Here is a 144,179-nt window from a genome sequence, read left to right as displayed (position 1 = left end):
CTTTTAGATATTTGAAAACCGCTATCATGTCCCCCCTTAATATTGAAATAACTGCTTGTAGTGTAGATGTGGGCTATGTTATTTTGCAATAATGATGTACCCTCATTCAACAGGACCACAGTACAACCAAAGCACTGACCTTAAGATGTGTTTAAAAATTCCCCCATGAGTAAAGCGGGAATAATCCTCATATTTGCTATGCTATGGGAATGTGAGTTGCAAATTGATATTTGTACAAAGCTTAAAAAACAAGGCAGTACAGAAATGTTCATCATGAGGTGCTGCTTGCAGAGATTAATACTGCATAGCTAGAGAAATGAATCTCTTTCTGATCCTAGCTCTATTGCCTTCTGGAGAGTCCAGGAGGAAGATGGGGGAGTCAAGGGGAACTTGGGCATGGGAGGAGAAAGGATTATTTGGCCAAGGTGAGAGAGGCAAATCTCAACAGAGATAAAAAGATACAATAGAACAGCAGTGAAGACCTTTGGCAGTGCTGTGGAGGGAATGGTAGTTGGCTTCATAACCTAAAATTTAATGGTAAAATACAAGCCACACTGATGTCAATAGCAAAAACCTCTCATTGGACAGCACAGGATTTCACTCTAGACTTGCAATATTGGTCTTTCAGGCATAAGAAAGTCCAAATCAGGCAAGGGTGACTCAATACTTCAGCATCAAGGTATATAAATTGAGTTTCATGCTGTTTACACTATGGATTTTTCCAACTTCCCATCTGCTCTGGCTGGCTGGCTAAAAGCCCATAGTGCATTTTACAATAGTTTGAGCCTTGCCAGGTCTCTTGTAAGCAATCAGCACCACCATCTGCCCCACCTCTATCTATAGCTGCTTTATAAAAGCATTGCTTCTTCAGTTGCACTTGAAAGTTACAGCCAGTTATGTTATATAGGGAAAATGCCTAGCTCTTGCTAATATGCTGCCAGTGACTTGTATAATATCTGTGTTTGTCAAAGAAACAGTCAGTTATAGTTCAACTTTCCTTGCTGGGGCAGGAGGAGGGGGTCAGCACTGAACCTCTCCTCGCCCCCCCCCCCCAACCGCAGGATCTATGGCAGTTAGGTTGTGACCCCTTCACAGAAATGGGAATTGATGGAGAACCGGGGACCAGAAAATGCACCAAAGAGGCCAAGGAAAGAAACAGTGCAGTGGCCTACTCAGACCAAGGGAAACATAAGGGCACATGCAGCGCCATTGAATGAGGCCCAAACACAGCAACCTGGAGAGACATTCAACAGGAGAAGCTTTACCACAGCTCTGACATTATCCTTACTGTAGGAAAGATCCTGCTGAAATTCAGTGAAGTTTTTCCCTTGCTTAGTGCTGCTGAAGTTGGCCTTAGGAGTTTGATGCAAGCCAGTGGGTATATTTGTATAGTAAGCTGCCAGAGCTGACTGGAGAAATGCTTTCTATTTGTCTGATTTTTTTCTCCTCCAGATATTTGGCCAGAAAAAATGAGGGAGAAGCAAATACAGCTGCACTTTTTTTAACAGCAAAGTTGTTGGCTCCTCATCTTGTCTGAATTCAGAATGTCAAAGCAATTTTAAAATAATTGTGTTCTTTGACTTACTTAAAACAGAGGAATTAATCACATAACTTTCAACTCAGTGGGCCAATCTGATTAAAGACACAGTGGTTTGTGGGAAAAGGTGAGGAAAAGAAGCTAGTGACGGGAACTGGCTATCAATCTAATCTCCCAATGAAGCTACTAGTAAAACAATTCTAGCCTATTCATATTTACCTTGTGTTAAAAATGCCATCAACTTGAAATTGGAGATCTTCTAATTTAAAATCTAATTAATTTTAAAATTGCTGATATTACTCCTGCCCCTGAGCCTCTCCCAGTTTTGGGGCATTACAATAATATTTTCTTATATTTTAAAAATTCTTTTCTCCACTGCTGCATGAAAGACCCACTCTAACATGGGAAACTAACTGACCACACAAGCAAAACTGATCAGATACAGAATTCTGTCAAATTTTATCTGATCTTTCAACATTAAAATAATACACCACCACCAGAAAATAAATTCTGGTCAAGGTGTGATTCTTAAGCTGATAGAAGAATGTGATTTTCTTATGCTTTGTTATGCTGTTTGGCCAATGTGTATCCTCATCAAGTTGCAGGTAATAGTAAATGAAACGTTCCTGCTGAAGGGATTGTGCAGTTCTATTTGCTATGTTGTTTAAATCAGATCATCCTGCAAAACTCCCTCACTACACATGTTATTCAACCATTTCTGAGGGCAACACCTCTGACAAAGGGTGTGGGGGGAGGGGGGGGGAATAGGGAAATGGTCAGGAAACTGTACTTATCCTGTCTTACCACAGAGTGTCACCCTTATTCTATGTGCTGCTTTGGTAGGCAGTATTTCTAAGGAGTGCAAAAACAGCTTAATTAATAATCCTATCTCACTACCCCACATTGTGCTATTGGAACAATATTGAAGGACAATGTTGGTGGTTGTTGAAATAACATAATGATAGATGGAAATTGTAGTGAGAGACTAGACTTCATTTCCTGGTCCCTTTGTGTAATTACAAAAGGTTGATCTCTGGCACATTAAGGGGGTCAATAGCCAATGATGCCAATGGCTGCTGTTAGTCACGATCTGACTCTAGTGCATCTGTTCACCTATAGGAAAGTTAAACAGTGAGATGACAGAAGATGTGTCCCTCTTATGCTGTACATAGTAACAGACACCCATATAATCTTCTTGAAAACCTTTATGTTTACAAAATACAACATAACAGAATCCAATCAATTCCCCCAGATTACATAGAGGACATGTGGCTCTGAATATCTGTCCTTTTTTAGGTACGGCATTTCCAAAGACACGTTTTGGTGCAGAACCTACCACCAGCTCCTTAAACAGAAAAGTCAAACTTGCACAGAGTATGAATAGCGTAGGTCTAAAACTATTACCTGAGAACTCTTAGAATTTAATTCTTTTTTTAGTCTTATCCCATACAGACACAATGTTGACTCCTTTAGCAAAACTAAACCACCAATGTCAGGTGTCAGAAAACGTAGTGTGAACGAAGAAGCAGCCTGTATATTTAAGTCTCTCATTTGTTACTGTCTATCGACCATTTAATATCACTTCAGAGATATGGTCCATATTATTTTAGTCAAAGAACCAATGGCGATAGTTCAGGAGTAGCTACACACCCAAAAGCAGTTTTAACCATCTTTGTTAATGATCAGAGCCATATTTGTAGCACTAAGAACAGCTTTAACACCGTGTTACAAAAGGACTATCATCATGAGAAACTACATTAGAATGGTAGGGGAAGTAATGGCTGATATGGTTATTAAAGATTTAGAAAAACCTAGGCTCTTAATCCCTCACCTATTGATGTCACTGACTTTTTTTTTAATTGGAGCAGGATTAGTCTCCTTTTTCGTTCCACAAAGCACCTGTTAATGGGAGACTTACTAAAGCATAAAGGATACATGCTATGGAACAGAGTTGTTTATGATAGTATCCAAAGCAAGATTTCTATAATCACGTCTCTTTTTTCAAGAGCATGGCCTGCAGCTGTGATTAAATTTCAACAGATGTTTTGTTTAACTTAATAGTATGTGACCCAGATATAAATATCACTGTGGTAGCCTATGAGTTGGTATTGTAATCTATACTAGCTGGAAGACAGCAAGGGAGAAACAGCTAACATGATATCCCTGATACTAGTAGGAAGTTGCCATAGCTACAAGGTGAGTCATATATGAAAAATGAAAAGCTGAACTCTGACTAGGCTGACATTATGATATTCTTGTATTTTAGTTTAAGCTATAATGATCTGTTTTGGAGGACTAACAAAAAGAAATAAATCAGACTTGACAACATCCAACCCTTGCTTAGCAAAATTTGAATTTCCCCCTACAAAATTAAGTTTAGGGAGAAAAAGCTCAGGGAATTTCTATGTCACATCAGATATTTATTTTATTGTCCCTTTATGCGCATTCAGAAGCCTTTGAGATTCTGATAATTGTTTAGCAAGTGGACTGAGAAAACAGAAGGTAAACACAAAAGAGAGACAACAGGATTTCGTTCTCACTCTCTCCCCACACACAAACAATAGAACAAACAGCATAAGTAGTTAATAAAAACTGCATTTTCCCCCAACTAGCTAATAGAGAGACTGATCTTCACCTCAACTTCAGAACTGCATGATAGTAATTTCATCTGCAGTGTACAGTGTGAGAGTTGCTTGTTTAGTTCCCAAAATTATTTAAGCACAAATCTCCTGTAAATAGTTCTTGCAAATTCTGGACACTTTTCAACATTCTACTATAGGAGCAAAGAGGATGACTTTGGTGATATAGTCCCCATCCTATTCCAAATAAAACTACATACTCAGAGAGAAAAAACACTCTGTAAGTCACACCTCACAAGGACTGGTTTATTAACAAAAAAGAAACTCCTAAGTAATATTGCACGCACACTCCAGCCTAAGCCTTATCCTCAGGGTTGTTTCCTCCTGAAGTTCCTTCCCTCAGCTCCTGCCTGTCTCAAGTTCTATCTCTGTCTGAGGATAGAATGTAATAAGCCCCAGTGAGTCAGCGCCAATTACGTGCAGCTCCAGGCAGGGTTCCAACAATAGGAGAATCCTGGCACTCACTGCAGCATATCTGTAAGAAGCCCAAAATATTAAGGTTATTAATCATTTAAATGCCACATCATCTACAGCAGTTGGGATTCCACAAAACATGGAGACAGAATTTCAAAGCCATGTTTGCCAAAAACAAAGTAGGCAACATTTTTAGAAGACTTTTCATAGGAACATGGGAACTAACAGTCTGGATCAATTGCAAGGTCCTAGACATAGCATCCTGCCCTCAATAGTGGCCAGTACCAAATACCCCAGAAGCAGCATTTACCAGCAAGCAGCCCACTCCACCTCCCCTCTTTACCAGGAGAGCATCCAAAGACTCTTGTGTGGCCTTTGAGAAGCAAACTGGGACCTAATGTATAAGAAAAGACACCTGCTAATTGGATGTTCCCTTCCCTCTATTCAATTCTTTCACAAGAGTGGGCATTCATAAGTGAGAACCAACATACTGTGATATTCTATTGCTGAGCAGTCATTAAATAAACTAAATTCTTCCTCCTTTAAATGTGGACCCGTGAAAATCTTAATAGTCTTGCCTCATTCCTTCAAGACTTCACATCATCACCCTCAATTAGCAGTGAATTCTAAGGGAGTTGAGGTGGCTCAGCGAGTGTCACATAGGATCAAAATCTGAATTTTATTAGTTTCGTATTCATAATTGCCGTCACCAGCAATGATCTGTCACCCTCTGAACAAGCTACCTTTTCCCTATCAATCTTATGCTGTCCTCCTGGCCTGGCTCAGAAAGCTTGATGTTGTGTCAGAGTAAGAGCTACACACATTTGTTTGATGTTCAAGATCTTTTGGAGAATTATATATTGAATTGTAACTGTTGTTGGGGGACGGGCACTGTTGTTCTTGTGTTCGCCATTATGATTTTTCAGAAGTTGTCATTGACCTTTCTGACGCCCTGTCCTGAAAGGAGCAGAAAAACCAAGGTCATCACCTGATCTTAGTCTGCACAGCAACAAGGGGCGTTCACCCACCTCTCAAGGCTCTTTTGCCACTCTGAGATGCTAAAGGGGCAGCTCTCTTGCAAACCCTTCGGGCAGTTGGGTTGTTTCTCTGGTTGGGAGATCAGAGAGCTTTAGCCAGAAGACCTGTGGGCTGTGGTCTTGCAGTGGTGGAACAACCCAGATACCCACACCTAGTAATGGCTATTAATAATATACTTGAATCATCATGGTTTATAATATATTAATATTGCATTAACAGCTGTATTGCTAAGAGGCAATGGTTCTTCCCTTAAGGGTTTTGGAGGCAATAAGCACACAAATTGGGTGAAGGCTTAAAGATTTTACTAAGCAAATATTAAGGTAAAATACAATGCTTAATATTAGAATAAAATACCATGAAGCAAATCTTAGAATAAAATACAATACTTATTAAGCCTAAGCAAAACTTAGAATCAAATGTGCTGCCTATGTCCCTTCTGCTGCCGGGAACCCCCTGAAGAAGGACAGGGGACGGACCACCGTGGCCATTGCGTAGCACCTTCTGCGGCTTTGGTCTACGCTGTGGTTCCAATGTTAGGAATATTCCCGGCACTTATATACTGTTGGATCTACAATAATGACCCTCTGTTGTTTTGAGAACCTAACAAGATCGTTGATACATTGCATATTTTCCCACATCCAATAATTAGCTTGTTGATACTTTGCATATTTTCCCAGGCCAAATAAGCAGCATTATCAGGTGGGAAACATTCAGCAAAGATAGCTATGTGATCTTCCCAAGCCCTCCTGCACTCCCATACCAGGTGCATGGCCTTGGGACCTGAACCAGAACTTGGTGAAAGTCAACAGTGCATTCCTACACTGTACCATCTTGAACAAACAGCTAACTCTTTGGGTATGTCTACACTTGTACCCTAGTTCAAACTAGGGATGCAAATGCAGGCATTTGAAATTGCTAATGAAGCGGGGATTTAAATATCCCACGCTTCATTAGCATGATCTTGCCGGCGTGCTAGTTCCAATCAGCTGTGATTCGAACTAGCGTGCCGGTGAGATCATGCTAATGAAGCGCAGGATATTTAAATCCCCGCTTCATTAGCAATTTCGAATGCCTGCATGTGCATCCCTAGTTTTAACTAGGGTGCAAGTGTAGACATATCCTTTGAGAATAACAAAAGAATAATAAGAAGCCAAAGCACAAATGGCTGCCTAGAGCATCCAGGCCTGTAAGAAAATGCAGGCACAAAAGGAACAATTGTGGTACACCACCTAATTTCCTCGACCTCACAATCATCTTCTGCATTTCCACTTCACCAGTGTTTGCATTTAAGGGAGTACAGTTGAAATCACAAAGAGTCAAGGAATACAGAAGTTAAGAGTCATATGGCAATAGTAAACTGTGCTTAAGATACAAGATTTAAAATATTAAGATACACTATCAGAAGAAAGGGAATACAATATACTATCTATGTGCAAGGAACATGAATAACAAAATATTCAATGCAGGAATAACTTGCAGAGATTCTAAAGTGATAGGACCTGTAGTGTTTTGTCCTCACACTAGAAGTTATAGGCATTTTTTTCTGATTGTGTGTGTGTTTCAGTGAAAGTATTACAATTTCCTTCACACAAGTGGCCCTGGCAGCCACTCCTATAACCTGCAGGCAGGGGTGTACACAGGAATAAAAATTGGGCTGCTGTTGGAGGGACACTTTCTGTGCTGCGGTGGCAGGAGCACCTGCCTCTCCTCCTACAGATCTGGGCTAGAGAAGAAGCATCCTCAGGGCCACAGAAGCTGTTATCGGCTGCCCTGAGCCCAGAGGAGTGCTGAGCCTGAGCCTGATGGGCTGGTCAGGGTTTGGAAATCTGCATCACTTACTCAGAATCTCATGAAATGTTTTGTCAACTCTAAGTTGTCTTGGGTTCACCTAAAGTGTTTTGTTAAGTATTCGCTTTTTAGAATTATTGGCTTTCTAGACTAATAGTTCTCTCTTGCAAAAGAATCTTATGATTCTTAGAATTAGAGGAAGTGAATTTAACTCCCTTTTTCAGTCTCAGGTTTGGCTTTTAATAAAAAGTGTTAACATCTATAAAAAGATTACAATCTCAAAGGAAGCTCAGTCTGACACAAGCTTCTCCTACTCTGATGTATTTTATAAGTGCTTCTCTTCTTTGATTACATGGAAGAATGGTAGATCTTTTCCTGTGGGTCAAATATTGCTTGCAGGAACTGACAACTATAATCTCTTTTCTAAAAAAAAGACCGAGTCAGTGCTACCAAGAAAACAATGCCATGTTTCTAACGTATTGAGGGAGTGGGAAATGCCAAGCCAATGTAGCTTGGTCTGTGAAGAATATTTCCAATGGTGGTGTTTTGTTTTACATGGTGGTATATCTTAAAGAAGAATCGTATTTATTTTGAATGAAAGGAATAGATTGGAATTTTAAAAGCTATGCTGTATAATTCAAAGAGAGAATTAAGTGTGATTTAAAACCAGTGCCTTTTGTACTCTGCAAAGTGAGAGTCAAGTGTGAAATAAAAAATATAGTATCATTTTATTAGGTAATACCTACTTTCCAACATCAGAAAAAGCATGCTGTATCACAGGACCCCCGCTTTGTCACCTTGTTTGTTAGGATTTGAAAACATTAAGAGACCTAGAAAAGCCATCTCCCCTAATATATTGTCAAGTATTGCAACACTCTTGACAGAGCTGGGTTGAAAGGACAGGGAAAATATGAATGCTGGCCAATGGTTAAAAAAAAAGTTTTTGCCAGGCAAAAAAAACGTCAGACCCTGCTAACATACCTTAAACCAATTTCTAATCAATGCTGCTAATTTGAAATGGTACTAAAGTTTATCCTCCCTAAAAAAAATTGATTATAACACTAAATGTCTCTTAATTTTAACAGCATCTCAGTACCCACATAATGTTGTAGAGGCAGCATAGTGGCTGAAGCCTCTAAATCAAACAAACAAAATGTGTTAGGACAAGGATATGTAAACAAATGTGACCTTAATGGTGGATGAAACTGGAATCTCTTACTCTGTTTCATTGTAAAACCAGAACTTTGACAATTCAAAGAGAGGGGGGAAAAGAGTGGGAATCAGAACACATTCTATCAACACTAAACAGCCTGGTTTAGTTCCAACTTCAAGGTCAGTTTTGCACACAGGTTGCAGAAGCAGACCACAGGTTTACACAGACACCATCCAAGCCTGGTTCAAAGACATGCTGTCATATCACTCAGGGCCTTTGGGCTTTTGTTAAAGTGGTATAAACTGTAACCTGAAAAATACTGTTCATGGTGACACTATATTTGTTCACTATAAATAAACGTGCTTTTTTAAAACTCTAAAAATTCCACCGGTGATCCTGGAAATGCACTGGTGTTGTGCTGGATGTGACTTCCCACAGTGTGAGATGCTGCCTCTTACCATGTGCCCTGGATTGTGGGGATAGCCAATGACATGTTCTTCCGTACAAGATAGACTGGTCACAGAACATGATTATATACAGATCTTTTAATGCTCTGCCAGGGATGACTCCTGGTATTTTATACACAGTGTCACCTAATGGAGGGACAGTATTTTACAGTTTATAGTCCATCACAGCAGGGGCAGATGACCGTTTTGCAGGGCCCCAGGCAGCATAATTCCGCGGGGCCCCCCCTTTGCCATGGCACATGCGCAGCAGCGCCACGGCGCATGCGCGGGGCTTTCTGAAGCATGGGGCCCGGGGCGGCCGCCCTGTTCACCCTGCCCTATATCCGCCCCTGCATCACAGTGAGCAGTAGATATATCTGAGGAATCCTCAGTTTTGGAACATATTCCCCTCCTTTTGGTCATAAACTAGCCTAAGTTTTCTGACCCGCCAGGTTTAACTATGACCAAAGTTTAGACAAAAAGAAGGCTTGATGGAGCTAACATTTATGAAAGAAAGGCATTTTGTTGGAACAACATGGTGTTGGAGATGGCTGGTTATTAAGATGATGAATTTGTTGAACGCTGACCTCTGGGATGGGGGGGAGGAAAAAGGGGGCAGTGCCTCATACATTGCTCAGTAGCAACTCTCTGTCCAGTTCAGGAGCAATGTTAGCAACCAAAGAGGTTCTTTCTAATCCCACCTTTCTAAAAGGTGACCTGCATAATTCAGGGCTCAAAGACAGAGATGAAAAAAGGGGGTTGGGGAATTCAGGTCTTTTCAGGACCATCTCCCTTCTCTACTTGCTAAGAAGAGAAAATCCTAGCAAAAGATGTTTTAGTTGGAATTGTAGCTACATGTACTACATACTACAAAATATTTTTATTAATCTTTACAGTGATAATACTGTATTGTAAGCAAAATGTATTCATTCCCCAATGTCATGCACTTACACATAAAAACCAACAAAAGAAAAAAAAGGAGCAAAAAAGCACATTCAAAGAGCAATAAGGTTTTGAAATGGTTTAGTATAATCTCTGGCCACAACTCATTTTTCCACTGCTGGTCCTAAGCGACACCTGCTGGATCACTATGATGCCTCTATTAACACGCTATTGAATACAATGAAGTATTCTCGGATGCACATAGAACATTCAACTGCCCAGCAAGTGTATTATTTCTGGAGGTACAAGGACAATCAAGGACAACAGAAATCAACAGTTAACCACTTCTGTAATGCATCTTCTTGCATGTAAGATGAGATTAGTCTGAACTCTGATTGTTTATGGTTTTGTATTAGTTCCTATTAGGTCCATGGGCCTAACCTGTCAGTAGGCATCTACATAAATATCTGTGGTTGGAAATGGGTTCATTTATTTGTATGTGTCAGATTTGACATCTGTACACACAAATCACAAATATCCTAAATGTGATCTGCAAATGGGTATCCCTGATACACGCAGCAAGACATTTTATATAAAGGAAACTAAATATGCATGTTCTACCACAGTTTTGGCATGCCAAACCAAGCGGTTTCAAAATATTATTTATGATAAATAAATTAACTCGGTGCCATTTTAAGCTTTCTGCACTCTTCATGTTTTATTGCCTCTTAACCTGTGCCCCATTTTTAGGCCTTTACAAATTGAGAATTGAAGCTGAATGGTATGCATAAAGTAAATAAAAAAAACCAAGATGAAGCAAATTAGACAAAGATTTGTTTTGGATTTACATAAGGTATAAATATCATGGTCAAAGAGAGCCATATTTGTGACATACGTAGGATCACCTTCTGCGTACTATACATGTACAAGTAAACGTAGTTACACAAATAGGAAAGCAGAATTTGATCCTGGATATTAATTTTGATTATATGCCTTTGTGATGTTCCAGCAGGTGGCACCAGTGGCCATTGTTTCACTTTAGTCTTTAGTGCTTATCACTGGGAAGATTTTATTTTGCATTCATTGTAGATGAATGTTTTAGATTGCTCTGTTTTGGTCACTGTTGATGCTATCTTTCTGTATATTTGCACAACAAAAATATTAAATGGAATTATGGGGATACTATTTTAATCTTTGGGGCCCTATTTCAACCTCAAAATAACACCCTTGACACAGAATATCACAAGAATGCTTTATCGAGAAAGCCATTTGCAAGCCAAGGTAGAAGGCTGGATTTAAACAATTTTTAAGCTTTCTTGTTAGTGACTTTAATACAAACAACGACAAAGGCTTACCCCACAGAATACAGGATGAGATGAGGTTGAAAGAGGAAATGACTCATTGGTTTGAAAGGAGAGGAAGGGAGTTCCACAGAAACATGAGGCAGTAAACATTGTGGAAGGAGAATGAGGGGTAGAATGGGCAGGTAGAGATATAGGTGGTTGTGAGGTCAAAGCAATGTACAAAAAAGTAGAAGGGTAATTTGGTAGTGCAGATACAAAGACAGTTAAAGTGCTGGAAAGAGGAGTAATGGGCCTGGAAACTTACTTAAGTTGAAAGCTTCTTGGGACAGGAACATTTTTTGTTACTTGTTTGTACAGCATCTAGCACCGCGGGGAGGCATTGTTTGTGATTGGGAATCCCTAGGTATTATTGCAATACACATAAATAAAAGCTTCAGAGAGGTAGCAGAGTTAGTCTGTAACAGGAAAAACTAAAAACCAGAAGGTTTTAAATAAGACAAATAGATGGTCTTAAATAGTGATAGAAATGTAGCTGTGTTAGTCTGGTGTAGCTGAAACAAAAAACAGGACTATGTAGCACTTTAAAGACTAACAAGATGGTTTATTAGGTGATGAGCTTTCGTGGTCTTAAAGTGTCAGAGGGGTAGCTTCTGACCAACAGGAGTGACTACACAAGATTTAAAATAAGACAAAGAGATGGTCTTAAAGTGGCAGAGGGGTAGCCGTGATAGTCTGTAACCGAATAAACTTTAAAAACAACAAATAGTCTTGTAGCACCTTAGAAACTAATAAAAAATGTAGATGGGTTCATGAGCTAACGTAGGCACAGCCCACTTAGACATCCACTCTGGTCATCTGAAGAGCTTTTATCACAAAAGCTCATGATACCATCTGCATGTTTTGTTAGTCTTTAAAGTGCTACCAAACTATTTGCTGTTTTTTAATTTTTTACATAATAAATAAGTTCAGGATCTCCTGAAGTTTACCAGCTAGAAATGTTAGACTATTAGAAGAGGGGATTTCAATGATGTGATGAGAATAAGAAGTGATTAAAGGCCCAATCCTGCAAATAAAGCCACACAGGGAGATTCTTGCTTCTTTGAGAGTCAGGCCCTAAAGCACAATAAAGATCTCGGCAGAGACTGGTGAGGATGGATTCCTGCAGTGACTCAAAGATGATGAGAGGCTGATATATAGACAAGGGAGATGTAAAACTGAAATAAGAGAACATGGAGTCTTGGAATCAATGGTAACCCAAAGATTTCTGGCATTGGAAAGAGAGTGATAGCAAAGAAAGACAAAGGATTCCGTCTGGAAGAATGAGTCAGATTTAGGCCTACATTTAGTGAAAAGTGGAGGGCCAAGTCTCTCATTTAAATTTAGCAGCATTATCAGTATTTACCTTTCTAAAAATTGGTGCACACCTTGGGAACCTCATCAGAAACTGAACGGTGAGTAAGCATATCTAAGCCTAGATTGGGGCAGGGAAGCAGGAAACTACAAAAATGCTACGAGCGTTGCCTAGAGAACGGATACACACAATAAACCCAAGATTCCATACGTGACTGCACTGGGCACAAAGGTTTGGTCCCAGCAACCTACATCGGCTGTTCATCTCCACCCTTATTTTCTTTAATAATTACTCTGGAGATGGCAAAGGGGAGACTCTACTCTGAAGTCAGGCCTTAATGTTTGTATACACCGTCAGACAGACATATGTAGCAATGCAGGATATTATTCCACATTCCTTCACTTTTGTTGAGAATAACTCTGAGAATTCCAGTCCCACACAGCAACCGATAATATTTAGTATCTTTCACCGACTATATATATTATTTAGTATATTCAACGACTCACAAATGCTGGTCTGGGGATACTGGCACTTAACATTCCTTTTCCATGTATACCAGCTACAAGCTTGAAGACAGCTTTTTTGGGAAGATGATGGTTTATAAAGGAATACTGGGGGGAATCACACAAGTTTGTAATAACATCAATGGGCGTTACGTGTGAGGAGAGAATATACCCAAGTCTTTTAGTCTGAGTTATTTCTTCATATCCGGAATCTTCAAATTATGAGCCACATTGGAGAAACTTGCTGGGATGATGAGACACCTCACCCTTCCTCCATGTCATTTATATGAACTGAAGCAGGCTCCAGCTGCACATAGAGGTGCAAAACTAAGTGACTGCAAGTACCAGAGAACAGTACTTCCACCAGAGCTGCTTGGATCATAATGGCACACTGCATGTTGGCATCTGTATTCAATGCACCACAAGCTGCTAATCACTGGTAAAGACATCTGCAGCCTTGGGCCATAGTTCAGGATTTCCTGGAGCACCTCTGACAACGGAAGCTCTAGGGAACCAGAGTTCCCTATAAGCTGTGTGCTTGTGCAGCCACTCAGGAGAGATTTAAATGTTGCCCAGCTGATTAGCAGAGCACCCCCAGCAAGGTTGTGTGTTTCTCCTACAGGAGCACATTCACACATGCCTCAGTGCACACTAAAATGTATTCTAAAACATAGATGGAAAAAAATAGAAGGAACATTGCCCTAGACCCACATTTTAAATCAGCATTTTATAAACAAAGGGATAAGATTGGCTCATGTAACAAAGATCTGTTGTGGCATCAGATGGATAATCTTCTGCTGCCTGATCCAAAGTTCACTGAAGCCAATGAAAAGTCATTCACTTTGGATCATCCCCTGCCAAACACCAAATAGCCCAAGTAACAATGTAGCTACACCAAAATATCATAGTGACAAAGAAGTTTATCTTGTGTATTCTGAAATTAAAATAAGACTTTGAAACAGAATAGCTGCACATAAAATCATGGCTAAGTATTAGTATTTTATTTATATATAACTGCACTAATTTGAAACTTGTTTAATTTTTTTAGAATGAAAATATGCCTTGCTTCCGCACTGTGAATGACAGCTAGTGTTTATTTTTCTCACGTGGGGCAATGAGACTTTGCTGTGTCAAATAATTATCCACTTATTCTTTAGACTATTTCCCATCCCCCTACATTGTTTTGCAATTGGCCTGAGGCCTCTCAAGAGCAGGGCAAATCAAGCAGAGATTTCTCATCCAACATGTGCTGGTGATTCAGAGCAAAGGCATGAAGTGATTAATATGCTTCTAAAGTAACAGCATTGTGGGTAAGGGTGGGGGAGCAACTGCCTTCTTAATACAAATTTAAAACAAATCCACAACTCTGTGAGAGAGCTCCTGTATATTTACTGCTGGTCAAATCCTGAAAATCAGCATAAATTCCACTTAACCAGGTTGTCCATTTAGGAGAATACATGGGGTAGAATCCTCCAACCCCAAAGTACTACCAGGCCACTGCATCTACAGAAAAAGGAGTAGCTTTTGATTTTATGGAGCAACACTATGGATTGAGCCATTGCTAGCACCACCATGACAAACCCATGAAATCTATTCATCCCCCCCTCCCCCACCCAGGGTTGCCAAATTTCTAATTCCAGAAAACTGAATGCCATTATTCCCCCCTACACACTTTCCCACCCCTTCCCTACGGGCCCCCACCTCTTATCCAAGGCCCTACCCCTGCTCACTCCATCTCTCCTCCCTCCTTCACTATCTCATCCTTGCTCATTTCACCTGGTTGAGGTGGGAAGTTAGGTGAGGGAGGGGTTAAGGGCTGCTGCTAGGATGTGGGCTCTGGCATGGGGCCAAAAATGTGGGATTTGGAGTGTAGGAGGGGCTCTGGGCTGGGATGAAGGACTTCAGGATGTGAGGCAGGTGTTTTCAGTGTGAGAGGAGATGAGGACTCTGGCTGGAAGTCCAGCCTCTAGGGGGGACTTGGAGGGATTTGGGGAGCAGAAAGGGGATAAGGGCTGGGGCAGGGGATTGTGGTGTGGGAGCAGGTGCAGGTTCCTGGAAAGAATTTGCATGGAGGAGGGGATTCATCACTGGGGCAAGAGGCTGCAGCGTGGGAGGGAATTTGGTGTATAAGCTTTAGGCAGCATTTACGTCAGGTGGCTCCCAGAAACTGCATGGCTCCTCTCCAGCTTCTAGGTGGAAGTGAGATCAGGTGGCTCTGACTGCTGCCCCCTCCACAGGCCATGCCCCCACATCTCCCATTGGCCATGGTTATTAGCCAATGGGAGCTGCGAAGTCAGCATTAGTGGTTGGGACAATGCACGAACCTCCCTGGCTACCCCTGAATTTAGGAATTAGAGGAGAAACATGCTGCCAGTTCTGGGAGCCACGTGGAGCCAAGGCAGGCAGGAAAACTGCCTTAGCCCCATTATGCACCAACCACACTTTTAGTGGCACACTCTGCAGTGCCAACCAAAGTTTCCAGGCTCCTTTTTCAACCCAGCATTCCAATCAAAAAATGGACACCTGGCAACCCTCATTTCCCCTTCCCCTTCCTGCACAGGGTGCAGAGTTCTCATGAGCAAACTCTCCATTATCTTTTCCCTACCCCCAGTACACTGGAAATATAGTATTTTTGCTGCATTTGGGACCTCAAATAGCTACACAGAGCTGGCTCCTTGGAGGAAAATGTAGCACAACATTTAGGTTGCAAGCTCTTTGGGGCCAGGAACTGTGTATTTGCCATTGGTAAAGCACTATACATCTTGTTTGTGCGTCAAAAGAAACAAATAATATTCTGCACAGTTGCTAGACGTAAACAGTTTGAATGTTTGACTGTTAAAGAGATTTCAGAGCAAACTGAATTCCCTCAACTTGGCAAACATTACTGTGTTGATATCAAGTACTTAACCAATTCCTGCACTGATGTGGAAACACTTTTCCCTGCAATGCAGTGCTGTCACATAATGCGGTGTTTAGGAGGCATGTGAAGCTAGTACATAGCTTGCAGGCTTAAAATAGAAATGACACTTACTTGCAAGATAAATCATTGCAAATTAATGGAACATAATCCATTATTAAGATCCATTTTTGCTGCATCAGTTTAAAAAAGAGTCAATCCAGAGAGGAGAGACTCTAAAGCCTCAGGCACAGCAGAAAACCACATAGCAGAAGACCTAACCCTGCACCAGAGCTACTGGTTTCAACAGTAAGCTGAGAAAAACAAGAGCCAGCAGGTCTTCAGCAGAAAACAAAGCTGGTATGTCAGAGGCATTGCCACTTGCTGAATCATCCTTTGCTGGAGCTAACAAGCAGAAACGGATGCAGCAGGGCTGTGCTCAACTTAATGGAGAGAAGAGTTGTTAGTATCACTGTGGTATTTTGCATTTACAGAATAGTAATGTGCATCAGGTACTGCAGTAAAAGCAATTAATATTCAGCACAGTGAAACTTGTCATAACGTCCCAGCAATAAATTGGCCGCTTAGATATTTTTAACTAAAGGTCAAATAAAACTATACTGGAAAACTTTGGAGCTACTGTAACGTGATCACTTTTAGACCAAGGAACGATTATTGGAGGTAATTCTTAGTGCTGGTTTCAGTACATTAGAGTTCTGTACAGCTAATTAGAGAAAGGAATATATTTTGCTTTAAAATATGTTGCATGTGTATTGTAAATGTATGTTTAGTTTTGCTTTATTGATTTATATTGATTGGCCTGTTTTACTGTAAAGCTCCCAGGATACACTGATAGCTATGAGCTATCTAAATTAAATATATTATTAATTCTAACAATAACAAAGTTAGCCCACTACAATATGATGTTAGATATGCCATAATCTTATAATTTAAAGAGAAATATTCATAGCTTTTATCTCTTATGCATTTAATTTCTGCTTAATATTAATTTAATTTTGTCACATTTTTTATTATTAAAAAAAACCCCATACATCCCATTTCCAAAGCTGTGCATGGCTGTGAAACATTAATCACACTTCTCATTTTCCCTTCCAAACAATCCTTGCTCCTTTTTTCTCCATTTCTGAAATAGAGGCAAGAATGCAACTGAAAAGCAGATTTACCCTGGTCCATAAAACCTTCGGAATATTTTCCTCATAGATACTTTTTGTTTATTATTTTACATTGAATTGTTCTTTTACCAATGCATTAAATGTGGTAATAAATAAGAAAAGGATGTTTGCAGATGAGATTGGATCTTGTACTCCACACATTTTCCTTTAGAAGAAGAGCATCAGCTATACAACTGGGAATGCCAGAGCATGAGAGTAGGCGCATAGTGGCTGAAGGCTTTTGGTGGTGTCAGGGATTTTAGGATACCATTAGAACAATGATAATTATTTGGAGTCTTGGTCATTAATATTCATATAGGTTTTAGCATCTGGTGCTTTTGATGTTCCATTAGTTGTGGCACTAGTTAACCAAGTGGAGTATGATGTGAGCAGGGCAACTAAGATTAATGCTTAATGCACGACAATGTCTACAGGCTGCTAAGTAAGTTTTTCCTATATTTGAGGGAAGATTTGCACTGTTAGGAACAAAAAATATTTCTGACTTTATTCCAGTTAACCAAAGACTTCCCTGCTAACAGGAGCAAGCTTAACAAGGTGGTTTGTTTTTTTCTGGCTCTAAAATGCACGGAAGCATTCATGTGATTTTGGATGAAAACAGTGCTGAGACTGGTTTGAGCCCTGGACTGAGGGAAATTATTAATAAATTTTGTTTTCAGGGTTGATGCTGGCAATGTTGTAAGCTTTAACATCAGTATAGAAATAAGTAGTGGCGGACACTGGACACTACCTGGTGTTGATGAGACTCAGGTGCAACGCCTTGCTGTTCCACAGATTTCCTGTATGAATTTGGGCAAGTCTTAGGCCCCAATCCACAAAGGTACTTAGGTGCCTAAACCCCAGATTCAGGAAATCTCCAGTGAGGCATCTAAGTTCAAATGTTAGGCTCTCTCGTGATCAACAAAACTCCTGTCCAGCCCTATAGGTGCCTCATTTGACTCAGGGCTTAAGTTTTCAGCCTCAAAGTTTCCTTGGTGCCTAAATTCCTGCCTCTGGGCATGTGCTGTGCTGACTCACTCTAAGCATCAAGACACCTATCTTCTACTAAGCCCCAGAGCAATTTACAAACCAGGGGAAATTTGTCTGCCTAAATCACAAAGGTCAGAGGCCACCTACTGGATCAGGCCCCATTCAAAATCTTGCCAGCATTACCACCAGAGGAGGTGATGGTGGTTTTTATCTTATAAGTTTTAGCCCAGTGCTTGGAACAATCACTTGCAATGTGGGAGAGCCAGATTCAGTTCCCCCCTATCTTTAGAACAGAGAGAAAAGATTTGAATAGGAGTCTCCCACTGCTGAGGATTATAGTTTTCAGTATAGATACGCATAACTTCTTAAACATTATCCATACATTGATTTCATGATTACAATGACCAGCAAGCTACTTGCTCTCAGCAGACACCTCCCATGCTAACCTGTTGACCAAAGGGTCCCTCTAAAACCTTGTGTGCCCCCGTGTCCTCTGCTAATTCCCAGTCTGGACTAATTACTGTTTATATATTTATCCACAGTGGAACAATCATTGAGCCAGACAGTGAGAGAAGGTGAGAATGACTCTACTCCACTGATTAAATCTGGTTGGATATTCTCATTCAAGAGTTAAATGGCCTTAGTTCACTGTAACTTAAATGAGACAGTTTTATCCCTAAATGAGAAAGTCTACACAGGATTTAATGTACTTTAACATATGCACATTGGTTTCACACCTGTAGCTGATTTGCCATAACATTCCTGCATGTTCCCACGTTTACAAGCCCTGAGAGGGTGGTTGACTTTTGTGAAAGTAGAGTGGACATGGTGTAACGGCTACGGAGCCGCGCCATCCCCGGCCCATGCCGGGCTGAATGCCAGAGGCTCTGCCCCCTCCGCAGGAGACTCAGTGTCAGCTGGCTGCACCGGAGCGGGGGAGAGGTGGTGCCAACGCGGGGAAGCCGGGAGAAGACCTGGCCATGCCCACCCCGTTGGGGACACATCCCCTCGAGGGAGCCCGGGATTCAGCGCGGGGCGACCCCGCCCACCCGGTGTCAGCTGTGGAGCCAGTGGGACGGCTCAAAAGGCAGGCGCTGGCTGAAGGAGAGGAGGTGGCTCTCAGCGAGAGGGACTGCTGGATGGGAGAGGCAACAGACCACTGACCACGGGAGGTAGCAAGCGACCCAGGGCGCGGCCATGGATAGCCCGTGGGTTGGTGCATTGCAGGGAGCTTCCTCCACCAACCAAACTGTAGGAGAAGCGACTTCCCTCGGTTCCTAGGGCCCTGGGGTGGGGCTCAGAGTGGTGGGGGCCCGAGCTCCCCTTCCCCCTGGTCGGGCCAGGCACCGACAAGGCTGCACGGAGAATACACGTCCCGCCTTAGACTGTACTTAAACTCTGACTACACACCGGGAAGGACATTGCACCTGGAGGGTAGTGGGTACGGCCCCCTCCCCGGACAGAGGGGAGGAGGAGTGGCCGCACTGACTCGGATGGCGCACGACAACGCCACTCAGTCACACATGGGTAGTAGGACCATTGTACACTTTCCCTTCTCTTGAACACCACTGGAGTTCTAACAACAACCTTTTCTTAGACTTCAGATGAGATTGTTTCCTAAAACTCAGTATTTTTGTAATATAAATGTCATGCATAGAGCATATGCCTTTGTTTCTCATTTTATTTATCTCTTATTCTAAGGACCTGTTGTATGGGTCTTTATTATTTTTGGAAACCACATAAAAGATGATTTCTCATCATGCAGTGTATTCTGATTTATCTCATTCCCTGCACTTACAGATTTTTATTTCTGAAGTATCCATTTATGAACTAATTCTAAAGCACATTTAGAGAAAGAGAGAGACACTTTTCTCTCATTTACACCTATGTAAATTCTGAGTTCAGTTGAGTTTCTCTGGATTTACAGAGGAATTATAACCTGGCTTGCTTTCCTTACCATTTAACACATTTATTTAACACACTTGAGAATATATTTCTCCTAGGAAAGATATTTTTTTAAAACAACAAAACAATTAACAGCAGGTCAGACACTCCCTTATGGTTACAATGTTTGGAATTCATATGGGTAACGCCTAGATTATCAAATTAAACTTCCTTCAAGACTTTGGTTTTCAGCCTGAACTGTTATTCATATCTATTTCGTATTCATAGAAATCTCAGCATTTTTACTAATACCTGCATTTATATTGATACAGAAACATCAAAAAGCTTGGGCACCAAACATGGTTCCTAGGTCCATAGCTGCAGTTATTTTTGGCATAGTCCTCTTGGTTCCACTGAATCCTTTCTCTTCTGCCTTCTCAGATCTACACTCTGCTCATCCCTGTGCACAGGCTGGCTTCTTCAGTATGAGCTGTTTGAAGAGAAGGGTGGGATGGGGGAAAGAAATCATTGTGCAGTGAATATTTCTTCTCTCTCACATTCTGGTGTGTGATCTAGACCATTGAGAGGTCATCTCACCACCTACCCTCCAATCCTGGGTGCCTCACAATACTTTGTTGCTGTAACTTCCAGCCTGGGTTGCTCAATCATTGAGGGTATGTCTACACTACAGCACTAATTCGAACTAACTTAATTTGAATTAGTTAATTTGAACTAAGCTAATTTGAATTAGTGCATCTAGACCTAAAAACTAATTTGAATTAGTGTTTTGCTAATTCCAACTAGCATATCCACATTGAGTGGACCCTGAACTGAAGTTAAGGCTGGATGGAACCAGTGCCGGCAGGGCATCAGGTTAGGACTTAGGGTGTGGAGCTGCTGCCTCAGGCTAGCCGAGGGCTGTGCTTAAAGGAACCCAATCCCCACCCTGAACAGACAGTTCTCAGGGTTCCCCACTTGCTTGTCTACCTCGATGAGGGATAGCAAAGCAGTCCTGTCTTGGGAGTGCCCTGAGTGCCCAAACTTGGCACATCACAGCACTTGGCCATCAGCCTGGCTGCACTTACCGCAGGCTGCCATACGAGGGGAGGGGGAGGGGGGAGGTCAATCGAGGCTGTCAGGATCCAGGAGGCCCTGCAGAAGAGTTTCCACCCTGAGAAGCCCGCAGAGCCACCCCAGTCCTCCCCATCAGGGGCTCGTGCCCCATTCCTCCCTCACCTCCGTCCACTTACCCCTCCCGAGCCCCCCTTCCTGATGTAAAAAATAAAGGACACCTGTGTTCAAAAATAGAAACTCTCTTTAACAAAACTGGGGGGGCGGGATTAACCTCTGGGGAGACTGGGAAAAGAAGGTGAGAGAGGGGAAGAGAGAGGATGGGGGGGGGGGGGGAAACCTGGGAGGAGGGAGCTTGAAAGGGGAAGCCAAGGGAACAAGGAGGAGAGGAAGTATAAAACTATGGTACATCATATCTTCAGTACTGTGTACAGATGTGGTCTCCTCACCTCAAAAAAGATATTTTGGCCTTGAAAAGGGTTCAGAAAAGGGCAATTAAAATTATTAGGGGTTTGGAACAGGTCCCGTATGAAGAGAGGCTAAAGAGACTGGGACTTTTCATCTTAGAAAAGAGGAGACTGAGGGGGGATATGATAGAGGTCTATAAAAGCATGAGTGGTGTAGAGAGGGTGAATAAAGAAAAGTTCTTGATTAGTTCCCATAATATAAGGACTAGAGGACACCAAATGAAATGAATGGGCAGCAGGTTTAAAACCAATAAGCAAAAGTTCTTCTTCACACAGCACATAGTCAGCCTGTGGAACTCCTTGCCACAGGAGGCCATGAAGGCTAGAACTATAACAAAGTTTAAAGGGAAGTTAGATAAATTCATGGAGGTTGGGTCCATGGAGTGCTATTAGCCAGAGGGTAGGAACAGTGTCCCTGGCCTCTGTTTGTGAAAGGCTGGAGATGGATAGCATGAGACCAATCGCTTGGTCATTGTCTTCGGTCCATCCCCTCCAGGGTACCTGGTGCTGGCCGCTGTTGGCAGACAGGCTACTGGGCTAGATGGACCTTTGGTCTGAGCCAGCACGGCCATTCTTATGTTCTTATGTTCTAAGCTCAGGGCTCACGGTCGGGGGTCTCACTGGACCAACTTGATTTTCATGCAAACCTGCTCCTGAGTTCGCATGTGGCCTTTGGTGGCCAGGCTGGCAGCTATCCTGCCCTGGACGGCCGCATTCCTGTGCCTAGTGCGGAGGTCGTGGACGTTGGAGGCCTCCTCCCAAACCTCGATGAGGTCCACGATCTCCGCACTAGACAAGACGGGTGCCCACCTCTTGCAGCCCCGGACAGGCTCCTGGGAGCTGCCAGCCTGGTCCTGGGAAGAGGCGGAGGGCTGGGTGGCAGCGGGTGGCTGGCTCATGCTGTGCCAGGTGCAGGGTCTGCTGGCTGGGTGCTGGCAGGCTTGCAACTGGCACAAGCACTGTAGCCAGACCGTGCCCCTTTAAGGGATCCGGGACTGGGAGGGGAGTAGAAGAGTTTCCCTGGTTTGGCTCAGAGTGGCCACCAGGGCAACCTGGGAAGGGCTAGCCTCCAACTAATTTGAATTAAGTGGCTACACAGCGCTTAATTCGAACTACTTAATTCAAACTAGGCGTTACTCCTCATAGAATGTGGTTTACCTAGTTCGAATCATGCGCTCCGCTAGTTCGATTTAAATTTGAACTAGCAGTTTGTATGTGTAGCCACTATTAAAGTTAATTTGAACTAACGGCTGTTAGTTCGAATTAACTTTGTAGTGTAGACATACCCTCAGATCACACCCTGAGGCTACCTCTACACTGCAGCGCTATTTTGGGATAATGGAGGTATCCTGAAATAGCTATCCCACATCTTAACAGCAAGTTCATTATTTTGAAATATAATGGTCTCATTATTCTCGTCCCTGTAAACCTTCCACGAGAAGTAACGTTTCAGAACGGTGGGTTATTTCAAAATTTGGCATTGCATAGACAGTGCCAAATTATGAAATAAGCTTTGAAATTGACTCAAAACAAGCTATGCAATTTATGTAGCTCAAATTGCGTAGGTTATTTGGAGCTATAGGTGCAGAGAAGATGCACCTTGAGTGTCTATTTATAGCTGCTGTATATAGCTGACCGCAACAGCTTGTCAACTATCTCACCAGTTCAACTCAGGCTTCCACAAGTCTTGGTTATTACCAAGGGTGATCATCAGCACATTCCCAGTTCTGAATTTTCCTCACTATGGGGCTATGTCTAGACTAACCCCTCTTGTGCAAAAAAATATGCAAATAAGGTGAAGTGTGGAACATTGCTGTGCCTCATTAGCATAATTAATGAGGCTCCGTTTTTGCACAAGAGGCTTTTCAACAAAAAGGTGCTGTCTACATGGCTCCTTTTTGCATGAAAATCCCCTCTTGCGCAAGAGCCATTCTTCCTGAAAAAAGAGGAAGAACGGCTCTTGTGCAAAAGCCTCTTGCGCAAAAACGGAGCCTAATTAATTATGCAAATGAGCAGGGCTCGACAAACAATGTAATCTACTCGCCCGTGGCAAGTAGATTACACCCCAGAAGAGCCAGCGCAGAACCGCGCAGCGAGCCCTGCAAATGAGGCATGGCGATATTCCACACTTCGCCTCATTTGCATGTTTTTTGCACAAGAGTGGGCCGTGTAGACATAGCTTGGGTGTTTTGCATTGTCGAGCCCTATCCTGGACAGATATTAAGATATTAACCTCAGATATTAAGGTTCATTACTCCTGTAAGGAAGCAATCTTCAATAATTTATTACTTTGAATGGAGTTACCAAACACTTAATTTAAATACAGCACTGGATTGATTTAGGTTAAAAATCAAACAAATGTATTAACAAAAGAAGATATGATTTTAAGTGAACTAAAATGTAGAAGATAAAGTTAGAAATGGTTGCAAGCAAATAAAAGCAAAAAAACCACACAACAAAAACTTAAATAGCAAGTTTTTGTTCAAGGCTTTTGTTCAAGTATGTATGGTAGCCATACTGGGGTGCTCTTGGTCGGGGCGGATGAGAGTTTTGTGGGGCCTAGGGCAGCACAATTTCGCAGGACCCCCTTTGGAGAAAAAATAGAAAAAAGGCGTCAAATTCTCAAATTGAAGGCTATTTTCATATTACATGTGAATTGGGTAAATTTGATTGAAACTTAGTTTAGTGGGATAATTTTTATTTTAATTATATTGTAATTCATTTTTAAACAAAATTCTGTATTAATAATTAAACATTTTCATTTGTATTTAAGTCTATTCTAGCTGTCTAGCTCTTTTGGCAACACATTCTTCAATTATGTCAGTAAAGTCCATTTCTTTACACAGGTCGTTTTCAATCGATATAATCGAAAGACCTACAAAACGCGCCTGGCTCACAGTAGATTCTCTTTGGCTGTCCATGGCTGATTTTTGCCAGGGAGTGTTGGGTGTTGGGCAGCCAGGCATTGGGACTTGCGGGGGCCACGTGGAATGTGGGTGTTGAGACTTGGGGAGGGTACAGGAGGCGTGTGGGTGTTGGAGCTTGGGGGGGCAGGCAGCATTGGGGGGAGGCAGCATGTGGCTGTTGGGACTTGGGAGGTCAGGAAGCATTAGGTGTTGGGATTGAGGGGGGACAGGCAGTGTGTGGGTGCTGGGTTTAGGAGGCAGGCAGTGTGTGGATGTTGGGACTTGGGGGCAGGCAACGTATGGGCACTCGGGTTGGGGGGCAGGCAGGTTGAGGCTACATGGAGGATGGCGCACAGATAGGACCAGCGGGCCGGGGTGTCTGACTCATCAGACAGGCCAAAATGACCATTTCAGCCTCTTGAACAGCTCCTGGCTGGGTGGGGGCAGCTGGCAACTCCCCCTGTTCCCAGGGACAGGGGGTGGGGAGGGGCCGCTGTCTTTGGATCTGGGTCACGCTGCGCCCACGAGTGGGGGGAGGTGGGGATTGCTCGCCCTGCCCTATATCCGCCGCTGCTTTTGGTCACAGTTACTTAAATCTTTCTTTGATGAATAATGCAGAAGCTTAAAGATTTTATGTGCTGAAACCTTAGTTCAGGGCAAAGGCAATGTGCTGAAGTAAAAAATTTAAGAGATTTGTCAATTTCTGGTTCAGAATCTAGCACGCTTTCATTATTAATGCTTAGTACAGTATCAGATGATTTAAAACTAGTAGAATCTTCCCAACCCCAACTGTTTCCTGATTATGGTCAAAGATTGGAATACCTAACTATGGAAGGGATGTTTCCAGGGGCCAATGAGATTGAGCTAGGCATGGATGTTGAAAGCCAAAGTAAAGGTGGCTGAATAAATTTAAAAGGCACACAATTAATATAATCAAATAGAAAATATATAAACTAGAACTACAGGGCTGAAATGTTGCCTGGACAGTATCAAATTCTTTGTCCTTACCAACAAAACCAGTCTTACATAAAACAAAAGGAAAAACTATGTAGCACTTTACAGACTAACAAAAGATGGTTTAATAGGTGATGAGCTTTCGTGGGCCAGACCCACTTCCTCAGATCATATTCTGGAAGAGAATTGGCACAACCATATATACCAAAAGAATATAATGAAAAAAGTGAACACATTATTAAACTGACAAATCAGATTTAGTACAGAAGGTGGGGTGAGGGAGAGGAAGGGAGGAATGAAATAGCTATTTATGAGTCAATGGGGTGATAAGTGGGGAAGCTATCTTTGTAATGGGTAAGGTAATTAGCATCTTTGTTAAGGCCCATTCGTAAAGTGTCAAATTTAAGCATGAATGAAAGTTCTGAAGTTTCCCTCTGTAATCTGGTGTTAAAGTTTCTGGGCCCCCAAACACCCAGCATCTGTATACATCAACTAGAAGGGGTGCTTCTTGATGGTACTGCAAGCCATCACTGACCACCATGGGCAATTCACCGACAACTACAGTGGGTGGTCAGGGAAGGTGCACTATGCCTGCATGTTCCACAACTTCAGTGTCTTCCAGAAGCTGCACATTGTCACCTTTTTCCTCGACTGTGATATCAGGGTCGGGGACGTGGACATACTGCTGTGCATTGTGGGGGACGCGGCTTATCCTCTGTTGTCCTGGCTAATGAAGCACTCCTGGCAGCTGGCCCCACTGGACACCTTGATCCCATCAAGGAATAGTTCAATGCCAGGCTCAGCAGAGCCCACATGGTGGTGGAGAGTACCTTTGGGAATCTGAAGGTGTGGTTCCATTGCCTCCTCACCTGACTGGACGTCAAGGAGTGGAACATCCCTCGAGTGGTGGTCACGTGCTGTGTCCTTTACAATATATGTGAAAGGAAGGGGGAGGTGTTCTTGCCAGGATTGGGGGCAGAGGCTGGCCGGCTCAGCAGGGCCTTCGAGCAGCTGTGCATGTCTCCCATGCAGCAGGCCCATCAGGGGGCTGTGCGCATCCAGGAGTCCCTGAGGGAAAGTTTCTCACAAGGACCCCAGTGACACTCTCCTCTGGCCTCCCCACAAGGACCCTGTGCCTTGCCTTTCTTAGCCTGTCCTCCTACACCCCTCCCTTTCCCGCCTCTCTCCTTGCCTTCAGAGACTATAAAACATACATTTTGTTTTGGAAAAAATAAACCCTTTGTTTTGTTTTGTTTTGTTTTTTTAGTAGGCGTAGAAGTAACTGCAGAGGGACTGGGGAAAGAACCTGGGAGAAGGGAGGAAAGAGGGAGCAAGGGGCAAGAGGGGTGATGAGAATCTTGGAAGGGAGAGGAGGGAGCTGGAAAGGGGAAAAAGGGTGAGGAGAGGCTCAGGGCTGGGGCTGGGAGTGGCACCTGGCTTTGGTGGTTCCACTGCCTCAGGTGCGGGGACTTCAGTGGCCATGGGGGGAATTAGAGAGAGAAGCAGGAGAGGCAGGGGCAGGAGTGGCAGCAGGAGCAGGCACCATGCTGGTGATGAGTGCTTGTACAGCCATGCAGATGGTGCAGCCCTGCACCAGCATCTCCCGCCAGGATTCTCGCCACAGCTACAGTCTCCAGTCAATGGTGTCCTGCAGGGCTTGCAGAGTGGAGATGGACCAGAGATCCCCAGCTGGCCAGGTTCAGCAGTGCAGCCCAAGCTGAGCTGGCAGTGAGGAGTGCAGCTCCAACAGAGTGGCGTGGTGGGGACCACAGCCCTGGCCAGGGTTGATGGCCAGGCGTGTAGCCACAGCTGGGGCTGGAGTCCGTGGGGCCAGCTGCCAGGAGCGCAGTTCCGGCTGGGGCTGGCGAGGTAGGAAGTGGGCACTGATGGGTCTGGTAAGGTACGGGGAACTCTGCCCCGGTTGGGGCCGATGCGGTGTGGGAGGTGCAGCCCCACTTGGGGTTGGAGTCAGCAGGATTGGCAGCCAGAAATGCAGTCCTGGATGGGGCTGGCAGCAGTGAGCTCAGCCCTGGCCTGGTGTTGTGGGGAGGTGCAGCCCCGGCCGGGTCTGGAGGCAGCAGTGCAGCCCCCTGTCTGGGGCTGGTGAAATGTGGGAAGGGGTGGCTGAATGCAGCGGGGCAGGCAGTATGGAGCGCAGCCCCGGAGCGCAGCCCCAGAACACTACACCCAGGTAGGAAGCGTTGACATTCGCTTGGCTCACAAATTCTATGGTTTGGAACCACTCAGGTCCCAAGGGTGCCGGACAAGGGAGGTTCAACCGGTAGTATCTCAGCTGAACCCATGAGGGACTGAGTACAATAGCCTATGATCAGAGGGGAGGGATGGTTTAGTGGTTCTGAGATCAACTCCTGACCATGTCACAAACATACTTAAGTCCTTGGGCAAGTCACTCCACATCCCCGTGCCAGACATCTCAGCTGTAAAATGAGATGAACTCACAGGACATGTTCATTGCTGTTGTGTAGAGCAAAGATACCACAGTAACAGGAGCTGTATCAGGATATATATAGATGTAATGCCCTCCTGCAAGTGACAATGTGGAAGTCATTCAGATGTGAAAAAGAATTACCCATTGAAAACATGCCTGGAAGGTAGTAGCTGGGGATGAATATTAAACATGTAAAGATTCTTTTGAGATACTTTTATCTATAATGCAAGGTCACAAAATGAAGGGAGAAGTAGAAAAAAAATGATACAGCAAACCAATATATCGTTGGAGGTATACAATGAAGATGTATATATCAAAAATAACACAAGCTACAGCTGAAGGAAAAATGCACTCTTCTAGTAACTAAGGGTGACAAGTATTTGATTGATGTATCTGTTTACTAGCAACTGCACCACCAAAACAACTGTCTCTTCTGAATGACTCTAGCATTAGTCTGACACTAAATGTAACATGTTTTGTTAATGTTAGAAGACGGATTCTGCTAAAATTTCAGTAACAGTGCTGTTCAAAATGCACACACAGGGCATACACATACACAGAATAGGAATTATGTAGGGCATATGAATATTTGGGGCACCACTGGGCCTTAATGTTCACTCACCTCTTCCAGTCCCTTTTCTGTGGCTTCAATTCCTCCAGTAGGACCACAGATGTTGCTGAATCAGAGAGCCCTGGGCCGAGAGCCTAGTCACAGGAGGGCTGGGGGCAGTGGGATCTGGGAGGCTGTCTGTCAGTGGGGCCAGAGCCAGAGCTGTCCGGCAGCACAGCTGAAGCTGGCAGCCTGGCCGATGGCAGCAGGGCCAAGTCCGGAGCTGGCAGTCTAGCCGGTGGCAGCTGGGCTGGGGCTAGGACTGGCAGTCCGGCCAGTGGCAGCAGGGCTGGAGCCAGAGCTGGTATCCTGGCCAGCAGCAGTGGGACCAGTGGTAGGGAGCCTGGCTGGGATTGGCAGTAGAAGGCCAGCCAGAGCCAAAGTGGAGCTGATAACAGGGAGGGCTGCTGTCTCAGGAGGACTTCCCCTGATCTAGCAAATCCCCTCATTTGGGAGCGGCCAGGTCCCAAGAGTGCTGGACCAGGGAGGTCCAACCTGTAGTATAAAAAGAACAGAACAATGAATATGTAAAGTCTTGGAGAAAAATCCAAAATGGCCAGTGCAGTCTGTCTATGCAATACTAACAAAACACGTTGGCTGTGTCTAGACTGGCAACTTTTTCTGCAAAAGCAACTGCTTTTGCGGAAAAACTTGCCAGCTGTCTACACTGGCAACTTGAATTTCTGCAAGAACACTGACTTCCTACTGTCTGAAATCAGTGCTTCTTGCAGAAATACTATGCTGCTCCCGTTCGAGCAAAAGTCCCTTTTGCGCAAAGCTTTTGTGCAAAAGGGCCAGTATAGACAGCTCAGATTTGTTTTGCGCAAAAGCGCGTCTAGATTGGCATGGACGCTTTCCGCAAAAAGTGCTTCTGAGGAAAAGCGTCTGTGCCAATCTAGACACTCTTTTCCGCAAATGCTTTTAACAGAAAACTTTTCCGTTAAAAGCATTTGCGGAAAATCATGCCAGTCTAGACGTAGCCATAGGGTATGTCTATACTAGCTCGTTAATTTGAGCTAGATAGGCAAATCAGGCAACCGGAGTTGCAAATGAAGCCTGAGATTTAAATATTCCGGGCTTTATTTGCATGTTCCCATCCGGCCTCCAAGGACTTAGTTCGGATTAACTTTAAACTGCCGCGTGTAGCTGCGGGCGGTTCGTTCGAACTAAGGGAGATTTAAAAATGGCAGCCGGACGGGAACATGCAAATAAAGCCCGGGATATTTAAATCCCGGGCTTCATTTGCAACTCTAGTTGCCTGATTTGCCTACCTAGCTCGAATTAACGAGCTAGTGTAGACATACCCATAGATGGCATCATGAGCTTTTGTGGGCATAGACCACTTCTTCAGATGACCAGAGTTCATCTGATGACTCCAGTCATCTGAAGAAGTGGGCTGTGCCCACGAAAGTTCATGATACCATCTATATGTTTTGTTAGTCTATTGAGTGCTACCAGACTATCTGTTGTTTTTTAAGTTTATCCTGTACAGACTAACTCGGCTACCCCTCTGAAGCTTGTGTAATAGTAGATAGTACTTCAAATGTTATTACTCTCTACTGTGCTCAAGGTCCAGACAAGAGTGGTTACCATTCAATTTCCTCATTCTGAAAAAGCATTTATCTAGTATCAGTTTGTATTTTGTACTATACCAAAGAAGTAAGGTTATGGATGAAAATGTATTGGCACGTAAATGCTCTTATGCACTTACACTCCAGTGGATGAATAAGTTACATTAGAAAAAATAAAGACTAGTAGCCACAAGGTTATATAGTACTTTCTTCCATTACTTAAGGTGAATGAGCATTGAATTGCTTTACCTGCTAACTGATGGTTGCACTGATACATACACTGGCTTGTGGAACACATCCACAAATTGAGATGACATCGAGATGGAAATGTGCTGACAGAAAATAATCTTCGTCATAATTCAATGTGTCTATGCATGCACAGTATTTATTCCTATAAGATCAAGAACACAGGACATGTGAAGGTGTGCCAAAAAGCATGTTGACTACAATATTGGTAGCTGATACCTTTTAGGTACCTTTCTTACTGGAAATTTTAGCAGCTGCATACGTTGTTTTTGAGGCTTTCAGGATCAATTTTTCAGAAATAACCTCCAAATTTGTAATTAGAATTATACTCATTTTTCAGTTGTCCAAGTTTTGACACACACTTAAATACAGATGTGGATGTTTGGTATTCACAAAACACTTGTTTGTGTTAGACATTTAAGAATTCTTAACACACACTCTAATTTAGGAACACTATAAATCTGCAACTATTGTGAAACCTCTTAGAGTTACTGGCTTAGTATTTATCTGAGAGATATTTCAAATTTTATTTATGTGCCTAATTAACCTTTCAGTGGGACCATTACATACTTAAGCTAAGTAACTGATAAACAAAACAATAAGTCATTCACACAAGTTCTGAAAGAACTCAAATAAAAAATTGTAGAATTATTAAATAAACTTCTGTACCAGAAAACTGGAGAATAGTTAACGTAACATAATTTTTTTTAGAAAATGCTTCAGTGGTGATCCTGGCAATCACAGGCTGTTAAACCTCCTACCTATTAATTTCAATAACTAACCCCTGGTTCTTGGGTTATATGAAGATGTAAATAACATTTCCTTATTCACTTCCTTGTACTTGGCCTTTATCATAGCTCTCTGTAGTCATCTCTTTTCCAATCAGCATAGTTCCAATCTTTCTAATCCCTCTTCATATGGATGTTGTGAAGGCTGAAATTATCACTGGGTGAAAAAAAATTAGATGAAGTGCTGGAAGATGGATCCATCAACAGTTATTAGCCAAGATGGTCAGGGCTTCAACCCCATGTTCTAGATCTCTCTAAACCTCTGACTGGCAGCAATTTGGACTGGACAATAGGGGATGGATCGTTCAACAATTGCCCTGTTCTGTTCATCCTCTCTGAAGCACCAGGCACTGCCCACTATCAGAAAATCGGATATTGGGCTACACAGAACATTGGTTTGACTCTATATGGCTGTTCTTATGTAAGCACGAGCTTGAGGGTACATCTAAGCTGAGGGCTAAAGTCAAGTTAAGATATGCAACTTCAGCTATGTACCTTAACTTGACTTTTGGTGTTGTTTGCATAGAATACTCTTCCTTCAACTTCCTTTACTCATCGTAAAATGTGGGTTACAGAAGTCAGGGTAAGAAGCCCATTATTTCGAAATCATTTTGAAATAACAGGCTTGCTATGTAGATGCACACTCTTTTATTTTGAAATAATGTAAGTTAATCAAAATAAGTGTGCAGTGTAGACATAGCCTGAGTGATTTGATGGATCAAGGCAGAGCCAGAATTAGCATAAACAGACTAAGTGACTAATTAGGGCCCTGAGCAGCTCAAGGGTGCCTGCTATTCACTTTATTAATTATTATGAATTATTGTTTATTACTGGGGAAGCCAAAATATTCCTGCTTAGGGTACCCAATGGGCTAACACTGCCTCTGGATTAGGACCTGAGAGTTGAGCACATGGCAGGATCAATTGAGACTCAAATTATTGTGTTTTTCACACATATTTTTGTCTAATCATGAATGCTGCTGATAGTTTGCTTCCTAATTTCTGTCTCTGAGCTCAGATGACTGTCATCAGGGCAGCACAATTAAAGGAGTGGTACTTAGGCTTCCTTCTTTTTCTGCCAAAGTGTCAGCAGGGAGTATCCCATGTCCTGCAGCCTCAGGAATGCAGTACAATCTGTCCGACCTGTTGGTGAGACCCAAGGGATTATTTTTAAAATTAAAACACAAAAGGCACTTGCTAAACTTTCATATTAAACTAGCCCCACAACCTTCCATTCTCCTCTGTATCTCACACATGCACTCATCTTTATAGCAGTTACCTTTGTACAATTATTTTATACACACATGCTTTGACACATCTCTAGTTAGTTACACACATGGGTAAGTGAGATCAGAATCAGGCCCTCAGAGTACTTTTAATTTCTGTATCTGTCTTTTGCAAGCAGGTTTATAGTACAATCAAAATTCTCTTGGAAATGTAAAAAGTTTCAAAGCAAAAAGATAAATTTATGAAGTTTTACATTAAATCATTGCAATTATACAAGACAACCACAATTATTTCATATATTTATCTTAAGTATTAATATGCTTAAATATATTCAGTATTTTGAAATCTACAATAATTGTCGACTTCTCCCAGAATAAACTTAGATAAGCTATATTTAATATTACATATGTATTAATAAGAATGTAATACACAATTTCATTTTAATGTAAATATTTTTCTTCCTATTTGAAACTGAATAGCAATATAACAGAACAAAACTCACTTAAACAATTGGAATAGATTTTTCCCACTTCCTCCCAAATTACTAATTACATCCAAATTGCTACAATCTTTGAGGAATGTTATGCCAGTTGCTCTGATTGCTTCTTCAGAATAGAAAACGTTGAGTTCCTGATGGACTGGTCTCTATAACCCCCAGACTCAGTTAGAATCAGTATGGTTTCCTGGAAGAATGGTTATGCATTTCTGAGCTCTTCAAGACAAGCCACTTCTCAGGAATGACCATTTCCCATCTTGGCTGTTTACAGCTTAAAGTGGGACAATGTTGCTGTTATTGCCAGACCCAGTGAAATCATAGAATCATAGAATACTAGGACTGGAAGGGACCTCGAGAGGTCATCGAGTCCAGTCCCCTGCCCCCATGGCAGGAAATGTCTTGCTTTGGGCCAAATCCTTGAGCCCATGTGAAAGCTGTGGAAAGTCCTGAATGCTGGTGAAACTGGTGCTGTTATAATGTGGTAGAGAGGCATACCTAGTCCTGGTCTACTGTACAAAGTTTAATCATGGGAAAATAGAGAGGCATTGCTACTGCTCCAATAGCCTAGAGTTCCCCAAGAACACATTGGCTATGTCTACACTGGCCCCTTTTCCGGAAGGGGCATGTAAATTTCACTAGTCGTCGTAGGGAAATCCGCGGGGGATTTAAATATCCCCCGCGGCATTTAAATAAAAATGTCCGCCGCTTTTTTCCGGCTTTTAAAAAAGCCGGAAAAGAGCGTCTAGACTGGCCCCGATCCTCCGGAAAAAGTGCCCTTTTCCGGAGGCTCTTATTCTTAGAATAAGAATAAGAGCCTCCGGAAAAGGGCACTTTTTCCGGAGGATCGGGGCCAGTCTAGACGCTCTTTTCCGGCTTTTTTAAAAGCCGGAAAAAAGCGGCGGACATTTTTATTTAAATGCCGCGGGGGATATTTAAATCCCCCGCGGATTTCCCTACGACGACTAGTGAAATTTACATGCCCCTTCCGGAAAAGGGGCCAGTGTAGACGTAGCCATCTATTTTACTCAAGCTGCGTACATATATGCTAGCCCATTAAACTTATATCTTTAATCTCCCTTTATTTTGGAAGGTAATAATTAAAGTGATGGATTTTCATTTCCACGTACACCTTTTCACATTCTAGACTCAATTAAATTCTTATTTTTGGGGGGTGTTCATGCATTCAGAGTCACAAATGATGCCCTGACTTTGGATCAGAGCCAAATGGGCATGCTGGAGTTTTGAGTGACCATAAGTTGTTTCTCCTCTAAGAAAAGTTGCTGATGTACTGCCCAGCCTTCTACATAAGGGTTTGCATTTAGAATTTACATTTTAAAATTAGATTTCAAAAATTCTTTCAGATCTAATAAATATAAGTTGTAGCAGCAACAGTTAAAAATGTAATATATACATTTGAAACCTAATAGTTTCTTTTTAATAAGAAAAAGAAAGGTTTTGTTGTTTTGTATGTTGCAGGATATTGGTCAGACCCATTAAAACTATACTGACCAGAAAAATAGATAGATAGATTGATAAATAGATAGAATGAACTTTTTTGCATTCACTGATATGGAAATTTAACAGATTAGTGATTGATGATTTTGAGTTACAAGAACATAAAATCCTTTCTGGAACAAGTACTGAGCTAAATTCAGCAAGGCTTGAACAACAATTAGAGGCATGATTCCAAGAAAAAAGTTGTGAATGGCTCAAGCACCTCTTCAGAAGTAGGCTTCAAGTGTGGATGCTTACTGAAATGAATATGGGGAAAAACTTCAGCTAGAATCTCATGAATCTCTAGTCTGCTTTTGATATTTCCACTTGCAGCCACATTCAGGAAGAGCACAAGAGACATAAACCTAACATGATAACCTTTTCCAATGTTCTTCTCAAAACCTGGGGGGGGGGGGGGGGGGGGGAATTAAAACTTGGCTTGAGTTTTGGGTAAAGATCCAGGTTTGCTAACATTTTAAGTTATTTTACTACCTAAAACCACAAAACTGACAGGAGAAATAAATGTGTGATGGCTATTTTTTTCAGGCAACCAATTTTGTTACATGGAGCCAATAGCAATGACAGGATAGGCCCAAACCAAAATTCTGGGTCTGATCCAAACCCCTCTTGAAACTATTCTGTTACGGATTTGAATTTTATGGCTTCCTCCCCTATACTTTCTTATCACCAAAAGGAACATAAATCCGAGCTCAGCTCTGAGCGCCAAAAGGGCTACGCCCAGGCCGCATTCTGCAAGTAAGCCAGCAAGGTATGCCCCAGCAAGCAGCAAAACCACCCCCAAGCCTCTTCCAGTCAGGTGTCCCCTCCTTCTCAACAAACACTGAGTTTAGCGGGGATGAGCCGGGACAGAGGACTGGTGCAGTTAGAGCAGCTGGTCATAGCAGCCGAAGCTGCAGGAAGAGGAGGGACTTGCTGGGTTTCAGCCTAGTTGGCTCTGGGTGCATCGGAAAAGCTGCTTCACAGTTACATGTAACCTGCCCCCCTCGCCCTGCCCCTCGCAGCGCCCCGTAAACACTGCGCAGAGAGGCGCCGAGCACGGAGCCGCCGCGGCCATGTCTCAGCCAAGTAAAGGGAAGAAGCCGCCCTCCTCCAAGCCTGCGGGGGCTCCAGGCAAGGGGAGCAGAGCGGTAAGTGTGGGAGCGAGGGCGCGGGCTAGGGCGGCGCCCAGAGCTCCGCGCCCGGGCTTGGGGTGCCAGCGGGGCTTGCTGCCTGCTGCGCGTGCCAGGCCAGAGGAATGCGCCAGCGCCCCGCAAGGGGGGAAGGGGACTGTCCGGCTCAGTCCTCTTGCGGCCACGGGCGTGTATGGGCGGCGGTGGTGGGGGGGGGGGAGAGGTTGACAGCCCCGCTGCGGTCTGTGGGGAGGGTGTGGTGACAGCCCAGGGGCCTGGCAGAGCGGTGGGAAGGGAAGAGCCCAGCGCAGGCCCGGTGCAGGGGGGAAGGGACGCGCAGCGCCCTAGTCCCCCAGAAGGCAGGGAGGGCGCTCCAGGCCGGGCTGCCCTTTCCCCAGGGCTGCTGCGGGGCAGGCGGGCTGCAGTGGGGCGTGTTGCGGACTGTCCCGCTGTTCCTAAAGCACCGAGGACTGAGTGGGAGGGCGCGGCCTCGCCCGCCCCTCCTCTGTCTGCTCCTGCCCTGGAGCTCCAGCTCCGCCCCGCAGCCAGTGCCAAAGCGCCAGCAGCTGGGGCAGCCCCAGCTTGGCTCTACCGCCCTGAGACTGCGCTGAGAATCGCTCCGGCTGGGCGGTGGAGGAGAGGGCTATTTTGAAGGAGGAACGCGTTCCGACCATGGCCTTTGCAAGCTGGTGGTATGTGACGGTAAATAGAGGCCGCTTTCTCTGCTGCTGACAGTGGATTTTAATCTCTTGGGCAGGGCGTGTGGCCCTTGCCAGCGAGTGTCACTGTGGGTCTCAGCAATAAGGGTGTAGGGAATGGGAGAGCCTAATTTGCCCCACCCTCTGTTTGCGAAACTCACCCTGTTTTTGGCATGTGAGGTACCATCGGGCTCACTTTTGCAGCTTAGATTTGTTGTATTCTGTTTTTTAAAAGTATTTAAAGTATTTGGGACTGCAGGGGAAGGAATGAGGAAGCAACTGTTAGCTATGTCAAGAAAGGACTTAGGAGCCAGCCTGATTCCATGTTAAGTTAGACACACTGATGCATTGATTATGTTGTTCAGAAGAATAGTAACTAACAGTGAACGGATCAAGTAACTAAAGTGCTCACTATATTCAACTTAAATTAGTAAAGAAGTATAGTTTTGTGTAGAAGATGATTTGATACTTTGAAACTTTTTAAGTAGATGTTAGTTTCTCTAGATAATCTGTTATAGTACATGCCTTGCAGTTTCACAGGGACTTGCATAAATTCATTAGTGAAGTTGTCACATTAAAAGTAGCTTTGTGAATGTTGCTGTTAATTTTTACAACCTTTTGAAAATACGGACCCTTTTATGTTCTGGTCATGACTTTTGCACATTGTTGGTATGTCACAGTAAATAGAGAGTGCTTTCTCTGCTACTGACAGTGGATTTTAATCTCTTAGGCAGGGTGTGTGGCCCATGCAAGTTAGTATCAATATAGATATCAGTAATAAAGATGTAGTGAATGGGAAAGCCTTCGTGCTAAAGGTTAGAAAAGTACAGATGGTGCAGGCCTTATGTAGCTCTACTGCATTCAGTAAAATTACAGGCAGTCCCCGGGTTACATACAAGATAGGGACTGTAGGTTTGTATTTAAGTCGAATTTGTACTTAAGTCGGAACTGGCATCCAGATTCAGCTGCTGCTGAAACTGACCAGCAGCTGATTCCAGGAAGCCCGGGGCAGAGAAACTCTGCCTCCGGCTTCCTGTAGTCAGCAGCTGGTCAGTTTCAGCAGACCAGGTAGACGCGGAGCAAAGCCGCCGAGGACCCGGGCGGGACCGCGGCGCCTCTGGACGCTCCCGCCGCCCGGGTCCTCCATGGCTTTGCTCCGCGTCTCCCTGGTCTGCTGCCCGCTCCCCTCCCCCCAGCAGACCAGGGAGACACGGAGCAGCTTTGCTTGCCCCGGAGGACGAGGGTGGCGGGACCTCGGTGCGTCTGGGCGGTCCCGCCGGCCGCATCCTCCGGGGCGAGAAAAGCCCCGTTCGTAAGTGCGGTTCGTACATAAGTTGGATCCGCATAACTCTGGGACTGCCTGTACAGGGGTGTATGAATTTGCCCTACCCTCAGTACAGACGCTTTATGTAGATCCATTCAACCAAAACAGAGGGTGGGACAAGATAAGCCTGCCCAATCTTTATGTAATGGAAATGTATGTGGCCCTCTTTCTTATGTTAGACCCCCTTTTCTCTTGTTATGTTTTATTCCTATTGTTGTGATTAAACACTATTTTGTTTTGCAAAGGCTGTTTATGTTGTTGTTCACCACTGATCAGAACTTCCAAAGGGAAGACTTGCATGGCATGAACTCCCTCAGGCCTGCTGAATAATCATGTTTGATTCATTAGGGGTGTTCATGGGATCATCTAAGTGTGGAAGAATCATAGCATTCCACCCCAGGCCAGCTGATGACAAGAGGCTTAACTCCTGAGGGGGATAGAGAGCAAGAGAGGTCAAACGTATAGCTAGCTCTAAACCATGACAGGGATTGTTTCTCATATACCAACAGTATAATTCTGGTCCTGGTGGAAAGCTTAACACCTATGGTTTATGGGTTTTTTTTTTTTTTTTTTTAGAAGTACTGTTCATGATACATTAGGTAGTGCTTCTCTCTTTAAGCGCTTTATCCAACGTCTACTGAAGTCAGTGGGAGTTAAATCAGGACTTAATTCTATTTTGGTCTGTAGTTCAGTATTGCTTTAAGGACACTGAGATGCTGGAGAAGGACGGGTAAACAGGTATTTGAACATCTTACATCTCTTCACAAGAAACCTATATGTTAAGTCTGCTGTTTTGGCCAGATTCCACCACGAAAAATAGTTATTCTGTCTACCTAAATTCTGCCTGTGACTTCATTTGAAGTTATGATTCATGTCTCCCCAAAACTTTTGGTTGTCTACTGATCATGAAGAATATTTGTTGTGCTTCACTCTATGGAGATCTCAGTTATAATGAATGATGTGGTCTGACATGTACTGTCTGTAAGGCATTTGAGATCTCTTTACATAGAAGATCTTAATAATTTTTTTAATTTATACAGCATGGTGACAAGAAAAGTGGAGCATCTTCTAAACCTGGAGATAAAAAAGGATCAGATGCAACAGAGGTAAATAAATACAAAGCAATGTATTATATTTAAATTAACTCCAGCATGTATGATTATTAGCACCCTACCAAATTCACAGATGTGAAAAAAATGTCATGGAGAGTGAAGTCCGTCTCCTTCTGTGAACTCTGGTCTTTTGTGTGCTTTCACCCTATGCTATGCAGATTTCATAGGAGAGACCAGTGTTTCTAAAATTGGGGGTTCTGACCCAAACTGGAGTTGTAGGGAGTCATATTATTGACACCCTTACTTCCACCCCGCCTCCAGAACTGCAGCCACAGAGTAATGGTTGTTGGATGGGTGCCCAGCTCTGAAGGCAGCGCCCTACCAGCAGCAGTGCAGAAGTGAAGATGGCAGTACAGGCAGTCCCCGGGTTAAGTACAAGATAGGGACTATAGGTTTGTTCTTAAGTTGAATTTGTATGTAAGTCGGAACTGGCTCCAGATTCAGCTGCTGCCACTGAAACTGACCAGGGGCTGACTACAGGAAGCCGGAGACAGAGTTGCTCTGCCCCCAGCTTCCTAGAATCAGCCTGATCAGTTTCAACAGCTGCTGAATCTGGAGCCTGGGACAGAACAGCTGGGGCGCTGCCCAGTAGGTTCCCACAGGACCAACCCGGCAGCACCCCAGGTGCTCTACCCGAGGCATCCCGCAACAAAAGCCTGGTCTACTGGGGGGGGGGGGCACACTAGCTGCGCCCCCTCCTCCCCCAGCAGACCAGGGAGACCCGAGCAAAGCCGCCCAGGCGGCGGGAGTCCCGCTGCCTGGGCGGCTTTGCTCCGGACAAACGAGCAAAGCCGCCCAGGCGGCGGCTTTGCTCGGGTGTCCCTGGTCTGCTGGGGGCATCCAGCGGCTTTGCTGGACCCCCCCAGCAGACCAGGGAGACCGGGAGAAGCTTTTCTCGCCCTTGAGGACACGGGTGGCGACCTGCCGCCCGTGAGCTCCGGGGCGAGAAAAGCCCCGTCCGTAAGTGCGGATCCGACATAAGTTGGATCCGCCTAAGTCGGGGACTGCCTGTACTATACTATGCTAGTCTTATGCCTTCAGAACTGGGATCCTGGCTGTTAGCCACCATTCTCTAGTTGCCTAGTTCTGAAGGCAGCTCTGCCTCCAGCACCAGCACTTAAATAAGGGTAGCAGCAGCTCAACCCCCTCCAATAATCTTGTAATCCACCCAAGGCCTTTTTGGATCAGGACTTCTGCAATTACAACACCATGAAACTTTTCATTCATATAGCTGAAATCATTACATTTGCAATTTTAAAAAATCTATGGCCATGAAATTGACCAATATAGACCGTGAATTTGGTAGAACCCTAATTATTATATATCATAGAACATCTATTCATTCTGTGATAATTTTTAGAGCTGTTTGTTTATAGACAGCAAAATAATAGCTTGAAAAGAATGGACAGGTGGTGTTCACTAATCACTTTTATTTTCCAAAAAAATTAAAGGTTTCTTGTGCTGTTCAGTTTTGTACGGAAAGGCTCTTTATTCTCTGTCACTTGAAATCTGTATGTTGGCAGGAGTGGAGAATCAGGGTCCATGTATGTATTTTGAAAGGGCACCTATCTCTACAAATGCTACTTTATCTGAATTACATATGTGTAATTCAGCAGTCCACACATGGCTCTATAATTGAGCTTGGGGCCAGATGCCAAGAAAATTATCATCTAATCCTGGCCGTGCCACTGTGTGTGGCATATTTTTTTTCCATTTAACTTAAAAATCCATGGGAACTAGCGCTGGTTGGAGCAGCATTAACTATCAGGCTCTTTGTGTCTGCTATTGGGGTAGTGTCACAAGCAACTGTGGAGAAGCCGAGAGCTGCAGAGCAATCAAGTCATGCTTCCATGTGGAGGACGTGATACATGCTGGGCAGATTCTGTGGATTTCAATAAGTGTGTTTATAACATTTATTCTGACCACTGATACATTGGGAAATACTTGTAGGATGCTTTTTAAAATCTATCTAGTTAGCCTTCAGGAACATACCAAATACTCTAATGAAATTCATGTAATATGAAACATACAGCAAACATACTGAACCTATCTATTCAAAAGATCTGAAAACTGAACTTTAAATTTTATTAGTGATTGTGTTGGTTAAATTTCAGTGGTACCTTTGACACTTCCCATATGAATGTCAAATTGCCTGTAACAAGAGGTCTTTCTTTCTTAAGTTGGTTTTAGTCAGATGATTAAATATGATGCTGCCTGAAACAAGCTATAATACACCCTCTCTGATTCTGTCTGCCCACTCCTTTTTTGTGCCCAAGTTTTTCCAGTCTACTTAAATAAAGATAAATGTTATGAGCAAGTCCCCTAACTTGTAAGGGCTAGAAGGTATGAATCATTGTTTGTAGTCAGTGCTGTGTTGCCAAACCTAAACTGTTCAATGTGATGTGGGTTATCTCAAATTACCTTTTTATTTTTAACCTGTAGAATGCTTTGGTTTACAATTCAAAACGGTTTATGGCCATGAACGTTTGTCTATACGAGGAGGTGATCAAAAGTGACTGGGATTCTCCAACACTAGAGTTACCCTAAAAGAGGAGAAATACTAAGATTAAAACAGTCAGATTTGTAAGAAGAGGATGGTCTTGATCTAGTCAGTACTCCTGCTACAGAAAGGAGGTGTATTTATGTTCCATAATAATTAAAGATATAAATGCAGCAGAAAGAAATTAACTAGGTAAAGAACATACACTACTAATTTTGTATGGGTGCCATGTTGTTAGCCTCTGTCTAAGCGATGGAAGTGTACATGGGGATTGTCTCTATCAGACTCTCTAGCTAAGGTTTCACATAAACTCATCTGTTTTAAGAATGTACAGCAGCCTATTGTCAAAGTCTACCTCAGCAAGCATATACATGTGACTGAGTCCTGTTCAGCTCACTGCCACAGCACCTCCTGCTGGCCAGTCTTCTGCAGCCTCAGAGCACCCTCTGCTTGCCAGTGTCTTGCCTGCTGTTACCTGCTTCTTTTCCCAACACTTGAGGCCCCACATCCCTCCCAGACCAGACCTTAGTGCTCCTTTCCTTCAGGTGCTGCACGCCTGGCAGTACTTCTGTGCCTTGGATCTTCCTTTCCTGGGGAACCCTGCTATCTCTAGACCAACCTTGCCTCAGTAACCTGGTGCCATTCTTCATCCAGCCCCTTCCCTCAGCAGTCTAACTGCAGTAATAAACTTATCTTTGAATCAATCTGCAGTCTAAATTGGCCACTTGTCATTGGTAAGGGGGTAGACCAGCTGCATTTCTACCCTGGTGGTCCCCAAGCAGCCTTAGTATCTCCTCAGGCTTTGCAGGCCTCAGACTGGGGATTTGCCAGGTCAGAGTTCCCCCTGCCTTTACCCAGTACTGCTCTATCCCAAATACCCATTGCTATCAGGCATCTAGGCCCTTCTCTCCCCTCAGTAGGAATGAGACTAACCCTTTATCCAGGCTAGCAGCCCTTATATCCAGCCCAGCTGGGCTCTGCTTGGCTGCCACATGCTTCCTCTCCCATTGGCTCCCAGCCCACCCCTTCTACTCCATGAGGGGACAATTGCTGCATCACTCTGACCTTAACATTACAATGGCCAGTTCCTGAATATAGTACAGCTGCTTCTGCATTTCAGTTTGTAAATTTTTGCTTCATCCATGAAGGTGCTTATTTTATTTAGAGTAGTGAACCTCAGATCTGGGTAAAAGACAGGCCCCTCAGTTTATTGGGTTTTCTCTGGAGGCTAATTTAAACTTGTTTATGCTATAATCAGATGCCTAATTCATATTCTGTATTGCCATCGGCAGGCATTGTCTCCCTGATCCTCTACATTAAGTGTACCAGACTACATATTATTAAAAGCTTATTAGTGTTAGGCTCTTTCTGGTTTTTGATTCCTTTATAGTTGGTAAGTAGCCATCATAAAAATAGAGAGATTCAAAGATAAGTTTATGAATCCTAACCTACTGGTTAAATTAAAAAATTAAAAAATATACAAGAATCAACAGAAGGAACAGGTACGTCTAGAACTTTTAATATGGGAAATGATACTGAAAAATAACTCATTGTAAAGTTTGTCCTTACTTACAACTGAATTCTATCCAGTATAATTTGGATAGACATTTGGATCCCCCTAAAGTTCTTCTCCCTGTGCCTTAGACAAGTGCTCTTCTTTTCTTGCTTGGTTTTAGGAAGGACTTGTGTAGCCTAGGAACCTAGTCCACTCTTTTGTCTAGACTTTACAGGGTATTTTAGGTTTTGCCTGTACAGGATCCTTTCACCACCTTGAATGAGCTGAACACATTTCTCAACTTGATGCCAAATCTCCCAGATGAACTCTGATTCTTAATTTAGGGAAAAAAAAAAAGATTGCTTAGTGGTAATGGTAGGAGTTAAGAGCCTGCAATTTGAGTTTTGGCATTCTTGGTTTGGGGTTTCTGCTGAAAAGATCTATTTCTAGCTAGGTAAGACTCTATAGAAGGCTATTACTAAACTCCTTATTCTGAGAAAACATGCAGCTTTTGGATCTTAACCCTGTTGTGTGTGTACCTCTCCCTGAGACTTTAAGGTGGAATTATGTGTTGCAATAACGAGCATGACAGTACCTACCTTTGAGGCACCTAAAAAATCACAAGAACAACACCAGGATCTACAGAGTTAAGTTGGACACTGTATATGATGAATGGGGAGAGATAGGCACTTTGGAATATGCTCCATAAAAGCCAGGACACTCAGGGTGAGGGGAGCAGCCTAAACTAGCCAATAGGAGATATTGTCCAGAGGGGAGTGTGTGCTAATCCCTGCCCCATCTCAGAGATGGGCACCAATGGCTGGGCTAGGGGGCGGTGCCTAGTGATCTACAGACAGGAACCAGTTGCTTCGACTCAGGCAGCATAGGCATCTAAACCATTTTTGAAGAAGTGAGTTGGCTGTGGTTTTCACTTCTGGGGGTGATGGTGCCGTTACTGTTTGCTGCCCTATAGCTCTTATCACAATGGCAAAAACACTGGTAAAATATAGAGAAGTATAATGAAAATGATTAGGAGTCCTGAGGAATTTATAATGATTAGGAGTCCTGAGGTATATCTGGAAAGAAGAGTTTAAAAAATCACATACAATATATATAACTTACCTAAGCAGTGGCTAAGAGGGGGGATGCAGCACTGCTTGGAAATTTCTGAGAAATGTAAATGCCAGAAAGAGAGAAGAATTATTTAGGGTTTAATAATAGGGTTTATTATTAATTCTGAAATACCATTAAGGGACGGACAGTGTAGCCTGTATATCAAGATCTTACTATGAACCCTAGTAAAATGTAAAATAATCTCCCAAGAAAATTACTGGGAGATGATGTCAGTGTCCCTTTCTTTTGGGATACTAAAAACTAGACTAGAAAAAACACAGCAAATGTACAATAGAGAACAATTGGTAAGGAACAATGCCACATAGAAGAGGAGTTAGACTAGCTGACACTAAGACTATTCCTTTTAATATTTTATTTCACGATCTCTTTGTGCTATTGGTAGGAGTTAAGAGCCTGCAGTTTGAGGATAATTCTTTAAAATGATTACCTATATGACCCATGACCCATGATATACACAGATATCAGCTGAAATATATGCATATAGCATGAGGAAAGAGCATAGGTTTCTTTGCTGCTAATTTTATAAGGTTTCTATCAGAGTTTATTAGGATCCCATATCTTACAAGGATTTCTTTTAACAGAAGAATATTGCTGGATGATTACATCATAAATGTTCGAAGACCACACTGAGTAACTTAAAAACCCCAAAGAGTTCTTTAAGTGGAAAAAGACCCGAGTCTTTAGAGCTTAAAATTCAAGGGTGAAATTCTGACTCCCCTGAAGTCAATTGGAGTTTTGCTTCTGACTTCAGTGGTGCCAGGATTCTACCCCTGAACTCTTCCCTAGGCGGTGATTGCCTGTGTTTTAGCCAGCAGCTCAAGTGTATGACTCTTCTTCATTTACCAACATTTTTTCTAATGTATCTTAACAGGTTGAAGTGATTGAGCTAGATATAGTATCTCAGGCAGCTAAGAAGTTAATGGTAGCAGGGACAACAAGTAGATGAGACCAGTATAAGAATCCAAGGATATCTAATCTGCTGTGCTGATTTCGTGTCATTTTTTGCCTCCCCACATCTGCTCCCTGTGCGTAGGCCATACTTATTCTCTCCCTTAGGCCAGGTCTATGCTGGTGGAGAAATCGATACAATATATGCAATTTCAGCTATGTGAATTGCATAGCTGGGTTTGACATACCTTGCATCAATTTTGTGGGGTGGCCCCACAGCAGGAGGTCAATGGGAGAAATAGTCCCCATGACTTCCCCGTACTCTTTGCAACAGCGAGGAGTACCACAGTCAATGGGGGCGCCCATAGCATTCAATGTAGTATTTTTTTACTAGACCCACTAAATTGAACCTCAGAAGATCAAATGCCAGAGCATCGATCCTCCAGTAAGTGGAGACAAGGCCTCACTATGGCTATGTCTAGAGTTACATTCTTCTTTTGAAAGAGGAATATAAATGAGGCAAATCAAAAGTGCAAATGAAGTGTGGATTTAAATATCCCATGCTTCATTTGCATATTTGTGTCTGAGCGCTTTTTCGAAAAAGGGTTTTTTGAAAGTGAAAAGCGCAGTCTAGACGGCGTCCTTTCGGGGGGAAAAAAACACCTTTTTCGAAATAACCCGTACTTCTCATTTTTTTGGACTGTGCTTTCACTTTCGAAAAACCCTTTTTTGAAAAAGTGCTCAGACATGAATATGAAAATGAAGTGCAAGATATTTAAATCTGTGCTTCGTTTGCACTTTCGATTTGCCTCATTTACATTCCTCTTTCGAAAGAGGAATGTAGATTAGACGTGCGGTATGTCTCACCAATCCCTCTCCCACCAGCACTTGTACTTCTTCTGCCTATGTTGCTTCTATGTTCCCTTCCCTCCAGACAGAACCTTTGCTCACTGCAGCTTTCTCAATCCCGCAGCTCTTCTTGAAGGAGAGGGGAGTTGGGAAGCTGCAGTGCCTGGAACTTGCTTGGTCTCTGGTGCAACCAGTGGGCTTTCCAGAGCTCTATGGGGGCACAGAGGGAGTGTGCCCATTCTGTTCCTCTTTGTATATGCACCCCTACATGATTGGCCAGAATGTGTACCTTCTGTTAGTGCAAAATGGATTGCATCCAAAGACAAATAGTAGATTAGATACATGCACTTTTCTGGTTAGTCTTGCTGTATGTTGGACTTTTAAAGTATTTAGATTATTTTTCATTGGTCTGAAATTTTAGATCATAATCTAGCAAAATAGTGAATAGAGCCAGACGGTGGGAAAATAGGACAGAAAAGTTTAAAAAAAAAATGTTAATTTTTCACTGAAAGAAAGAAAAACTTTGAACAACTGTATTGGTGAGTAAAGTGACTTATAGCTGAGTGTGGCATGGATCACTTTGCGGAATCAGGTCCTTGGGATCATATAGCCATCCCCTAGAGTGGTTGTATATTTGTCACAATCGGTTACTCTGCTCTGTTTTGTAGATGGTTATGTTTTTTTAAAAAATGCATTTAATTCAATACGGGCTTCCTGGAGTCAGCTGCTGATCAGTTGCATCAGCAGCTAAATCGGGACGCCTGGGGCAGAGCAGCTGGGGGGCTGCCGGGTTTGTCCCCGCAGTGCCGCACCTCGGGGCTGTGGGACCAACCCGGCAGCACCCCAGCTGCTCTGTCCCAGGTGTACCCAAGTCAGCTGCTGCTGAAACTGACCAGCGGCTGATTCCAGGAAGCCCGGGGCAGAGCAGCTCTGCCTCGGGCTTCCTGGAGTCAGCCGCTGATTAGTATCAGCAGCGGCTGAATCGGGGACAGCTGGGGTGCTGCCGGGTTGGTCCCGCAGCCCCGAGGGGCAGCGCTACGGGACCTTCCCGGCGGCACTCCAGCTGCTCTGCCCCCGGCTTCCCCAATTCAGCTGCTGGTCAGTTTTAGCAGCGGCTGTATCGGGGAAGCTGGGGGGAGAGCAGCTTCAATGGTCTGGCTGCCCGGAGCACTTCCGGGTTCCTGATGGTGCCGGACCATCAGGGGTGCCGGACCATCATGGGAGCCGGACCATCGGAGTTTTACTGTATTTTGAAATAGCTTATTTCAGAATTTGGCACTGTCTGCACATTCAAAATGGTCCCTTATCCCTTGTGCAATGAGGTTTACAGGGACGTCGGAATAGCAAACCCTTTATATTTTGATATAAAAGACTCACTCTTAAGATGCAGAACACTTATTTCGGGATGCCTTTGGTATCCTGAAATAGCTTCTCTATGTAGATGTAACCTACTTGTTTGATCTCAAATTTAGGATAAAAGGCATTTTGATTAATATTTCAGAAATAAATTCCAAATACCCAGTAACAAAGAGTCTTTTGAGATCTTCCCATTAAATTAATCAGGGAATTCTCTTAAAAAAAAAAAAATCTGTGTCATGATTAGAAAGTTGCATGTGGGGAAGGAAATGAGTGGTTTTTTATTGTGGTAGGAACTCAAGATAAAGTGATATGTCTATTGTGTCTGTTATTGGCTTTCCAGTTTCTAATCATAATCCTCAGAATGTTGATTCTGACCTTGTGTACTCAGGTATCAGGTGTGAGTAACTCCACTGAAAACCTTTGTATACATTTTTAAAGAAGAATTAAAAGATTAGTGCTTTTAAAGCTAGTTAAACTCATTTACTATGTAGTGAATTTTAAGAAATTAAAATTGACAGTGTCCCTGTAAAGGTCTGATGCTGTAGACGTGCTCAATACCAATTGAAGTCAGTGGCTGTTTAGAGCATTCAGTGCCATTTCTTATCCTACCATCATGATAAGAAAATTTGTATCTGGATGTGTAAAATAAATATGTAAATCTGACACTGCTCCATTTCAGATTAACATGCATTGCATTGTGTGATTCATTATATTGATGCAAACAGATCTTATCTTCAGTATTATAGCAGGGTTAACATCTGGATATGGACTTTTTCAGGTTCCCCTGCTGTGTTCAAAGTTAATTCACCTGGTTTGACTTGTCTTGCTTTGTATAAATTGCACATTTTCTGGAAAAGATTAATCCATTTAATTATCTAGAAAGAAATATCAAACAAACTTCTGCCACAGTCCAAAGATCTCATCTGCCAATCACCATGGTATCTGAGCTCTACTTATGTATGCAAGGCAGTACGGTTTTATTGCAGCAGCAACCAGAAGCCCCAGATGATACGGCAGTCCTGTATGTTTGACACTGTCTGTCACAAGGGGTAGGTTCTGCTATGCAAAGTCTAATCTATTGCTAGGTTTTAAAGAAGTTTAAACAAAATACTTGCTGTAACAAGAAGGTGCTAAGGAGGAGTTCAGCTTTTCATGAGGGCCTCAGAGTAGAGCCCCTACTCCTCTGTATCGAGAGAGTCCGCTGACATGGGCAGGCATTTGATAAAGGTGCTCCTTGGGAGATTCTTCCGAGCATGTCCCATAGCATGGTAGGGATATAATAATGTAGTTGATTAACCAATAAGCAAAAGCTTATAGGTTAATGCTATAGACTACATGCATCTCTACCCCCCCCATCCCCAGCCAGTAAATTTTTTTTAGCAGGCTGGCCAGCATCCCGGCTCAGTCCTGGCTCATGCTGGGTCCAGAACTAGACCCATTGCAGCTCTGCGTTTAAAGTGCATTAGGAGCTGGGTGGGCAGGCAGCCTGGCTCATTTCATTCTTTTGCTCTATTCTGCGCCTCAGTTGAAGTATTGTGTCCAGTTCTGGGCACCACATTTCAAGAAAGATGTGGAATATTTGGAGACGGTCCAGAGAAGAGAAACAAGAATGATTAAAGGTCTAGAGAACATGAGATGTGAGGGAAGACTGAAAGAATTGGTCTTGTTTAGTTTGGAAAGGAGAAGACTGAGAGGGGACATGATTGCGATTTTTTTTCAAGTATCTAAAAGTGTGTCACAAGGAGGAAGGAGGAAAATTTTTCTCCTTGGCCTGTGAGGATAGGACTAGAAGCAATGGGCTTAAACTGCAGCAAGGGAGGTTTAAGTTGGACATTAGGGAAAAACTTCCTAACTGTCTGGGTGGTTAAACACTGGAATAAATTGTCTACGGAGGTTGTGGAGATATTTAAAAGCAGGTTAGATAGACATCTATCAGGGATGGTCTAGACCAGTGGTTCCCAAACTTTTTGGCATCATGTCCCCCCCCCCCCTTTTTGATTTTTGAAAAACCCTCACAAATAGCAGCAAAACTTGTTGAGCAGGAAAAAAGGAACTGAACAGGGCAGCAGAACTTGATGGGGGGGAGGCTGGGTTGCCTCGGCCCCCCCCCCTGGAATTTCGGCACGCCCCCCAGTTTGGGAACCCATGGTCTAGATGGTGCTTGGTCCTGCTATGAGGATAGGGTACTGGACTCCACCTCTGAAGGGCCCTTCTAGTTCTCGTATTCTATGATTCTATATTTCCAGCTCGTGCCGGGTCCGGGAGCTCAGACACCCCCTAGACGGGCTGCTGCCACCTTGCTCTGGTGCCTCTTTATCACAGGCAGAAACACGGGGCAACAAGCACCTGGTCCGTGACAGGAGCTGTTTTTTAAACTGGCTCTCCTCATGGACCAGCTCCTGCCTGGTATCCCACTCTGCTGTCTCTGATACAGAGGTAGCAGCACGGAGTGACAGCAGGCTTCTCAGGAGTGAGGCCAGAGTCAACTAACTGATAAGAATTCATGAGGTTACTTGACTATTCAATTAACCGATATTTTAACATCTTTTCTGGGTGGAGGCCTTGAAGCCAACCCAGGACATGCTGGCCTGGGAACACTGGGGAATCCCCGAGGAAGAGCTTGAACCTGTGGCCAAAAAAAAAGTGTCTAATATTCCCTACTCTCCATGCTGCTACTGGGATTCTCACCAGGAAAAAATGGCATAAAGGAAAAAAATCTTCTGCTAATTTTAATTAGCTAATTAATTCCTTTGTTCAGTTTAAAGAGAGAAAAATTGGGGAATGCTCTTTTTTTTTTTTTTTTTTTTTTTTTTGAAAGGACACAAGTTAAATCACTTTTTAATTCCATTTAACCTTAAAGTTGCTAGGTTGAAAATCTTAACTTCAGTATTTCCACTGATACTTATAGCACTAAATTTCTTTCCAGAACCAACATCAAATGTACTATGTGCCTTATCTGACAAATCTGCATAGCCATACTGTGACTGAAAGCAATTTGTCTGGTAAACACTTAAGCATGTGGTTAACTTTATGAATGTGTGTTGTCCTGTTGAGTTGGAGCTACTTACATGAGTAAAATTATGCGTATGTTTAAGTGTTTGTAGGCTTTGTATGGTATATCTGTGCCTTTAATATACCAAAATGGATTTTGTAACTATATTATATTTCACTTATATAAGAGTTATTTAAGAAGACTATAAAAGTCACTGCTTTGCTACTTAAGTGGGCAACAGGGACGGGCAATAATTTTTTGCTGGGGGCCATTTCAGAAATTTTTGAAGTGGCCCCGGGTCGCACTGAAAGTGGGCCTCAAGCAGAAGGGGCGAGGTCAGGATGCTTCACCACCTACAGATCATGATTGGTCTGGGGGTGGAGGAGGATCCTTTGCCCCTGCCCAGAGGTTGCCCCCCTAGGAGCCCATGTCCCAGGCGGTGGGAGGAGACTTTGCGTGTGCCCCTTTCTGCCCCTAGGCCAATCAGGGCTTGTGGGTAGGGGAGCGTGCTGCACTAGTAAGCGCCGTATGCTCCTGGTAGGGCAGAGGAAACTTTGTGTGCTTCCCCTGCTCCCAGGCCCTAATTGGCCTGGGGGCGGGGGAGCAGCAGGGCCTCTGCAGGCTTGATCAACCCACTTGGTGGGCTGAATCTGGCCTGCGAAGGCTTTTTGCCCACCCCTGCTTTATAAGCGCCAAGTCAGTGGGCTATGCAGATGTTAGAGTAGGATTTTTCCCTAATGATTGCATAATTTTTTTTTATACTGAAATTTAGATTACTTTGTCTGTGCTGTTAATGTGATGATACAATATTGAGAAAATTAAATTATGAATTCCATTAATTTCATTGCATTCATTTTTTAAAAATATAATAAATAAAAATTTAAGGTTTTTAGAAGAAGATTGTTTTTTACATAGTGATATAGGCACGTGGTATTTTATAATATATAAATAAAAATCAAAATGTAAATAAGATCACTTAGCTAGATGTGTTAAGAAGGATGTTAATATTAATCTACCTAATTAGTGCTGCAGTTTAGGTGACATCTGGTGGCTAAAGTAGTAAATTATTGTGCTAACAACATCTACTGTCAATACAATAACAGACTTCCTTTACCAAGGGCACATCTACACTGGAATAAAAGACCCACAGCATGGCCTCAGCTTGTTGAGGTTAGCTCACTCTGGCTTTGTGGAGCTGTACAATTGTTATGTTGTAGATGTTTGAACTTGGGCTGCAGCCTGGGCTCTGGGACACTTCCTCCTTTGCAGGTTCCCAGAGTTTAGACTCTAACCTGAGTCCAAACTTCTACACAGCAGTTTTAAAGCCTCACAAGCCCATATCAGCAGACCTGGGCCAGTAATGTGTGTTTAATTGCTGTGTGGATGTACCCTTAGTAGAGGCTTAAAATATGTTGTTTTTATTGTTTTCGTCTTGTATTTTGGCTTTTCAGAGCAGAGAGATAGTCACTAGTTGAAAAGTAAAGACAGAAATAGCATTGATCTGTCTGTCTTTAGTACAAGTTGTTTTAGAATGCGAGGCTCCTTATGCCATGGGAACAAATAGAAAATAAGATCATAGTGTTTCAGCAGTTTAAAACAGCGGACACCAACGTGTCAATCGCGATTGACCGGTTGATCGTGGCATCTCTTAAGAGTCAGTCGCTGTGGCAAGCTGGCCAGGCAGCAGCCCCTCTTTGTGCTAGCTCAGCTGGAGCGCTGTGTAACCTCAGCGGGCTGAACTCCATGGCCAGCTGGCTGGGTGGCAGCCCCTCTTTGTTAACTTTCCGGCTGGTGGGGACAGGGGGAGAGAGGAGAGGAAAATGCACATCTGTGGCTCTTGCCTCCTGCTCTGGGAGGGGGCAGAGCTGGGCCTGCTCCACAGAGCTGGGGATGGGTGGCCAGCACACATGGCACACCGCACTTCTTCCTACGGGGTCTGTGTGGGGGCAGGGAGTCCCTTTCCCAGTGGCTTTGCCTGGCTTTGCCTGGCTGGACTGGATCCAGCCCTGGGTTCTGCCTGCCCCAGCCCTGGAGCTGCAGCCGGCAGGCAAAGGTCTGGACCGGGCACAGAGATGTGGAGGCAGAAGGGGTGGGTTACTCCCCCAACCCTCTTCCGCCCCCAAACTCCCTCTCGTACCCCCACCCACACGGTCTCCTGCCACCAAACTCCCTTCCAGACCTTGCCTTCCTCACGCCGCCCTGCACCCCATCTCCCACCCATATCCTGCATCCCTATCTCACTCGCTGGCAGCCCTGTTCCCCCCATTAAGGCACCTCATTTTTGATCCCACCCCAGAGCCTAAGGGGGGGCCACAAAATCCACTAACTTTGGAACACCAGAAAACTAAATCTGGCCTATAGCCCTGAACCTCAGTCTTCCTTGTCCCTTCTCCTCACCCCATGGGGCTGGAGTGCCAGAAGACTGAGGTGTTTTGGGAGAAGGTGTGGTGGGGTTTTGGGAGGTTTTTTTATTGGGTTGTTTCTCAATTGTGTGGTCCCCAACTGATTTTTCTGTGGGGGAGTGACCCCAGACCCAAAAAAGATTCCTAACACCTGCCATAAATAAAGAAAACATTAAAACATTTTGTGTTGGACATAAAATATTTTATTTTATTTAAAATGAAGTTTGATAAACTAACATGAGAAAGTTAAAATGCTTACTCTGTTTAATAATTTAAATTAAACTGTTCTCTCCAGCTGCAGCACTAGCAAAATGGCTCAGGCGTAATTATGTAATTAACAGGGAGCTTCCATTAGCAACGGGTAGTCCACAGAAAGATTTGGAGAGGGTGGGAACTCAAAGAAGGGATGGGGTTTCAGGGAAGGGATGTGGTGGATTCTGCCTTTCCCTGACATTTAAAAGGTGATCTTGGGTATAAAAAAGGTTGGAAACCATTGGTTTAAAACAAAGGTCTTGGGCAGTCAGAGAGGGGAGAGCTGTCTATATAAAGTCTGGGGCTGATGTATTACTTGGAGTTATTGGAGACTCATTTAAGGCCAGGATTAAAGATCTTCGTGCACTCTTCTCATGTTTATAGTCAGTATAAACAACCAAACTGGATACAATTCTCATCAAGTATTTCATCCTGACATTATGCTGGTGCGCTGCAGCAGTTGTGGATATTTATCTGTATTTCCAGCAGCCGAATTTTATTGAATTTCTTCACTGGGAAGAGCCTAGCAAGTAAATATTGTGCTTATGTTGACAAACTGTGCATTTTGGATTCACTTAATTTCCCCATGTTTTATAAATGTAACATTCTGTGATGATTTTTTAAAACTATTTCACTTCTTTAATGAAGATGAGACATTTATCAGTAGACGTATGCCACACCTGAAATTCACTGACACGCTGGTCACTAGTTCTAGTTATTTTAGTTAATTTCACAAAGAAGCTAAGCTTTGACTGACTCAGCTTCATGGTTTGCAGGCTGAGCACCACAGGGGTGCTGTTTTTCTAGCTTTGCAGGCTATGACAGTCACAGAAATAATGCTTTTCCTTCTGCTACTAGGAATAGTCTGAAGGGAGTAAGGTATAACTAGCATTCCTTCCTTTCCTCACTTCCTCCCTCTCAACTGTGTGCCTAACGTAGTGAATACAAGCAGAGTAAGTTTAGAAGATAGGATACACAAAGAACAAGTTAAAAATCACGTAGGAAAGTTATATGTCAGCAAGTCACCAGGTCCTGATGAAATGAATCCCAGGATACTCAAGGAGCTGATAGAGGAGGTATCGGAGCCTTTAGCTATGATCTTTGAAAAATCATGGAAGACGGGAGATTCCAGAAGACTGGAAAAGGGCAAATATTGTGCCCATCTATAAAAAGGGGAATAAGAACAACCCAGGAAACTACAGACCGGTCAGTTTAACATCTGTCCCAGGGAAGATAATGGAGCAGGTAATTAAGGAAATCATATGCAAACACTTGGAAGGTAATAAAGTGATAGGGAATAGCCAGCATGGGTTTGTGAAGAACAAGTCATGCCAAACTAATCTGATAGCTTTCTTTGATAGGATAACGAGCCTTGTGGATAAGGGAGAAGCGGTGGATGTCATATACCTAGACTTTAGTAAGGCATTTGATAAGGTCTCGCATGATATTCTTATTGATAAACTAGGCAAATATAACTTAGATAGGGCCACGATAAGGTGGGTGCATAATTGGCTGGATAACCGTAGTCAGAGAGTTGTTGTTAACGGTGCTAAATCCTGCTGGAAAGGGATAACAAGTGGAGTTCCGCAAGGGTCTGTTTTGGGACCCGTACTGTTCAATATCTTCATCAATGACGTAGATATTGGGATAGAGAGTACGCTTATTAAGTTTGCAGATGATACCAAACTGGGTGGGGTTGCAACTTCTTTGGAGGATAGGGATATAATTCAAAATGACCTTAGCAAGTTAGAGAAATGGTCAGAGGTAAACAGGATGAAGTTTAATAAAGAGAAATGCAAAGTGCTCCACTTAGGAAGGAACAATCAGTTCCATACATACAAGATGGGAAGCGACTGTCTAGGAAGGAGCATGGCGGAAAGGGATCTAGGGGGTCATAATGGACCACAAGTTGAATATGAGTCAACAGTGTGATGCTGTTGCAAAAAAAGCAAATATGATTCTAGGTTGTATCAACAGGTGTGTTGTAAGCAAAACTCGTGAAGTCATTCTGCCGCTCTACTCTGCACTAGTTAGGCCTCAGCTGGAGTACTGTGTCCAGTTCTGGGCGCCACATTTCAAGAAAGATGTGGAGAAATTGGAAAGGGTACAGAGAAGAGCGACAAGAATGATTAAAGGTCTAGAGAACATGACCTATGAAGCCAGGCTTCATGAACTGGGCTTGTTTAGTTTGGAAAAAAGAGGATTAAGGGGGGACATGATAGCGGTTTTCAAATATCTAAAAGGGTGTCACAAGGAGGAAGGAGAAAAATTGTTCCTCTTGGTTTCTGAGGACAGGACAAGGAGTAATGGGCTTAAAGTGCAGCAAGGGAGGTTTAGATTGGACATTAGGAAAAAATTCCTAACTGTCAGGGTGGTCAAATATTGGAATAAATTGCCAAGGGAGGTGGTGGAATCTCCCTCTCTGGAGATATTTAAGAACAGGTTAGATAGACATCTGTCAGGGATGGTGTAGACGGAGCTTGGTCCTGCCTTGAGGGCGGGTCGCTGGACTCGATGACCTCTCGAGGTCCCTTCCAGTTCTATGATTCTAATGCACCAGGAAGGCCTGTGTTTGGAATGAGATAGGAAAGAAACGTGATAACATTATTGTTTTGCTAAAATCATTAGTTTGACCAGACGCAATACCTCCTACAATGAATATAATAATGTAAAATTATCAATGTGCCTACTTCTATAAATGTGTTTGGGGTGGACTACCCAGCTGCTTCTAAACATGTGATCTGTACGCCCTTCTGTATTGCAAATTTCCTGTACAGGTGGAAATAATTGTGATTTGAGCCAACCCCTGGATACAAGTGAGAGGAAATAGGCAGAAGTTGTAGGGCTTTAACAATCTGATTGAAAGCCAAGAATATGCTAACTTTGGGAAACTACAGTAAAACTCCGATGGTCCGGCATCTGATGGTCCGGCGCTCCTGATGGTCCGGCACCATCAGGAACCCAGAAGTGCTCTGGGCAGCCAGACCATTGGAGCTGCTCTGCCCTCAGCTTCCCCTATTCAGCCGCTGCTAAAACTGACCAGCGGCTGAATCGGGGAAGTCGGAGGCAGAGCAGCTGGGGGCGCAGCCGGGTAGGTCCCCTACCACTGCCCGTCAGGGCTTTGGGAACAACCGGGCAGCACCCCAGGTGTCCCCGATTCAGCCACTGCTGAAACTGACCAGCAGCTGACTCCAGGAAGCCCGAGGCAGAACTGCTCTGCCTCGGGCTTCCTGGAGTCAGCCGCTGGTCAGTTTCAGCAGCGGCTGACTTGGAGACGCCTGGGGCAGAGCAGCTGGGGTGCTGCCGAGTTGGTCCAGTAGCGCCAAGGAGTGGCACTGTGGGACCAACCCAGCAGCACCTCAGCTGCTCTGCCCCAGGCGTCCCCAAGAGCAGCTGGGGTGCTGCCCGGTTGGTTTCCTCGCGCCAAGGGTCGGTGCTACCGGACCAACCCGGCAGTACTCCAGCTGCTCTGCCCCAGGCGTCTCCGATTCGGCCGCTGCTGGTCAGTTTCAGCAGCAGCTGAATCAGGGACACCTGGAGCAGAGCTGGACTATCGGAAGGGGGGGCTATGAGGGGTCTGGGGTGGCATCCCTCCCACCCCAGGCTCCTCATAGCCCCTCCTTCCGATAGCCCGGCATATCTGATAATCCAGCACCCCCTGGGTCCCAAAGGTGCCGGATTATCGGAAGTTTACTGTACATTTGTTTAAAATAGCTAACATTTTGAGGTCTTTTTTTGCAAGTATAGTTCAACTACATGCCTAGCAATAAATTACTTCCCATTCTGTAAAGACAAGACAACTTATCTAAAAGTTGAATGGGTAGACTTTAGTTCTGCAAGTAAATTATGCTCCTTGCTGAGATTCAGATTCCGTCTTCTCCCATAGTTAGGTATGGGTAAGGAAGTAAATTGTTATATACTGTATATCTAACATGTAAGCACACATGCACAGAAAAAAATCAGTTGCTACTACCAGTCCAGCATCTTGCAGTATATGAGATAATTTGTTCTATATGGCATACAAAAAGGCAGGGGGACTTTTCATAATTTCTTTTGTATAGAAACCTAGTAAGCTGTATCTCCTTCCCCTTACCATCAGTAACATTGCCTATATAACTTTGTTTGCCAGTATTTTCTCAATTACACAATTCAGTTTTCCTCCTCCTCCCCTCATTATTCTGAATCTAAGCTAGAGATATTTGAAGAAATTACATCAATTTCCTCCTGAACACTCATTTCAGAAAATGTACTACAAAGCCACACTTCAATGGTGTAGCATGTATATATCTGAGAATAGATTATGGCCCTTTGCACTGGTTCACTAACTGGAGGTCAATTACAGAAACGCTGCTTTTAATCTTTATTTCAAATTTTGTTTGCTTGGGAGAAATTCTCTCCATTCATATTATGTTTTGGAACTAAAGTCATAGGGACAGAACATGATGTTGCACTAATCTTTATGAACGAGACCTTTTATCCCTGTTTGAGTCTGCTAATCTGTCCATCATGCCTAGTGACTTGAATATTGCTGTTTCTTCATTTTGTATAGTAATTTGTTTACCAGGCTTCTGAGCCTACTACTGTAGGTTTTTCTATGTTTATGGGATCATCCAAAGTAATCTGCAGTAAAGTCTCAGGAGTTCATTTACTTGAGAGAGTTTCTAAGTAGGTTTTCTGCTCCTTCTGAAAATTCATGTCACTCCATTTGTATACCAATATAACTCCATTGTTATCGCTGGAGTTGCATTGGTATGAAACTGAAGACATGCAGAAACTGATTACTTGCTGTAGTTTTATTTAATCTTCTATACACAGGGTTTTTTTTTATTTGAAAGTTCAACCTTTCATTATTTGTGTGCACACTTAATTTCTCCTCTGTTTGTTGCACTGCATTGTTCACATACAGAAAGGGTTTACCTATCTTGGTGACATTCACAATATTTTTCTACAGATGTTTATCTATATATATTTTTTGTTTTGAAGACAATTTTCCCCAGTATAATTTCTGTGCAATAATCTAAATATGATGTGAAGGATCCAGGGCATGTTGCTTGCTGATGCAAGTTTTATTTTATTTTCAAGCTTGCAAAGTGTGTGCGCTTTGTTTTTAATTATAAAAAAAATCAAATTGTTTGATTTAAGTTTAAAGGAATTACTCTTCTTGAAGTGTCTTGAGATACTGATGATAACATTTGGTTTCACTGTTAACCAAAATGAACACCTCAACTTTAGTAATTACTGCATAGATTTATGTATGATTTGTAGAAATAATGTGAAATAATTCATTCTGCAATAAGCGTTCTGCTCTTAAGAAAACCATCTCAAAAGATTCTCTGGTGATCTAAATTACTGAATTAAAGCTCTGAAAACTGCTTCAGATGACTTGTAAAGCAGACACTGAATATAAATTAACTTGTTAGTATCTTGTATAATATGGACAAAGAAACAGAACCATCAATCCTTTCTTAAATGTGGTATTTTGCCAATGATTTTTTTCTTACAGTGGTTTTTTTTTCCCTCTTTTGTATTTTTGCTTTTATTTCACAGAAGAAACCTGCAAGTGCTAGTCCCAGTCAGCCTCCCCAAACACAGACAAGTGGAGCTGCTTCTGCCAGCAAGGTAACCTGCATTTTTCAAATATGATAAGCTTACTATTGCATTAACAATAACTGTAACAATGAACATTATAATAAACCTCATTATAAGCGGGAAGTTTGACTAGATGCCTTTACAAAAAAGTTTTTTTTGGTTTAGTTTTAAAAATAGTTCTTCCAAATTTTTGAATCTGTAAAATTAAAAGTAGTTTATGCTAAAGTTTTCTGGGTTTTTATTATGGATTCTCTATGGTTTAGGCCCAAATCCTCAAGGGCATTTAGGTCTCAGACTCACAATGATTACAGTATGAAATAGGTGCTTAAATATCTTCTGACATTTTGAGAATCTCTGTCTTAGCATGCATCAGGTATATGTTATCCAAAGCAAAAATGTAGTCATATTTTCAGCAACAAATTCTGACATAACTGATCTGCCTTTTTGTCTACTGAAATGCAATGATTTGCTTGAATACATAAATCTATTTTGGAAATTATATTCAGGTACAATTTTTTTTAACTTCAGACAAATGTCAACTCATACATTAAGGTCTTGAGCCAAAGTCTGTTGATGTCAAAGGGAGTCCTTACAGGAATTAAGAAATCTGTTCTAAAAAATTAAAATAAAGGCTACCATAATTTTCTTGAAGCTATGAATTCATGAATGTTGATGTAGCTCATAAAAACACTAGGAGTTAAATATACTTTGTATTAACTGAAATAAAAGCTCCACTTCCAGAGCATGTAAATATGAGATTTTTGGTTTTTTTAGGACCTCAGAGCATTGTGCAAGCAAGGAATTAAACCTCATTGCACCTGTAATAGGTAGACAAAGGATATATAAGTTCACCCACTACTCTAGGATAGAAAGCAATTGCTATTAAACAGCACTCCATAACATTTCAATTTAAGACAAGAAGTGAAGAATACTCTTATTGAGCTGGAATTGAGGCCCCATGTAGGCAGAATGCCGGTGCCACTAACAGTATGCTGGACTTTAGTCTGGTACGGAGTAGAGACATGCCTCCCTAACCATATTGTGCAGCATCAGTATTCCTTGGGCAGTCTCCCATCTATGGGGTAAATCCTGGCCCCACTAAAGTCAATGACAAAGCTTACACTGACTTGAGTGAAACCCAGAATTGCACACCAAGTGTGTCCTGTTCCTATGAGATCTGACAAAATCATAGCAGAAATAATTGTAATGATCTGATCACTGAACTGCTACAGCGGCTCTATAACTGTCAAAATAGAGGCCAATGCTAACGATGATTTACAAATTGGAATCTAGACTATAAAGATATGTAGTACTAAGAAAAACAATAGAGAGTTCAGGAGAAAAGTATTAGTAGTTTAAAGCATGACAAAAACAAAGCAATATATAGAAAATCACCTTTAAACTTCCCTTTCATTTCTGTTCATGGCACGTTCAGAAACAGAATTTAAGGACTACTGATTTCAGGCAGCTTGGCAGATCCAGGACACTTCCCAGGGCTTACTAATTGGCTGGGAAGAGATTGTAACCTACTGTGCAACTGAAAGCCTTGTACCCGAAGAATTTCTCTGAATTGAGTTCATTAGTAGTCTTTCAAATTTTAAATTAAAACATATGGTGTGTGCATTTTTAATTTTTATGGATTGCTAACTTTATAGAATCTCTGAGATCTTTTCACTTCTGACTTCTCTTAGGTTATTGAGACCTTTTCCCTACCCAGGAAGTGTTCCTTCCTTTTAATACTTACTAGTTATTTTTTTAGCTTGGTTTCAACCATCTCAAATGATGTGTTTCTATTAGGGATGTCAGTGTGTAGATGTCTAAGGCTATGTCTAGTCATTAAGGCTATGTCTAGACTATATTCCTCTTTCGAAAGAGAAATATAAATGAGGCAAATTGAAAGTGCAAATGAAGTGTGGATTTAAATATCCTACGCTTCATTTGCATATTCACGTCCGAGCGCTTTTTCGAAAAAACGTTTTTTCCCGAAAGAACCCCATCTACACTGCACTTTCACTTTTAAAAAACCCTTCCTTGAGAAAGCGCTTGGACACGAATCTGCAAATGAAGCGCAGGATATTTAAATCTGTGCTTCATTTGCACTTTTGATTTGCCTTATTTACATTCCTCTTTTGAAAGAGAAATGTAGTTTAGAAGTGCCCTAACTGATAAGCCTGGACTTATCAGTTAATCCTGTTAACTACACACATCTCTTCCTCCCTCCCTCTCTCTTTATCAAAGGCGTGTGTGTGTGAGATAGTGGTAGAAATGTCAGAGACTGGCTGCTGCAACCCTGCACTGCATTCTCTCTGATAGAGAGGCGGCAGCGTTGGATAGCAGGGGGCTCCCTGGGAGTGGGGCTGGGAGTGCACTGACGGCTGGCCTTGACTCTGAGGACTATCAAATATTCATGTAACCGCTAAATTTTGATATAGTTACCACTATTCAATTACTCGCTATCTAATATCTCTAGCTTCTACCCCCACTTTCCCTCAAATTTCTGTGTCTGATTGATGTGATTGACAGGAAATATTTCCGCTATCAGATTATACTTTTGCAATCTTAACTTCATTCCATTGCACAACAATAATAATGATCATTTAGTCCTCCCAATTGTTTTATATCCATTGAGTATTGTAAACTCTTGCCTTGTCTACTTCCTTCCTGTGGCAAAGTTAAAATATACATATGTAGCTCTTTCAGTTTCTCAGTCTATTGCCTCTTGAATCCCTAATAATTTTTTGCTCTTCCTCTAACTGTTCGCTGACTGTCCTCTCCATTGAAGGCCAGACTTTTTGTTTAAAGTCCCAATCTTTATCTCATAAAAGCTGTATAACAGCAAGTGGTGGAAGAACTCAGGAGAAGAAAAGTTCATGCAGATTAATGTTCTCTACTATGCATCACTATTTTGCATGGGTAGGACTGTTATCCTACTTGCACCAAGAAACCTGTGACAGACACTCCAGTCCTTTGACTAGGTACAGTTGTAACCGCCACCGGGCGGGGCCACTATCGGTGCTGGGAGCCTTGCGGGGGCGGACTCCCAGCCACCCCCCCCCAGGCTTCTGCGCAATCACAGGCTCCCAGCGCCGATGGCGGCCCCGCCTCTCAGCCTGGGAGTCCCACCTGGGAGGCGGGGCCGCAATCGCTGCTCTGGGTGCTTCAGAAGCCTAGCTGGGGTGGAGGGAGTGGCTGGGAGTCCCAGCCACTCCCCCAACCCCCGCAAGACTTCTGAAGTGCCCCGAGTGGTGATTGTGGCCCCGCCTCGCAGCCCGGGAGTCCCAGGTTGGGAGGTGGGGCCGCCATCGGTGCTGGGAGCCTGAGCGCCCCGGCCACTCTCCCCGCCCCTGCCAGGCTTCTACGCAATCACAGGCTCCTAGCGCCGATCGTGGCTCCACCTTCCAGTTGCTCCCCCCACCCACGCCCATTGCACATGTCTGGTATTCTCTGATTTTTTTTTTTTTTTTTTACTGGACAAAGAGCACAAATACCAGACTGTCCAGTAAAATACTGGACACCTGGCAACCCTACTCCCAGCCCATGCTGTAGAGGTCTCTTGATCTTAACTGTTGCTGTGTTCTAGGTACCACTTGCATTGGTCAGTAACCACACTAGGTATGTGGGTTACACAGTCACTCCCCAGGTTTCAAACGTCTCACTTATGAACATCAACTCATACAAACTAAAGCTCACCGCAGCCTCTGTAGAGCAGGCAAGAGGCATAGGTGATGGAGAGCAGTGCAAGTACTTGCCGGATAATTCAGGAGGGGCACAGGGTGGTCGTGCAGCCAGTAGCTGGAAAGAAGGGGTGCTTTGAAGTGATAGTCTCTGCTTCCCTCCAGCCACTGGCTGCATGGCCACCCCCTGTTCCTCTGGGGTCCTCCAGCTCACTCTCATGCCACTCACTGTCTCCTGGTGAGCGGGGGCTGGGTGCAGCCCTCAAGGGGGAAGCGGGAGCTAGGGATGGAGCAGGCCACAGGAATCGGCGCAGAGCTCGGGGATGTGTGTGAGACCAACTTCTGGGCATCCCTCAGGGGTTCACTTTAGAATCTCTCACCTACCTCCTCTAGTTAAACGTGCCTTTCCTCAAACACCAGCATTCAGGGTTAAATAAAAAAAACATTTTTATTATTTTTCATTGCAGTTATAACCTGTGAGTTCAGACCTAAGGCTTAAACAAATAAATAATTATCTTTTGCAAAAAAATAAAGGAACGTATGATTACTATTACTTAATGTCTTCTTTGTCAATATTTTAAGTACAAATTAATTCTCAGCTGAATACATATCAATGAAAGTAGCCAAGGATATTAAACAATGGATGGGGATTTTTTTTATATTATCCTTCTGAATTTGTGTCTGTAGCTTGTAGCTAAATTTCAAGAATTTTTACTTCAAACATTTAATGTTTGAGTAATCTTCATAAAACACTGATTCAAATGATTTTTCCATAATATTTTAGAGTATTTCCTCTTAATCCATTCAGTTAGATTATTTTGTATTACTGTGGTTACTAGTCTAATTATTAAAAAAAAAACACCTTAACAACAAATAGTCTAGTAGTGCCTTAAAGACTAACAAAACATGGGTTTTGCCCATGAAAGCTCATGATACCATCTATATGTTTTGTTAGTCTTTAAGGTGCTACTAGACTATTTGTTGTTTTTTAAGTTTTTCCTGTGACAGACTAACTCGGCTACCCCTCTGAAGCTAGTCTAACTATTGTAAGTAAGCTACAAGTGGTTGCTAGGGTGCGCAATACATAATTTACAAATATGCGTTTTCATTTTTGCAAAACGCTACAGTATAGTCTTCCAGATATGCACACATTTTAAAATTGGCCTGAGTATTCAAACAGTAGTAGATGAATGAAGCATATTTTATATCACTACAGCCTAGAAATGTCAGCTATATTCCTGTGCTATATAAGCTATTCTGTATTTTATAGAAGTGCCTTTAAACTTCCTTAAACAGGATTTGAAAAAAATTATTAGCCAGCGATAGGTAAGAAATACATCAGCGTCTGCATAAATTAAAAAGTCTCAGAGGGGTAGCCCTAGCATAAATTAAGCTTTCTTCTACCAAAATTAGCTTTCTGACATTGCAGTATATTGTCATTATGTATAGAAACATGGAGACTCTAATTTGTGAAGAATCTCATTGCTGCCACCTTTTGCAGTTTTTACCATCATAATATTAATATTAAGAGGTTTTTCCTAAAGTCCTAGTTCCTGAATTCATGTGAGTAGATGAGAATCTTCTCATCCTCATGGTTGTGGGGAAAAGACTGAAAATACAATGGAAGTGTATGCCAAACACTAAGAAACCAGAAGGCAAATAGCCTTTCTCTACCCCACTCTCCCTGCAAAATTAGATTGAACAGCTGGGGTTGGCGTTACTGTAAACTTCCTAATAAGAAAGCCCAATGCAGTGCTGTTTTTTTTTTAAGTCCAAAGCAGCTTCAGAGTTGGTGCTTCTAACTTTCTGCACATCTGCCCATGAAATTGAGAAGACTCTGAACAGTGTTGTTTAGAATTTTCTTAGTAGTTGCTGTGGTCAGCTGAATAAAGTAATGTGGCAGGATTCTTTTTAGTTTTGTTGCGCAGCACACTAGAAGTTCTGTGCCAGGTTCAAATAAATTAAAAAAAGAGGAAGCATTTCCTGAAAATGATTAACAGTCCTTGATTGTTTTTAATATTAAATTCAATATTACACTTGGCTATTACATTTTGAGGTTATAATTTTCAGTATGTTTTTGTATAGCTAAAAGCCGTCAGAAGAAACAACAGGGTAAAAAATACCTTGGGCTTTCGATCTCTGAATAGTTGTGTGAAGTGAATTGGAATTGTTACTGCTAATTTTATAAGCAATAAAACACTTAGCAATGCTAATGTTTAAATTATCACCTTCAGATGTCAGACTTAATGGGCCAGATGAGGTGAATAAGGGCAATTAGCTTGAATCAACAGTTCTGAGAAGTGCTGTCTGTAGACTGTACAGGCAGTCCCCGAGTAACGCGGATCCGACTTATGTCAGATCCGCAGTTACGAATGGGGTTTTTCTTGCCCCGGAGGACGGGAGCGGCGGGACGCCCAGATGTGCCGCGGTCCCGCCACCCGCATCCTCCGGGGTGAGAAAAGCTGCTCCGCGTCTCCCTGGTCTCCCTGGTCTGCGCTTCCTCCTCCCTCCCAGCAAATAGTGGGGCTGTGGAAATTTTAATACATAAACCTGGCCTGTAGGCAACAGTGAAAATGATACCAATCATGTAGGTCTCATGGTCTCTCTTGGATCACTTGTTCATGCATTTCAAGGCCAGAAGGGACCACTGTGGTCATCTACTTCTACCTCCTGTCTAACCCAGGGCACAGAACTTCTCAAAATAATTGCTGTTCGAATTAGACCATATCTTTAAAAAAGAAATCCAACCTTGATTTAAAAATTGCCCGTGATGGAGACTCCACTATGATTAACCATGAGAGCAATCACCCTCAGTTAAAAATTTACACCTTATTTCTATTCTAAATTTGTCTAGCCTCAGCTTCCCACAGTTGGATCCTAATATAGCTTTCTCTGCTCGATAGAACACCCCATTATTAAAAGTTTATTCCCCATGATACTTATATCAAGGAATTGCTTTACCATTTCTTTGGTAATCTAAATAGATTTTGTGTCCTAAGCATATCGCTGTAAGGCATGTTTTCCCAGTCCTGTACTTCTCCCTGTGGCTCTTCTTTGAATCTTCTCCAGCGTACCAACATCTCTCGTTGAATTATGGGCACCAGAACTGGACACAGCATTCTAGCAGCAGGGTAGTTCTGGTCAGGGGAAGGAGAACACTAAGGGTAGGCCTATACTAACATAGAAGGTCAGCTTAAGATACACATCCCTGGCTACCTAAATACTGTAGCTAAAATTGACACACCATAAGCCTAATTTCTCCAGCCACCCCACAGCTGGAGGTTGACTTGAGAAACTCTCCTGTCAATGACCCTTATTTCTCATGACTGCTAGGAGTTCCGGAGTCAACAGGGACACCCTCAGAGTTCAGTTTAGCAAGTCCTTACTAGAACTGCTAAATCAAACGCTGGAGGATCAACTTCTTCAGCGTTGATCCTCCATTTACAATAGACATGGCTTAACAAATATCAATGCTGCGGGAATAGTAGAGTAGGGGAAACTTCCTTCCTGTTTGGTGCAGCTGTCCCTGCATAAAAACATAAAATATGGCTTCAAATATCAGAGATACCTTTTGTTGTGGTAAAAGGGGCCAGGACTTCTGGGAGCAAAACAGGCTCTCACTGCTTCTGCTGTGTAGAGATTAAATAGCAATAATGTAATCGCTCAATATATGAACTCCATACCTTACAGAGAAGAACACTGTCTTTGTCTTATCTTTGGGTATTTTGCCCTGGGAACGGATTGTACACTTCCCAGGATCTCCTTAGGTTTGAAGGCACACTATATCTGTTTCTTCACTTTTCAGGGAATTCTTGATTAAATTATCAACATAAACTCTTTTTTAATTCAGCAACTCTCTTCCCTGGAGCTGACTCTATTAGTATACAAAATTCAGAATGAAAGTTGTTAAATACCCAACAAGTCAGTACTTCTAGGCTTTTCCCACCTGGAGCTTTTTCCTGACAACTCAAGGTTTCCTGCTAGAGCTTTCTCATTCCTTGTAGCCTCTGTAGGTTAACTCTTCCTAGCTTCCTACTGCTTGTAGCAAGGCGGGTCCCACCAGGACCCCTAGTCCGGTTCAGGCTATGCACAGGCTTGCCTTTTAGTCTCTCTCTCTCGCTTGCCTTATCTGGGTTTTCCGGTTTTGTCAGAGTTCCAACTCAGTCCCGGGTCCCTCGCTTGAGAGCTGCCATTCGTCTCTACCCGAGGACGCTGCACCGGCCCTCAGGGCCCTCAGTGTCTCTTAGGTTTCTCCCCGTGGTCTCGGCACTGGGGGGAAGCACAGCCTTGAAGTCCAGCCCGGATCTTCCTTCCCCCTCCCCTCCTTTCCTTTGAGCATGTGCTCCCCTTTTTAAACTGGCTGCCCTCCTTTTGGGCTGGCCCCTGGGGATGACGTCTGCACTTCCCCAGCCTATCCTGCATGCGGATGCCTGGGGGATATCATCAGCCCGCTGTGACCGCCCCCTCATTGGAGGCGCCCGGGCCCCTTCTCCAGCATGGGCAAATGCCTCCTCCCTGTGACGCAGACCTTCGCCAAGTCCTAAGGTCCCTGGGGGCCGCCAGGCAGATGCGTCCTTCTCCCTGCGCTCAGAGTGCAGGGGGGCGCCTCTCCCCAAGCGGAGAAAGGCGGTCCCCTGTCACACTGTTCCTTATGGGGGAGTGAACTCATCTATGCTCAACTGGTTCTACTAATTAAACCACATCCCATGTGTATCTTACTGCCCCTGTATAAAACTATGGTTCTCCCACATCTTGAATACTGTGTACAGTTATGGTCTCCTCACCTCAAAAAAGATATTTTGGCCTTGGAAAGGGTTCAGAAAAGGGCAACTAAAATGATTAGGGGGTTTGGAACGGGTTCCATATGAAGAGCGATTAAAACGACTGGGACTTTTCAGTTTAGAAAAGAGGAGACTAAGGGGGGATATGATAGAGGTATATAAAATCATGAGAGGTGTGGAGAGGGCAGATAAAGAAAAGTTATTTATTAGTTCCCATAATAGAAGAACTAGAAGACACCAAATGAAATTAATGGGTAACAGGTTTAAAACTAATAAAAGAAAGTTCTTCATACAGCGCGTAGTCAGCCTGTGGAACTCCTTGCCAGAGGAGACTGTGAAGGCTAGGACTATAACAGAGTTTAAAGAGAAGCTAGATAATTTCATGGAGGTTAGGTCATAAAAGGCTATTAGCCAGGAGATAGAAATGGTGTCCCTGGCCTCTGTTTGTCAGAGGCTGGAGAAGGATGGCAGGAAACAAATCGCTTGATCATTGTCTTCAGTCCACCTTCTCTGGGGCACCTGGTGCTGGCCACTGCCGGCTACTGGGCTAGATAGACCTTTGGTCTGACCCAGTATGACCGTTCTTATGTGTGCCATGTAATCCTAATTGTATGGTACTGTCCAGCTCCTGTGGGCCTCTGGCCTTTGAGGGTATGTCTACATTGCAGTTAACCCCCTTCCTCCTCCGCAGCTGGGCTATGCCACTCAGTTTTGGGTCATGGAGCTCAGACTAAGGGGCTATTTAACTGTGTTATGGATATCTGGGTTCCATGATGTGGGAAGGTCCCAGAGGTGGGCTGCAGCCTGAGCCAGGGCATTTTCACTGCAATTAAATAGTCCCGAGTCATAAAATGTTAGGGTTGGAAGAGCCCTCAGGAGGTTATGTAGGCTAACCTCCTGCTGAAAACAGGACCAACCCCAACTAAATTGTTCTCATCAAGGCTTTGTCAAGCCTGGCTTAAAAACCTCTAAGGATGGTGATTCCACCACCTTCCTAGGTCAGGTGTTCTCAGAGTTGGGTCACCAGTTCGCCCAGGTAAGTCACAGGTGGGCTGCAAGACGCTTTGTTTAGCCATATGCATGGAGCCTTGCCGCTCCCATTGGCTGCTGTTCACGGTCTCCAGCCAAGGGAAGCTATAAGAAAACCCCTGTCCTAGGTAACCTATTCCAATGCTTCACCACCCTCCTTGTGAAATAGTTTTTCCTAATATCCAACTTAGACCTCTCCCATTGCAACCTGAGATGGACCAGTTGTGAGTGTCGAATTGTGGTGAATACATGCCTAAAAAGGGAAGCTCAGCCAGTTACAGCCCTCTTCCCTCTCTGATCTCCACTGTGGGGGTGGAGTAGATGAGGCGGTTTCCATATTTATGAGACATACTAGTCAGAAGCTGATATAAAAGGAGCATTGAAGTTCTTTATTTCAAATAATATACAAACAACGAAACACTTTCTTTCAAAAATTAGATTTTATAAACAGATGTGAAATTAAAAAGTAAATTACTGTTGTCCTTGTATCTGATAATTTCTATGATAATACCTTTTTAAACTATTAAATTGGTATACAGCAGATGGATTTATTATAGTTACATTTATGCTCACAACCTGTCATAGTAGTTATTAATGAGATAATTGCTGAGTAGCTGAGGTATGTGAATAGCCAGTCAGATTTGGAATTCTGCATAAGCAGGACATGATTTGTTTCAGAATAATGTACATTTATTAAACAAATCTATCTGGGTATGTCTACACTACAAAGTTAGTTCGAACTAACTTTCATAGGTGCTACAGTAGCGCTCCGTTAGTTCGAATTTAATTCCAACTAATGGAGCGCTTAGTTCGAACTAGGTAATCCTCATTCCACGAGGATTAAGCCTAGTTCGAATTAAGGGCTGTGTAGACCCTTAATTCGAACTAGTGGGAGGCTAGCCAACACCAGGGAAACTCATCTGCCCCCCTCCCGGCCCCGGACCCCTTAAAGGGGCACGGGCTGGCTACGGTGCCTGTGCCAGGTGCAAGCCTGCCAGCACCCAGCCAGCAGACCCTGCACCTGGCACAGATTGAGCCACCCACCCGATGCCCCCCAGCCCTCCCCCTCTTCCCGGGACCAGGCTGGCGGCTCCCGGGAGCTTGCCCGGGACCGCAAGAGGCGGGCACCCGCCTGGGCTAGTGCGGACATCGTGGACCTTGTCCACGATCTCCGCACTAGGCACAGGAAAGTGGCTGGCTTGGGCAGGAGAGCTGCCAGCCTGGCCACCCAGGAGCAGGTGTGCATGAAAATCAAGGGGATCCACTGAGACCCCCGACCCTGAGCTTACAATGGCCGTCCTGGGTCAGACCAAAGGTCCGTCTAGCCCAGTAGCCTGTCTGCCGACAGTGGCCAACCCTAGGGACCCTGCAGGGGATGGACCGAAGACAGTGACCAAGCCATTTGTCTGGCGCCATCCCTCTCCAGCCTTCCACAAACCTTGGGCAGGGACACCACTCCTACCCCCTGGCTAATAGCACTCCATGGACCCAACCTCCATGACTTGATCTCACTTTCCTTTAAACTCTGTTCTAGTTGTAGCCTTCACAGCCTCCTGCAGCAAGGAGTTCCACAGGTTGACTCTTTGCTTTGTGAAGAACAACTTTCTGTTACTAGTTTGAAGCCTGCTACCCATTCCTTTCCTTTGGTGTCCTCTAGTCCTTCTTTATGGGAACTAATGAAGAACTTTTCTGTATGCACCCTCTCCACCCAACTCCTGCTTTTAGAGACCTCTATCCTGTCTCCCTTCCGTCTCCTCTTTTCTAAGCTGAAAAGTCCCAGTCTCTTTAGCCTCTCTTCATATGGGACCTGTTCCCAACCCCTGATCATTTTAGTTGCCCTCCCCTCTCCCAGCCTCTCTCTTCCCCTCTCCCACCTCCTTTTCCCAGTCTCCCCCAGTTTTGTTCAATAAAGACAGATTCCATTTTTGAACACAATTGTCCTTTATTTTGTACATCAAGAAAAGGGGCTAGGGAAGGGTAAGTGGAAGGAGGTGAGGGAGGAATGGGGCACGAGCCCCCGATGGGGAGGACTGGGCTGGCTCTGCGGGCTTTTGGGGTGGAACCTCTCCTGCAGCCCCCCAATTGCCTCCTCTCCCCAGATGGCAGCCTGCGGCAAGTGCAGCCGGGCTGATGGCCGAGTGGTGTGATGTGCCCAGTGTGGGTACTCCGGGCACTCCAAACCAGGACTGCTTTGCAAGCGGGGCACCCCTGAGAACTGTCTGTCCGGGGTGGGGGTCGGGACCCTTTAAGCGCAGCCCTCGGCTAGCCTGAGACAGCATCTCCACGCTCTAAGTCCTCCTCTGATGCCCTGCTGGCACTGCTTCCGGCCATCCTTAAGCCTGGTTCAGGGTCCACTTAATGTGGTCATGCTAGTTCGAATTAGCAAAACGCTAATTCGAACTAGTTTTTTAGTCTAGACTAGCTTAGTTCGAATTAACTAATTCGAACTAAGTTAGTTCGAATTAACGTAGTGTAGATGTACCCTCTCTGATTTGCTGCTGATTGTTAGCCCATATGCCCACATCTGGTCCTATGATTTCCTCACCATTTCTTCTCCCCTACTGTGTCCAATTCTTTCCTTTCTCATTTTCATCCTTAGCTGATTAAGACTGCTTACTTCCCTCCTCCCCTTTAATCATCTTCAGTCTCTCTACTGGAATAATTTAATAATCTTACCTACTGAGTCCCTCCTTCCTCAGTTCAGCTATCCACAATAACTGTAGTTGTTATTTATTAAAGTATATAAGGTCAATTGGATTATATTGGATTTCTCCAGTCAGCTCTGTTGCTGTAGAAACCATTGTAGTAGGTGGGGCATGGTGCTGTGCAGAAATGCAGATATTGCCTTTAGAAGGGAAATGGTAATTCCTATTTGTATAAAATACTGTGAGCCCAAATCGTTCCTGATGCTGCTTGGCTGATTTCAATAGAATTATCTAGAAATCAGGGATGAGTTTTACGTACTGTCATTGTGTATGATAAACCGATAATACACAAACATTTGTATTTCCACAGGCAGTATTTTCTTTTTCACTGTGGATTAGTTACTTTAGTTGTGGGAAATATATAGAGAGAGCCTGTTTATATACTAAAAACCCACACCCAACAACAAGCTAATAGAGAGGCGGAGCAACTGAAACTGCTGGGTGGAGGATCCTCCTATGTGATGTCAGAATTAGCTGTGTCATCCTCAAGTGAAAAAGGGGCTGGCTAGGATTTCATTAAAACTGAAACCAATGATAGGACGGTTCAGCTGTTGAAACAAAAACATTTCTGCCAAGCCGAACTGTCATAGGATCTTGTGCGACAATTACCTGGAAATCTGACTATAAACGAACTGTATGAAGTGAGTAGTATTGTCTGACTTGCTATTCTTTCTTATCTCTGCTTTAGGCTAATGACATGATACTGTTTCTTCTTTATTTTTTCCTAGTAGTTCTCTGAGTGAGCTGCTTACCTCAAGGGCTTGTGAGATGTTCCTTTTATCTGGCAGGGAGCATTCGCAAATTGGCTGATTGTATAGTGACTGGTTTCTAAAACTGTCCATAGTGCTTAGAGCTAATAGGGAGAGCAGTTTTTCTGGATAGGAAGGCTGTTTGTACTCCATATGTATTTCTGACTATTTGATTTGAGGACAGTTTATGAAACCTAAACAAAATTCTAAAGTAGGGAAGAGCAGAGGATTTTAACATTGTGGCTGGTTTAGGTTCAGCTTCTCTCTTCCTACTACCGTAAGCATTATTTGGCTTCAGTATTTAGGGAGGCAGCTCCAATTGGGCCATTGGAGGGAAGGAAATTCTGTGCCTGCCTGAGGGTTGCAGTTGGGAGGGGCAGTGCCCCCTCTAAACTACACCCATCTAGTAGCTTAAACTGGCTTGTGTCACAAGCCCATATTTTTGACTCATGAAGGCAAAGTTTAATATAGTTGTCAAATGTACCAAATATTGCATAATCAGGGTATAATGTCCTCTACAAAAGAATATTTTTGTTTGGAGGATGCTTAGGTCTCGATATCATAGTAACTCACAAGTGTTCAGAATAAGTACAAGCTTGATACGTGTGGAAGAAACAGAAATATACAGTCATTAAATTGTTTATTATTGTTTCCATAATAATGCAGATGAGATTTATTTTGTAGATTTAGTATAGATTATACAGTAAAACTGCAGTTGTCCGGCATCCAGTGGTCCTGCACTCCTGATAGTCCAGTACCAACTGGAACCTGGAAGTGCTCCGGCCAGCCGGATAATTGGAGCTGCTCTGCCCCTGGCTTCCCCAAGTCGGATGCTGGTCAGTTTCAGCAGCGGTGGACTTGGGGAAGCCCTGGGGCAGAGCAGCTGGAGTGCTGCTGGGTTGGTCCCGCAGCACCGCCCTCTCCCATGCTGCATAGTTCCCCACCGAACCCCCCACTCCAAACCCCTCATAGATCTCCTTCCGGTACTCCGGCATATCTGATAATCCGGCACCCCATGGGTCCTAAAGGTGCCGGATTATCGGAAGTTTACTGTACCTAACATTTCTAAAGTATTTTTCATTATATTAATTGTAAACAAAACTATTGATTTATTACCACCAATTCCCTTTCTTGGCTTAAAACTCAAAAAAGGAAATACTTAGGAAATAATGGAACAAAATAAAAAGGAAAATTTGAGAAAACAGCCCCCTGCTCCATGTGAGATTTGTCAATGGTTGTGTTATAGCCACCTCTCCTTTATCTACTCAGAGTGAAAACAAGCTTATTCAACACAGAGGTGCTTGTGGGTGCATTTAATAAACTTTGTTATGATCTTAATAAGAGCTCTACTTTTTCATCACATTTTGGGAGTAGGGAGGAAGTGTGTGTGTGTGTGTGTAGGGAGGAAGTGTGTGTGTGTGTGTGTGTGTGTGTGTGTGTTAAAAATGACTGGCTTCTCAGCCTGTCTCCTCTATAAAATGCAACAGTTTTCTAAACTGAAATATTTCATACTCTCTACCCATAATATAGATATTTGATATTTTAAAAAAGTAATTGAATAAGAATTCAATATACAGTTAATTCCTGTGCAGAGGATTATCTGAAGGCCTGTTGCACTGCTGTGTGGCTTAAGTGAATGTGGTAGCCATCTGTATCAGGTTGAATTTCGCTATTCAGTCATATTGGCTTATGCTAAAACTCTGCATGTTGAAAAGATACTGTCAATTTGAAATCTAGCCAAAGTTGCAAAAGTTTGTAAAAATAGCTTCAGATATCACCCTCCTCCCCCCTCCCCCTTACTCCCAATGTTTATGGTCTTGTGGTTAGGTTTTCCTCTGTGTAAATGGCTTTTTTTTCTTTCCTCTTGCTGTTTTAAAGACACACATAAATAACACAGTAAGCTGGGTAACGTGCCCAACTCCTGCCTGAGCCCCCACTCGCCAGTCCTATAAGGCTGTGCATGCGCTCACTAGTCCAACCAGACAGGACTGGAGATTACCTGGTAGTAAATGGGGAATGGTGAAATGACTTTGCACAAATAAATAAAATAAAATAAAGAAATGTATTTTATCGAGCAATATTGGGTGTTACTCATGAATATTCCAGCTAAATCATTTTTGGGCAAAAAAGTGTTTTCTTTACTCCTAAAGTAGGTGGTTTCTCTTTTCTTCAGTAATATGCAAACTTGTGGTGGGTCTAAGGTGGTATCCATTGTCCTGTGGACAGTTGGATACAAAACACCACCATTTAGTCACAAAAGTTGTGAAAAAGCTGCATTCTGCTTGTTAGATGTTAGTTTGAAATCATTTATCTCTAGTCCCAGTGCAGATTGCCCTTAGAATGAACCATCTTGCTCTGAAAGTTCTCCTTACCTAGAACTTCATTTCATCCCATCTTTTGAGTTCTTCGGTAGCTTCTGAACAATGAACTCTAAGTATTTGACCAATTTTACTTTGAAGAATCTCTTCAGAAACAAATTCAGTTTTTCAAAAATAGCAAAATTGGGGACAAGATCCCAGAGAGGAGAGTGGGACAGAGAAAGCAAGAGTGCTAATTTTGTGGCAGCACCTTCAAGTATACAACCTCTTTCAGGAGGGCTTTGTTGCTGGGAAGACAGAAGGGGATGGAATTTGAGGGAATACATTTTCCATCATGTCTTTACTTCACCTTTCTCAGGAAAAAAAGAAGGGGGGGGGCCTTTTTTTTCAGGTAACTTAGCATTGACTCTGTCCTGTTACATGATACCCTGCCTGCACTAAGAAACTATTTCTGAGCTAGAGGAGAGTAGCCACAAGGGGCCCTCTGACGGTAGTGTTTTTGCAGACATGTATGGCTAAGAAGAATCAATTAGTAAATGTGAAGGCACAGCTCCTCTGTTTAAACAATCCTTTACCTTTGCAAATCCATGAAGAGCTGAATTTGAGGCAACTCACTGCTACTTCTGCAGGGAATACTGCATGTTTCACCCTCCCTGACTTGAGACATGAGTGCCTTAAAAAATAAAATCCCCCTGTAGGAAGAAAGCTGTATCTGGCATGATAGGGCTCTAAGTATTTAGGGATCTTAAATGTCAGTGTTGTATTGGATTCCAAAGGTGTTGCAGCCTGGTATGTAGTATGCTCTGGAGGAATGAACATGGAGTCAGGAGATCCTGAGCTCTGCTGCTGACTTGCTGTATGACTTGTCACTGCATAGCTCTATCTCAGTTTCGCCATGTTTAAATGGGGATAATAACAGACTGCAAAGTGGTGTGAGGATTAGTGTAATGAATGTTTATAATGTGTGTTGCGCATGCAGAGCACTAAGTACAGGCTGTGTAGAATTGAGGTTATTATTTTTAAAATGTTTTCCAATAGAAAACGACTTGAATTGATATTCTCCATCTTATTCTCCATCAACAGATGAACCAATCTGTGATTTTGATAGTATCTCTTGCTAGTAATAATTCATTCGGCTTTTTGGAAGTGCAAGTCATTATTTCTTCTTCTTTAGGTGCTTTTGCATATAATATTAAAATCCACAAACAGGTTTGATTACATTTTGTTAGGTGATGTACAAGCATAAAAATTAGTCTCCCTGTTGCAAAGAGCTTACAGTCTACAGTGCTGTTAGAAAACAACAGATGATCCAGAGGCAGATGGGATAGAAGGGCTCCTTTTTTGCAGATACTTGTTCTGCCTTGCACTCTCAAAGTCCTGGTCTGGGTGAACAACAAATTAACCACAAGTACACCTTTTTATCTGAGTTAGTATGTAATTGCACTTATCTAATATATCACTTGTTAAATCATACTTTAATAATGTGAACATTAGGGATGTAAGCGAGTAGTCAACCATTCCCCCCCCCCCCCCCAACTGATGCCTCTGTATCAGAGACAGCGGGGAGGGGGGAGCAGGCGCCTATGCTGGGGGAAGCCGGCTGAACTGAAGCATTCAGTTCTCATATCACAAACTCTCTGCTCAGCAGTTTACAGGGGGGAAGCAGATGTGATCCTGAATGTTTCAGATAGGGAGGGAAGGAAGATAGCATACAGTTATAAACAAAGAGTATTCATTAGAAGTTCCGTCCTTGGTACAGCTACTTGCTTATTTATCCCAAGCAACCAGGAAAGGAGGAAAACATATCTATAAATCAATAGGGACAATGCCTGCCCATGCTGTACCCACCCACCATGGTAGCAATTACCTGGACTTCTTATTTAACTCTTACATATCCCCAACAAATACAAGGTGTAATACAAGGAGGAGAGAAACAGGCAACATGGTTTGGGTTAAGGTCCGCAGCAGGGCTGGGCAAAATACAGCCTGGGGGCTGGACCCAGCCCACCAAGCAACTGGATCCAGCCCACGAATGCAGTGGGGAGCCACAGGCAGAGACTCTGCTTGCCTTGCGACCCCCTCCTCACACTGCTCAGAAAAGTGGCTGCTGCAACCGTTTTGGGAAGGGGAAGTGGTGCTTCAAGGACTGCTCCTGCTCCCTGCACAATCCCATTGGCTGATTTCTGGCCAATGAGAGCTTCCTGTTTGAAGAACAGGTAGTGTGAGAAGCATCCTGTACCCCTCCCCTGAGGCTCTTATTCTCCAGTGCACATGGCTCCTGCAGCCTGTGGGGGGGACAGGCAGGAAAGCTACCTGAGAACCCTGCAGAGCTGTTGGCTGGGAGTCACTCAGTCAGGTCTCCCAGTCAGAGCCTGCCTATGGCACCCCAGTCGTTCTCTTCCCCTGCCCACTCCTGCCTCCCTACCCCACGTAAGCCATACCCCATATCCCCTCTGAGACCCTGCACCCAAATCCTCTGCCCCTAGTCACAACCCCTTCTTGACCTAGGTCATAACCCAAACTCCTACACCCAGTCCCCTGCCCTAAGTCACAACAATCTCCTTCACCTAAACTCCCTCCCAGACCCCATTCTCTCCTGCACCTGAGTCCCTTACCCCAAGCTCCCTTCTGCAACCAGCCTCCATCCAAAACCACACACCTCCTCCATTAATATCATGAAAGAGTGCGGCGCTTGATAACTTTCCAAAATCTTGGAGTGCACCTCCATCAAAAATTATTCTCCACCTCTGGCCTACAGGATAACCATGTGATTTTTGTTGTCCATAATTTTTAGTTGGTCAGGAGTACAGGTTGGACCTCCCTGGTCCGGCATTCTCAGGACCTGACTGGTTCCGGGTGAGAGATTTTTCCGGACCAGGGGAGGTCATTTCTGGCTGCCCTGCGGCCGGCCCTCCCCTGCTCTGCTCCTCTGAGCTCCTGCCCCCACTCCTGCAGCCGTGCGCCAAGCTTCCTTCCTACCCGCAGCCCAACTTGGCCACAGGTTACCTCTGGGAACACTGATGTTACCGGACCAGAGGGTATGCAGGTGCAAGCTGTATTGATCACATTTGACTTCTGTGTTTACATAAGATAAATAATATATTTAGGTACATATATACTGTATTGTACATATTAAATACTTTTACATTTCATATTTTATTTAAATTATGCCAGAGTTAATTTTGAAATAGTTTTAAAAAAAGACCCTTAACATTGACAAAGCAAACAGAAAAAGAGACCTTGTACTGCTGACTTTTGTACCCATTCCTCAGAAGCTTCTAGAACTGGCCATTGCTTAGACAAGTTACTGAATTAGATAAACAGTTGGTCCGATCAGGTATGGCAGTCCTGTGTTCCAGGATATCATTTTTGCAAGACTTTTGAGCATGACTCCAAAGAAGCAGTTTTAATAATAATGAAAGATGTTAGGAATCTGCAAATGATACCATATCTAATCATAGTTGTTGCTAATGCAGTTAATTGTAGAAGACACACAAGTAGCGTCCTTTTCGTGTTTTTTTTTTTGGCTATTTTTTTTCAAGTTCTCTGCAGGAAGAAATGGCTTCCGAAGCCTTGTTGATTTTTAATCTTTAGTAACAGAGGTTTCTGTTACCTAGAATGTATGCAGTTCCTGTTACCTCAGTGGTAACATCCGCCTGCCCCACTCTGCAAAAAATCCAGCCTCTGAGTCAGTGTGTGTCTGCACATTCTGCGAACATCAACAGAAAGTTCTGAATTTTGCCAGATTTGCTAGGTGTTTCCCCACTTACAATTCACTGATATAGAAAGCATTTTAAAACATTGATGTTGTTAAAAACATTAACATAAGAACGGCTGTTCTGGGTCAGACCAAAGGTCCATCTAGCCCAGTAGCCTGTCTACCGACAGTGGCCAACACCAGGTGTCCCAGAGAGGGTGGACCGAAGACAATGATCAAGCGATTTTTCTCCTGCCATCCCTCTCCAGCCTCTGACAAACAGGCCAGTCAGCAGTGGCACCAGGGTTCCTCTTCAACCAGGTGCTCTGGTTGAAAACTGGGCACCTGACAACCAGGGCTAAATTAACTCTTCTGGGAACCCAGGGCTATTGAATTTTGGGGGGCCCTCTGTGCTCTGTGGTGGGGCCAAAACTACGGGGCTCAGCATACGGGAGAAGGCTGTGGGTTAAGGCAGAGCATTGGAGTAAGGGAGTGCAGACTTTGTGGTAGGGCTGGGGATGAAGGGTTTGGGGTGTATGAGGGGGCTAAGGACAGGAGTGGGGGTAGGAGTACAGGGACTGAGTGTGAGTTAGGTGTGGGGACGGCCTCAGAGCTGGGGCTTAGGGTTGGCGTGCAGGGTGCTTACCTGGGAATAGCTCCCCTTGTCATAGACTTTGCCCATTGCCCTGCGCTCACCTTCAGGCACCACTCTCCACTGTTCACATTGGGAAGCTTGCAACTCCAACCCTGGGGTGTGGTGCCTGAAGGCAAGGGCAAGGTAGAAGTGCGTGGAGCCACTTCCTCTCCCGCTCCCAGCAGATTGAGCCACATAACATGCACGGGTTTGGGTGGCTGCAACCTAGGGCCCCAGGATACCGGGGGAGGGGTGAGTGGGGGAGAGAGAGGAACCCCACAAAAAGATCTGCCCTTTTGGCAGCCCAGAGATCTTTCTGTGGCACCCTCCAACCCCCCCAATGTTCTAGCCCTGCTGGTAATCCTAACTGGAAATATAGTTGCTGTCCAAAAAAAATCACACCAAACAGATCAATAAGGCTCTTCTTGTACCTCCTGTGATTGTTTAGCAGAAAGATCAGAAATAATTTTAAGTGCAATAAGCTAAATTTACAGGTTAGTTGGTATAACTTTGTTCCAACATTGTAGGGATAAAAATTTATATCAGGTCAAGCACAATACTCCATTTATACATCATGTTTTGAGTTTGGTCCCCTGAATCCAAGGGAGCATAAAGTGGTGTAATTTACAATCTGAGGAGTGAGAAAGGAAGGTTTAAGAAGGGAAAAAAAATGCAAAAAGGAGTAAGTAAATGGATGTTAAAAGTGCCTCTGTTTTAATATAAAACCGCATTTGGGGCCTTGGTTTTTATATTTATGCCAAGTTACTGTATCTTTATACCTACTTATTTTACGATTCCTTATTACCTCTGTATTTGACTAAATATTGTTTACTGTAAATAAACCAAAAATCCCTGTTTTGAAATCCAAATGGTGTCAGAATTTTGATGGAGGTAAATTGCACTGATTGAAGCTCTGTAGACTTAGTTTTATTTTAAAATCCTGATTTTTAACATAACTGCACCATGATTAAAACGGGGCAGATGCTGGGTCAGAGACTGCAACAAAGAGATGGGCCGCAGACAGCTTTGCAGCACTGACCTACCTCTCAGGAATAGGAGATCCGAAATGCATAAAGGTGCAAGCTCCAAGTGGGAGAAGCAAGCAAAGGCAACACCCTCCCTCCCCTACTGGAGGTGAACATTAGGTTGGGTTAGGACCTGTTGAGGGCATTATCCTAGTTGATTCTTTTTCAGGGGGGTTGGGAAGGATTTTTTCCCACACCACCAGATTGGCTTCAGTGGAATGAGGTTTTTTTTGCCCTCCCCACAGCAGATGTCAGATCTTTTTTTTGCCCTCCCCACAGCAGATGGGAAGATCTTTTCTGATAAGAAGAAAAGGTGTAGGCCATACATCGCATTTTATTTTGGGGCGGATGTCCAGAGCAGGTACTCCATAGGAAAGGCATCTAGGCACCAGTAGATGACCTGGTAAAGCACTTAAAAGGAGGTGCTGGATAAAGGAATAGAATGGGAAAGAGCAGTTGAGGACTACTGTGATTGGTAATGCAGATAGCCAAACCCTGACGCCTCCCTGCCCTGTTCTCAAAGCCCACCTTAACCTTCCTATGAAGGGGGATGGATGGAAAGGTCCAAACCATGGGCTGCTGGGGACCTGAATGGAAATGAAGGGGGGCTCAAAGTAGCCCCGGATAATGATTTGAATAAACATGGATTTGCCTGCACTGTACACTTTCTGCCTGGTAGGTCCAAACCATGGGCTGCTGGGGACCTGAATGGAAATGAAGGGGGGCTCAAAGTAGCCCCGGATAATGATTTGAGTAAACATGGATTTGCCTGCACTGTACACTTTCTGCCTGGTAGTTCCAGACATCTACATGATAAAGTTGCAGCCTGATTTTAAAATCCATATCAATTGTCTCCTATCCTCCTTTCACTCCGTGACAGTTTTAATATCTAAAATCTTAAATAGAAATGCCAGGAATACTACTTCAACAGTATCACAAAAGATAACCTTGGTAGGACATGGGAGATTTTTAAAATCCCATTCTTCTGATAATCAGCTTGTTTGTTATTCCCCACTTGAAATCAGTCACATTTTTATCAAGTGATACCTCACAAACCACTAGGTGAATAAAAACTATTTTTATACCATCTGAATGCTGAGTGTGTCTGCTTTTATGTATGTGATAGTGCTTCTTTAAGCTACAGCTAGAACTTCTGTTTGCTGCTAAAATCATGAAATGTAGTATTTTATTAAAGTTATAGTCCATATAGAAGAAATTGAGAGAGAAATTATATAATTCTGATTACTAAGGTCTGATATGTTATCACACAACAGGGTTAGAAGAACTTTAGCAGAACTTTAAAAAATGATTTATGGATCAGTGATCTTTTCCTAACTTTGGTTGTGGACTTCGTGGTCAGAAAGGAGAAAAAAATCAGTCTCAAACTACTGCTTCCAGATAAATCATGTTTTACCTTAAGCAGCTTTCACCTAGCATTATTTGATTTGAAATGATTTAACAAGTAAGATGGCCAAGTAATTCATAATACTCTTTCTCAACAGATAATGACCTAATTATTTTACATTCTTACATATCTTTAGCAATCTCTTACAGGCAGTCCCTGGGTTACATGGATCCGACTTACATCGGATCCCTACTTACAAACGGGGTGAGGCAACCCCGCACTAGCTACTTCCCCCCAGCAGACCAGGGAGACGTGAAGCTAGCGCCCCCCCTCCCAAGCAGACCAGGGAGACACAGAGCGGCTTTTCTCAGCAGACACCTCAGCTTGAGAATAAAGGACTGAGGGAAGTGAGGTGTGGGAGAATAAAACTGAGCTCTGGAGAAATGTTTGGCTAGAGCAGTGGTCCCCAACACGGTGCCCGCGGGGCCATTTGTGTGCGCCCGCCCGGCCATTTGTGTGCCGGAGCCGGCCCGGGGCGCATGGTAAGCGCCGCCCCGGGAGTGCTGCCAATTGGCCGCTCGTGCCCCGGGCGCGCGGCACTTGGGGGGAGGAGGGCGCCGGCCCCAGGCGCGCGGTGCTTGAGAGGAGGGGGGCGCCGGCCCCGGGCGCGCAGTGCTTGGGGGGAGGAGGGCGCCGGCCCCGGGCGCGCGGTGCTTGGGGGGAGGGGGGCGCCGGCCCCGGGCGCGCGGCACTTATTAGGAGTGCCAGCCCGGGCGCGCGGCGCTTGGGGGGAGGGGGGCGCCGGCCCCGGGCGCGCGGCACTTGGGGGGAGGGGGGAGCCGGCCCCGGGCGCGCAGCACTTATTAGGAGCGCCAGCCCGGGCGCGCGGCGCTTGGGGGGAGGGGGGCGCCAGCCCCGGGCGCGCGGCGCTTAGTAGGAGCGCTGGCCCGGGCGTGCGGCGCTTGGGGGAGGAGGGGGCACCGGCCCCAGGCGTGCGGCTTTTGGAGGGGGCGCTGGCCCCCGGCGCTTGCAGGGGGGGGCCGGCCCCGGGAGCATGGCGCTTGCGGGGGCGGGGGCGGGGGGGCCGCCCCTTAGCACGCGGCTATGGGGGGGGCCGTTCGCCCCCAGGCGTGCATGTGTCCCCGCCCCCTGGCGCCCGGCAGGCGAACGGCCACGCCCCCTGGCGCCCGGCAGCCTCTAAAGGTTGGGGACCACTGGGCTAGAGTTTCCCCTACAATATGTACCAGTTCCGACTTACATACAAATTCAACTTAAGAACAAACCTACAGTCCCTATCTTGTACGTAACCTGGGGACTGCCTGTATTTTATGTAGAAATGTTACTTGCCTTGTTTAGTACCTTTATAATTTTTTATACCTTAGAATATCAGTCAGTTGTTGCATGCACACTGCTCATAGACATCACTTAGTATTTCACTGTCTCTTTTGTCATCCCTTACAACTGCGTGACTTGAATTATTTTTGCTTTATGAGTGAAAAATTGGGACCTTCTTGTGCAGCCAGTTTCTTTTTAGCTTTCTGTAACTCTTCTATTGAAGTGTATTTCAAGATCTGATTTTCTGCAGTATAGCTCTTACTCATTATGGATTCTGTTCAGTTTCTGCACAAAGATAATTCCTCTTTCTCTATAGTTCTAGATTTATCCTAGTATGAGAGACTTACCTAGCATTGTTCAGGTCCTTCAGGGCAGGAGGATGGCAGTGTAAGAGGTGCATAAGTCAGGGCTGGGCCTTGGGGATGGGGAGGGCACATCAGGAGGCTGACGGGATGGGGGTGAAGGAGTATGGGTGGGAGGTTGAGGAGGGTCTCAAGGCAGGAGATTGGGATTGTGAGTGAGGGCTGGGGTGTGAGGGGAGGCTCAAGGTGGGGGATCCCCCCAACCCTCTTCAGCCGTTAGGGCTTTCCTTCCCCCTCCTCCGACTGTACTGTGGCCAAGGGCCAGAGGGAAAGGTTTTGGAGAAGGGGGGCCTACTTCCAAGTCTGGTGGCAGGCAAGTTGGTGAGTTCAAGCCCCAGCTGGCCACTCTGGTGGTGGTGGTGTGGCTACCTCTTGTGGTCACTCTGTAGTATAGCTCCCCCTGTACTCACTGCCCCCTGTGGCCCCTCTCAATATCACATTCCTCCTCTTTGTGCTTCCTCCCTTTCCCTGTTAGGGAAAACAGTCCCATTCCTATCACTTCTCGTTTTCCTGACACAATCAAACCCTGACCTGGCTTTAAATTGGAAGAAGAGGAAGCTGCATACCAAATTTGGTGGTTATAGCTCTTACAGTTTTGGAAGAGCTCTTGAACAAACAGACTTATGGAGCAGACAGATTTTGAAACCCACTTAGAAAGAATTATGAAAATATAACCTGATTTTACTTTTGCTACTGCTGTCATCTATTTAAGACTTCTGACAGAGCTGATTAAAATATACACAAACACTCATTTTAAATACTGATGAAATATACTTTTAGATTTGAGTACTACCAGGCCAAATTTTGCCCTCAGATACACAGTTGTAACAGAAATCTCTAAAATCAGTGACCTTGCCTGGGTGTAAGTGAAGTCAGAATTCCACTCTATAACAAGCACTTGAACGCTTATCGTTTAGTTGTGATAACAACAGTGTTCTGAAACAACTACAGTGACGGTTTTGTGTTAACCATGTATCTTTGACTATGTAATCTTTTTAATGTTGCCTATCGGATACAGGCCAAGAGCTCATTATTCTCGTACTATAACAGGGTGTGCCTCCAAATACGTTAAAACCTCTCCAGATTCTATTTAAACCATGAATCAGTAAGCTGTTGTACTAGTTACTAGGCAACATTTTAATGTTTATCTCTAAGCCTGACATGTATTCCTGTGTTGCTTTAGAGAACAAAACTTGATCTGTTCTGTTCACTCAGATTGTGGTAAATGAATAATACAGTTTTTTTTAAGTAGCATTTAGTTGGCTAATTCGCATGGATATACACACAGCCATCAAAAACAGTGAAGTGAAACAGTCCAAAATTGTCTCATGTTAAACAGCCAGCTTGTTTTATAAATGATGTAGCAGATACCAAACAAGCATAACACTTCTACTTATTTTTATTAACATGCTTTCTTTTGTTTACAGATAGAGGACCACATTTTGCCAAGCCCTTGTGTGATACAAAGATTGGAAGTAGGGATGTTAACTATTGGTTATTTTACTAGTCGAGTAGGCGATGGAATTTTCATTGACTACTCGACTAGTCAATATTCACTTCTGCCTGCAGCCCGGGACCTGCGGGAAGTCCTGCTGACTCTGGGCTGCACGCGGGCGTGCCAACTTTGAAGTGTACAAGATTCCCCAGTGGGGACTCTTCTGCATTTCAAGGCAGAGCGCAGCATGGAGCCTGGGCTGACTCCAGGCTCCATGCTGTGCTGCCAATTTGAAATGCCACGTGGAGACCGGGCTCAGCTGGGGACTCTGCAGCTGATCCCAAGCTACATGCCACATTTCAGCAGAACCTGGGATCAACTGGGGACTCCCCAGCTGACCACGGGTTCCATGTGGAATGTCCCCAGAACCCAGGACCAATTGGGGACTCCCCAGCTGATCCCGGGTTCCATGGAAATGCCACGCAGCGCTCAGGATCATCTGGGGATTCCCCAGCTGACCCCGGGCTCCATGTAGCGCTGCCACCTTGAACCGCTGCCTAAGTGTTTCAAAGGGGCAGTGCTACACAGCTGATCCCGGGCTCTATGCGGTGCTGCTGCTTTGAAGTACTCCTTCTTTCACCCACTTCGCTGCCTCTGATAGAAGCAGCAAGGGGGGTGAGGGAAATCCAGTTAGTTGACTGACTGTCCGATAAGCACTTGGTTATCGGATAGTTGACTAGTCCTTAGCATCCTTCATTGTGAGCACTATTCCCTGTAAGCTGGGTGCTTGTATGGCCATTCAGGAGAAATTCCAGTGCTGCCTAGCTGATTAGCAGAGCACTCACAGCTAGGTTTTTGTTTCTCTTGGTGGTGTACATTCACACATGCCTCAGTGCACATTGCAAAATGTATTCCACACATGGATGGAGAAGATTAGAGAAGCTAATTGTTTGGGAAGGCAAAATATCTCCCTTCTCTGCCTTATGATGCTCATTCAAGGGAAGGGCCTGAGGCAGCTGAAGTCCTTGAACTCTGGGGAGTTGAGCTCTCCATGGTGATGCTTTCCCCCCAATCCCCATTGCCTTTATGAGGTGGTGGGGATGGGGAGGCTGCTGCCACCACCCAGCCCCTGTTCGTGGTGGCCCTGGCTGAACGCGGCTAGGGACTGCTCTGCTGGCTCATGCTGGTCTGGGACGCTGCACCTCTACATTTAAAGTGCAGAGCGACAGCGGTCCAGAGCTGGCACAAGCCAGAACTGCTCGGTCCTGGCTCTAGCTGGCTCCCGTTGCAGCTCTGTGGAGGGCCCCCTTATCAACTAATCATGTAGTTGATACAAATTGTATCAACTACACAATTAGCCAGATAATTGCAGTTTAACATCCTTTGTTTTCACACCAACCATACTTGAGTCCTTTCAGGGAGAATGGCGAGTAGATCCACATAATAGTTGACCCACCAGGACAGTTCTTCTTAACCCCTTCATCTCTGTTGTTATTTAAGAACAGACATCCCTAATACTAAGTGAAACTGTTCTATGAGGTGTTTTGGCAAGAGATGGAAACTGTAGCTTTTGTTTGGAGTAGTCACATTAAACAGACTGCCTTTGGAAAAGGCACTTGAATGCATTGTCAGCTATTGGCACAAATTGCAATGCTATGAGTATGCATAGTGCTTAAATAAGAGGAAGTTGTGAATACTTCTTAATGCATATATTTCATCTATTTTGTCAGTGTAGTATAGGTGAGAAAAATGTGACTTCAGAAGTATGGTGATGTACTATTACGTGTTTGGAGTGATGTGCTAATTTGTGTCAGTGTGTGTCATTGCATGACAGTGTGGGTAGATACTATGAGAAGGGGTGGCACAGATAATCATTAGTCATCTAGCAAGAACTCAGATGACTTTATGTGTGTAATCTGCTTCTGTCTGAGGGTATTGTGTTGTAAAAAAGATATAGAGATTTTATCCCCTGGAGTTTTAGCTATTACCTGGTAAGGATAGAAGAGGTTGTCAAAAGAACTCTTTGTTTCCACCCTTTATGTACAAACCCTTTATGGATTATGATGCCTTTTGTTTTCAGAATATGCCTTTACTTTTCCATTTTTGTATTGCATCCCCTCTTCTGGAGAGAAAAATGGATTTATTTACATACGGTATGCAGAATGCATCTATGGTTGAGGGTCAGTTGTATCCCAAGTATATCTGAAGAAAGTAAACCTGTTACAGGTTGGACCTCCCTTGTCCAGCACTCTTGGGATTTGACTGAACCAAGGGAGGCTGTCCCATCATAGCCTGTGCTGAACTCCTGCCCCCTGCCTGCCTGCCTGTTAGTGGCTTCCCAAGCTGGAGCTCCCTAGCTGCCGCTGATGGACCCCGAGCTCTGTGGCCAGGGCTGGATCTCTGTTGCTGCTGCTGACCCCTGCTACCTTCCGGCCACAGGAGCAGGATGCTCCGTGTCTGTCGCCCCCCAGAAACATGTGGCTTCCAGCTGAGTTTCTGCCTTCCTGCCCAACGGCCTGACCATTCTATTCTTGGAATCTGTGAGAGTCCTGGTTAAAGGAGGTACAACCTATACAAATATGTCCAGGATACAAGAATAGGAGAGGAGTACAATCCTGCTAGTAACAGTTAATTATGTAGCAAAGCTCCACTGTTTTCTTAACAAAAGTGACACTATTCATTCAAGTTACATTTCTGGCAGAAATATATTTTCCCACAAATTTTTACATGTAATAATATGTAAGAATCCTAGACTTATTCAGTTTGTTTATGAAACTTTGTTATAAACAGCTTCTCTGTTGATCTTGTACAATGTTTCCTTTTCGTTGTGAGACTTCTATATCCATGGTTCCCAACCTTATTTATACTGAGGACCAGAAAACCCATTCACAAACTTTTGACAGGCTGGTAACATTTTATTTGCATATATGCAAATAATGAATATGAATATATAATGTTACCAGTCCCCCTCACTTAGCCTTACGCGGCCTCTCAGCTGATAGCTGAGTGCTGCTGACCAGATCATGGCTGCTCTTAGGCTGCCATGACAGGCTCCGCATGGCCCTCCCACCGCGCAGTGAACATCTCTTCCATGTCTGGGAAGAGACTCTGCCCCATCCGGCGCTGGTTGGCTGAGAGGTATGGCAGGACACACCTCTCCCAACAGACATGGCAGGAGGGGAGGCGCTAGATGGTGTGCACCAGTCCTCAGAGCCACTGCTGCCTGGCAGATAGTGGTTCGGGCCGTGGACCAGCATTGGGAATTGCTTTTATACAGCAGACAGGGAGATAAAAATGACTTTTTAAAATAGAAAAATGTGACTAAATCCACAGATGTGGCAGGCTGCCACATAGTTCACTCTGCTGGTTGAGTGTAGCACTACCAGTCTTTCCTGTCTCCTCTGTTCTTCATACACTGGTCTGTGCTGGAGATGTGACTTAGCCCTCCAGGTGACCCAAAAATATACATAACTTCTTCCAGGATAGCAAAAGTCAAGGTAAAAAATCCCCACAAAAAAGAAAGGTTCTTCAGCTTTTCAAGGATTTCTGTTCAGGCCACTCTCTGGAATACCTTTGAATACCTTTTTGATTTTAGGGTAAAGTACTTGACCTCCCATGCCTGTTCTCCTGGAGTACCATTTTCAGCTGTTGCTGGGGTTCTTTCTGTGTATCTTCCCCTGCACCAAGTTAGAGCACTGAGTTTCCGGGCTAGTTCACCTGCAGTACTAGCCTCCTACCTGCGGTTCCACTTCCAGACTGATCTCTTTCAGCCTTTTGGTGTCCATTAAACTATCACCTGCTCTTCCTTAGTTCTGTCCAGGCTGGGAAGCAGGGAATTAATTACAGCTGGGGTATATCTTCAAATGTGCTGTAGCTCAACTAGAAGATGTGGGCCTGATTCAAGGAACCAGTTGATGAAGTTCTGTGGCATGTGTTACACAGGAAATTAAGCTAGAAAATCATATTGATTGCTTCTGGCCTTAAAGTCTGTACATCTAAGAGTGTATATTAAATGTTATTTTTTGGCAGCCTAATAAATCCAAGAGGGTGAACGTCTTTGAATAAGCATATTAAAGTGTGTAAGAATCCTGTTTTTAACCTATACATTTCAGTATCCATCTATGTTTCAGTATTGGAGAGCAGGATTCTTACATATTCAGATATTCAGTTGGAAATCTGTTTTCAGCATACTTCAAAGAAAAGGCTGTTTTTACAGTAGATCTTGGGAACCCTACCTATTCACAGAGAAGCAGAGTAGGGTCATGTCTTCACTAAACAGAAGATCATTGTTGTCTCAATTGATCTTCCCGAGTTTGATTTAGCGAGTCTAGTTAAATCTTACTAAATCAAACTTAGAGAGCACCCCCATCGGCAGGTGGTACTCTTCCACAGGCAGGAGTAAGGGAAACCAGTGAGAATGTTTGCTTCCATTGGCCTCCCATTATGGGGATGGCAGGGAAACTAAAAAAAAAATTATGTTGATTCCAGCTACATAATTAACATAGCTGAAGTTGCGTATCTTGATTCAGCCTTCCCTTTTAGTGTAGATCTGGCCTAGGGTTATGTTCTCCTCCAGCGTGACAGAGAATCAGAATAGACGTGATAGGCCTAATCTCCAGTCCTCAGCCTGACTTTTATTTAGCTTGAGTTCTGTCAAGACTATATACTTGCACAAGACAAACATCTGTATTGATACTCATCTAACGTTTTAAGTGAAGGTGAAATTGTTTTGAAGTAATGTTTTGAATTTTTTTTCCAGACACAGCCCCCTTCTACAGTTACAACAAAGGCACCAGATATGAAGCCCACCGAAACAAAGGTATGAAGTCCTAAGGAATGAATCTTTGCGATTTGTGACCTTGATTTTACTTCAGATTCCATCGCTAACTCATTAAAAGTACATCTACACAGCACCCTTACCTCGAAATAAGCTACCTTATATCGAGGTAATATAAGTACCTTATATCGAGGTAATTTTGAAATAGCTTATTTAGAAAATTGGCACTGTCTACACAGTACCAAATTTCAAAATAAAGCGCTATTCTAAAACATCCCTTAACCCTCGTGGAACAAGGGTTAAAGGGATGCCGGAATAACACACCCATTTTGAAATAACGGGCACATTTAAAGACACAGAATAGCTATTTCGGGAGACTTCTGGTATCCTGAAATATTGCCACTGTCTAGATGTAACCTAAGTGACCTTGATAGAGCCACTTTTCGGTATCGTAATTTCCACATCTCCAAAATAGTGTATTTTGTATGAAAAGCACTTTGGCAACTGTGGATTAAATTAATTACTAATATAGCATTTCAGCTTATTCAGAGACTCTGAATTATAAACTTAGTTCCTGATCCTGCAAATCCTTTATTACAGGTATAATTTTATTTATGTGAATAGTCCCATGTGAATTGTCCTAATCCAGGATTTGGGCCTTACTTAGTGAATGTGAAACACATGTTCTCATTATTTATACTGTCATTCCTTTCTACTACCTTCCTTCCTTTTTTCTTCTAACCTTGTACTGTGTCTTCAGTAAGATTGCAAGCTCCTCAGCACAAGGAGTTGTTTCGTTTATGTATTTATAGAAAGGGACCTTAATCCTGATTTGGACTTTTTGGTCACTATCATAAAATTAAAAGTATGATAATGATGATTTTCCTTCTCTCTGCCTGTGTTATAGTCTTGCTAAGGATCAAAATATTGAAACTTATAAAAATTCTGCACTCTAGAATAGGGTTCTTGCTCATTTAAATACCTTGTCAGCTTTCCAAACCAGATCAGGTAGGGAACAATAAAGTGGTGTAAGACAGGGATTTTTCTAATGTTATATGTATGTGAACCTAATGCCAGACTGGTAGGCCTAAGTCTGATCATGTCCCTTTGAGGTGGAGTCCACTGTCAGCCTGTTTATATTTGTTAGGATTAGGGGAGAATCCACTTATCATTCTGTAGTCTGATTGAGCAAGTGATGTTTCATTTGCCAAACTTCTACAAATAAACAGTAAAAGTTAAAATTTCAAAGCTGTAGCATCTCTAAAATCCCCAGCTACTTGAGATTATCAAAATACTTCTGGGTAAAAAGCATCTTTCTTTTTCCTTTGTGCCACTTGTGCCAATTCAAATAGAGCAATGCTGTAATTCTTCAAGAAAATTTATTCTGTTCTTCTAGCAGTCATTGCTATAATGGATGTCAAAATGCCTAATTTAGAAATATTAATCTCCACACACAGTCCACAAGAGCCAGCTACTATACCTGACAATAAAACAGACAATTATTAAAATATCATCTAATCCTGCAAAATCATCACTACTCATAAATGTAGAGATTTGTTTTTGTCAATCACTAATTTAAGATGTTTGCTTATGATCAGGGCTCGCCAAGTAGCGGCAAGCCCTACTCGCCAGCCGTGTGGTTCGGCATGCTGCGCATGCGCTAACCATGCTGCGCATGCGCTAACCATGCTGCACGGCTGTGCTGTCTTGTAATCTACTTGCCACAGGTGAGTAGATTACACTAATTGTCAAGCCCTGCTTATGATGACAGATTAATTATGAACCCACATGAAAGAGCGAACTTACTCCTAACGTCCTCTTTAGATGTGGCATTATCTACATGATGGCAACCAGCTGGCCATCTGTTAACAGATCCAAAATAAGCATATTTGCAGGAAAAAAACCTTACCTATGGTCAAGGGCCATGAAGTCCTGCCCTGCAACACTTGGGGACTCTTGAGCATGGAGTCCTGCAGAAAATTACTGGCCTGCCATTACAAAGGTAGAAGTGATGCTGCTTTTCCTTGCCCTTTAATAGCTCATATATAGTTCATATTTCCTCCTTGAAGGGGAATTGGGGCATCCAGAGGAATCTCCTTGGAAGGAAACAGAGTTTCTCGGGAATAGAGCTCCTTGAATGTCAACTGTTATTTCCTGTTCGTAAGGGCCTCCTTCTAGTCAGGACCCCATTCCCAGTGATCTGCTTCTCAATTGGTGTCTGTGCCCTTGCCTCTGCTCTTCAGAGGCCTATTTCCCATTTCTGTTCTCTTCTATCTTTTCCCTTGCCCCTGAACTGCTCCTTTTTTGCCTTCAAGGCTGAATGTCTGATCTCCTTCCCTGAAAGTATGATCAGCTTTGCCCTGTGCAGGTGGGAGCCACTGCAGCTATAGCAGGGCTAAGGGTTGATGCTTCATGGGGTTACCATGTATGAACCTCAAGGCCTTGTGTGCAGGTGGCTGGTTGGTTGATTGAAATGGGGAGGGGAGAAAGAGAGCAGTGAGGGTGCTGTGGAGGGAAGAGGTGAGTGGGTTGGGTGATGGAAGTGCTGCGGGGGGATGAGCAGAGCTTAGGAAGGAGGGCAGTTTTATTTTAGTGGTCCTACTTTGAATGCATATTTGGGGACCCATCATGAATCATACCTCTGATGAGCAGAAACCTAGCTGCCAATAAAATAAGTCTGAAGAGGGAGTGCCATGAAGGTGTATAAACTTAAATAAACACAACCAAAGAGGAGTTGTCCTTCAGATCCTGGAAAGCTTCTTTACATCTTCAAGTGTACCTATTTTGAAATGTAACTTCTTTGTTGAATGACAAATAAAGCTAGCCTCCAATTACAGTTCCTCTCCCCCTTCCTACAAGACTGGGTACCTCTCATTGTTCTTTCACTTTGCCTGTCCATCTCCTTGATGAACTCTGAAAGCAAGATCCTGATTGTTTGTTTGTTTGTTTGTTTGTTTGTTTGTTTACCCTCTTGTAAGGTCTAAACAGACAGGAAGAGGTTCAGTTTCATTTACAAACAAAAACACACCTAGTTACAGATTTTATTTCCTACTATTACCGATCTGATGCCGCTTGTCCTGTGAACAAGTCTGTTTAATGTATTTTTGTAAAATTAACATTAGTCTCCTCCCCAAAAAATGTAAAACAAAAACCATCCAGTAAATGTACCACTAAATTCAGAGAAAGCACTACTTGCACTATAAGAAAATAGTCACATGTGGTTACTAATAAAAGTATTGGTAAAGTGAGCAGCACGTAAATTTGAATTTAACTCTCAGTAACAAATAACTCTTGCAGTCTGTCCAGCTATTTTCATTTACAATTATAAATGGTAGCAAAATACTTGTATCACATCTTTCCTGCAAGTCTCTGTGTTTCTTGGGAAATGTATTTAAGCAAATCCCTGAATTTGTACTTTAATACCAGGCTACTTCAAGCCATAGCCAGACCAGCGGACAGCAGTCTCGCAGCAGGAAGAGAAACAAGGTTCAGGTGATGCACAATTGACTGTCTCTCTGTCTGCAGTCACAGCAGCAGCAGCAGCATGTTTTCACCATGTAGCACTTACCCCCTGAAGCATGAACTAATAATCTTCTGTTTCAGTTTTTCATTTATCATGCTTATTCATACCGTAGTCTTCCTTATGGGCCCAACACACCTTAGAGAGCAATTGTCACAAACAAACACTTTGTCTGTTGCATTTCCTTTTTGTGCCAAACTTCAGCTAAAGGCAGCTCATGGCAAACATCTGTTGTTTTAATTCATAATGTAGTAACCTTAGAACAAAATTTCTAGCTTCATCTCTGCACAGATATATAATGTTCTTGGACCAGAAGAGCTGGCAGATTAGGATGTTTGTTTTAATAGATGATTTACTTAACTGATGGTGTTAAGTGTGTGTATCAGAATATGTACATGTCTTTGTATGCGCGCATATATATACCTACTACATAGACCCCAGCAGTAGGGGTCTTGAACCCACTGGCTATAACAAACAAATGGCTTGGATCCCCAGAGGATTCCTTGTAGAGGATGAACTATAGTGTGCAAATGCATGCATACAAACTGTGACTGCATCTGAGAAACAAAGCTTCTTGATCAATTTTAAAGTATGTGGAAAGTCTAGAAAGTATCAGTACGTTTAAAATGTGTGGTCTATGAGGTGAAGTAATTTATTTTCGGTGTGGAGTACAAGGAATTTCACTCATTACCTCAAAAGTATTCCCTGCTTTCTGTAATTTGCATTATTATTTACTGAATACATTATGATGTGGTGCTATATACCTTAATCTTCAGCTTCAGAATCTTTGCACATGCACATACAACCTCAGAATTTCACATGTATATCATATAGATATATATTTATTAATTGTTGCACATTATTAATAAACTATTTAGTAAACTTCACAGAGGGATCAACTAATGCATGTAAAACAAATTCCACTAAATGGTTTATAATGACTCTGAAGTAAAGGAAGAAAGCTTACAAAATTACAGTAGACAAATTGCACATTGAGATAAGTCAAGTGGTTATATCCATTGCTTTATTTTAAATGTGGTTCTATTGTAGAAGACTCTGAAGATGTTTCCTTATTAGTTTCTCTGACTCTAAAAGTGCCTGCCTTTACAAGTAAAAATACCTGTTTTCTAAGTGATAGTCTGAAGTTTAGCTTCAGATGTAAAAATCAACTTTCCATACGGTCACTGGAGCCATGCTTTCACTCAGTATTTATGCAGCTAAAACTTAGAAAGAAAGCTGTTAATTATACATGATTCTCTGAAATCTCCAGCTAACTCTCCAATAGCTGTGTTAACTTTGCAGAAGTACAGTAAAACCCCTAAAAATAATAATAAAATCAGGCCATATCAACTACATGGCAAACCATTGCAGAGTAATGCTGCTCAGAGAGGGTATGTCTACACTACCACCCTAGTTCGAACTAGGGTGGTTAATGTAGGCAACCCAAGTTGCAAATGAAGCCCGGGATTTGAATTTCCCGGGCTTCATTTACATATTGCCGGGCGCTGCCATTTTTAAATATCCGCTAGTTCGGACTCCGTGCCCGCAGCTACATGCGGCACGAACTAGGTAGTTCGGATTAGGCTTCCTATTCCGAACTACCGTTACTCTTCGTGGAACGAGGTGTACCAGTAGTTCGGAATAGGAAGCCTAGTCCGAACTACAGGCAGTCCTCGACTTACGCGGATCCGACTTATGTCGGATCCGCAGTTACGAACGGGGCTGCCCCAGAGTACATGTACTGCGGGACCTCGCGGTCCTGCTGCCTGTGTACTCTGGGGCTTTCTCTGTGTCTCCCTGGTCTGCAGACCGACCCCCCCCCCCCCCGCAGCTTTGCAAAGCTGCAGGGGGGCTCGGGTACCGAGGCAGCCCAGGCGCGCCTGGACTGCTCCGCTGCCGGCTTCCCCGCGGCTTTGCAAAGCTGCGGGGGGGCTCGGGCAGCGAGGCAGCCCAGGCGCGCCTGGACTGCTCCGCTGCCGGCTTCCCCACGGCTTTGCAAAGCTGCGGGGGGGCTCGGGCAGCGAGGCAGCCCAGGCGCGCCTGGACTGCTCCGCTGCCGGCTTCCCTGCGGCTTTGCAAAGCTGCGGGGGGGGGGAGGCTCGGGCAGCGAGGCAGCCCAGGCGCTCCTGGACTGCTCCGCTGCCGGCTTCCCCGCGGCTTTGCAAAGCTGCGGGGGGGCTCGGGCAGCGAGGCAGCCCAGGCGCGCCTGGACTGCTCCGCTGCCGGCTTCCCCGCGGCTTTGCAAAGCCGCGGGGGAAGCCGGCAGCGGGACAGCCCAGACGCCCCGCAGCTGTCCCGCTGCCTGCGTCCTGAGAGGCTTTGCTCCCCGTCTCCCTGGTCTGCTGGTCTCCAGCAGACCAGGGAGACTGGGAGCAAAGCCGCGGAGGACCCAGGCGGCGGGACCGCGGTGCGTCTCGGTCCGCCGCCCGTGTCTTCCTGGTCTGCTGGGGTGGGGGGGCGCAGCTAGTACGCCCTCCCCCAGCAGACTAGGCTTTTCTCCGGATGCCTGTGGCAGAGCAGCTGGGGTGCTGCCGGTTGGTTCCACAGCGCCGCTCTGGGCGCTGCTGGTCCAACCCAGCAGCACCCCAGCTGCTCTGGTCCTGATTCAGCCGCTGCTGGTCAGTTTCAGCAGTGGCTGAATCAGGACGCCTGGGGCAGAGCAGATGGGGTGCTGCTGGGTTGGTCCAGTAGTGCCGAGGAGCGGCGCTACTGGAGCAACCCAGCAGCACCCCAGCTGCTCTGCCCCAGGTGTCTTGATTTAGCCGCTGCTGAAACTGACCAGCACTGACTACAGGAAGCCCGAGGCAGAGTTGCTCTGCCCCGGGCTTCCTGGAATCAGCTTCTGATCAGTTTCAGCAGCAGCTGACTTAGGGACGCTTGGGGTTCTTAAGTTGATTCTGTATGTAAGTCAGAACTGGCGGTCAGTTTCAGCAGCGGCTGAATCTGGACGCCAGTTCCGACTTACATATAGATTCAACTTAAGAACAAACCTACAGTCCCTATCTTGTACGTAACGGGGACTGCCTGTACCTAGTTCGTGCCGCGTGTAGCTGCGGGCACGGAGTCCGAACTAGTGGACATTTAAAAATGGCGGCGCCCGGCAATATGCAAATGAAGCCCAGGAAATTCAAATCCCGGGCTTCATTTGCAACTCCGGTTGCCTACATTAACCACCCTAATTTGAACTAGGGTGGTAGTGTAGACATACCCAGACATATGTGATGGACATAGCTGTGCTGGCAGAATACCTAAGGGTAAATGCTGCTTTTCTGGCAAAACTGCACTTTTACTGATATATCTCTGGCTAGTTTATTCTAGAAAATTAGATTGACCCTAGCTTCGTTACTCATAGGTGTGAAGAAAAATACACACCACCGACGAACATAGTTATGATGATCTAATCCTTGTGTAGATGATAGTAGATTGACAGAAGAATTTATCCATTGACTTAGGTACTGCCGCTCTGGGAGGTGAATTTATTATAGCAACGGAAGAGCCTCGCTCATCACTGTAATAATTGCTTGTGCTTAGTGGTTTAAATACAGACATAGCCTTATTTTGCTTGGGGAGATGAATAAGCTATGCCTACAAAAGCACTGTTATGCTAGTATAGCTGTGTCCACACTGGGAGTGTTTTGCCAGGATAGTACACCAATATATCTATACTGGCAAAGCTCACCTGATGTAGACGTGGTCTCAGTAGAGTAACCAGATATGATTAGAAGCTTCTGTCTTCAGTAACTTTTCTAATAATAACCACACTGCTTTATTTGTTTGTAGGAATTCATAACCTTGCATACACAAGACAGTGATTATACTTTCTGTACTTTGCATTTAGATGATTAATAGCAATATCATTTTGATGTGGCTAAAAAACCCTTCAGTTTGGGAAACTGGAATTATTGGTTATTTTTGCTCATTTCTCTTATTTCATGGCCCAAGTAAAATGGTATATGTAAATCATATATGTGCCTGTGTGTGAGTATTTATCCTCTATGTTTTGGCCCTGCTCTGGTAACTTAATGCATGAAGAGGGTCCTGTGCCCATGTGTGGTAAACTGGAGGATGAGGGCATTATTTATTTTTAATTCAAATATATTTGAGTGTTTGTGTGTGTAAAATAGGCAGTATATTTTAAAACATAAGATATTCATCATTAAAAAGAACTAATCTGTTTTGATCTGTTGTTCTGAAGCTACTTTCTTATATATTTTAGTCCACACAGGCTGCAAAAACAGAACCTGGAAAAGTAGCACAGTCCGCGAAGGTAAGCTATTACTTCTGCTGCTTCTGTTGAATCATTGTGTGTGCCTCTTCTTCAGAAATGTTAATAAGTGTGCCACTACTGGAACAGAGGCTCCCCAGAGGCTTCTTATATGGGAGAAGAAAACAAACTTGCACGTAGATGAGGTTGGAAGTGGAGCCCAGGGTGTCAGGAGTTGACATAGCACACTTTTTGGAGCTCAGATGCTGTTGGGCTTCCCCTCTCCCAGAAGATTTTTAAGTAGAAACCAGCATTAATCCCGCCCTGTGTCTTCTGTCTTTTTAGGGCATGTCTGGGTGGGAAAGAATAGAGAACTCTGATGTCACTGACTATAAGGGAAGGAAGTTGTTCTTAGAGCTTGGTGCAGAGTCTGTTTTGCTGCATGGCTGCCTTGGAATTCACAATGATACTTTCTAGACTTCTCCTGCTTGCTTTCCTGCAGAGTTTTCCTAGGGAGAGGAATAGGGAGCCCTATCTGCCTAGTAGATATCAGGTTTTTAAAAGTTGTTTCTTTTCTATCTTCTTTGGTTGGCAGGTGAAGGAACCTTTGAAAACTGGTTTAAAAAAATCCTATCAACCTAAAGAAAAGAAAAGCAGAATGATTCAGGTTTTTTTTTTTCAAGAGCATATGCAAAGCTTTATTCCATTTTTATTTTTGCAGAAGGTGAAAATACACCTTTATAAAGAAAGATAACCCATACTTACGGGTTCTGCCAAGATGTTTTCTCTCAAACTTTGAATTGTGACTGAACGAAGAGAAATTAATTTTCACAAACCCCAATTGTTCTTTTTCTCATATAGCTGTACTAGCTGAGTTTGAACTGTGCCTTGCCTTGAGATTACTTAAGAGGCAAAAGGGAAAATTGTGCATCCCTAACAATTGGAAAATAATAATTTCCTTTTTCTCTAAATTGTCTAGCAGAACATATGAATGTTACATATATATTAAACTAGTCTAAAAATCATTAAGGGAAGACCTCTTAACAGTTAAATATTTCCTAATATACTCTACTATATCTGTATTATTGACAGCCAGCTGATTCTCAGACTAAACATCAGTCTGAAGAGAAGCAAAAGAAATCTGGTGGGGTGAGTTATTTACATTTTTTTTCTGCTTTTGGTTGGTTGGTCAGTTTGTTAGTTTCTCAAAACAAAAACACAATAATACGAACATCTGTCATATACATTAATAGCTGAAGCAAAATGCAGGACAATGTAGCACTTTAAAGACTAACAAGATGGTTTATTAGATGATGAGCTTTCGTGGGCCAGACCTACTTCCTCAGATCAAATAGTGGAAGAAAATTTCTTCCACTATTTGATCTGAGGATGTGGGTCTGGCCCACGAAAGCTCATCATCTAATAAACCATCTTGTTAGTCTTTAAAGTGCTACATTGTCCTGCATTTTGCTTCAGCTACCCCAGACTAACACGGCTACATTTCTATCACTATTATACATTAATAGCATATTTATGATTATACAGGCAAAAAGCCCATCCAAATCTCCTGTAGCAAAAAGTTCCAAGCAAACTAGTCCAGGAAAAACAGTCACCAGTCAGACTGAACAGTCAACGCAAGTGTCTTCAATAGAAGAATCAAAGGTAAAGCAGAAGTTGTGATTTGTTTGTTTGTTTGTTTGTTTGTTTGTTTGTTTGTATTGAGGGAGAACCTACTAGCCCTAGCCACAGTTCCCATTGTGCTAGGCATGTGCAAACACTGAACAAAAAGTTTGTGTCCCAAAGACAGACTGCCTTTTTTGAAGGCATACGTGACAAAGATTTTTGTGCTGCATTAAGCTAAAGTCTAAGCTATATTAAGCATGTATAAAACGTAACTCTTTGGGATTTAATGGGACCTTTTGCATTTTGCTTATTTAACCTTAATACCTTGAATGTACTTATTCAAAAGCACTGAGAATAGTGTGCAAGTGTTTCCACGGTATGTTTTAATTTAATACATTTTAATAGGTATTGTGCAATAAGGAGGCTCACTCAGCCTTTCTTCAGATCCCTCTCAAGCCATTCTTAGCTCTGTAAGATGTTTGGATGTTTTTGAAGTTGAACCATATAAACTCACTGGCAGTTGCAGGCCTACCTAAGCCAGAAGTACTGCATATTTGAGACTCTTGACGCATTACTCTGTAAGCTTTGTACTGCCGTTTGGCTCATGCCGTTCTTTTCTTATGTCTGCACTGCAATATAAGCTTAGGGATAGTAGAACTCAAGTTAGTAGCCTCTGGCTTTGTTAACCTAGGGCCTGAGCATATACATTGAGTTGTAACCCACATTAGGAATTGTTGAATACTGAGTTACAAGCTGGAGCTCCAGTGGATTATGCAAGACTTCCTAGCTTCCTCCCAAAATGTGGTTCCTCTAGCTCTTTGTTTATGGTGCAGTGTAGGAAATCTCAACTGTTCACTAAACTTGACTGTTCGAAGGAAAATAAGTTCCTTTTTTATTGTGGAATACTTGGGGGAGGTTCTGACCATGAGTTCAATGGGGTGGTATTGACACTGTGAAGGAATAGGACTAGAGGTGAAAGTAAGCAGTGCAGTGCTCTGGCAAGAAGTCAGCTGGCTGGGACACTTAGCTGCAGGGTGAGGGGCAGGGTGCTCCCAGCTTGGCTCCTGGCTTCCTGCAGGCTTCTGTGCTAGAAGGAGACAGCCAGGCAGATTAGAGGGGCTGGCTGGGGGCCCTCCACCCCCACCATCCTCTGGGATAGGGTTGCCTGGTATCCAGTTTTGAACCGGACAGTCCAGTATTTGAGGATTCTGACCGGGAAAAATTTAAGGTATGTTTTAGGTAAGTTTTATTATTATTAGGAGTATCACGCTGCGTTAGCCAGGCAATACGGAACTATATGAGGGGGCAGGCAATACGGAACTATATGAGGGGGCAGGGCTGGGGCAGGAGGAAATCCCCGGGGCTGGATTCGCTCGTGCTTCGCCGGGACTGTGCGTGGGACGGGCAGCACCCTGGGATATGCGTGCGCCTGAATCAGTCCTGCTCCCCACCGGCCAATTCTCTCCCCCTGCTATCCCCTCCTCGGCCAGCCCCGCTCCCTCTGACCCCCTCCTGGCCAGACCTGCTTCCCGCCAGCCGGTTCCCCCCCCATCTCCCCCAGCCAGCCCTGCTCCCCCTAACCCCTCCTATCTCCCCTGACCCCCCCATCTCTCACAGCCAGCCCTGCTGCCCCTAACCTCTCCCATCTCCCCTGACACCTCCCCATCTCTCACAGCCATCCCCACTGCCCTGACTCCCCCTGCCAGCCCTGCTTCTCACCAGCTGGTCCCCCCCCCATCCTCCCATCCAGCCCCGCTCCCCTCCCAGCCAGTCTCCCCCCTGCCCCATCTGAGATCAAGTGTGTCTGGTATATTTTTTAAGCCACCTGGTAACCCTATTCTGGGACTGCCCCATCCATGAGCTCCCTCTTTCCCACTGCTGTTTCAGGGGTTGGGAGGTCTGCAGCTGCATAGCCATGTGGTTTTCTCTTGTTTTCTGTGATTAGGGAGTGAGGGCAAAGTGCAGAGCTTGCTTCCTTCCTCTCATTGTCCAGGGGAGAGGCAGAGGAGGAATGCAGCTGACCCTCACTCCCTAGTCACATCAAAAAAAACCAAAACCAAACCAAACCAAACCACTGCAACTGGGTAAGTGTAGCTACAGCCCCCTCACCTCCTGAAATGGTGCCCTTGCCTTTCCATCCCTAAGTCCCGCTGCTCTGAGCCCCTCCTCATACTCCGCTGCCCTGAGCCTCTTGTACAATCCAACCCTGACTCCTGCATCCCTCTCCCCATCCACCTGTCCTAACTCCTGCATCTCCCCACACAACCCAACCCACTTCCCTGAGTCCTCTCTAGACTCCCCCCCCCCTTAAATCTCTTATGGGTACTGTGGTATCGCCAACACTACCCCACCCTAAAACCCCACCCCTCTATGGGTGTCAGGTTATGATAGACAGTGTTCGTAAGAAATTTAAGTTACTTTGACCCCTGTATAGGACTTCACACAGGCTCAGTCAGAACCTCCACATTTGGAACTTGAGGTGCATATCTGTGGTGGTGTTCTATGCTGCTGCCTCTGGACAACTATATGTAGTCATGCTAGCCAGATTAAAGCTAATGTGGACATTCCTACCTGAGCTGCAGTCACGCCTTTGATTGCAGCTCAGAGCTATTCTGGGACTTGGTGACTCAGGCTAGATAGTAGTCCCAGAAAATTGTAGGTAATCATCTCATGATTTGTAGCAGATTTTGAGATCTGAGACTTCACACATTTATTTTACCTTCTGTATTTTTGCTTTGTCTCCTTGATTTCCTATCCTCTCGTGCTGTCTTCATGACTTCCCTTTCTTGACAAGTCTTTCTTCAGGGAGATGAATCTGTTTCTGGAGCAGGCTGTGCCAGATTGTGCTGTTCTTTGTAGCTCCCATGTAATGGAAGGCTTTAAGGGGAGATTTCCTAAACTTCTCCTTCTTGACATTTTCAAAGAGTCAGAAATGAAGGCTGGGGAATATACCATGTTTGTCTTGGTTATTAGGCACCTCTTTACATCCAGGGTGTTTTCAGCTTTATGTCTGTGGGGTGGCAGGTGGTGTTACTGAAGAATCATAACAGATACCGTGACTCCCCACATACTCTCTGGACTTTTCTTCAGGCTCTGTGTAAGTGCAAAATTTGCCTCTTGTCACCAACAAAAGCTGGTCCAATAAAAGATACTACCTCAGACATCTTGTGTCTCTAATATCTTGGGACCAACATAGCTACAACACTGCAAACAAACTGTTTTATTGTATGTTGTATACTTGAGACCACCCAAAATGCACTAAAATAGGTAATTATCGCAGAGTATAATAGTCCTTTTTGTAAAATACTTGTTAAACTTTAGTACCATTTGCTTTTTTAAGGAACTTTCTCCTCAGCATGTAGTTTGTTCTAGGCTACATTTTCTCAGTGTAACCAGAGGAATAAAAGAGAGAATGCCACTAAAACTGAACTTTTCCTTCAGCACTGACTGTAGCTTAGTAGCATTAACAACTTGTTTCTGAAATACATATGATCAGGTTTTTATTCTTGAACTTTGCACAAAAGTTGTATTGACATTAAAGTAGGTTATGTACTGGAATAGGACATTTATATTCTGGTTTGACTTTTTTTTCTTTTTGAAATTATCTGCACAAAGTCATGTAAACATAAACTCTCCTATTTTTTACCCTAGCCTAACACTGAAAATAAATCACTAGCTAGTGGTGCAGCTGGTGCAGCTATAGTTGGTGCAGTCACTGCTGCTGGTTTGGTTGCTACTGCTGATAAGCCAAGTACTGAGGTAGGTAATTATAGTCTAACACAAGTCAGCTGCTTTGTATAAACCTAACCCCTTTACACTTGTTTTCACCACTATTTTTGCTTTTTTTCAGACTAAAGAAAATAAATCAGTGCCTCCATCTTCAGCTGTTGAAGCCGCACCTAGTAAGCCACCTCAGGAAGTAGGTAACAGTATACAGACATGTAAGCCCTCATGTGTAAACCACAATTTTCCCACTCAGTAGATTTGGGAAAAGCTACCAGTGCTTTCAATAATACTTCAGTATATTTCATATTTTAAAAATATATCTTTATAAAATATTAACTAATTAATCAGCCAACTACAAATAATAATCTTGTTACTGAAATGGAGAGATAACTGGTAAATTATCTTTGAATGTCTGTTGAACTTCTGCTGATTCAAAGCAGGTTTCTAGTTTGGTTTCTAGGAGGTCTCTGCAAAGGATCTGTTCCCTTCACCCTTCTTATTACTCCAATAAACAGTATCATTTATATACCGTGCCATCAGTGACCTAAGTTGCAATGACCTGCATTGAACCAGAGAGGAAAAGTAAATGCTACTGAAGTTCATTCCATACTTCCCTCAGTATTGTGTTGTTTCCTTGTGCCAGTAATCCAACATGAGACTTTAAGATCATGTTTGATGAATCTCTGCTAAATTTCAGGTGTCCACAATAGATTTTCTTGCTCTCCTTTTTCGCAGAAATAATAAATCTCTTTATTATCATGTTTTTGGCACACTGTTGCACCATATGACGGTCTTATCTGATTGTTATTGATGTTATAATATTAAGCAAAAATCCACTAGAATTTCATAACTCCTCTCTTTCCCCCCCCCCCCCCCCCCACTTTAAATCACTAGAACTAGAAACTCAGCTGAAATGAGAAGGGGCAGTTGAAAATTCTAGTGCTAGAACAGTTTATTGTATGTTAGCTTTTCCTGTTTGGCCAAACCAAATCCTGGCTTTGCCCCCCTTGCAGTTTGAAAGCTGGCCAAACTGCATAGCTCTGGTTCTCCATAGGCTGGTCTTAAAGGGTTAGTATCTTGGTTAATAATGCAAAAATGACCTTCCATAAAAGGCTACATTAATGTAATCACAATGGTGTGTCATATTTAATGGTCGTTTTAAATAGAGATGCTAGATCACAGATTTATTTGATTTAACAAGCAGTAGACTACTGGAATTGACTCTATATAATGGACAGGTTTTCTTCTATGACCCCAGGCTTATTTGATGAGTACTTCCCATTGTTGAGAGTTGACTGAAGATAGGGGAGAAGATTCTTGCAAATTTCAGTTAATTCCCTTGTATGTATGAATGACGTTGACAAGCACAACATTAAAGTTTTACATTCTCCAGTATTCGCATAATAAAACTAAATGTAAACTATTTTTGTTAGATTTGAGGAGAGATTTTAAAACTTTTACTGTTTCTTTCATTGTGATATATCTTTACATGCTATGTAGTGCCTTGACTTATATAACTGTCCACTTATTTTTCTAGTCTGATGTAGATAAGGCTTTAGATGACCTGATAGGGACTCTAGGCGAACCAGAAGAACATGTTCCTCCCAGTCCAGTCTACACTGGCCCAGAAATTACGGTACTGAGTTTCTTATGTTATTTATTATTATATGGGCTAAGTAATTATCCCTGTGATCTCATAACGTTTTAAATATATTCACAATTTCTCTATAAAACATAAGGAATACCTGCCTCCCACAGAATCTAGTATTATTTTAGCTATTAAGAAATCTTGCAAATATAGGTATACCATAGAATACAGTAGCAAAGGGGAAAAAAATAGCCCCTTGCTTGGTCACCAAATATGGGCTTTTCTGACAGATTTACAAAATCATTTTTGTTTTTAATCTAAATTGTTGAAAGCCGAGAGAAAAAAGCTTGGCTAGGGGAAGGGAAATCTTTCTATTGACTTTATGTGCCCCATATAAAGCATTAGGAATCTGAGAAGATGATGATAATTTCTAAATTTAGATGTGGCAGAATGGAAGAGAGAAGAGAGGTTGCAAGCCCAGTTGATAGGGAGGGTATTGAAGTTGTTACTAGCAATGGAGAGGTAAGGAAGTGGAGTAGACCAGGGGATTCCCAAAATACCTAAAAATCACATCTACATTAAAAGGTTGAGATTGACCTCGTACTTGACTCTGTCTCTTCTCAGAAGTGGGATTAGTGAGTGTGTGTCAGTGTGATTGGCCCCTTGAAGAGGGAACTGGTTTGTTAGTTTTGCCTCAGTTGGAAGAATAAAACTGTAGAAAGAGACGCTGGGTATGACAGTGGGTTCTTTGTGAGCTGGAGAGAAGGGCAGCTTATTACAAGGTAGGGTATGTCTACACTACAATGTTAGTTCGAACTAACGGACGTTAGTTCGAACTAACATTCATAGCCGCTACACTAGCGCTCCGCTAGTTCGAATTTGAATCGAACTAGCGAAGCGCTTAGTTCGAACTAGGAAAACCTCATTTTACGAGGATTAAGCCTAGTTCGAACTTACTAGTTCGAATTAAGGGGTGTGTAGCCCCTTAATTCGAACTAGTGGGAGGCTAGCCCTCCCCAGGTTTCCCTGGTGGCCACTCTGGCCAACACCAGGGAAACTCTATGCCCCCCTCCCGACCCCGGACCCCTTAAAGGGGCACGGGCTGGCTACGGTGCCCGTGCCAGGTGCAAGCCTGCCAGCACCCAGCCAGCAGACCCTGCACCTGGCACGGCACAGAGCCACCCACCCGATGTCCCCCAGCCCACCCCCTCTTCCTGGGACCAGGCTGGCGGCTCCCGGGAGCTTGCCCTGGACCGCAAGAGGCAGGCACCTTCTTGGGCTAGTGCGGACATCGTGGACCTCGTCCACGATCTCCGCACTAGGCACAGGAAAGTGGCTGCCTAGGGCAGGAGAGCTTCCAGCCTGGCCACCCAGGAGCAGGTGTGCATGAAAATCAAGGGGGTCCACTGAGACCCCCGACCCTGAGCCCTGAGCTTACAATGGTCGTCCTGGGTCAGACCAAAGGTCCATCTAGCCCAGTAGCCTGTCTGCCGACAGCGGCCAACCCTAGGGACCCTGGAGGGGATGGACCGAAGACAGTGACCAAGCCATTTGTCTCGTGCCATCCATCTCCAGCCTTCCACAAACTTTGGGCAGGGACACCACTCCTACCCCCTGGCTAAGACTATTCCATGGACCCAACCTCCATGACTTGATCTCACTTCCCTTCAAACTCTGTTCTAGTTGTATCCTTCACAGCCTCCTGCAGCAAGGAGTTCCACAGGTTAACTATTTGCTTTGTGAACAACAACTTTCTCTTACTAGTTTGAAGCCTGCTACCCATTCCTTTCCTTTGGTGTCCTCTAGTCCTTCTTTATGGGAACTCATGAAGAACTTTTCTGAATGCACCCTCTCCACCCAACCCCTGCTTTTAGAGACCTCTATCCTGCCCCCGCTCCATCTCCTCTTTTCTAAGCTGAACAGTCCCAGTCTCTGTAGCCTCTCTTCATCTGGGACCTGTTCCCAACCCCTGATCATGTTAGTTGCCCTCCCCTCTCCCAGCCTTTCTCTTCCCCTCTCACCTCCTTTTCCCAGTCTCCCCCAGTTTTGTTCAATAAAGACAGAGTCAATGTTGGAAGAAACGTTATCTTTATTTTGTACATCAATAAGAAGGGGGGCTAGGGAAGGGTAAGTGGAAGGAGGTGAGGGAGGAATGGGGTACGAGCCCCCGATGGGGAGGACTGGGCTGGCTCTGCGGGCTTCTGGGGGTGGAAGCTCTCCTGCAGCCCCCCGATTGCCCCCTCTCCCCAGATGGCAGCCTGCGGCAAGTGCAGCCGGGCTGATGGCCGAGTGCTGTGATGTGCCCAGTGTGGGTACTCCAGGCAATCCAAGCCAGGACTGCTTTGCAAGCGGGGAACCCCTTAGAACTGTCTGTCCGGGGTGGGGGTCGGGACCCTTTAAGCGCAGCCCTCGGCTAGCCTGAGACAGCATCTCCACGCTTTAAGTCCTCCTCTGATGCCCTGCCGGCACTGCTTCCGGCCATCCTTAAGCCCTGTTCAGGGTCCACTCAATGTGGACTTGCTAGTTCGAATTAGCAAAACGCTAATTCGAACTAGTTTTTAGTTCTAGACGCGTTAGTTCGAATTAGCTTAGTTCGAATTAACTAATTCGAACTAAGTTAGTTCGAATTAACGTTGTAGTGTAGACGTACCCGTAGAAAGTCATTTTATATACTTATCTTTGTAAATTAGTAGCTTAAACTTGGTTTCAACAAACACTAGCACAACAATATTAACTACTTTTCTTTTTTAATTACAGGATACATTTTCTTCTGTATATATTGAAGAACTTGGTAAACGGGAGGGTGCTATCCCACCAGCGTACAGAAAATTATTGGAGGTAATAAAGTTGTGTGTGTGTGTGTGTGTGTGTGTGTGTGTGTATTGCATACAATCGAGTTCTGTTTTTGTGGTGGGATTATCTTCGCTTCACCACAGGGCTAACTTTTCTTTCAGGATAAAGGAGATGGCAAAGCTGTACCTCCAGAAAAAACGGAACCACCACCTCAGGTGAGTTTAGATTCATAACTCAAAAGGTAAAATTAAGTCGTCATCAAGTTCTTGGTTAAATTCTCATTAACTTCCTCTAACATTAGAAAAATGCTGAATTCCAGGAAGTGCTTGACCACTTGCATTTCCTGTTGAAATCAATGGGAAGCCTGTGAAGTTTGGGCACAGTATTTTTAGTTAACATAGTCTCGGAAAACTGAAAGAAATTGAAACAACTAAATCTGAGCAATTGAACTTGATAATATGAGACAAGCTATTGACAGTTATGCAAGCAGGAGCCCTTTAATACTTTGTGTGGCAAAGAATGCTTAAATTTGTGTGCTTCATAGGATCATAAGAATGTCCATAGTGGGCCAGATCATCTATCCTACTATCTTGTTTTCTGATTGTGGCCAATGCTAGGTACTTTAGAAGGAATGTACAGAACAGGTAATGAAGTGATTCACCCCCATCACCCATTCCCAGCTTCTGACAAACTGAGGCTGAGGACACCATCTCAGCTAATAGCTATCAATGGACCACTAATATCTTTTTTTTTTTTTTTGAACCCTGATATAACGTTGGCCTTCACAACATCCTTTGTCTAGGAGTTCCACAGATTGACTGTCATTCCCTCAGACTAGAGTTTCATTTCCCAGTAAATTTACAAATAAAAGAAAATGAAAAGCTGATGTGAAGTATCTGAAGAAGTGTTTGAGATGTGTTCTTTCGTGGCTGCTCTGAGACAAAAGTATAACACTGACCCCTTAAATACATATTGCTTCTCCAAGCACAAACAAATTGTGAACTAAATATTGACAGCCATTGACCTTTGAATGTTAACCTTAATCTACTGTGTGATTTTTTTGTTTAGAAACCAATGACAGATGATGATATTGCAGATGCTCTGTCATCTGATTTTACCTGTAGTACTCCTGCTCATGGAGAAGAGAAAAAAATTCTGAAAGAGGTATTGATTGCCAACTGAGGATTTTTTAACTTTGGACTTTTGTACACTTTTTGGAAATTCTGCCAGTAACCAATTGCTTCCTTTTTTCCTTACAAAAAAGAAGCCGACAGGAGAAGAAGAAATTGTACAAGTACAGTCAACAAGTTCGGTCAAGAGTTCTGTTCCTCCTAAGGAGAAAAAACCAAAGCTGGATGAGGTATAGATATACTCTTTTTTCTGAATACTTTAATTATAATGCTGTAGCTGAATTTATGCCAAGATGTTGAACACCCTCGGCTTCAGTTGAAATTCTATTGAACATCTGAATTCCAATGGGAATTGTAGATGCTGAGGGCCTCTGAGGCATTCTCTACATGTTACAGGATTGGGCCTGAGTGGTCCAGGAATTCTGCTTTTGAAGTTATCTGCAAGGATCCTATAAAACCAATAAAGTTAGTGTGTGAGCTGGTTACAAAAATGAGCTTGTGTTTTTAGTGGTGTGGGGTACTTTTTAATATCAGGATATGATTTCATCCCCTTATATGTGTAAAACTCACCTGTCCTTCCCATATCTGGAAAGATAATATGTAATTTTTTGTTTCAGTCAAGACCATACAGTGTGGGTAGTCATTGACTGTAGTACAGGTTAGACCTCCTTGGTCCGGCACCCTTGGGACCTGACTGATTCTGGACAAGGGAGCTTGCTGGACTAAGAGAGGTCTAGGAGAGGGAGAGTGCCAGCCTCCCAGCTGGGTTCCTCTCTCCAACCTCCCGCCCTGCGAACTGCAGCAGACCCCTAGAGGTCCCAGCCCGCTGACCTCACGGCAGCTCTGCCACATCTCCTGGCAGCCCTGGTGGCTTTCCTGCCCTGCCTGCTGCAGGCTCTGCTGCCCCATGGGCTCTGCTGGCCCCACTGGCTGGTTCTGTTCTGAGCTCTGTGCTGGGTTCTCTAGTCCAGCAACATCTGTGGTCTCCCAGACCAGAGCGTCCTGGACCACAGAGATTCAACCTGCATAGGGAGTCTCTGCTTTCCTGTCTCTGAGGAATTTTTTAATTTGATTGAAACTACTGAATGTGATGAGAGGGCAGCAGATGGCAAACTCTTATGTTAAGGAAATTGGTGAAGCAGAGCGGACACAAAAGCACGTTGCTTAGCGCCATACATTGAGAAGGAGACATGTAAGGCAAACCCTGTGCCTTTTTATAAATAATCACAGTATGATTTGCATGTTTTCTTACATCCAGGCAGCAATGAGTGATGATGCACTTGAAGCCCTTGCTGACACCCTTGGTGCACCAGAACCCGAACCCAAAGAAGATCTTAGTTCCATTGCAGAAATCTCAGAGGTATAATTGAGTTTATATTGTATCAGCTCCCAAAACTGCATTTTTCTAGGTGTACAAATGCAGAATAGGAAAACAATCCTTGCCCCAAAGAAATTACTTAAGTGACAAAAAACAGACAAGGGAAGCAGAAATGAGATACAAGTGGCCAGAAGATGGACCAGAGTAATGAATGGTGTGCTTCTTGTCAGTTATACTTTAATATATTTCTAATCGTTTGTCTTTTATCTGTGTTTTCCTCTCTAGATGTTGGGTTTGGAGGTGGAGGGAGTTGGTTACAATTAATAATATTTTTCTCTTGTAAATGATTCCTATCTGACTTTTTTCTGATTTTTGTTTTCAACCTGAATCTCTCCAATGTCCCTCTTAACTTTTAGTGCTCATTTGGTATTTAATCTCTGCATGTTTTGAGTTTTATCTTTACATCTAACACCATTCACCTTATTAGCTTTACATTATTTTATCCCTTGTCCATATTCAGTAATGGCACAAAGCAGGGAGTGACAGGAAGGCAATGGAGAATTAGTTGCTCTTGTGGTGTCTGGAGTGCTGGTGCTAGTGCTGAACTTGATAGAAGGCATGGTGTGAAGAGCTAACGGGCAGGAGAGTCTAGAATCGCTGAGGGAAAGCGTCTAGAGGAGCTGAGTGCTTTGGAGCTCATGGAAGGACTCTGGAGGTATTAAGGGGTGCACTGTTGGGATTCAGTGTCCCCAGATAGTTGCCTGTGGGTCCAGTGGAGGAGGGATTCAGTCCTACACCCTTAATCTCTTTTCTGCTGCTAGTGAGGCCAGGCTTGTGGAGGCTACCAAGAGAATTGGGAGCTTTGTATTATGCCCCCTGAAGCATGTCAAGGCAGTGGCCAGTGAAGTTTGTGTCTCCAGGTTGTTTTTAAAGTGTAACACGTCATGGCTATTTTCTGCACTAGTATTAATTACAAAACAATGTTTTTTTCCCTAAGCCTTCCACGCTTACCATATAGATGTGGCATGAATAGGCTATAGAAGTGTAGATTGGCTTAATCTGACTTTAGTACCTTTTTAGAACATGTCACTTAGATTGCAAATTATCCTTTTTAGTGAAGAGGGAGTATTGGTGGGTTTTCCTGGAATTTCTGTTCATCTGTATCTGTGTCCTCTTCTTCAGGCAAAAGCCAAAGAGAAAAAAATACAGAAGCCTGGTGAACGTGATGATACAATTCCTCCAGAATACAGATTGAAACCTGCACTGGTAATTTTTCATCTGTACTTTCCTTTGTTGTGTCACAGGCAGGTAGTGAAGTTGAGGAAAATAAGTGGTGGAGCTCTATTAGTGACTAACACTGAGTGCATTCTGTGTGGATGGGTCTTGTATCCCACAGCCCTGTCACTTTCTTTATGGGTTCACTTGGAACTCTCTGCTGTCCCTCACAGTAATGTGCTGATGTCAGAGAAAGGAACATGTAGATTTACAAACAGTGTTGGCATTTATTTGGACTAGTTTCTCATGGAAAGTGCCAGAAGCATTATTTTATAACTGGACATGTCACTTGTATATAAATAAATATGTCTGGGGAGCTCATTCGTGTAGTATAAGGGCCTCACAAACACAATAGAGAAGTATTATCCATATTTTACCAATGGGAACACAGAAGATTTGTTCAGAATTGTCAGTACTGATACAGTTAACAATGTTTCAACTGTCCTCATTAGATTGCAGTAGTATAGAATCATAGAATAGAATCATAGGGTTGAAAGAGACCTCAGGAGGTCATCAAGTCCAACCCCCTTCTAAAAGCAGAACCAACCACAGCTAAATCATTCCAGCCAGGGCTTTGTCAAGCCAGGACTTAAAAACCTCTAGGGTTGGAGATTCCACCAGCTCCCTAGGTAACCCATTCCATACTTGACCACCCTCCTAGTAAAATAGTTTTTCCTAATATCCAACCTAAACCTCCCTCCCCACTTGACACCATTGCTCCTCATTCTGCCATCTGTCACAACTAAGAACAGCCTCTCTCCATCCTCTTTGGATCCTTCCTTCATGGAGTTGAAGGCTGCTATCAAATCCTCCCTCACTCTTCTCTTCTGTAGTCTAAATAAGCCCAAATCCCTCAGACTCTGCACGTAAGTGCTCCAGCCTCCTAATAATTTTTGTTGCCCTCTGCTGGACTTTTTCCAACATGCCCACATCCATTCTGTAATTGGGGAGGAGGGGGTTTCAAAACTGGATGTAGTACTCCAGATGTGGCCTCACCAGTGCCGAATAAGTAGCACGTTCCATTCTGAGTGGGGGCAATTCTTACCTCTCAAAGTATGTCTAGATTACATGGCTCCGTCGACGGAGCCATGTAAACTAGTTTACCCAGCATAGGCAAAGAAGCAGAGATTTAAATTATCCCCGCTTCATTAAAATAAACATGGCGGCCGCGCTGTGCCGACAATCAGCTGATCCGGCACAACGCGGTAGTCTAGATGCGGATCGGTCGGCTGGGGAAGCCTTTGCCGACCAATCCTGTAAACCTCGTTTCATGAGGCATAAGGATCGGTCGGCAAAGGCTTCCCCAGCCGACCGATCCGCGTCTAGACTGCGGCGCTGTGCATCGTCGGCATAGCGCGGCCACCATGTTTATTTTAATGAAGCGGGGATAATTTAAATCCCCGCTTCTTTGCCTATGCTGGGTAAATTTGTTTACATGGCTCTGTCGACGGAGCCATGTAGTCTAGACGTACACTGAAAGTCTCTGAGGGTATCTGCTTGCAGTCCTGGGAAGCTCACCTGCGTAAGGTGACATTCAGAACTTCTTCAGAGCCATAAAGACTACAGATTTAGGACCTATCTGACTATTGAGTTATCTCCTGTGTTACATTAATGCTGAGTTAATCCAACATAAAACTGGAGGAATGTAGTAGTGACTGACCTAGGGGTGGATTCTCAGCAGTTGTGCCACTCGGGTTGCAGCAGTATCTGACCAGCTGAGAAATGCCCTTCAAGAGCAATACTGAAATATAGTCTGGCTCACTTTGGGTACGTCTAGACTACATGCCTCTGTCGCTAGAGGCATGTAGATTAGGCTACCAGGCATAGGAAAATGAAGCGGAGATTTAAATAATCGCAGCTTCATTTAAATTTACATGGCTGCCACGCTGAGCTGACAAACAGCTGATCAGCTGTTTGTCGGCTCAGCACGGTAGTCTGGACGTGCGGGGGTCGACATCAAAGGCATTTGTCGACCACCCAGGTAAACCTCATCCTAGGAGGCATACTTGGGTGGTCGACAAATACCTTTGATGTCGACTTCCGCGCGTCCAGACTACCGCGCTGAGCCGACAAACAGTTGATCAGTTGTTTGTCGGCTCAGCGCGGCAGCCATGTAAATTTAAATGAAGCGGCAATTATTTAAATCGCCGCTTCATTTTCCTATGTCTGGTAGCCTAATCTACATGCCTCTGGCGACAGAGGCATGTAGTCTAGATGTACCTTTTGTGCCCAGTCATAGTTTCTGTGGCTTCCTTCTGTTGTCAGGCTCCACTGATGAAGGTAAGGAGACTTGCTGCTCCTAACCTATATTATGAAGATAAAATGTGTCTGTGAAATTCTACATTGTCAGTGTATGTCAGCAAATGTGGTATGCCACAAATTTTGCTTCTTGTGTATTTTAATTTTGGGTTTGTTTTTTTATTACTCAGATTATGTGTTTAGCTACCTTTCCTACTGCAAATATCCTAAACTTACAATTGGGTTACTGGCATGGAAGAACTAACATTATTTATGTTTTACTTTGCAGGATAAAGATGGAAAACCATTATTGCCAAAACCTGAAGAGAAGCCTAAGGTTAAAAAAGAAACAATATTATGGGATTGTGACTAGATATTCTGGTGGATTCCTGATGATAGTTTTTGTGTTCCATCTTTGTCATCTATTCTCCTATGTTTGTAGTATAACTACACAATCTCGGTCCCTTTTTATAGACACACTTGTTTACACACTGGATAAGTGTAGGTGTATTTTACTGTCTAGCCATCTGTCTTTAACTGATATTAAAGTTGAATATTATTATTCTGTATGTGGTATACGTAGAGACAGGATGGAGACCATTGCTACACAAAAATGTAAATATTTAGTGTGTCTCACTTTTCACAAAAAGGGTCATAGAACCATCAATGACACGTTGTTGAAGGAGAACAACTGTGTACAGATTGTAGCCTGTTTCTAAAACATTCCCAGAGGAAACCATTACGAGTTAGAAATCATTATTTTAGCCAAAAAAAAAAAGTTGCAAACAGCTTAATTTGGGAGGGCAAAAGCTGAATTTTATTTAAAATGGTAGATATCTGAGCTGAGAGTTAAAAGTGAGAGTCAAATGGTGATATTGTCTGCTTCCAGTTACCTACACATGATCTGTACTTTAAGCATTGTAATAGAATACTGTCATACTAATCGTTAGGTCTAGTCTACACTTAAAACTTAAGGTAGGTACAGCATCAGAGTGTGAATTTTTCACACCCTCGAGCACCACATCTATGCTGACGCAATTCTCAGAGTAGGCATAGGTAGGGTAATGGAAGATTGATTCTGTCGATCCAGTTGCTATCACTCAGGGAGATGCTGTTTCCACAGTAATGGGATAATGCCTTCCTTCACCGTAAGTTATGCCTATGCTATGCAGTGATCCTGGCATAGCTACATTGCTGTAGCTGTGCCAGTATAGACCTCACAGAGTAGACATAGCATGAGTAATTTATGCTGTTTCTTTTGAAAGCTTATTCTGCTTAATGAAATGAAAAACTTATACGTTCTTTTCACTAACATTGTAAACAATTTTTTAAATGGAATGTTACTCCATTAAAAACATTTTAATTGAAAAACTCGACAAATTCTGGAACGGGTTTTCTTAATAAATATTCGTTAGCTATGGATTCGCAATATATTTTAAAAGCTGCATTCTGGCTGCTGACCAAGCAAATTTGCTTTGAAAAGTTAAGGTAAAATTTTTATAAAAACAGTTGAATCAGTCCCTTCATACCACATTTGTGTCCATTTTGCATTACAGCCTATAAGCGAATCTGATCTTATAGATGAATTTTCAAAAGATTTTGTCTGTCCTGCACCACCTGCAGCCCAGTCTAAACCATCTGAACCCACTGACGCATCTAAAGTAAGTAAGTTTCCTTCAATCTTATGTGTTAAACAATTTTTTAATATTCAGTGTTCAGTTTCACTGTCACGGGATACAATTTTAGGATGGAGGAACGCTTCTTAAAATGTAAAGTCCATACTTCTCTGGTTTCTGTAATCCATAATATTCTTTTCCCAGAAATATCTCCTCTATCTTTTTCTCCAGTTGTCCTTGGTAGTTTATACTTTGCCTATTCCTGCTAGTGTTGTGACTGGTTTTTAGCTTAAATGTATGCTCTTTTTTAGTGTATTACGCTGACTACTATTCAAATAACCTTGCAACAGCCATTCTTTGTTGCATTCTGTTAAAAAAAGGCTTATATTTTCATATTCTTTTTCTGATTTTTCATTGCTCTGTGCTTCCATACATTAATAAAGTTCACCGCATTTGTTTCTTTCAGAAATCTGATGCTACTGCAACTAAAAAGGCTCCTGCAGAGGAAGTTGTTTCCTCTGCTGTAGTTTCTACTATACAGTCTTCAGCTCCCTCAACTACTACTACAGTGAGTAATCCCATAGAGAATTGGAACTGGTGCTAAAGTAAAAGCTCAAAGCTGTTTTGTGAAAAGCTAGAGAAGTATATGGCTTTATGGAATAGTATTACAGATTTTCCTGCCAAGCACTGCAGAACACTCTCTTCATGGCTTATCTGTGGCTATGTCTAGACTGCAGGCTTCTTTCGAAAGAGGGTCTTTCGAAAGAGCTTCTTTCAAAAGATCGCGTCTAGACTGCAGGCGGATCTTTCGAAAGAGAAATCCGCTTTTTCAAAAGAGAGCACCCAGCGAGTCTGGATGCTCTCTTTCGAAGACGGCCTCTTTACATTGAAGAACGCCTTCTTTCGAAAGAGGAACTTTCGAAAGAAGGCGTTCTTCCTCGTGAAACGAGGTTTACCGCCATCGAAAGAAAAGCCGCGTTCTTTCGAAATAATTTCGAAAGAACGCGGCTTGAGTCTGGACGCAGGGGAAGTTTTTTCGGGAAAAGGCTACTTTTCCCGAAAAAACCCCTGAGTCTGGACACGGCCTGTATGATATACATTGAATTTTCTATAGAACACCCATGATTTGAACTCTTGTGATGCAATTTTTTTCTTGAAACAGACAATAGTTTCACTATGGTAGAGGGTATGTGGTTCAGATGCTTTCCTAAATCCCCTTTAAGATGATGCTGTTTGTGAACTTTTTATTACCACTTAAGATCAGCTAAAAAAGCCAGCTGCCCTCTTATGTGTTTGAGGTGGTTAGATTACTGGCAGATTCTATGAACCTCTGTGTTCATGGGGTATATAAATAAAAACTTATGGAAGTGTCAAGTTGTTGATCGCGTCTATCTGAAAAACACTCTGCCAAGATCCTGGAGGACCTTGGCTGTGGTGACACAGTTTCAGGGGAAAGCTATGCTAAATTCAGGGCCCATTTTGATAAAGGGTTTTGAAAATGTCACAATTTCAGATTCTTAAATTTGAAATTTCATGGTGCTATAACTGTAGGAGTTCCAACACAAATGGAGGTCATCATTGGGGAGCACAAGACTACTCTAGATGGAGTCAGTATTGCCACCCTTACTTCTGTGCTGCTACTGGAATAGTACTGCCTTCAGAACTGGGCCTTCCGGCCAGTGAACATGGAATTTCCTTACAGCTGAGGGAGGTTCTCAGTGGTGGGTCTAGGCCCATGCAGAGGAAGTCCCATCTCTCCACAGCCAGGTCAGGACTAGCAACTAGCGCCCAGCGCACAGTAGGTTGCTCTAGCATATCCATGGCTTAGGGGCTAAAAGGGTCTTGGGTTGGCAGTGAGAGGTGGCCTTTGTGAGCACAGCGCTCCCTTGACTATGGTGCCCTGGGTGGTCACCCATCCATAAAGCCAAGCCTGTCCCCCAAAAAGTAACGACCTTCCCCATACCAGGCAACCCTTGCTTCTGTGCTGGACTGAGTGCCTCTGACTGCCCAGCTCTGAAAGCAACACAGATGTAACGGTGGCAATGCCTCTTATAATAGCCAGGTTTCAGGGTCCATGATCTGTTTTTCATTGCCATGAATTTGGTAGGGCCCTATTTATATTTGTGGTTTTAGTAGTATGGATAGTTTGTATCTTGGCGCAAAATAAAGATTACTATGTTTTTATAATCTGTGGCTAGAAATTCTGAATAAGTTCCTTCAAAAATAGCTTAACTGTCAATTTGCAGTTATGATTAATAACATCTTATGCTTTTTTAGGGTGGAGGTGTGTCAGATGAGGCAGTGGATGCCTTGTGTGGTAGTCTAGGAAAGAGAGAACCTGACCCCAAAGAAGAAAAACCTGCTGTGGATAAAGTGAAGGTATTAAAATATCCAAGGCCTTAAAAAAACAGTTTGTGAAAGTAGTTATTGTGATTTATGTTATACTATCTTAGACTTACCCATTTGCAATGGGCCACATTTTGTCATCTATTTTTACTATTTTTAAGCAGAACTTCCCCTTGAAACTAGTAGAAGGAATTCACTTAAGAAATTTGCGATGGGATCCTTAGGCCTGAGCTGCCTCTCACACGGTGATGCTAATGTCAAGCTATAAGCCTCTGACAGGCACTATTTACACAGCCCTCCACAGGCAGGACAAACCCAAGTCAGTTATGTGAATGATCTCCCAGCTACTCATGAACCATCAAATTAGAGGCATCAGCCAATTCCCTCCCAGTAATCCAGGCTTGCACCGCAGAAATATACTGTCTTGCTCTGCTCAGTATTGTGTTGGACAGTGCAAATTCATTCCCACATCTTCATAGGATAGTAGACATGCACCGGCCTTTGTAATCTGAGCTGACATTCCCCAAGCACTTCAACCAAAAGCACACTATTCTAGGTAAAATATAAAACATATTTATTAACTACAGAAAGATAGATATTAAGTAGATATATAAGATAGATTATAAGTAGCATGAATAGAGATCAAAGTTGTCTGCCTAAGAAATAAAAATAAATGTTCAATCTTAGTTCTAATTTAAACAGACAAAGCAAGACTTGAATCAGTGTTTCACCCTGGGTGGTATTGGCAGCTTACAGTTCCTCAATATATGGACTGGTCCCAGGCTGGAGAGGGTCCAGTCTCCCTAGTTTAAAGTAAGGATGTTAAATTTAGATTAATCAGCTAATCAAATAGTCAGTGTAATCTGCATGGACTATTTGATTAGTCAGTAAGGGCGCCTCTGCCTTTGAAATGTGTCAAGAGCCCTGATAGCTCTTGCTACTTTTCAAAGGTGGAAGCACTGCAGGGAGTATTGCCAGTGGGGAACTCGAGCAGCCCCCCACTGACCTTGCGCACCTTCCTGTTGAAATGTACAGGAGTCCCAGGAGGGCTCTTATACATTTCAAAAGCAGGGAGCATGGGGTCAGCAGGGGACTGTTTAAGTCCCTAGTTCACCCCAGGCTCCCCACAGCGCTTCTGCTTTTGAGATCCCTGCTCTTGCTACATTTCAGAGGAAGAAGTGCTGCCAGTTCCCTGCTGTGCCCGTCCCCTCTTATCACAGAGATAGTGCTGGGGGGAACCGGCTTTTAAGCCAGCTCTCCCCCCCCCCCCAGCACCAGATCCGTCTCTCCCCCTGCCCCCTTGCTGCCTCTCTTCTAGAGGCAGCCATGGCGGGGGCAGGGGAAGCTACTAGTCAAGTCACTAGTTGACTGTCCGATAAGCATTTGCTTATCGGCTAGTCGACTAGTCACTTACATCCCTAGTTCAAAGTCTGTGCCTTCCAGATAATCTTCCAGGTATTGAGATGGGGGGAGGGGGAGAAAGAGGCCAAATGATGATGTCACTGTCCCTCTTTTATACTTTCTTACAGCTGCTAGAAAGATCCTTGCTGTGAGCTAGTCTGTTCCCATGGCATACATGCCTTTACTGAGAAATCCCTGGGAGAGTAGATTCTTTCTGTCTGATCCTCATTTGCTGCAGCTGAAAGGCTGGCTGTGGGCATCCCAACCTCACAGCATATTTTAGTAACACATATAGCAATACATGCAATTAAACAGGATATAATGTTCAACAGATCAAGACTTTAAAATGATACCTCACAGAGCATACTTTGAATAAAACACATCATAATCATATCATGGTGCTGAATATACTGGCTCCAGGCTACTAGTTGGAGGTAGCGTTTCATAACATTCTTAGCATAAATTAGTGCAGAGTGAGAAGTGATTTAAAAAAAAATAATTTTAGGCATGCATGCATATGGTAAGAATGAAATAGTTGGTAACACAGTATCCTTTCTACATTCACGCAGTTCCTGGGATCAATGGCTTTTCCATATGGGCAAAGAGAAGACATTGATGGAAAAATGATAAAGGACAGAAACAAAAATACATAGGCAATGCAGCAGTTGCTTATAAGCATTTCTCATGATATCAGTTTTCAAGTATTTAAAAGGGTGTTAAAAGGAGGAGGGAGAACAATTGTTCTCCTTGGCCTCTGATGATAGGAGAAGAAATAATGGTTCTAAATTGCAGCAAAGGAGGCTTAGGTTGGACATAGGGGAAAATGTCCTAACTGTCAGGATGGTTAAACACTGGAATAAATTGCCCAGGGAGGTTGTGGAATCTCTGCCACAGGAGATATTTACGAGAAGGTTGGATAGACATCTATCAGGGGTTCTTGGTGCTGCCATGAGGGGAGGGAACTGGACTTGAGGATCTCTCGAGGTCCCTTCCAGTTCTAGTATTCTCTGATTCTATGATTTAGTGTCTAAAAACTAAGCTAAAGCAGAAGTCAAATGTGTATTTAAAACAAAATCAATGTTTAGTGTCTACAAAATAAAACAATCTTTAGATTTTTGCTGGCTTATTTAGTAAATTTCCTCTTCTTTCTGAACATAAAGATGAAGAATTAAAATGTATAGCTCCATTTATTTGTAAAGTGTGCTATAATTGAAACAGGGTTCATATATTAGTTGAAGGATCTTTCAGTCTGTTTTATGAAGATATCCATGTTTCACAATTTGAACATTTTCTGCCAGATATTATGCTGTTAAAATAAATGGAATTACTCCTCATTTTATAGTGAAGTGAGTGGGAAATTCAATATAAGGTGCATCAGAAGAAAGCATATTTTTCCTGATAATGAAACTGCCCTTGTAAGGGAAAATCTGCATACAATTATGCTGTAGTGAAAGAGAGTCAACAACTTGCTCACTTGCAGTGTGTAAGGGCCTTTTGACATGTCTGAAAGAGATTCCACATTTGTTTTCCCCCTCCCCCTTTTTTTCCCTAGGAAAAAACTAAACAAGAAGAACGAGAAAAACTGGGAGAAGATGAAGAAACAATCCCTCCTGAATACAGATTAATAGAAGCAAAGGTAATTTTTTTAGCATATTCCTATGTTCTTTGCACCGCTTTCCTCCGACGTGGATATTGCTTCAGGTACTATACTACTACAAAATAGTTGGGTTCATTGCAATTTGTAGTTCATCATTGTAATTTGTGGTGTATTAGCATATCCAGTAGTAGGCAACTTTTAGTTACGTATCTAAATGCAGGCAGAGTTAATTTAGCTTTATGCACTCAAATGTGCATAATTGGGTGAGAGGGATCAGTTGGATTCTTTGGATTTTATTTGTTTGAAGCACAAATAGTAATTAATTACATCACTGTAACTCAGTGAAGCTCATGGGTAATCATCACGTGATCCTTCTCTTGCCATCAATTTGGGGATTTTTGCAAATATCACCGACGGTGGTGATATGATGATAGTAGGGTGGCACAGGCATAACTGAAGCCTGCAGAACCTTTGTTACTGATGCTGATTTGTTAGAAGGAAACGCCCCTCCTTGACGCATATTCTGGAGTGATTACACAGGGCTTACAGGTTAGGCTTTCATTTGCAAACTGAGCATATTTGATAAGCAATGGAGAGACAGTAAACAGGGAAGCTCCACATGACCATTTTTGAGTCTTTCAGAGCAGAACTGTAATTTTAAATGCTTACAACTGTATTTGTGCCAAAGCCTGAGCAATGACAATCAAAAAGGGTGGGGAGGGGCAGGGACAGGCAAATATTCTGTGTAATAACACTTTGCATATTTTTAACCACTGTTACCAAAAGACTTGGATGTCGTGGTCATAGAAAACTACTTTGTTAAACAGTGTTTTTCCCTGTAGGATAAAGATGGAAAACCACTCTTCCCACCAAAGTCTGAAGAAAAACCCCAGGTGAGTGAGTAAATATTCAGAAAATCTTAAACTTTTCCATTTATTATTCATTAAACAGAGAAAGAAACGATTTCCTATTATTTAAGCTTTCAGCTATATTCTGATTCTCTAAATTATGCAGGTATAATCAGACGATTCAGCAGATTTCAAACAACAAAAAAGGATAAAAAAGCAGTTTTGTTTTTTTTTAATTGCAGCCCATGAGTGAAAGTGATATTCTGGATGCTTTGTCAAAGGGATTTGCCACTTCCCCAGCAACAACATTACAGTCTGCACCGCTATCAACACCTAAAGTAAGATCTCTGCATGCATTTGTTCTGTATTTGGTTTTATATTCAAGTTGTTTAAATAATTTTCCATTATTTTTATAGTACGTGTAGGAAGTAAAATACTGACCCAGGCAATAAAGAAAAATCAGGTGTGCTCTGATGTTATGTCTAGTTCAATAGATGATTGCGATGGTAACATACAATCATTAAGTTTTTTCAAAGCAGTCTAGGGGATTTAGACAGATGGGATGAAGTCCTAGACCCATTAAAATCTCTATGACCATTTCCATTGACTTCAGTGAGGTCAGAATTTCACCCACTAATTTTAATGGAGAGAATGTGTCTAAACCCACTAGGCTGAGATGGGCATGTTATTTCTGAGGTATGGAGTGTAGAAAACATACCGTATATTCCGGCGTACAAGACGACCTCTGAAGTTAAAAAACATCCCCCAAAAATCGGGGGTCGTCTTGTACGCCGGATGCCCCGCCGCCGGAGCCCCTCCGCGGCTTTGAAAGCCTCGGGGGAAGCCGGCGGCGGGGCATCCCAGGCGCGCATGGGCTGCCCGCCCGCCGGAGCCCCTCCGCGGCTTTGAAAGCCTCGGGGGAAGCCGGCGGCGGGGCATCCCAGGCGCGCATGGGCTGCCCCCCCTCCGGAGCCCCTCCGCGCCACGCGGAGGGGCTCTGGAGGGGGGGCAGCCCATGCGCGCCTGGGATGCCCCGCCGCCGGCTTCCCCCGAGGCTTTCAAAGCCGCGGAGGGGCTCCGGCGGGCGGGCAGCCCATGCGCGCCTGGGATGCCCCGCCGCCGGCTTCCCCCGAGGCTTTCAAAGCCGCGGAGGGGCTCCGGCGGGCGGGCAGCCCATGCGCGCCTGGGATGCCCCGCCGCCGGCTTCCCCCGAGGCTTTCAAAGCCGCGGAGGGGCTCCGGCGGGGGGGCAGCCCATGCGCGCCTGGGATGCCCCCCCGCCGGCTTCCCCCGAGGCTTTCAAAGCCGCGGAGGGGCTCCGGCGGGCGGGCAGCCCATGCGTGCCTGGGATGCCCCCCCGCCGGCTTCCCCCGAGGCTTTCAAAGCCGCGGAGGGGCTCCAGCGGGGGGGGGGGGGGGGAGCCCTGGCGCTCCTGGCGGCTTTGCTCCCGGTGCCTCTGGTCTGCTGGGGACCATCTCCAGCAGACCACGGACACCGGGAGCAAAGGAGGCGGAGGGGCGCTGGGGTATAAGATGAAACCCTATCTTTTAATTAAAAAGATAGGGGGTCGTCTTATACGCCCAGTCGCCCTATACGCCGGAAAATACGGTAAGTTTAAATGACTTCCCAAGAACTGTTATGCCCTCTAATTTTGTGTGTGTGAATTAGGCTAAAATAGATACAGTATGTCACAAAAATCAGGTCCCAGATGAGCACTTGTTTTTTATTTTAAATGTGCTTCCCATAAACTTAGGATTTCTTATATATGTTTATAGTATTACACACTCGTAGCAACAGTGTATGTTTGTTTGTTTGTTTTAGAAATCCATGCCTGTTAAATCTTCCCCAGCTACCTCTGAAGAAGTTGTCTCTTCCACTACAGCTTCTGGAGTGCACTCAGCAGCTCCTTCAGCTGCCCCCCCAGTAAGCTACATGCATTCTTGTTGGTGATAAGGTTCAGACTAAAACCTGTTAGAGGAAGAAAGCCGGAGACCTTTTGAGAGCAGTTCTTAATGGTGGGGCCTGTTGTAAAATTGAACCCTTTGCTGTTGAGACTGGCTACTAAGAAGATAGATTTTTCTCTGGAAAATAATTCTAGGCTCATGCATTTTGGGTACAGTTTTGCTCTGTGAGTCAAATTGTACATATATGTAACATAAACCAAGTTCTAGAAACTTCCTGGCCAGCAGCAGGAGTGAAGGCTTTTAGTTGTCCATCTCTCCTGGTTTCTCCAGAAACATGGACGACATAACAAGATGTGGCCTAGCAGTTGTGATTAATGTGGGTTGTTGATTTGTTAGAAGGAAATGGTCCTCTTTGACCTTAAGTCTTGGATTGATTAAACAGGGCTCCCAGTTAGGCATTCATTTGCAAATTAAGCATATTTGATAAGCAGTGGAATGACAAAAACCAGGGAAGCTCACAATGACCTTTTTAGAGTCTTTCAGAGTAGAACTGTAATTTTAAATGCCTACAACTATATTTGTGCCAAAGCCTGAGCAATGGCAATCAAAAAGTGGGGCAGGGAAGGGACAGGAAACTATGCTATGTAATAACACTTTGTATATTTTAACTGCTGTTACTGAAAGACCTGGGTGTTTTGGTTCTAGAAAACTGCTTTGTTAAACAGTGTTTTTCCCTGTAGGATAAAGATGGAAAACCACTCTTGCCAAAGTCTGAAGAAAAACCCCAGGTGAGTGAGTAAATATTCAGAAAATCTGAATGTACATGCAAGAGCCAGCAATAGTCTGTATGAATAGCCTCATTTTCAGCTCTGAACTGGAATAGATTTTATAATTGATCAGTGAGAGGGACTGGTTTTGGCCAGAATAGGAGCACACTTTTGTTGTTGTTGTTGTTTGTTTTTGCAGTGTGTATGTGCACATTTTTGGGGTCTGTTATGCTTCCCCCCCATCTTTTGTCTGCCAGAATTTAATCCTATATTTGGTCAGATAAATAAAAATAAGAGCTAGATCCTGATGGGTATTTTCTTTCCGGCCATGATAATGGGTATGGAGGTTGGGTTTTTCTGGTTTTGTTTTGTTGGTTTGTTTTTATTTGCTTGCTTTTGGCGAGGCACCTGCAGGTGGGCTAGAAAAAGAAAATGCAAATAAATGTAGAATTCTATAATGTCGTCATGACAAAGCAGGAAAAGTAAGGATTAATGGGGAAGAGTGCTTCTTTCCATCCTCTGCTAAAATCAGAGGAGAGCTTTCCTTAGCTTGGATAAGCAGGGGTCTTACACATCCCCCATCTCCTTCCGGTGCAGTGAAAGCTCACTCTTCTGTTATGTGTCTATTAACTATGTGTCTATTAACTGGAGAAGCTAAATTTTTCAGGAGGTAAAACTTAACAGATTTAAATAAAAAGCAGCACATTCTGGAAGGAAAAACATTTCAAATGTTAATGGAAAAATTATACAGCCAGGGAATTTTAAGTTAGGCAACTGGCACTTGCTTCGCAGCTTATCTAACTAATAAGGTATGTATATGCTTCGGTGTAAAAAAACAAAAAAAATTGCAGCACTGAGTTATAGAGCCCAGGTGAAGTGACTCAGGTGCAGGCTGCAGAGCAAAAGGTATAGTGCAGTATAAGATGCAATGAAGGGAAAGGAGGGTCTCAGAGGTCAGGCTAGAGCCTAATCCCAGATGTTTATACTGCATTTTTCAACCCAAGTTAGCCAACCCAGGCCAACGGCATCCGTTTTGCAGGTCTCTTACTGTTCTGTAGACATGTCCATAATTACCTTGGCAGAATGAGAGAGCACCTGTTTGTCAAGATGATCCATTTTAAAATTGTTTCTAGTTTCAATATTTTCCTAAATTAGAATTGGTTTGCTTGTAGCAGAAGAACAAAGACATTTCAACTTCCTTGTCTATACTAACTGATCTCTTCTCTGGCTGTAACCATCATGATACCATCTATATGTTTTGTTAGTCTGTAAAGTGCTACCAGACCATTAGTTGTTTTTTAAGTTTATCATGTACAGACTAACTCGTCTATCCCCTGAAACTTGTAAATATTCAGTAACTTTCCTATGATGGTCACTACTTTGCAATTAATTTTATTTATGGTATTTCAATGGCAGAGTAGTCTTTGTGTTGGATGAAGTTAGTGTTTATTGTATCTCATTTAAATCCAGGGGTTTTTGTGTCATGTTTTCTTGAATATATTTACATTTTGCTAGGGTGGGAAAGAGCAAGATGATGCCCTAGACCTCCTGTCTGATTCACTGGGACAAAGAGAACCTGATCCTGATGAAAATAAACCTCTTGTGGATAAAGTAAAGGTAGTGAACTATTCTCTGCTTGTACCACCAAAAACAAATGGAACATACACCTTATCGTTTTTAATGTATTTCTTTTACACAGAAGAGAATATGATACATTATTTTCAAGCACAAGAATAATTTTAGTGAAGATAAAGTGTTCATGTATCCTATGTTTAAGCTGTGCTTCGTTTTTATTCAATAGCTGTAATTCAGTTTAACATTTCATGTTTTCTTGAGGGTGTCCTGGTTTCAGGCAGTATATCAAAACAGTTAGCATTTTGGACAGACAGGTACACGTTATACATTCATTCGCATGTCATTGGGATTGCACAGGTTAAAAAAATGTGCAGAAGTTGGTCCCTCATTTTTTTTTAAATCTTTGAAGAAAGCACTATATAAACTGCAATAAATTGTCTGAAAGGGTGTCCAACTAAGTACTGATGTAATAAAAATAATTAATGTTGGCAAATGACAGAAAGCCCAGAACAAAATTTGGTATATGTGCCTCAAATTATAGAACATGTATGTTAACTGTTGTATCTTTTAACAAAACATACATAAAAAGTTTATAGCTAATTTGGCTGCTTTGTTTTTCAGTTAAAAAAGAGTCCTCTAAATTTTTTACTGTAAATAGCTAGTTTTTGAATATGTGCTGAAAAATATACATACATCTAATCAAATAATACATAAAGCAGCCTAAACAGATTTGACTGTCGAATGAATGCTTCCCTCTTCCCTGGTATTCAGGATGTTATGATGCCATATCCTCCTAATCATATGTTTAAAACAGTCTCTGGCTGCAACTTAATTCTGACTGTTTCCTAACTAATAAGAGACAGACCACTGGCATTTAATTGTGAAATTTGGCTGGCAAGAACCTTGCATTTTTACACATTCTGAGCATGGCTGAAGAGTTGCAACACACGGCTATGGCATTATAAGAACTTTAACCTTAAGTTTGAACTAGAGTAGTAAATGGATAAGTTCTAATATGATGGTGCAGTGTGCTGAACACAAGGAGCTGAGTTGTTGAGAAGCAAAACTGAAAATGTACTTGAAAAAGATCTGTTGTCATTTTGTGGGTTTTAACGTATTAAAATAGTATCAGAGGGCAACAGTTTTTAAAGCTTGTACACAAAGTGCACTGTTTGTGATTAAGCAGATATGTACCCATTCCCACTGTGATGCCTATACTCTTGTGTATAAAAATGCTTTTGTGCTCATAAAATATTTTTCCAAAAGAGGAGGACTTTTATAAGAGCTACTACTGAAAAAAATTCTCTGTTTAATAAAGTCATCCTAGCATTTCTATTTGGATCAGTTATTTGTATGACACAAAATTACAGGAGCAGTAGATACCGTTTGCTGTTAATTGACCCCACCTTTCTAATGGAGGAGATCAGTAACAGTGTTTTATTTCATATTCTTAGGAAAATGCTAAATCTGAACACAAAGACAAACTTGGGGAAAGAGATGATACAATCCCTCCAGATTACAGGCATATTTTGGATACAAATGAGCAGGTAAACACAGCCAAATATCTCAGTGGCCACATTCTGAATTTGGATTCAGTCATCTTAACAGTGCAACAAGCTTACGCATGTGTAGGTCAGTTCTCCCATTAGTAAAATTGTGTGAGCAACCATTGGAGTTACCTGAGTGACCTATCAATTGGCATTACCTACATAAATCCCCACCCCTTAGATGGGAGAATGGAGTCCCTAAACCATTATGTCTCATCCAGAGAAAATGGACTGTTCTTTTTTACATTGAACAAAGTCAGAATTGTTAAAGCCACTTTAAACAGCCATCAGTGATCAATGTAACCAGGAAGTACTGGGATCCACATAGTTGAAAATCAGGCTCATGGTTTGTGGATGAGAAACATTACATAAGTACTACCGGTTTTGTGGAACTGGCAGGAATAGTCTTGTCATTCATTTTACTGAGTCACTGCCATGCCAAGGGAATGACCATGCTCAACAAATGAGAGCCAGACAGTGTGTCCCAAGTTCTCTCCTACTGAAAGAATCTAGGGTAAAATGTAGATTAATTTTCAGGGGGACATTAAAACAGGAAAAAATGTGAGGTCACAAGAATCTGATGAAGAAGGCTGTGTAGGTATAATAAATGGATTGTAAAGTAGATAGGGACAGTAAAGGATTGTGAATAAAGTAAGAGTTTATTTCACTGTAAGTTTGATCCATCAGCTCAAATTAAGGGTGAAATCTATCTGCTTTTTAAAGGGTAAACCAGTAAAGCCAACAGTAAAGGAGGATGTGAAACCCAAAGAACCAAAGGTAAAAGTCATTACAGTTTTATAATGCAGCAAAAATAATAAGTTTTATAATCTGTTCCTGAATGTACTGTGAACTGAATGCTGATCTAAACGATGTTGTTGATTCATTAACACTGTATATTGCAAATCCTTAAATGCTGGTGACTAGGTATAGAAATGCTTTGCTTATTTTAAGTGAGAATAAAGACTTTCATATAAGTACTTGTAATGTGGATGTTACATGCACAGCTATATTAAAACAATGTTAAAGTTGTAAAGTCAAGTATTGAAAAGTTCAGAATGTCTCAGAGTTAAGGTTGTCTGTACAGTCTAAATTAGACAGTACTACCAGCTTCACCTGTAATAAGAATATGGAATCAAGATTTTAAAAAATGAATTGTTAAAAGCATATTTAAGAAACTATATAAGTAGCCTTACGTTCAAAAAAAAAATGCTGAGCCTTAATAGCTCTGATTTCAAAATGGCAGCACTTCTTGAAAATCAGGAAACTGAGTGTTATCTATTTAAATATGGACTAGGAGTCAGGTTTTTTGAAAGTTTCAGACGAGTGATTTCAGGGAGCTGCATTTACACGGGGAATAGAACTATGCTATGTATACAGCTTTGTGGATTGGAAAAAAGTGCTTAGGATATTTTTGCTGGCTAAGATTCGTTTTTTGCTTTACTTGATAATCTTAGAGTACAATCTATGAATTCTTTGTCTTCTACACTTTGTGTCTGTTACAGAAACCTACAGATGACTCTGCAGCTATTGATGCTTTATCAGGGGACTTTGATAATTGCGCAAAAACTCCTGCCACAACACAACACTCTAAGGTACGATATTTTCTCCCCAGGAATTTGTGAATTAGTGTATATTAATGGCCCGCACAGGTGGAGATTAGTATTTTTATTTCTTTTGCTTTGACTCTGTTTATGTTTACCCTTTCAAATGCTCTGCTATGGGGAAGTGTAACTTAAAGGGACGCTGTTAAGGCTTCAGTGTTGGTCTGACATACTTTTAGAAGTATGAGAATTGACTGGGTTCAAAAAATAATTAGCCAAGTTCTTGAAAGAGAGGTCTATCAATGGCTATTAACGAAGTGGTCAGGGGTGCAACCTCCTTCTCTGTGTGTCCCTAAGCCTCTGACTGCCAGAAGCAGGGACTGGATGGCAGAGAACAAATCACTTGATAATTATTTTGTGCTAGTTATTCCCTCTGAAGCTTCTGGCACTGGCTATTGTCAAATGGCAGGATACTTACTGGGCTAGATGGACTATGGGTCTGACCCAGTGTGGCCATTCTCATGTTCTTATCCAGAGATCCCAATTGTTTCCATAGTCTGCCTTGGATAAAGATCAGGAGGAAATAAGAATAGATATATAAGTGAGGCTGGAATTGCATGTGGCCCTGATGAAGACAAAAAGTCTGAATGTAACGCAGGAGAGAAAAATCCTGTTGAAGTAATCCTTCGAGCAGCAGTGGGGAACTTCGGGCCTGGGGGGCGAATGTGGCCCCTGGCTTGCCTGGATCTGGCCACTGAGACTCAGTGCCCCTTCCCTCCAGCATTGGGGAGTATGCACTGGCGCGCCAACCTCCCTGCTGCCCCACCTTGGTGTTGGATCATAGAAAATCTACTTAGTCTGGGCCCCTATTCGCTCTGGTGTGGGAGAGGGATGTGGGGAGTGTCTTTCTGCTTCTCCTTGTCAGTGGTGGTGATGGTGGTGGGGGGGGGGGAATTGGCTTCTCACTTGTGTGTGGCTCCAACTGATTTTTTTTCCTGTGGGTCAGCATCCCTGACCCAGAAAAGGTTCCCCACCCTTGCCTTAGAGCAATGAGAGAGCAGGGTAGATTTCAGTAGCAGCTTTTGTTTAGGCTGAGGTGGAACAAGATGAAACATGAAGGCAGAGAGGAGAAGTTTTGCCTTCGTGGCTGCAAGTATGATCAAGATCTAAGGGAAGGTTGGAACAAAGGAAAAGCTGGTTTGTGAAGATGCTGTAAAAATAGTGGTAGAAGTCCAGACTTGACAGTCTGGAGAGAATTTGGATATTATGAGAAAGTAAGGGGGAGAGAGAATTTAAGTATAACACCAACATAGCTGGCCCATAAGCTGGGGAAGATAAGGGAGTTGACAGGTCTTTGAAATTGTGGTAGGACATCCATTTGGAAAGATGAGAGTGGCTGGAGATGTGAGATTGCACAGTGAGGGAAGGCAGGTGATAGGAAGGTACATTTGGGAGTCAACAGCTTAGAGATGGTACCATAGTTAAATTTATAGGAATGGATAATTACACTCCGGAGAATATAGAGGAAGCTGATATGTGACTAAATCTGGAATTGGGGATTTGGGGATATTGACCACCTGGAAGTCCTGACTCAGCCTGGCCTTCTAGCTGCCAAACATACATTTTCCTGCCCAGATCAGCAACTTCTGTTGGCCTCTTAGGAACTTGAGGTCACAAGTGACTTCTGTGAGTTAGCTGATTTTCTCAGAGTTAAAATGTAAAACACCTAGTTACTGATACAGTTACCAGTAATCTCCTATTTAAAACATTTCCTGTAATTCGTGATTTGTTTGTAAGAAATACCCTATTAAACTATAGGTTACGAACAAGATACAGTTCTCAAAAAAGAAGGTGATTCTGTTTCCAGATAGCCCTGCTGACTACAGCAGATCTATAGAAAGTTGCGTGGTCATCACGGGGTAAGAACGGAAAGAAAACAGGGTTTAACTACATATTTTTTGCAGTAATTTAGGGCTTTTCTCCAGACTCCCCAGTATCGATTGGATAATAAACAATTATCTTTGTTAGATTACTTCAACCATTGTGGAGTATATTAAATGAAATGAATTCCTGAGCTGTAAAAATTAATGTATTTTAATTCTCATTCACTGCTTGACAATTCATCCTGTTTATGTCCTCCAAATACATTTAATTTTTCTCATTGGGATAAGAAGAGTGAATGTTTGGGCTGATCTTTGGACTTCTCCCAGATCTCTTAGCAATTGTTGGCACTGATTTTAGGACTCTGTACCCTAACCCATTTAACCATCCTTATTAAAACTGATTCAAGCATTAGCCTAACCCTAGAAAGGAGCTCTTTGCTTTGGATGATCAACAAAGCTAAACCAGAGTGCCTTATTTCATTATCTTTCCAAAACCTCTTGTTCCTCAGCACATACAACATGAACGGTACATTTGCAGTTAGCCACCTAAATATACAGTGTCTAAATGGTACAAGTCCCATAACGTACAGTTTGTCTGTGGACTGAGGAGTAGATTCTTTGGTGTGGTGCACCTGCTTTGTACTGAATATGGAATGTGGCCACGTAGTCAGGGCAGTAGGCCACCCAAGGATCAGCTTCATCCTTTTTCTTCTGCCAGACAGGGATCTTGCCCAAATATTCTAGACTCCATTTGATTCAGGAAGATGGTACCAGTCTGTTGGCTCTTCTGTCTGTTTGAAAGTGAATTTGTTTCTGAGGACAGATGCCAGGGTTAGAGCTGTTATTGATTCCCTGTACTCTTGAGTCAGCAGGCTTTCTCTTTCAAATCTGAACAGTTTGTAACTGACTTTTTTTTTCTTTTGAGTGTAGGACAAAAGTGGAAAGGAAGCTGCTGCCACTATGAAACCAGCAACAAAGGACAGTGGAAAACCTGAAGATCCTAAAATGGTAGATACATTCCTAATATGTATTGAGCTGGATTGTTGAACAAATTTGAGTGTGGGAATGGGCAACTTAGGTCTGAAATAATTTTATTTCGACATTACAGTTTGAGGAAAGTGTTCTTAAATAATTGATTCTGTTTGACCCACTCCTGTGTGCATGCAAAGAATTGCTGCTTCAAAAGAGAGTAAATCCAATGCAACATGCTGGGCAGATGTGGGGTGTGTATAGTCATATGTTCCTCATGACATTCAAAATCCTCATTCTCCCCATCAGAGCTTGTTGCCCTAGTCATCCCACTCCCTTGTATCTATTTCTACTTGTGATTGCATCTCTTCTTTCATCTCCGTCTGGAGCACGCTTCCCCCGGCCTCCCCTTTTACTGCTGTGGAGCATGTCTCACAGATACAGATCGTTTAGGTGCTGTCATTATCCCTGCTCATGTGTAATTGTTATAGTATTTTTATTTCTAATCTGAAACAATAGCTTACAGCTCACCCATGCTTTGTTTTCCTTTTCCCTTTTAGGCAAAGGAACAGTCCTCCAGTGCAAAATCTGAGAAACAGAAAACAAGTTAGTTTAATATTAGTGGGTAAGAGTTCTTTTTAACCCATCCTTTTGGTTACCAGAAAGACTATCTTCATTATTGAATCCTAGTTAAACTAATAAAATAAGACAATTTGACAACTCCAGCTGGAACCAAGGCGTATTTCCCTTTTAGACCAAATGTGCAGGACTTCACCATAGAGAATCCTAGACAGAAAAGTCCTGCTAACTACTCCAGGGCATGCTTCTCTTGTTCCTCACCAGACCAGAACAGTATAATTTCTTGCAGTTTTTCAATAGTTTAATTTTAAATCTTTCTAGTGATTCCACTGCTTCCTTTGTGAGACTTTCACAAATTGATAAGGCTCACTGTCAAAGTTATTCCTAATAGTCTTATCTAAACAGGCTTTCTACTTTGCGTGCTGGACCTTTGGAGTATTTAACTGTGGGCAAGCATGTGCTTCCTGTGGCCAGAGCTGGAGAATTTTAAAATCAGTGTCTGTTTGTCCACATGTGCACTGGGGATGTTAAATTTAGATTAAATAACTAATCGAATAGTTGATGGAATTTCCATTGACTATTCCATTATTCTATAGGGTGCCTCCACCTTTGAACTGTAGCAAGAGCCCTCTAGGTTCACAAGCGGAAGCCACGCAGGGACGAGAGGCCAGCACTGGCCCAGCACTCCCTGCAGCGCCTTAGCCTTTGAAATGTACAAGAGCCCCAGTGCCCGCTTGTGCTATTTCCTGCTGTGCCTCTATCTCCCCTGCCTCCTGCGGAGATGGTGCTGGGCAAAACCAGCTTTTAAGTCGGCTTCCCCAGCACCGGCTCCTGCTCCCTCCTCCTTGTTGCCTCCCTCTGATAGAGGCAGCAAGGGTTGGGGGGAAGCGACTAGTCGCATCACTAGTCGGCTACCCGATAAGCTTATGCTTATCAGATAGTTGACTAGTCACATACATCCCTAACGTGCACTCTTGCTCGCCTCATGTCTCTGGCTGAGAAGATAAAGGGAGTGAGGGGTAAGAGGGGAAGACTGACTGACTCTTCAGTTCCTTCTCAGCACTGCATGGAAGCTCCAACCTGGACCGGGTCCAAAGCTTCTGTTTTCTCCTTTTTCTGTGACCATATCTATGTCTGTCTATAGGTAAATAGTTTGGGAGGTGTTTAGAATTTATAGTTTTAGCTGAAGGTGTGAGAGTCTCCCTCCCTCCCACCACACCCCGGTCCTTATTTGGGGTAACGGACTATGCCTAGGACACAGGGCTTCAAAAATCTCTGTTTCTTGTTCAGCAACAGCCACCAGTTAGAAGCCCACATAGTGCCAGTGTCCACTATTTCCTGTTATTTCTGGGTACAGCTGGGGAACTGGCAGGAACTTCACTTTAGGAAGCATTGAATGGAAAAGGCCATGCGACTCCAATCAGAACCAAGCCAGGGAACCTTCTCACCATACCCTGTCCATTGGCCTGACTCAGCAAGGAGACTGCCTCATGCCAGGAGATCCAACTCAAGACTGAGGCTGTCAGCCCCCACATATGCCTCATTTGGGTCTTGTCAGGAGAGCAGAGAGCAGGCCTGAAACTAAATCCTCCTCCCAATCCTTGGAAGAAATCAGCCCTGCCTAAGCTGCACAAGTCTGTGAGGTGACCCCAAGAGAACTTTGTATGTTCCAAGTCTTAGAGCATGACAAGAATTCCCCCTCTCTTCCATCCAAACATTATGCTTTTGACTCCTCCGCTAATGTGTCCTTTGGAATGGCAGTCCTTTATACACCTTGGCCGTCTGCATCTTTGTACCTTTCTCCTATTTGAGTACAGCTTCTCCATCATCCACAATGGGGTACACATAGGGACCAGCACTCACTGAAGAAGAGAAAAATACGTATAGTAACCGGAGGTGCTTTGATACGTGTGTTTCCTATCTGTATTCCATTACCTGTCCTCCTTGCGCTATGCTTCAGATCACCTTTTTGTTCTCAGTGGAAAAGGAATTGGAGACCAATGTTCCCTCTAATTTTTCAATGCGTATGTGGAATGAATTTTGTAATGTGCACCGATATGTAGATAATGTGTGGTGCATCATCACCTCTATATTGCTGCACATTACAAAATTCATGTCATGGGAGTGGGGTTCAGTGTGTGGGGGGAGGCTCAGGGCTGAGGCAGAGGATCAGTGTGGAAGTGAGGACTCTGACAGGGGGTGCAGGTTCTCGGGTGGGGCTGGAGATAAGGTTTAGGCTGCCCCAAAGCTGCAGTGGGGGAGAGGCCGTCCCCCCCGTCACCACACTGTCTCTCACCACAGCAGCATCTGATCTGGGGGAGGTGAGGGGGCCTCTCCCCATCTGTGGCAGCTCTGGGAATGTGGGAGGGTTGCCTTTCCCCACTGTAGCCCTGAGCACTTGGGCAGCCCTTGATAGACTGCTGCATGGCTACACAATTTAGAGGGAACTTAGCTGGAGAGACAATCGGTCTGCTTTCAAAGACACTCCAGTTACTGTAGGATAAGTAACCTTTTCTAATGTCTTTATTACTAGATATCCCTCTTGTATGATGATACTTGATCTTGTTATTTATACCCTTAAAATATGTATAGATAATTGTATTAACTCTGTCATCAGCTAGTTATAGATAAGGTTCTACCAAACTCACAATCCATTTTGGTCAAACCCCCATAGCCCAACGGTTTTTAAATGAGTGTATTTCATGTTTTTACATTGGAAATTTCATGGCAGTGTAACCGTGGGGAAGGAGGGGAGTGTTGACCTGAATGGAAGACAAGGGGGATTGCCAAGCTATTGTTGTGGGATTGCCACACTTCAGTGACGTGGCACTGCAGAAGTGAAAGATTCCTGCAGCTGGGGAGGTACACGGAGCTGGGTCTGATCTCTCCTCCTCCCTCATCCCCCCCTTCCAGGATTAGCTGCGTAGAGGAAGGGAAGTCCCATCCTCATCAAACAAGCTGGGATGGACTAATGGCTGGAGCCAGGTGCACAGTAGGAACCCGGGACTGGGGTGGCTGTAGCCTGCCACTGCACTCCAGTAGTTAGATTTTACTTGGGAGGTCTGGTTTCATGGTCCTTGATGTCTTTTTTCCAGGACGTGAATTTGCACAGGCCATAGTTATATGGTGTATACTTAGACCTCTAATCTTTCCTCAGAATACTGTTCCTAAAGCCTTTACTCTTGTTTGTAGCTTTCCTCTGAAACCTTCTAAAATGTTGACTTGTGTCATTTCCTGAGAACTAAACACAATTTTCTACATGTAAACACACAAGGTGAAATCCAATGAGAGAGAGAGTTTGGCCATTATCTTTGATGGAGCCAGGTTTTAACACACAGAAGTGATAAATACTCTATATGTGCAGCTCAATCTCCACTGTCTTTTTTTGCATTATTACACTGCAAATAATATATTACTGCTTCCTGGAATTCTTTATCTGAGGAGAATAATACAGAACACAGAAAAAGTAGCTGATGTTTGTTCAAGTTGAATTTCCTTTTACATGTTATATGTTTCACTCAGTTTATCTGAAACTTTTTTTTTTCTTTCAGGTGTTGGGCACTTAGTGTAAAAAGTCTTCATTCTGCTGGTGGACAGTTACTCCCAAAGAACGAAAACTAATTCAAGAGCATGAGATTATTCGGGTGGTTTTTGTACAGTGGTATTTGCTGCAGTTTTTTCACATCATTTTTTCAGGAATGGAGTTAGGGTTTTTTTTCTAACCATTTACGTTATTGTATTGATACTTTTGAAACTTTTTTTTGTAATTTCTTCATTTCTGAGAGGGAGAAGATGCTTTATATTTGTAAGAAGTCTATTTCATAAAAACTTAATAGCAATTCCAGAAACAGCCTGCAAACTTTTGCACATAATCTCCACATAGTGCCTGTAAATCTCAGTAGAGTTCTCTAGGTATACACTAGCATTTTTAACATTGCAACGAATGCATTAAGCAATTCTAGGAATGGTAAAGAGTTTTGGTTATCCTTGGCAGTTCTAGGCTGGGGGTATAATGCATTTTCTTGGGTGAATTTATGGGTAAGAAATCCTAGGACAATCAGATATTTAGTGGCTGGCAAATTAAAAAAATGTATCATCTCACCTCAAACTCCTAAAAATAAAATGTCTAAAATCTGGATAGTGCCTTTGTTGCAGAGTGAAGGAAAGCCTCTGCTCTCTCAAATCCTGTCACTACAATGATACTCTGATATTCTTTCTGCCAGGAGTTTCTTGACTACAGATGCTAATGCAAATCACCTAAATTCCTGGCCATAAAATACTGCAAGAGGGGAAACGGGGCTCATGAAACCTAGCAAGAATCGAATGAATGGAGCGCCAAATCTACAGACAAGGTGGTACTTCTGCAATAATACCTAGTCACAATAGAGAACAGACTTTGACTCAAAGGGCAGGTCCACACTAAAGGGGAAGGTCAAATGAAGAGATGAAACTCCAGCTATTTTAATTATGTAGCTGGAGTAAACGTTTCTTAAATCACCATCCACACAGTGGGAGGTCAGCAGGAGCAAACGCTCCCGTGGGCTTCCCTTATGCCTCGTGAGGAACAGGAGTACCAGCACCGACAGGGGCACCCTCTCAGTTTGAATTAGTGGGTCTTCACTAGACGCACTAAATCGAACCTCAGAAGATTGACTGCAGCAGCATCAATCTTCTGCATAGTGTAGACATGGCCAAAAAGTGGGTACAGGAGCAGAGCAGAAGTTGATGCTACAAGGAATGGCATTAACTTCCATGAACTATATTTTCAGAGTCCCCATGAAAAGAGGTTGCAGAGCAGCCATTCCCTGACAACCACATTGCAACATTGAATATAAAAGGATATTCTGTTAGCTGCTGTGTAATGTGCTACTTTCTCCAATTTCTGTGGGCTCACAGCAAAAGGAAGCATAGTGCTGTAAGTGCAAGATTTTAGTGTCCTTACTCACAATGAGTAACACTATAAATAAGCTCATTGACTTCAAGGAACTACACAGAATGTGGTAATAGTAGATGAAATGTTAGGAAGGGCCTCAAAATCTGGGTCTGTCTATCAAGTTATTCCAGCCAACCATTTTCCGAAGACTTAATATGGAGGATAATTAGAAGTCTGTCAACCTGACAGTCTGCATTGAAAGCCTGTGTCACACTAATAAAGATTTTAGAATGTATGTCCTGTTGTTTTTATCTTCTTGTTTCCAATTATATACTATTGACTAACTCACTAAAGACAACTGAAATGTGTCTACCAAAGAGCATTTAAAAAGTAGGCTTTGGGATACGAAAAGTGTATGCAGTGCTTTATGCAAAATCTGTAAAATATTTGTCATCAGGTCTTTGTGAAACCAAATGTAAAACTATAAACATACAGTAAGAAAACTAGTTACAATTCTTATTTTCATTTTGCTTTTATATCATTACAGAGCAATTTCAGAGCCAGCTTTTAAGTTGCCAAATGCCATTTTTTTAGTTGAAATTACCTAAACTATGAGCACAAATATTTGTGTGCACAAAATTGCACTCATGAAAATGAGAATCCAGTTGAGATTGTGCTTAAACTCTAATCATTTACATAAGAACCCTGATGTTCTTGGGAGATTGAAGATGCATTTTCTTTTTCTTCTTAAGTTCTTATATACTACACATCATTCTGGTGTTTGTGTATAAATATTTCTTTGAGTGGGAGTTTACAAAGATTTCATGAATGCATTGTTGTTGGTTTAATTTGTGAGCTTTGTTTCCTGAAGGCAAGTAGCAATGTATTGTCTTGTAGGCAGCTGATAGATTCTTGATTTTTATCTTGAATAATCAGAGATGAGGGCAAATCTAGCAGATAAATAGCACAGCATCTACACAGATATGTAAGTGTGGATTTAATTTCTTCTGGGCTATTAGAGTGTTTTGACTGCACTGTTTAGAGTTTTTAAGATCAACTTTAATTTGTGCTGGTCACAGTCTCAGAATATGCAGTTTTTTAATTTAATAGTTGACAAATACTAAAGTGTTAAAGAACTTGAATCCTTGTTAATTTCTCAAAAAGTATTAATTGCTCTGAGAACCAGTTCAGTTCTTAAATATTTTTCTACAGATTGCACCTCCCAAAACCAGGACTCTCCCATGTGGCCAATGGCTCAAAAATTTTCCCTGTAAAAGTTCAGATGAGAAATCACAGGATCGTGCTTCAGGTTTTTCTTTGATAGCTGAAATAGGCTCCCCTGCCAAATGTTTTGAACACAGCATGTGTCTGAAGATTTCTTATTGTTGAGCCCACAATAAACCACCTTTGAAGTTAACATTCTGTTTCCTATGATTTTACATAAAGCAGTTTCTGGTCAAACAGAGATAAGATGCAGACAATATAGGTAGTATTTGTTAGATTAATGCACTATGTACACATCTTCGATCTTAAGGTTGTAGTTACAGGATATAAACAGACAAATATACAAACAGCTGTTGTCCTTGATTTCTTATCTAAACGAATGGCCTTTCCTATTAACCCTTCTTAGCATTTATTTGATGCCCAGTGCCCCCCACAAGTGAATTAGCCTAAGTACAATTGCAATGCTTTTCAACATGCCTTTAAGGATTACACACATTGGTTATTTGGCCTGCCGGTTTTAAAATGCACTGGTTTGCTAATATCACCATTTTTGTGTACCTTACCTGAACTCACTTTAATTTATTAAAAATCCTTTTTGAATAAGGATGGGTAGCTAAGTTGTGAATGCAGCTCTCAGACGTTTCGTAATTTTCATATACAAATAATCCTATTTCATGTTTGAGGTCTAAAGGATTGTAGGATTTTAATACAAGATGCTATATCTGCTCTCGTGATAGAACAGATGAACAATTTAAAAAGGAGATATTAAAAATTGCACTTATTGTAGTGGAATTTTTCTTAATCATATTTGTACTGATGATGTACTGTTTCCTATCCACAATGCTACTTCGCTCCTATTTTTAAACTATATCAATATCTTTCAACTATAGTTAAAATCTCATTTTTTACAGTAGAATTTGATGAAGGAAAGGGTTAGATTCCACAAACTAGATGTTAAAATATGTTCTCGGAACTGACTGTAAAGGGGCAATACAGATAAAGGTGTAGGTTAGGTATGGAGAACCTTTTTTGGACCAAGGGTCGCTGACCCACAGAAAGATCAGTCTGTGGCAGTACAGAAGTGAGAAGCAAAAAACCCCAAACCCTCATTGATGTGGCCCCCAACTGAGAAGGAAAAACACTCCCTACATTCCCCTTGTGCACCAGAGCTCGGGGGGACCAGGATAGTAGATTTTGTGTGTTCCAGCTTGTTTAGCTTTTAGATCCAGTTTAAAGGTAGAGTATAATTAACACTTTTCTCTTCCACTTGGCTGCAAACTAACGTACTCCAAATCATTTTCATATTTCTTTCAAAAATCCGCAATTTACTATGGCTGTGCCTGATGACCAATTTTTGTTGCTGTATAATGAAGTGAAGACAACTCATCTGCCTTTGGATTGAAAATACACGGTTAAGGCTTGATGTTTATGAATGTATGTAGGAGAAACTCACTTGACAGTGCTACTCCAGTTCATTTGGCACACCATGCAAATTCTAGGCACTCAAGTGCATTTAGCAAAATTACCCTAGCCCAGGAGACTCTTAGCTTTCATAACCTTGCTGCCCACTGAGATGGAGGGCCACTCATATGGCTTGGCCCCCTCACTAACCTAGGTTGACCCTCACTGCCCCAGTGGTATTCATTAGGCAGGCCCTAGTACCCTCTGGAGGTCTAATGGTGTCTTTCATGAGGATAGACTTCATGTGGAAGAAAACGAGCCTTCACTCTGCGTTCTGTTTAAGCAAAAAGTAGCCAGAGGCAGTTTATTCAAGCAATATTGCAAGGGAAGACATCCATAAGCGGATCTTCAAATACAAAACAATTAAAAGCCAATATATATACCTTTCTATTACATATAACATTAAACAAGTACTTCCCTGCCCACTCAGTTCCCATCGGACACTGTCTTATCTCAAGGCTCTCACTTCAGTCTGATGTGTGTCTTTTTTGGTGCAGTCTGAAGTCCACACGTATCTGGCTGGCTTCTGTCCATGTGTTTTGTCCAGCTGCTTTAAGGAGCTGGAGTATGGATCACTCACAGGCACAGGAGGTGCAAAGCTTGTGGCCTACGGATGCCTTGCCTGGGAGCAAACAAGTCCCTCTGTGATAGGGACTATTCAGACTATATACACTAAAACTACTTGAGATTAATATATAATGTGATAAGAGACGAGCCAAGAGTGAAAGTTGATTAAGAGGGAAAAGAATTTTTAGAAACCATATTCAAAAGACTTTTGTTTACTTAACTATAAATAATATTTATCTGACATGTCACTATTTAGTCACAAACATTCAGACAATACAAATTTTTGAATATGGCTGAACATTACTTTTTTCAAGAGGCAGAAATTTAATTTCTTTGTTTTATGTCTAGAACTTCACCCCAGATTCAATCCGGGCAATGTGTATTATTTTAAGTGATATTCTTAAACAGACCTTCACTACTTGATTCTGTGGAAGTTCGTTAAAATATGAAAAACCATTTCAAACTGTATACCTCTATTGTTTTCTTTAAATAGCATTCCTTAGTAATAGTCATTACTGTAACATTGCTTTGATTGTGCTAACATTCCTCTGTGTGTGGTGGAACAGTAGTAATATTCCTGGGGGAATTCTGCACCACTGCGCGCACACAAAATTACTGACCCCCTCAGATTTTTTTTATCCTCAGAAACTACATTCTGCTGAAGAGGTGGTGCAGTTACATGTTTTGCCCTCCTGGCTGCTGTGGCACCAAAACAGAGCAACCCCTCACCAGCTAATAGGGAGAGAGCAGAGACTGCATTTCTCCCAGTACCCTACCCATGGAATCAGGTGAGGAGGTGTGTATATATAAGGGAAACACACACACACAGTTTAGGTTGCTTATTTTTCTGTCATCTGCTTTTTCAGTTACTTTTAACTTTGACAAAGTATAACCACAGGGATTGAAATTTGCTATACTTGGGATCTCCATTAGCTTTGGATGGTTTCTAGAAAACGTTAGCAAAAGGGGTTCTCATATTTGAATAATTTTTTTTTTTTTTTTTTTTACCAAAAGTAAAACCCTTTTGTTGATTGGTTTTGAACAGCTGCTTGGGCTCAGGAACTAGCAGTGTTGCAGAAGAAAGACCTGTGGTTAAAGACATCCTTTGACTGTCCAGGTGAAAAATTGTCCTGATACGTCTCAGTTATAAGCCATGGTGAATTACCATTTGCACATGCACTGATTTTATTTAACACCTACTTAATTTTCTTCCAACTGCACTGCACAAGACCCCAGCTCTCTCTTACTTCCTGAGGCGTCTGAAAATTATGCAGGCTATACACATACATGCTCTAGGCAGGACAGTGACAAAACATATTCTCCTGGTCTTCTCCCTGATTAGAATTCCTTCTTAGTTTGAGACAAAGTGAAAGTCCTATAGGCTGGGAGGCAGGAAACTATGAGTTGTGAATTTTATTTCTTTCACCAATTAGTATAAATGCATTTCAAAACTTATTGCTGATCAAGGCATTCCATCCTTACCTTAGGAGACAGGAGAGTATCCATCTTTCCATTATGTAAATATCTCTGAGGAGTTGCACAAACTCAATTCTGACAACCCTGTGGGAGGAACTAAAATTACAGGGCCACTTTGTAACTTGAGCCCCTTGGCTTCTCAGCCTTAATGTTTTGTTTCTACAGCCAGAACTCTGATTTTGGCACAGGGGGCAGGGAGGGGGTAATGGTTCTGGCAAGAGGTTGGTTTTTTTTTTTTAAAACCTTCAAAACAACAAAAAACCAACATACTTGCTCTTTTCTCCCTTTTACCCTGAATAGCAGTATTGTGGTATTGAAGGGGATTTTACCAGAGCAGGAATGAAAGCCTGGAGAGGCTTTTTGCTTCAGCAGCTTGTTCTCAGTATCCATGAGTTGAAAGGTTGGAGCCAGTTCCAGCTGGAACTGAAAGGCACATTGTTTTCACACCTGTGTCCCTAACCAAGCTGGCAGTCTCCAGTCCTTCTGGTCTCTCATCCCCCCCCCCCCCCCAAAAAAAAAAACCCTTAACTTCTCTAACAAGCAAAGCGTCATACTTTATGGAAAGGAAACTGTCCAACTGTCACTCAAGTTCACAACTGGCTCATCTCCAGTCTCAGGATGTGGGTGTCATGCTTCATCCCAACATAGACATTATATACCTCATGGTGTGGCTCCCAGCAGTTCTTGGGAATAGAGGCTTCCAGCCTTCAGCAATGCAGCAGGTGTTCTTAAAAAGTAGAAAAGCAACAACTCATCCTACTTACTTGCAAGCAATAGTTGTAATTTACCCACTGCGCAGTAATTGTTACCTCAGACCTGAATTGGTTGCCCTTTCCCTCATGACCTCATTGTGGATGGATGAAAGACATCTGAGTTACTTACCAGTGTGAGCAAGGCATATCTGTCCACAATTTCAGCCATTCATCCTCTCCCATCCCACTGAGGGGTTCTCAATTTTTGCTCACCTAGTATGATTTAGATTTGTTAAAGAGTCCAGGGAAGCTCTTCCCCCCACAGTGGATACCCCATCCAATGTTGGGAGCTCAACCTGTTTCTCAGCTACACAACCTCCATTTGAACCAATGGTGACCTGTTTCCTACTTCAGTTATCTACCAAAATGGCCTTGTTACTTGCTAACATGTCTGCCCTTAATAGCAAATCTGTTCCTTTTATGAAGAACAACATCAGGCCATATATTTTCAAAGAATTATACACCTAGCAGATGACTAGCTAAAGGGCAATTTGCTGCCCTTCCCCTATATAGCCTTGCTGTTGGCCACATGGAGGCATAGGGCAGATACATAGGCCAAACAGATGCTGCTAGCCATGCATCTCCAATCCAGGGCTCAAAGAGGCATGTGCACACCAGAACTGGAGAATCATAAAAGGACACATCTCACAAAACTACAGTTACTTCACAGGGTAACATTTCTTTTACTGAACAACACAGGGCCTGCACTGGCTGCCTTGGCTCCCTCTACAATGAATGGGAGAAAACAGATTCCTAAGATTACAGCCCACAAAATGCAGCAGTTGGAGGAGCCATCTAAGTGAACCACTGGGAAATGCTGATGAGGCATGTCCTCTAATCCCTAACCCCCTCTCAAGGAGATACCTATCTTTGAACCCAAGAGTTAGGTGCTTATCTCTGATCAAAATCTGCAAATGGAGAGAGGAGGTAAAGCAGGAATAAAGTTTGTCCAGCACTCTCTGGACTGGCAACATCCATGGTCAAGCATGATTTTAGTTACCCAGATGTTCATGTATCATGGGTGGAGTCAAGTTTCCTGTAGGCCCATAAAGTTTGTTTACTGTGGCCAGTCCTGACTTTCAGTGTTCTGTACTGTTATTTATCTCAGAGTATATTTAAGGGTAAGTTAGAGCCTAGAAAGCAGTGGAAACATTGGGTGTGTCTAGACTGAGTTTTGTCGACAAAACTGGACTTTTGTCGACAAAACTATACCTGCGTCTACACTACCGCTGAGTTCTGTCGACATAACGTCGACAGAACTCAGCAGTTTTGTCGACGCTGGTAAACCTCATTTTACGTGGCATAACACCTTCTATCGACAGAGTTCTGTCGACAGAAGGTGTTATTGCCTGTAGGGTTGCGTCTAGACTACAGGGTTTTATCGACAAAGCAGCTTGCTTAGTCGACAGAACTGAATGTGTCTAGACGCTCTATGTCGACAGAAGTTTTGTTTTGTCGACAAAACTTCCGTTGACAAAACCCTGTAGTCTAGACTTACCCATTGTTAATGCTGCTAGACACGACTGACCTCCTGTGGTACGGCAACTTCTCTGATTCAGCACAAGTCAGGTCCCAAGGGCGCCAGACTAGTGAGGTTCAACTGTACACTTAGTGGTTGGCAGTATGAGAACAAACTCTTTAGTATCTCTTACTATGCCTATGTGATTAGCTTTGAATCTTTCTGATTCTAATTGTATATTACTTGTATCACTATCATGAGACACAGTTAATTTTATTTTAAAATAAAAAAAATAAACTTCAATGACCAAAAAGTGAATTCAGTAAATGCAAAGTTGCCCGGCGGTCACAAAAGCCAAATTTATTAATACTCTTGATTATAAAATCAATTAAAGATCTAGTTACCATTTTTCTGCTTTTCTTTAAGATGACTGCAGAACATGGTCACGCTAGAGTAAATTAAGTCATTGAGCACTATTTTTGGGACTAGACTTTAGGTCTAGCTCCTACAAATGGATTCACTTGGACTTATCCCTGGGCTTTTCCTTAGCCCCACTTAAGTGAAAGGGGTTCCAGGCAAGTTCATCTGTGTAAACCAATATGCAAAATCCATCCCAGAGAAAGCTAGACTGTGAGTACAAATAATTGCCTATGAAGAAGTGCTCTGACCAAAATTGAGGCTCAGTGAACACTTTGACATTTTGGTGTTCAACTTTTTTCAAACTAAAAGCAGTAATTTTAACATATTTAGGAGACTAAATACTAAGAACCTGAATATTTACTAACATCCTATTTTGAGATGGATTTTACAAAGGTTTCACTATTGCTTTTGTTTGTTTCCCAGAAGGCAAGCAAGTCCATATAGATACCAAGAAGCTATTTAAGTAAAATTCAGAATCTGTTAAATAGGTCATGCTAGTTCTTTCTGCGTACATAGAAAACAGCATCTGATCTGCAGAGACTTTTAACCGTGTGTCTCATTTCTCATAGTCTTGGAGGATCTTGACCTCGATATACGCTCTACTGTTCAAAAATAAAATTGATTACCTTTGTTTATCACAAGCAACTAACACTATTTAAACAAGTTATGGTTAACATGCCCTGAAGTGTTAGTGTCTTTATCTCTGTTAATTTCCTTTTTGGGGTCAATTACTCTGAGACTTATTGCTGTAATTCTTACATATTAGAGGAAAAACTTGATTTTTTTCTATTTATTTTTAGTTAAGAATTTCAAACTACATCTCTCCATGACATGTAGAGAGAGAGAGAGAACTTCAATTTAACATGTTTACAATGCAAAATTGCAAGAGATGCAAAATTCAACTGACATATTCAGATCTGTGTTTTAAACAGCTTGTCAAACATGTTTTCTGGTATGATTATAAATCTATTTTATAAATATTTACTGCAATAAAATTCTGTCAGTGAGTTCTTACAATGCATATTCAGAATTCCCATTGGTATGAATTGAACAACAGTGATCACAGGGGGTTTCCTAACAATTAATAAAGGACATGAAAATCAACAGCAAGCAACCTTTCCTACAGTGTTCCAAAACACTTTCACCTGAAGGGTACAAGATCCTTTATGAACATTAATTAAATAAGCATCACCACTTTGGTAAGATATCGGAGCAGAAATATCCCAGTTTTATAGATGGGACACTAACACCCTGACAAAGGATTGCCAGAAACCCAAACATCACACTTCTGTCTGAAGTTTCTGATACTAAATTTACTACAACTGACAAATCTTAGGGAAAACTAATGTGTTCACTTTCAGATTATGCTTTTGACAGCATTTTGTATACAGTCAGTTTCTCCATTTCTCAGCTTTGGGAATGCAGTGTCCAGAGAACACCATGGTCCCTGCCATTCTGTGGATCAGTGGCTGGGCCAGCCCTGGCGGTCAGGCAGAATGCTCACTGTACTTCAGCCTGCCGTGGCCACACTTTCAATCCTGAGCTTCCCCACTCACCTGAACCCCCTGCTCTGAGCCTTCACAACCTAATTCCCTGCCCTGAGCGCTCCACCTCCCACAACCTGCTGCTATGACTCCTGAATCTTCCACAATGCAACCTCCCGCCCTAACTCTTGCACCCCGCTCACAACTCCATCCCTTGCCCACTCCCACTACAGTTCCCTGTCCTGAGCACCTGACATTCCATCCAACACTTAAATTTATTACAGGTCCTGTCATATTGCAACGCCCCCACCTCTCCAAACTCACTGCCCCCAAGGTCACCTCTCATCCAGGGAAGGTTGCAATACAACACTACCTGTAAGAAATTTAAGTTACTTTCACCCTTACACTCAACAGCAAGAAGAACCTATTAATGATCATGCAAACAACTTCTGAAAGAGCCAAACACGCAACTTTGCTGTCCTTGTGTGCCTCACCATCCCTCATTTTTGTCTTAGGTTTGTAATTGGAGAAAAGGCCTATTATTATAAAAGAATCATATTTAGTCATCACTTTTAAAAAATAAATATTATTTTCAGAGAATTAACAATTTTAAA

At 43.1% G+C, this 144,179-nt stretch overlaps 1 protein-coding gene across 5 annotated transcripts; it reads left to right on the top strand.

Moving 5' to 3' along the window:
- Positions 1 to 35,118: 35,118 nt before the first annotated feature.
- Positions 35,119 to 136,139, top strand: CAST (calpastatin). Of its 5 annotated transcripts, none has more exons than XM_075932101.1 (33): positions 35,119 to 35,420; positions 38,465 to 38,530; positions 57,955 to 58,026; positions 87,845 to 87,904; positions 91,289 to 91,354; positions 95,599 to 95,649; positions 96,679 to 96,735; positions 97,132 to 97,248; positions 100,861 to 100,968; positions 101,060 to 101,128; positions 102,473 to 102,571; positions 105,281 to 105,361; positions 105,478 to 105,531; positions 106,385 to 106,480; positions 106,581 to 106,676; positions 107,705 to 107,806; positions 108,947 to 109,030; positions 111,567 to 111,614; positions 112,834 to 112,938; positions 113,360 to 113,461; positions 115,171 to 115,272; positions 118,193 to 118,276; positions 119,080 to 119,130; positions 119,328 to 119,423; positions 120,906 to 121,007; positions 121,729 to 121,776; positions 123,271 to 123,372; positions 124,785 to 124,877; positions 125,601 to 125,654; positions 126,380 to 126,469; positions 129,232 to 129,309; positions 129,831 to 129,895; positions 133,401 to 136,139. In XM_075932101.1, the coding sequence occupies exons 1-32, from the start codon at positions 35,346 to 35,348 to the stop codon at positions 129,879 to 129,881; spliced, it is 2,559 nt and encodes an 852-aa protein (XP_075788216.1). In that variant the 5' UTR covers positions 35,119 to 35,345; the 3' UTR covers positions 129,882 to 129,895; positions 133,401 to 136,139. The 5 variants fall into 5 exon arrangements, with proteins under 5 accessions (XP_075788216.1, XP_014426811.2, XP_025038201.2 ...); XM_025182416.2 differs by lacking the exon at positions 35,119 to 35,420 and adding an exon at positions 35,963 to 36,094; XM_014571325.3 differs by lacking the exon at positions 91,289 to 91,354 and having other exon boundaries at positions 35,120 to 35,420.
- The last annotated feature ends 8,040 nt before the right edge of the window (positions 136,140 to 144,179 follow it).

This window comes from Pelodiscus sinensis, chromosome 6 (genome assembly GCF_049634645.1).
Source record: "Pelodiscus sinensis isolate JC-2024 chromosome 6, ASM4963464v1, whole genome shotgun sequence".
Lineage (NCBI taxonomy): Eukaryota > Metazoa > Chordata > Testudines > Trionychidae > Pelodiscus > Pelodiscus sinensis.
The sequence above is the reverse complement of the archived record's forward strand: the minus strand, read 5'-3'. Positions and strand labels throughout refer to the sequence as shown.

Bases quoted from the DNA above. Each gene is read 5' to 3' on its own strand.
- CAST (XM_075932101.1), top strand. From the start codon at position 35,346: ATGTCTCAGCCAAGTAAAGGGAAGAAGCCGCCCTCCTCCAAGCCTGCG. The intron at 58,027-87,844 runs GTAACCTGCATT...TTTTTTTTCCAG, and splicing joins GAGCTGCTTCTGCCAGCAAG to ACACAGCCCCCTTCTACAGT. The intron at 119,424-120,905 runs GTAAGATCTCTG...TGTTTGTTTTAG, and splicing joins CACCGCTATCAACACCTAAA to AAATCCATGCCTGTTAAATC.